This window comes from Rattus norvegicus, chromosome 5 (assembly GCF_021556685.1).
Source record: "Rattus norvegicus strain SHRSP/BbbUtx chromosome 5, alternate assembly SHRSP_T2T, whole genome shotgun sequence".
NCBI lineage: Eukaryota > Metazoa > Chordata > Mammalia > Rodentia > Muridae > Rattus > Rattus norvegicus.
In genome coordinates, this window is record NC_141538.1 from 83,168,351 (window position 1) to 83,312,529 (window position 144,179).

At 39.9% G+C, this 144,179-nt stretch overlaps 1 long non-coding RNA gene across 2 annotated transcripts; it reads left to right on the forward strand.

Moving 5' to 3' along the window:
- Nucleotides 1-2,387: 2,387 nt before the first annotated feature.
- On the forward strand, nt 2,388-85,506 carry LOC103692377 (uncharacterized). 2 transcript variants are annotated; one of them, XR_015620945.1, is made up of 7 exons: nt 2,388-2,489; nt 25,368-25,473; nt 29,888-30,065; nt 60,733-60,862; nt 62,680-62,839; nt 80,161-80,333; nt 84,883-85,506. It is a non-coding gene; the product is annotated as an uncharacterized LOC103692377 (long non-coding RNA). The 2 variants fall into 2 exon arrangements; XR_015620944.1 differs by lacking the exons at nt 2,388-2,489; nt 25,368-25,473; nt 29,888-30,065 and adding an exon at nt 66,848-66,931 and having other exon boundaries at nt 62,680-62,852.
- The last annotated feature ends 58,673 nt before the right edge of the window (nt 85,507-144,179 follow it).

The window sequence follows — 144,179 nt, forward strand, 5'->3', positions numbered from 1 at the left end:
CTTGAACAGTATATTTGACCCATAAGAACACAGTTAAATGTGGGACATTCTGTATTTACAAATCTGTGACAAAGATAAATTCCACACTTGGAATTTCACCAAGTTTTAAGACTTGTTCCCACTGTCTGTCTTGTCATGGAAGTCATGAAGGGCAATGAGGTGCCTCAGCTCATACTGTTTTGAGAGACATGACTAATTGATTGTATGCTCTGATGTCTGAACTGCATGCAGAAAGCAGGAAGAACAGGAAAGTGGCTGCTCTGTTTCAGGTAAGGTATTCCATGACCTGTAAGCAAAGGCTTGGCTCTCAGTGTGGCCGTGTCAGTAGGTGCTATGAATCTTTAAGGCATGGAGCCTTCAATGATTTCCTTAGGTTTCTTGGGTATGTGCCCTCAAAAGGAATTGGAACACTATGGCTTCTTTCTATGCTTCTTGCCTAAGATCTAAGCACTCTCTCTGTCACACATTTCTGCCATCTTATCTACCTGGGGTATAGGTCCAAACCAATGAGATTGTCTAATCTTGGACTCAATCTTCTAGAAATATAAAGCAAGTTAAACCTCTTTTTGTTTCATCACTAGTCTGTGTCAGGCATGTCTTATTATAATGGTACCAATACTACACGAATCAAGGAGATCCTAAAAGGTGATATTGACTATTAAAGGATAAACATAGACCATAGGAAGCCAGGGCAATGAGCTTGGAGCAAGAGGAAGAAGGTATGGTCTCCTTGGACCAAGCACTAGAAAATGTGGAAGGATAGTGGCTTTAGAAAAGGACTTTCACAGGGAAAATTAGTTTTCCTTTATCATTTCTAATATTCTGTTTTACTTATCATTTGTTGTGGTTTTATCTTTTGAACTTTACTTACACAAAACTAATTTAATCCTCATAGAAAATTCCTGGACACCTGAGGTAGAGAAGTTACATGACCAAAAATAATATCTGATGTCAGAGGTGTGATTAGGATGTAAGACTCTATTAATTGTGCATTGGATTCTATTTCTTATGGCTTCCTAAATATTATATATGTTTTCATTTTATTCATTATAATACACACACACCACACACACACACACACACACACACACGCACACACACACACACACACACACACACACACACACACACACACACACACACACACATTTAAGTGGAGAGGGAGACCAGGAGAGGACACGATAATACTTTCACTGATTCATTCTTTCACTTACTTGCTTGTTCAGTCTCTACACATGGCTGGAACACAGAGGCCCTAGTAAATGTTGAGAATACAGCTGCAGGCAGGACAGACACAATCTCTTTTCTTGTGATTGTTATCTTCCAGGATATTCCTTCTCAAGGGGTGAGTTTGATCCCCAGTGATGTTTCATGATACCTAAGGATATTTTAGCTGACACACTTTCAAATTGCTATTAGCATCAAGTAGACCAAAGCCAGGGATTCTGTGCAAAGTTTATAATGTACAGGGTGATATAGCATGAAAAAACTATTTGGCACAAAATGTCACTAGTTCCAAATTTGAATAATGCTGATCTAGCAAACAGCGAGATGAAGATTGTGATAATTATCAGATAGTTCTTATTGGAATGACCTGAAGTTAATCTCATATTGCAACATACAGGACCATGGGAAAAATTTAGCTACAGACTTTCCATGGGACATTGTGCACGAGAAATTGTAGGTTTTGTGAAATGTGGAACAGGTGACCTTCTTGCAATATATTACTCTGATAGGTGAGGAGATTTTCGTATTCTTTTTCAGTGTGAAATGCATTCTGATGTTCCCAGGCCTTGCTAAAGTCCTAGCATCAGAGCTGGATTTAAAGGGTGGTGGCGGGGAGCAGAACTGCTTGATTCTAGATTTAAAAGCCCAGGCAATGAGGATTCTTGACATGGAAAGGAAAGAAGACAGCAAATGGTCCCCAAATGTCTTGGACCATCTAAGTTTCTTGAATAATAATAATAATTATTATTCTTAAATAATAATGAATAATAATTTATTAATAATAATAACAGTAGGCAAGAGGAACAACTCACAACACAAAATGAGAGTGAATTCACTATGCATCTCTTAGGATGAAACTCAGAAAAATGGCCTGATGAGAGAAGCAAAGAATCTAGATCCATCTTGTCCTTAGTCTCAGAATGAACCTTTGACAGGGATACATGTAGAACATTCCTAACTACAGCTAGACTGGCGGAGACAATAGCTAGCTTTCCTCTTCTTTCCTGTGGAGAACAATGACACATGAAGTAGTGGCTCTTCCTGTTTTCAGAGATGTTCCTGCTGGTTGGGGAGATGATGTCCACAGGTGTACCAAACTTTCCAGTCCCTAAGCATTCTATTCTGGACTTCACTTACTGATGATTTCCTTTGTGTATCAGAGTTTCCCTTCACCAATGGTGCTGAGACCAGTGGAAAAGGAATTTTTTCCAGAGACTATCTGCATCAAGTAATCCAATATGAGCAGCTGGAATTTCCTTTTGGTAAGTAAGAATAGTGCTCTTACATTCTCTTTAAAAAATCATTTTTAAAATAATTTATTTAATGTTTATGGATGCTTTGCCTCCATGTACATATATGTATCATATGCATGTCTAGGGTCCTTGGAAGCCACAAGAGGGCATCAATCAGAAAAGGGCATTGGATACTGTAGGACTAGAACTACAGATGGCTTTTGAGCCATGGTGTGGGGTTGCTGGGAATTGAACCTGGGTCCTTTGAAAGATTAGCCACAGCTCTTAATCACTGAACCATTTTTCCAGCTTCATTCTTTAAGTCTTCAAAGACCCAGGAAGCTTTAAGTAGAATCTTGAGTATCTCAGAACTCTTAACAACCTCCCAGCAGATATTCTTTATATGCATGAGTGATTGAGAGTGATAAGTCTTGAGGTGCTACTTGGATATGGTTCATAGTTCTTTTAAAAAGCATCCAATTTAATAGAGAATTATTGATTACTTATGTTTTTTTTTCAGGGATAACAAAAATAATTCCATTTCCTTCTATTGGTTCCTGTTGGTCAGAAGTGGTACAGGGAGAGTTGATAGCAGTTAGAATTTATGAGTCATGAGATATGAGAAGGGTAATTTTGTCTGAGTTCCAACTTAGTGGACAGGTGCCCCCTAAGGCATCAATGTTTTGAGTTCTATGAACATTTATTGGAGTCATACAGGTATCATACCCCAAGTACATGTAATGAAATCAAATTATACAGATTGACAAATGAGCTATTTTGCTATGAAGGAGTTTATTACCATAGAAATAGTGAATGCAAAAGCAATGTGATAGGTGCTGTAGCAAAAATAATTGATAGAGGCAGAGAGGAGCATAGAGCAGCAGAGAATTTAATTTTTTTCTTTGCTTAAATGGCTTACTATCTGGAAGCTCACTATATTAGGTGAGAATGTGGGAAGAGGGTATGTTCAAACACTTTCTTTATATTCACTGAGCATATTTTAGCTGACCCAGGAATCACAGACTTGGAATATTGAAAGAAATAGGGTCTCTCAATCATAGAACTTTCAGACTCAGAAGTGACATGACAGAAGCATGTGAAATACAGAAGCATGCACGTGTGCGTATGCATGCAAACACACACACACAGGCACAAACCACACACACACACACACACACACACACACACACACACACACACACAGGCCCATACACATAGATACATAAGCATACATATAGTTGCAGAATGATGAATGTGATTCGAGGAGTGCTGCTATTTGAATGTAGAATATCCCATATGGGATCATGTGTTTGAATACTTTCTTTGTCCCCAGTTGGTGCTGGGCCTTGTGGTAGGGCCCAGTTGGAGGGTGATGGGCCGTGAAGTCTTTTGCCTGGTTCCACTTTCTGTGTGCTCTCTGCTTTTTGACTGCACACACACTATGGTCAGCAACATCTTTCTCCTCCTGACATGCCTTCTCTGCCATGATGGGCTGCATCATAGAACTGTGAGCCACAATAAACCCTTTTTGAGGTTGCTTTTGGTTAAACATTAGGTCTTAGCCATGAGGACAGTACCTAAGAGAAAAAGCCAAGACAGCGTGGTGAATACTCCATGTTAATTCTCAGGATCTGGTTTTAGTTATTCCAATCAACTCTAAGAAGTGAGGGTTTTAATCTACAGTTTGCTGAGGAGTTAACTGAGAATCCCTACTATGAGTTGTCTTTTCAGTGTTATACAACAGGGAGAGTGGTAGATTGGGGATTAGAACCCAGGATTGTCCAAAGCCAAGTCTATACCCTCATGCTCAATAAATCTGTGTACTGAATTTCATGGTGTACAGCTCTCCTCTAACCCCCATGCAGGGAAAGCTCAAAATACTGGACACATACGATTTAAAACATGATTTTTATCCACCCAATATGTGTCATTTATTCAGGGGTTAATTTGGTGCAATCTCATGTTGATTCATAAGTGTGGGTTAATCCTGTCTAGATGAGAGCTTAGAAACCCTGATTTGCATACTCAAGCCCATTCACTTCAGTTGAAGATGACATTAAATGCAAAAGTCCTTGATAAAACACTTAGTTGAATAAACTTTGCTATTTCTATAGCATTGGTTATAGGCACCAAAGTGAAAGACTAAGAGAATCCAGTGGCTCAGAATTCTGCCACTTAAATCATGAAGATCAGGTTTTATGTTTATTTATATTTTATTTATCTTGTTTATTTGTGATGTGCTGTTTGTGTTGTGGTGTGTGTGTGTGTGTGTGTGTGTGTGTGTGTGTGTGTGTGTTGCATGAACATACATGCATGTACAGAGGTCAGAGGGGGATAGTGGATGGCCAGTTCTGTTACCTCTCTACCTTATTCTCTTGAATCAGGTTCTCATTGAACCTGGAGCTCTGTTGGTGGCTAGCAAGACCATCCCTGACCCTCACCACACTGGTGTTGCAGGTACTTCTAGCCATGCCCAACACTTTGTGTAGATACCTGGGGATTTGAAATCAGGTCTTCATACATGCAGAACAAACTGTCTTACTTGAAAAACTATCTCCAGTGATCCAAGTCAAATCTCAGGGACTTATCAGCTATATGTCCTGGACAAGAATGTCCTCCAGCTGAGCCCTGGTCTTCATTTATAAAGTGGAGATAAGTGTGCAGTCCCTCCTTCTGTGAGCTTAGGACAGGATGTACAGAGGAGCTCTGTCCTCATTCCTTCTGGGTTTGTTCTTTTTTAACAATGCCATTTGACCCTCAAATCAAAGTCACTCAGCTAGGTTTATTGAGATAGGGTCTTGCTATATGCATTATAGACTAGCTAGGAACTTGCTATGTAAAGCAGGCTGACCTCAAACATTTTGGCACTCTTTTGTCTCAGTTTGCCCAGGGCTGAGGTTCTAGGAACTGCCTTGTCTGCCTCACCCCTGCTTAGTTTGTTTTTACTTCATGTCTAAAACAGTATAGGGGATTGTAGACTGTAGTCTACTGTGTCCTCAAGTTTTCCCTTGATCTTTAATAGGAAGGTGTTCTAATTTGTTCCACCCTGGGGATTCTTAACTGGCTACGATTTTTTATCTCCCTCACAAGGAGAATTCAGAGTTAACTGGAAATGTTTTAAGCTGTAACAGGTAGGAGTGAGCAGAGGTGCCAATACCAATTAGACAGATTGATCAGAGTTGCTGTCGTCTACCCACAATTGACAGAACAGGCTCACTTGGCCAGCAGAAAAAAATATCCTTAGTGCAAGATCTTGCAACCCTAGCTTATACTCTCTGTCACGACATACATGTGCACTCGCATGTACAACATTCATGTGTGGATGCACACCAGCATGAATGACCCACATATCCACATGCCAGGCACACTTTTAGTTCTCTGCTTCCACAAAAGGAGCAGTGTACAGAGATTAGAGCATGACTGAGCGCCAGGATGATGTCATGCTGGGGAGACCCACGCCTGCTGTGGCGAGACATTCTCTGTGCAAAGATCCTCACCATTTCCGTGCAGACCTCTCACCTCACCACCACCGCCTCCTCATATCCTGCTCAGGACCCTCCTGGGAAGCCAGGGAAACCTTGTTGCAGATGGAGTTTCACTTAGTCACTCTCCCTACAGCCAGATCTGGTTACATGGCCAAGGGCTCTGGTGCTGAGCGACTAAAGTTGACTGGTGTGATCTGGGTTGGCTTTTTACCTTCCAGATGTGGATTGGCAACTGGGCAAGGCTTGTTTGTAGTTTTCTATCCTAAGGTAAGAAGAGGTTGAGAAATGAACAAAGCAAAAAGGACGCCGGGACTCTGTGTTGAGAGCAGAGTCATGAGTTCATGCTTCGTTCTTATCCCTAGAGGTAATATGTATTCAGCAACTTTTTAAAAGAAATATACAAATGATAGGAATCTCCACGGAGTTTTATGGCATGTGTGTCTTAGTCAATGCTATTTGCTGCAAGAGAATGCCAGGGAATTGGTAGCTTTTGCAAAAGAGTGATTTACTTTTGAAACTTTTGGAGGTTACAGAGTTCAAATTCTAAACACTGAGAGAGGGTCTGATGAGGACTCCCGTTCCTGGTTCACACACAGTCATCTCTTCATTTGCTTTCACAGTGGCCAAAGAAGCCAATAAGCTCCTTGAGGCTTTAATGACAAGGTTCCTAATCCCATTTACAAGAGATCTGTCCTCACAACCTAAGCACCACTTGCATGCCCCACATTCTGATAGCACACTGGAGATGATGTAGAAGGGGACAACAGAAATGTACAGACTAACATTGGATCTTACAATTTTTTAAGAGATTTATTTATTTATTTATTTATTTATTTATTGAATACACTGTTGCTGTCTTTGGACACACCAGAAGAGGCCATCAGATCTCATTACAGACGGTTGTGAGCTACTGTGTGGTTGATGGGATTTGAACTCAGGACCTCTGAGAGTGCAGTCAGTGCTCTTTTTTTTATTTTTTATTTATTTATTTATTTTTTTTATTAACTTGAGTATTTCTTATATACATTTCGAGTGTTATTCCCTTTCCCGGTTTCCGGGCAAACATCCCCCTCCCCCCTCCCCTTCCTTATGGGTGTTCCCCTCCCAACCCTCCCCCCATTGCCGCCCTCCCCCCATAGACTAGTTCACTGGGGGTTCAGTCTTAGCAGGACCCAGGGCTTCCCCTTCCACTGGTGCTCTTACTAGGATATGCATTGCTACCTATGAGGTCAGAGTCCAGGGTCAGTCCATGTATAGTCTTTAGGTAGTGGCTTAGTCCCTGGAAGCTCTGGTTGCTTGGCATTGTTGTACATATGGGGTCTCGAGCCCCTTCAAGCTCTTCCAGTTCTTTCTCTGATTCCTTCAATGGGGTCCTATTCTCAGTTCAGTGGTTTGCTGCTGGCATTCGCCTCTGTATTTGCTGTATTCTGGCTGTGTCTCTCAGGAGAGATCTATATCCGGCTCCTGTCGGTCTGCACTTCTTTGCTTCATCCATCTTGTCTAATTGGGTGGCTGTATATGTATGGGCCACATGTGGGACAGGCTCTGAATGGGTGTTCCTTCAGTCTCTGTTTTAATCTTTGCCTCTCTCTTCCCTGCCAAGGGTATTCTTGTTCCCCTTTTAAAGAAGGAGTGAAGCATTCACATTTTGATCATCCGTCTTGAGTTTCATTTGTTCTAGGCATCTAGGGTAATTCAAGCATTTGGGCTAATAGCCACTTATCAATGAGTGCATACCATGTGTGTCTTTCTGTGATTGGGTTAGCTCACTCAGGATGATATTTTCCAGTTCCAACCATTTGCCTATGAATTTCATAAAGTCGTTGTTTGATAGCTGAGTAATATTCCATTGTGTAGATGGACCACATTTTCTGTATCCATTCCTCTGTTGAAGGGCATCTGGGTTCTTTCCAGCTTCTGGCTATTATAAATAAGGCTGCGATGAACATGGTGGAGCACGTGTCTTTTTTATATGTTGGGGCATCTTTTGGGTATATGCCCAAGAGAGGTATAGCTGGGTCCTCAGGCAGTTCAATGTCCAATTTTCTGAGGAACCTCCAGACTGATTTCCAGAATGGTTGTACCAGTCTGCAATCCCACCAACAATGGAGGAATGTTCCTCTTTCTCCGCAGAGGCTGTCACTTTCTGTTTCTGGTTATAAAGCTACCGGGACCTACACCAGTAGTAGCTACTCTTCAGAATCTTGGTTAAGCATGTAAGACAGAATAGGTCTCTAACAATCCAGGAGAAGTCCTAGAGCCTAGGGAGATAAGTGGTAGGAGTCATTCAAACTGACCCCCAATCTGTGACAAGGATTAGCTGGTCTACCTCTATGGACATTGCAGAAATGCTCAAAGCAAAGCAGTTTGGATAGGGTGCTCTGGAGGGCAGTCTAGAGTGTGCAAAGATGGGCAGGTGTGGGACAGAATCAGGAGTTCTCTTCAGAACTCAGGGGACATAGGAGCCTATAAGATTTCATAAAGAGTAATTTGCGTTTATGTGGCATTTTGAACCTTCTCCAAATAACAATGTCATTTTGGGACATTTTTTCGGAGAGCATTGTTTTGTGTAACTGCCCACAGTTGGGCCCGATGAGAAATTGTTACTCTCGTAGTGATTTTGGCATCATAAGTGACATCTTTTGCCAGTATGTGAAGGGATTCCACTAACTTCTGTTTCTCAAAGTTGTACTCCACATACACTCTCTGCTACCAATTCTAATCTTCAGTCACTATGATAAATGCCAAATGGGCACTGAAAACTTCTCTGCCATTCTCTCACTTGCTAAGGACTCTCCGATACAGTTATGTCTTTCCTTCTTCTATCCCCAAGGAGACTGATGGCTGCCTCTAATTTGCAGAGAAGTTTAGATTGTGGCATTGTCGTTCTTTGAAGGCTTGGTACCCTCTAGCTATAGGTTTCTGTGGAAGAGAGCAAACAAGGAAGGGAAAAGGACGCAGTGGGTACTAGAGCGGCAGTTGCTCCTCTGTAATCTCTTTTTGGCTAGGAAGCAGAGCCACATGGAAGAGATTTGATAATGTTAACAAATGACACAATAGCAGTGAGCGGAGCCAGGAAGTGATTCTTTCCACACTCCAGTGATGCGCCATAGTAGCCTACCATTCCGGGAAGAACGCCTTCTCACGCTGTCTAAAGTGCAACCTCACCTTCCGGTACACAGCCCAAGCATCACCTGCCCTTTAAATCATTCCTCAATCTTCAACTCCAAATGCTTTATTTGTAGTTTTTTTTTAACTTGAGTATTTCTTATATACATTTTGAGTGTTATTCCCTTTCCCGCTTTCCGGGCAAACATCCCCCTAATCCCTCCCCCTCCCCTTCTTTATGGTTGTTCCCCTCCCCACCCTCCCCCCATTGCCGTCCTCCCCAACAATCATGTTCACTGGGGGTTCAGCCTTAGCAGGACCCAGGGCTTCCCCTTCCACTGGTGCTCTTACTAGGATATTCATTGCTACCTATGAGGTCAGAGTCCAGGGTCAGTCCATGTATAGTCTTTAGGTAGTGGCTTAGTCCCTGGAAGCTCTGGTTGCTTGGCATTGTTGTACATATGGGGTCTCGAGCCCCTTCAAGCTCTTCCAGTTCTTTCTCTGATTCCTTCAATGGGGTCCTATTCTCAGTTCAGTGGTTTGCTGCTGGCATTCGCCTCTGTATTTGCTTTATTCTGGCTGTGTCTCTCAGGAGCGATCTACATCCGGTTCCTGTCAGCCTGTACTTCTTTGCTTCTTTGCTTCATCCTTTATTTGTAGTTCTACTCCTTGATTTCCCCACTTTGCCTGGATCCTATATAATAGCTTCCATATGCATCCTCTCATGTGCTTATAAAAACGAGGAGAAAAACGTTTATTACAAGCTTTTATGTGTCAGGTACTAAGATAATTGTTTTATATGTTGGATTTCACAGAATCTTCTTTAAAAGACTAGAACAGATGTTAATGACTCCATATTAAAAATGAGTCAATGGCAGACTGTAGATTTTAGGCACCTGGAGTACTAAAAATGTATGTCTTTATCTAGTCTCGAGTTCTACCACCTTCTCAGTTACAGTAGGAATAGTAACTTTCACTGAAATCTTCGACTTCCTTTTTTCTGACTCAAGTAGTACAATTTCCATCCAAGTTTTATAATAGAAAAATGTACTAGAAAAATTTAGCAATGGTGTATTTTAGGAATCAGAGATTTAAATATATCGGGGTTTTCCTCTAAGCATGTACCCCAAAATAAGAAATGTGTATTGTTCTGTGAATTAGTGTGATAGAATTTTGCTGATGTTATAAAACGTTCCAGGATTGCATTTGCCAAACCTTGCTTCTAAGCAGCTTTCTGTCATTGTGTGGGCACATCTTGGGCATCTAGGCTATTCCATCTTCTGCCTTCATCCTCTCCTCTCTTAGCTTTTTGTCTTCCACCATTTTTTGTCTTCAGAGATATTCAGCAATCTATCTGGAATGTTTCAGGAAATGATCAAAGAAAAAAAGGATCACTTAGGAAGCTGGGCAACCCTCTGTTGTATTCTCCAGAAAAAAAGAGATCAACATATATATATATATTATGTGGAAGAGATCAGAATACAGCATCAGGTGCCAGTCTCCTAGAGCACCTTCTACCATTTTTTTAAATTCAGAAATAGGATCTCTCTCTGGATTCTTCTCACCAAGATGGTTAAGCTGACTTCTCCAGGGGTCACTGTCTCCACCATTTCCATCTCTAAGCACAGGCTACAATAACTCATCACTTTCTCATGAAGACTATGGAGATCAATTTCAATCCTTTCTGCTTACTTGCATGCTTTATTTGAAAAACTAAGTAAAAAGAAAAATAAGAATATTATGTCCATAAGGTATGGCGCTAACATAGTTCATTTTCATATTTGATGTTCTTTCACTGATTGCTTTGTTGCATTCCTTTGAAACAAAACATGTTTATAAGTCAATATCAATGCATCTCTAATGGTCTGTAAGTATTACATTCAAATATAAAATAATTTCTTCTAGACTGAGTCATCACAAGAATTACTAGTTGTACCCAATTGGCTAATCTACTGTGCATTTATTAAATTTTGGTAAATATGCAATGAAACATAAATTTATTTTGGTAATGCTTCTCTGAATGAACTGTTTGGATTTTTAAGTGTAGTCAATAAACTAGAATTGGGATATAATGCCTGTAATTATTTTATGGTAATTGAATTCTAGTCCTACTTTCTGGTTTTTGTTTGGAAGCACTGAAAAATAAAATCTATCCACAAAAATAAGTCAATGGGAAAGAAGAGTCTTTGTTATAACAAGTTATAATTTGTCATGTGCCGAAAATCAGAAGGGATAGATTATTACAAAAACCATCTTCTGTTCATTTAAAAAATGAAGTGGGATGTTATATTTTCGGAATTAACTACCAAGAAAAAAGTTTTATGTCAATTTCCATTTTAAAATGTTTTAAATCTATACATATTTAAACACGTTGATGAGGTCTGGGACAATAACTTGGTATGTGTACATTTGCGATAATTAAGTTATGGTAAGCTGATATTTCTATCTCAAATAGTTCTCATTTCTCTGAATTGAGAACCTTCAGAGACTTAGTGGGTACCCGAATGCAGTTACATAGGAAGTTTCTGTAGCACACAGTCTGGCTATCCTCTACAGTTGTTATGTATTTCACAACACATCCTATTAATGTCTCCATTGATATTTAACTAGTTTTCAGATCATTTTCATTGTAACAAAAGCTTGGTAGTCATCTGACTTGCAAAATAATCTGTTCCCTGGTCATATAACATTCATTCTCTTTCTCAAAAATTTAACAGAAGTTTAAGTTCTATCTTTGTTTGATTTTTTTTTACCCCAAGGCAACTCAAGATAAATGAGAGATTTGGCTTTGTTTTGTCACGAGAGAAAAGCATTTATGAAAATGTGTTCTAGCCTTAGAGAGTGTAAATGTAAATGAAGAAAATTCCCATAAAATTTTTCTCTCGACTGGGCCCATATTTGAGAGTACTTTCAATACAGAATCATACTTTGAAATTTTCTATGATTAAATTACTTCTCCCAGATAGACAATCTGCAGATAGATCTGTGAGTAGCTAGAAGCCATGTTCAAATGGACTTATGTAGACCAGTCTCTAAACTTCAGAAGCAGGATACTACAGTCTGTATTTTAATGATCTAGATGGTCTTTATAAATAAGCTACAATTCAGTTGAATTCTTGGAATACTACGAAATAAACTTCAGATCTTACCTAATCTAGAGAATGAAATTAAGGGTTGCTTTTTATGTCAACTTGAATTGTTAGTGACAGGTTAGAGTACCATGCCATGAAGGACTCAGACAACTCATCTTAGACTGTTTGGAAATGTGGTGATTAATTAGTTATGCCTATTACGGGAAACTGAAAGGAATGGGCCTCAGTGCTCTGCATTTGTTATCCCTAAGCTGTCTGAAGGACACATAGTTCTTATCATCTAGACTGCCGAGGAAACATTCCCAGTGTGAGCAGAAAGCTTGACCACAATTCTACAGCTAACTAGTGGCAGGATGGGTAGAATTACTTTTCTTTTGTCCTTCAACATTTGGTATTCATTTTGAACTTGCTAGTAATATTTGAAAATGGAAAATTTGGGGATGTTTTAGATAGAGTTAGGAAGGAACAAATGTTTTATTTTATTTTATTTTATTGTGAAAGTATGAACTGCTATTTCTTTTGGGGCATATCAACTTTCTTTGCATTTGTTCTCTGTGCCATTTGATGAAGGGAGGAAATGGGTCATCCATTTTATAAAACCAGTGAAAAATGGATAATGCTGAGCATGCCCATCAAATAAAGGTCCGGAAAAACCACAAGTCACATAAGCAACTCTGTACACATCTGTCTATTGCTTCTACTCCACTCTAGGTTAGGAACACAGATTGAGAGAGAAGAGCGGATGGGGGCTTATGAGCTCCAGGCTTCTGTATTTACCATTCAGCCTTTGAATCTTGCAAATCTATGGGGGCCTATGTCATACTCTTGTCATTTCATTATCACCAAACTTTGGGATTGGCATAGGAGTACACAGGTATAAGCAGAGGACAGTAGGCCATGCATACAAATAGAATGCCACACTTTTCCTATATAAGTGGATTTCTCCATGTATAGGAAATAACATTTCTCTCCCTTTTCTTTTTGTCTTTTTATATACATCTGCTTCAAAATTTAATTTATAACATGTAATGTTCAGCCATTCTAGACCTATACTATCATAAATGACACTGTAATAAATGTCTCTCCTGAACATTCATCCTTGTGCATTTCTGAGAACTTTTCTGGAGGATAAATTCCTAGAAGAGGGCTAGTTACAACAAAAGAACCATGCATATTCAGTTTCCTTAAATTCTGCCAGCTGGGTCCCTGAAGAGGTCATACCAATTTATACTCCCAACTGTGATATATGGGAATGCCTGCTTTCCCACATCTGGACAACACTGGGTACTTTCAGTACCATATTAATGAATGAAAAGTTTGCATACTTTGAATTGGACTTAGACTTGAAGTCTCCTTATTGGCTCTCTCAATATGGGTCTCCAGAAAGCACTGTATCTGGGGAACAGACTCCACTCAAGGCTGAATGCTCTCACTACAGTGGGAACAGGAGTATTTCTTCAGTTTGTGCCCTACTTGGCATATGCCCCTGACAGACACAGTCACTGTAGGGAGCCAGTTTCTCCGACTATAAGAATAGTAGATTGGAAGCAAATTGATCTTTTCACAGCTGGCCATTCTCCTCTCTTCCTCAGCTTGGACCAAGCTCAGAACAAGGTCAGCAATGTACTTCTGCAACAAAGATTGCATTGTTGATGTTTGCCCTCTTTGGGGAAGAAGTCTTATTCCCCAAGAATTGCCTCTGTCATTTCAACTGTGACAAGCCTGGAGACAGTGTAGCTATTCTTTTCCAAGGGTCTCCAAAGCAACACCCACTTTTGTCTATCCTGTCTGATAAACATATACTGTTGTTATGCTATCCACAGTGTCATTTAAAGTTTGTTAGATGACTCAATTTAACAGAGTACAACTCCTATTCTTTTTTACTGGAGGCCCATGCTCAGTAGGTAGGAGATCTGCTGGGGTAAAATGTGAAAAACAGGGGACAGAAGCTTGGGCAGCTGTTTAGCATTACTATGTATAATTACTGTCCATCCCATTACTCAATTCATTTCTTTACAACACTTGCTTCACCAGAAAGTTCTGTTTGCTTATTGATCAATTGCTTCTCTCTTCTAGATGACAAAGGCTCCACAATACAGTGATATTTATTTCATGATGTATCATTTGTCTTTAGAATATCTCCTGGGATCCCTTCTTGACCTTTTGGCTAAGATCAAGTGTGGAGTATCTCCTGGTACTTTGGATGGGTTTGGTGTGCATTGTAGAATGAATGAAGTTAATGAGCACCGCCTGTCTTAGGCAATTTCGAGCATGCATACTCGATGCATAATCTGCAAGAAATATTATATTCATCTATGGATAAGGACATTGAGAGTCACAGAGCAAGCAGTACTTCTAGACCCACTCATCTGACAATTGGTTGATCTGAGACTTTCATTTTGGCTTGGTGGATCCCAAACTTATCTCCTAAAGGAGCAGAATTCTTGATTATTCAAAGTCTAAAATATTGGGACATTTTCCAAGCATGAAGACTGATCATTGACATGTCAAGGTAAACATGATACAACCAACAGATGTATACATTCTGTCCCTAGTCCAAATAAACAAGCCTCCAAATGACTAGCATGTATAACTTTTTATCTATCTGCTTAGAGTCAGTATGGCTAAGATTTATATATTTGTCCACATTTGGGGCTCTTTGAATAGAGTTACAAGTAAAAATCAAAGAGAACTTTAATTTTATACCATGAGAAAGTAAGATTGGGGACTAAAATTTAACATGGTTATGTTGTGTCTACAGATTATTTTACTTGAATAATTTTACTTAGTTCTTAAGACAGTTGTTTTTTTTCTTGTCCTTTTAAATTTGAAGTAAGAATTTTGGAGCTCAGCTTGGTTACTCCACACATTAGGTTGCACCAGCATTTGACTCTATGTCAATATTACTGAAGAACTTCTCATTTTTCCTACCCCAATGCATATGTTGGTAGGAGTGTGGTCTCAGTGACCTCATATCATCACAGACATAGAGTGTGCTGCACCATGACTGAGAGACAGCCTCCCTGACAGCCTAGACCATTGGCAGTGACCTCAAGAACTGCTTGGGGTTTGGCATCAGGCCTGATATGAGTCTATCCTTTAGTTGTTTCTTTCTATTGTTGGCCAACCCCCCAGGAAGGCTTGCCTCTTCTTTGCAATTCAACTGAAATGAGAAGTTACCACAAGGATTCTGGAAGCCAACACTCCATGCTGGGATTTTTTTTTTTTTTACTGAGAACTGGCGGCATAGTAATGTTCTGAGTCAGTCCTTCCAGGTCCCAACTCAAAAGAATTGCAAACACTGGCTCCCCTGGGCATTGAGCTGCTGGTTATGATGAAATATTAGCACAGAAGAGCTTTCTTTTTCTATTTTGGGTTTCTAATCAGGACAGTATGGTTACAGGATGATTTATGCATTTTGAGAATTTTAAAATGTTTCATTGCTCTTCCTTCCCTAAGCATTTCTCTTATCATTTGGACTCAGCTTGACACCTCTCTGGAATCTGCTTGTTCCTCTGTCATCAGTGGAACACCAAACACGTGTCTTGAATCTGAAATCAGAAAACTGAAAATTCTTTGGATGACCTTTTCTTCAGTTCCCACTCCACTCTTTGTCCCTGTATTTTCTCCTCTGATATTTTGTTCTCCATTCTTAGAAAGAAGGAATGAAGCATCCACATTTTGGTCTCTCTTCTTCTTGAGCTTCATATGATCTGTGAATTTTTTCTTAGGTATTCCAAGCTTTTGGGCTAATATCCACTCCTCCGTTGGGGACCCAGTTCTCAGTCCAATGGTTGGCTGTGAGCATAATATGCCTCTGTATTTGTCATGCTCTGGCAGAGCTTCTCAGGAGACAGCTATGTGAGGCTCCTGTTAGCATGCACCTTTTGGCATCCCCAATAATGGATGGGTTTGGTGACTGCATGTGGGATGGATCCTCATGTGTGGCAGTCTCTGGATGGCTTTTCCTTCAGTCTCTGCTCTATACTTTGTCTCCATTTTTCCTCCTGTGACTATTTTGTTTCCCCTTCTGAGAAGTACTGAAGCATTCACACTTTTGTATTTCTTCCTCTTGAGCTTCATGTGGTCTGTAATCATACCTTGGATATTCTGAGCTTTTGAGCTAGTATCTACTTCTCAGTGAGCGCATACCATGTATGTTCTTTTGTGACTGGGTCACCTCATTTTGGATGATATTTTCTAGTTCCATCCATTTGCCTAAGAACTTCATGTAGTCATTTTTTAATAGCTGAGTAGTATTCCATTGTGTAGATGTACCACATTTTCTGTATCCATTCCTCTGTGGAAGGACATCTGGGTTCTTTCCAGCTTCTGACTATTATAAATAAGGCTGCTATGAACATAGTGGAGCATGTGTCCTTGCTGTATGTTGGAGCATCTTTTGGGTATATGCCCAGGAGTAGTATAGTTGGGTCCTCAGGCAGTGGAATGTCCAATTTCTGAGGAAACTTCAGACTAATTTCCAGAGTGGTTATACCAGTTTGCAATCCCACCAACAATGGAGGAGTGTTCCTCGTTCTTCACATCCTTGCCAGCATCAGTTGTCACCTGAGTTTTTGATCTTAGCCACTCTGACTGGTGTGAAGTAGAATCTCAGGGTTGTTTTGATTTGCATTTTCCTGATGACTAAGGATGTCATTTTATAACATAAATAAATAAATAAATACATAAAAAAGAAAACTGAAAATTTGAAGATATTGGTTCTAGAAAGATCCCAAACAGATTGCCATTTGGGCAAAAAAGAGGTGGCATTTGTGGTCTATGGGGATGAAAATATCTTCTGTAATTGTAGCTACCCCTACAGCCCTAATTCCTAGAAAACGAAAAAGTGAGAAAGCAAGGGAAAGGATTTCCCCAAAGGTATTGGGTAAATAATATGCATGCCCTCATTTAGCAGATGCTTGCTAAATATTTTCTCTGTGTTGGACATGGTGATGGATGTGAGGAAGGTACTGGAAGGTCCCATAAACCCCATTCTCAGAGAGCTCCTGGGTCACTGCACTGCTTGGCTGAGGCACGTCTTTCAGACCTCTCTGTCAGATGACTGTGCTCCCCTCTTGGGGTAGCATCATTGTGTTCTTTCTTCCAATTACTGATGTTCGTCTCATTCTGTGATCTCCTGGGCCTCTGCCTGTGTACTTCTCCCAGGATTAACTATGTTCTTCTTTACACTTCCACCCAAACAACTTCCAACTCTTTCTCTATCCAGCCATTCCATGCTTCCAGCCCAAACAGGACATACAATCACCAAGACATCTTCCTCCCATGCAGTGTCTGTGTGTGTGTGTGTGTGTGTGTGTGTGTGTGTGTGTGTGTGTGTGTGTGTTAGGGCTATGTGACTGAAAGTGCCCTTGGGTGATTAAAGCACTAGACTACCTGAAGCAGCTAGAGTTATGAGTGCTTGTGATCGACATGGGTCCTCTGCAAAAACCTTACCACACTATTAACTACTGTCCCAACCCTCAAAAGACATTTAAAAGGAAGGCTAGTCTTGAAAAATGAGTGAAGTTTCAAGATAAGAGCAGAAAGAATAAATAAGCAAAAGTAGGCAGGTTAAGAGGGCATAGTAGGTTTTGGGGATTTTACTATCTTATATGATTAGAGGAGAGAAGATCAGGGTAGGTCTGTGGGTTATGTTCCTAACTTTTTTTCATATTTGTCACCTTATCTGTATAACATGGATCTCATATTCTCTGAGTTCTGAGGCCTCCTTTTACTTGATATAGTCAAAAAATCTGAAGGGTGGGTCTAGGAGTGTCATGAGTTCAAAGGATGTCTTGTACCTGGTGTCTGACAAGCATTATTACCATTGATATCATGCTACAACATCTGTTCCAAATAATCTAACTCTACTTGAATATTGTTCTAACTCTATTTCTCTAATTAGAATTCTGTAGAAGACAGTTTGTATCTATACTAACGTGATACTTGTACTAGCACAGACACTCAACTTCTGTTATCCTCACCATAGTAACCACTGCATTGTTGCTATTACTGGGTTTCTATTGTTCTTCCCACTGTTACAACTGAATGCCTGTGCTATTAGTACAATCGTATGGACATCACTATCACCATACTAGTAGTATTATATCTCTACCATTACTCCATTAGTTCTGTTATTACTTGCACATTTTTCATTTATACCACCTGTAACCAGAGAGCTTTTGATTCTAGACAAAATTTTGTGTATATAGACCCTTAATCACCTTGTCCACTGGGGTATAGTTTCTGTTATTTTTGCCATTTTATTCTTTAGGAAACTGAGCATTAGAGAGCTTATGCAACCTGCTTAAAAGACTGAGGCTGGAATTCTAATGCTGTAACTGAAGAACTTATATTTCTCCTAGGGCCCTTGTGGAGATATATGAGATACATGAATAGAAGATTGGTTGATTGAATAAAATGTGGCTCTTTTTGAAGTGTCATTTTGATAGGAAATCATAGGGAGGTGAATACTGACGAGGGGAATAAGTGTGGCAATATAAATCAGGGTTATCGGACAGTCTATTTCTATCAACGTAGAAACCCTTATTTTCTTAACCATTATGCACCCAGTTCAGCTATGAAAGAGGAAAGATAAAGTGGCTTAGTGAACTTTTTATAGTTCAGCAATTAAGACTAACATGAAGGTGAGTAAATGCTTGGGTGCTCACTGCGAAATCCTTTGATAGTCCTAAGGACAGTAAGGGTCTTTACATGGCCTATGGACAGGGAGAGGAAATTACTTTGGGAGGTTTGGCCTTGTTGGAGTTGGTGTGGCCTCATTGGAGCAAGTGTGTCACTGTGGGCATGGGCTTTAAGACCCTAACCATTTCAGAACTAGTCTTCTCCTGTTTGCTTTTGGAAGAAGATGTAGAAATCTTAGCTCCTCCTGCACTATGCCTGCCTTGGACTCTGCTGCTCCCGCCTTGATGATAATGGACTAAACCTCTGAACCTACAAGCCAGCTCCAATTCAATGTTGTCCTTATAAGTGTTGCCTTGGTCATTGTATATGTTCACAGCAGTACCAGGAACTTGGGTATTGCTGTGATAGGCCAGACCATACTTTGGATGAGTGTCAATTTGGGGATTTTGGATTTGGAAAGCAATGGGATGCTTTAAGTGGGACTTATTGGGCCATCCTAGTAGGAATATGGAAGACTGTTGCTGAGAGTGACTTGAACTGTTCAGATATGGCCCAAGAGGTTTCAGTGGAGAAGAATTTCAGTCTGTGGCCTAGAGACTCTTGTGGTATTTTGGTGAAGAATGTGGCTGATTTTTGCCCTTGTTGGGAGAGGCTAAGGTAAAGAGATTTATATTTGTTGCATTGACAAAGGAAGTGTCAATAAAGCTCAGTAGGGACTGTGTTCTCTGGTTCAGTCTTATAAAGAGTGTTTTAATAGAAAGGAGGAAACTGAGAAAGAAAAAATATAAAATGTATGGTTAAAGTAATAAAGGGGCAACAGGAAGTGAAATAGAACTGAATCCTGTGGTCAAGGAGATAAAGAGGTTAATGGATTGGTGATCTCAGGACAGGATCTCACCTAGATAAGCTTATTGTTTGTCTTTGCAGTTGAACAAGAAATAGTTTGGACTTTTAATCTGGAATGAACTGCAATCTAGAAATGGAGGATACACTTGTGATCTAGATATTGTGGCTGGAAGACACAGGCTTTTGATCTGAATCTTGAGAAAAAGTGGGCATGAAAGCTTAGGTCCAAGGTTCCTGGTACACACTTTTAATTTCAGGAGACACAGTAAGCAGATTCCTGAGTTCAAGGTCAGCTTGGTATAGAACAAATTCCAAGTAGGGAAAACCTGAAGTCCAGGCATGGTGGTGCATGCCTTTGATCTTAGCATCCAGGAGATGGAGCCATGCAGATCTCTGAGTTCAAGGTCACTCTACAGAGCAAGTTTCAGTACAGCCAAGCTTAGGCAGTGAGGGAGTTGGCAAATAGAAAGCTGGTGATATAATAAGGGGGGCTATGTTCCAGCCCCAGCAAGCAGCAGAATTTGGCAGCTATGGCCATGTGGCTCTGGCTTCAGAGTCAAGAATAGAATAGACTACTGGGACAATTAATGCTGGGTAGTTGGAACTAAGAAATTAGCAGCAATTAAGAAGAGACCAGCATTATTGAGGTAAAATTTGGGAAGTGTTTTCTGAGAGCAGAAAGAAGCTGAGTCTCAGAGGTAGCCAAAGTTTTATCTTAAGTTAGAGCTGGATTTGGTAATGTGCAGGAATCATTCAGGTGGTACTGGTTTTGAAGGGGTCATGGAGGCTTTGCACTGTGAAAGGCCAGGGAAGGCCATTGTTAAAGGTGCAGTCTTGATTACAGTTGATTGCTCAGGACTGAAGGGGTCATGCAAAGAAGTCGAGGCTTGGAACCATGAAGAGAGCCTATCAGAGGACATTGGTGAAGCCAAATTGCAGTGAAAGACCACAGTGTATTGGAAATGCCAATACTATGGGATAACTACCAAGAACAGCAGTAACAGTGAAGTGGATTCAACAAGGGCTTAGAGTGCTACAGAGAGCAGAGCTGGAGAACTGACACAAGACCTTCAGAGGATTCTAGAAGATCATTATGTGGATTCCAGACACTGGGGAAAAAAGTTGTGATGTTTAAGTTGCTATGGAGACTCCAAGATGTTTGAGATGCCAGAGCCATAGAATATCCGCTGAGGAAAGCTGCTAACAGGGAGTGAAAACAACCCAGGAGAAAGAGATTTGCTGTAGTCAACAGAGACCAAAAAAGAGTTGGACATCTGAAGACTTCTTTGATATCAGACATGTAGATACTGAGTTTGGAGTTTGCCCAGCTGTTTTCCTGTCTAGCTTTGAGGATTATAGTTAAGTGGCTGGATGAATCTCAGAAGAGACTTTGAACTTTGGAGTTTTAATGTTGTTGTGACTACTATAGACAATGGAGAATTTTAAAGTTGGACTAAAGGTATTTTTCATTATGCTATGTTTAGGTATGACCCCTATAGACTCATATGTTTGAATAAACCTATGGGAGCAAAGGAGTGGAATGATTATGCTTGGTTCAGGGGTGGCATTATCTGGAGGTGTGGCCTTGTTGGAGGAAGTGTGTCACAGAGGGTGTGGGCTTTATGATCCTCCTCCCAACCACATGGAAGTCAGTGTTCTATTTGCTTGTGGAAAAAGATACAGAACTCTCAGCTCCTCCTACACACCTGCCTCTACTCTGCCATGCTCCTGCCTTGATGATAATGGACAGAACCCCTGAACCTGTAAGCCAGCCCCAATTAAATGTTGTGCTTATAAGACTTGCCTTGGTCATGGTGTCTGTTGACAGCAGTAAAACCTTAACTAAAATAGTGGGAGCACATTGACCTTTGCATATTGTCTACTTGAAACCATTTAGAATCACATCTAAATTTTCAATTACTCCACCACACAGTTATAGGATCTACCAGATTGAAATTTCCCCATTGGCCCTCTGACTAGATTTGGAGTCCATGCTTCTTCCTGTGATCTTCTGGGCTTTGTCTCGGACTGCTGGAAGATGTTGCTCTCATAGCTCTTGGAAGCAACCCATTGATGCAGTTGGCAACAGTTGCTCAGCATCTGATCAGAAAGACCAAATGGGGGTGAAAAAATGGAAATCATGGTTAGTAAGTTACTGACCTCATTCTGTAGGAATTCTTTCTGGAAAGGCAGCAAGAGAAAGTTGTGGCAGGCAGTAAGTCATCTCTAAGAATGTTTACTGTGGAGTTCTAGCAAAAAGAAAAGGCTTGAGAGACTTCCTGGATGACACATATCTTTGCTCAGAGACACCAAAGCAGAGTACTGGAAAACTTCTGCCTAGAGAGAGAGGCTGTCCACTCCTGTGTTGAGGGCAGCTGAAGCAGCAACAGCATTTGGGATACCCAAATTGCTAGGATGGTGTTTGTAAGATAATTTTCTGAAGCTTGAGTTGGCTTGGCTGAAAAGACTAGATGTGAGATACACAAGGGAGGAATTCTTTCTAAGCACATGACTAGGAATTATTATTAATATTTTATAGAGTCTTTCATAGAACATGAGATTTTTTTCAAGCTATTAAAATTTAAGTTACAGTTTAAGTGGAAATTCAACTGTATGTGACCCCACCTCATACACAGTTGTTTCTCTGAAGGATAGGGATAGTCTGTGTATACACTTCCCTCTTCCATTGCATTATCTATGTCTAGATGTGTAGAATCCTGGTACATGAAGATTGGAAGAAACTTTAAGCATCCCAGTGTTGTCAGAACTTTTGTCTGTACTATTTGGAATAGACCAAGAAAAGATACATACAAAGGCCAGTCCCAGAGTAGAGCTTGACTAAAACCAGTTTATAATATTCCTAATTGTGTCTGTAACTCTGAGTGGATACCAAGAGAAGTTGATCAAAAGCAAAGCTGTACCTCCACTTGAAGAGCTACAGGCAACTAATAACTACTGAGAAAGGAGGAATGGTTCTTTTTCCCCCAAGAAACAAGCTCCTTGATGGGTTGTCCAGTCCCAAGTAGTCAGCACTAAATACATGTGCATCCTAGTAACATTACATGTACTCCATAGTATGTGCCTGTGCGTATAAATAACAATTAAAGAAGAAGAAATCATGAATTTGAGAAGGATGACATAAGAGAAGTTGGAGCAAGTGAGGAAGAAAATGATGCAAATGCAGTTCTGATATATAAATTTTCAAGACAAATAAATTTCATTTAAAAATGTAATATATTACTGCACTTTCTTTTTTTCTAGAAGAATCATTTCTCTCTCTTAGGAATCCACCTTTTAAGTGACACTTTTTTTGGCTTGTATCTATCAGAATTCGACCTCTACAGCCAGTTCATAGAACAGTACAGTATGAGGGATGCAAACAGATCACTCCTGGGTTGTGAACTTTTAGAATTCTTCTGTAAGCTAGAGATAATCCACTTGGAAATCAAAAGCACTTCTCACTGTATTTGAGAGATACAGTATTCATAACAGAATCTTATTCAAAGTAGTAATAGTGATGGAACATATAGTAAGGAAAATATCTAGAAAGTGGTATGGAGCTGGGAGGTTATTTTGTGGTGTTTGGGTGTGAAAGAGATAGGGAGAAGGAGAGATAGAAGGAAAAGGAGAAGAAGAGGGGGTGGGAGTGGAACTCACAATCCCACCTCAGCCTCCTACACGCTAGGATTTCATATGTGCCCTATCTGGCTGAGGATTTATTTACAGGAGTGTTCAGGGAAGCCTACTTTAGGAAATGGCTTCTGATATGAAAACTAAAGAAGGTGGCAAAGAAGAAAAATTTTTGATACTGTTCCCTGGTAGAGAGGAAGATTGATCCAATGTTTTAAATCAGGACACAGCATGTAGAATTTAAATAATTAAATCATTGGGGTTGAAGACATGGCTCAACTGTTAGGAGCACCTAATGCTCATCTACAAGACCTGTGTTTGATTCTCAGCATCTACATGTTGGCTCACAACCATCTGTAACTCTAATGCTAGAGGACTTAGTGACCTTTTCTGGCTTCTCTATGCACCTATAATGCATATGATGTACAGGCATACATAGAGGAAAAATACCTACAGAGACAATTAATTAAAACTTTATTAAAGTATGTCTGGATAGAGTGTTCAAGGGCTTCCAAGGTAACCAATGAAGAAAGACATATAAAGGAGGCCAGGTTTCACACTGTATCCCACACATTTAGTGTAAAATGGAGGAAAGCTTCCCCACTTTCTCCTTGGTCAGCATCACTGGCAATCCGGTGACACCAAAGCCCAGAAGAAAACCAAGCTGGGTGTGAACTATTCTGATTGCACATCTGGTGATGCCATGACAAGTTACGATGTATATATATTCCTGGTCTTAAATCAGATTCCTTCCAATCACCTCTGCAGACAATGGAGTCCCCTTCACCCCTTCACCCCTGACCTCAGCATTCCTACTCTCTCTACCACACATCCTGCAGTCGTCATCATCTCTCTAATCCTTCATCATTGTTGCTAATATCCTGTCAAGGCAGGGGTGCATCCAACTGCAAACAAAGCTGTCTCCATAAATATTTAGACTGAAGAGAAAATGTGCCAAAGATACAAAGACTATGGCCAGAAGGAAAGGAGACCTTCCTGTGAGCTGTTCCCTTCCGGCTCATGTCTGGATTCATGAATATGCATCCCGGAATAAGCCGTAACTATTAGTTCACCTAAAAGATACCTCCCCCGACCCCTGAAACCTGAGCTTCCTTATGATCTGTTCAACCCTGCATGACGCTTTCTTCTTACCCTTGTATGTATGTTTCTCCATTTTCTTTGGCTTTTTCTTTTTCACTTTTCTCTGTTTCTGATCACATATCCAGCTCCAGGCTCTGTTAAACTTACCTCAAAGTCTATATTTACCTTCTCATCTCATTTCCTTCACTGTCACTTTCTAGGTTAAGGTTTCTTCCTACCCTTTCCCCTCTCTTATGCTTATACTCACTGAAGCTAAGCCAGAGCCCATGTTTCTGATTCTTCCTTTACAGTTGTCCTCACTAAAATGGGCTATGTTCCTTGGTCCTGGCTGAAACTCTGCATGTGTTTGAACTACTCTCCCGCTTGAACCACTCTGATGCTTCATCCCTGCTCCTTATATTTGTCATGTTTTGCAAGCTGCGTCTTTGCACTTGCCTCTTGAGATCACCACTGTATTCTCATCCATGCCTGGACTTTGCTTTTCATAACTGCTGATGTCTGTTGTCTTGAGTAGATTCAATAGCTAGCTTCTGCCTATAGGCATCAAATGTTAAGTCTCAACTTCCACTTCTAGCTGAATAATAAGCTTTAAAGTGATCCTCGATATATCTTATTCCCATTATAATTATGTCTGCTGTTTCCTCTTGACTTCATTCCATCTTGTAGATATTTTCTTAAGATCGCAGAGAAGCAGTGTTCTCCTACGAGTTACATGATGGGAATTATTTCTTTTAAATATTTGATGGTGACATGGTTTGACTTGATTTAGCTCTTTCAACCTTGAGAGAATTCCTAAGCCGGAGGAAAGTTTAAATTCCTTCCGTCTGCCTACATAGCATTAAGATGCCAACTCCAGTCCTGGGGGTGAGAGGGATTCTTAACTTCTCCTTTAATCAAATCAGTTGAAGCTGAAAAGAAGACCAAGTTGAGACTCGTCATTTCTTGAGCATTCTGCTCCTAAACATTCATGATTTCCCTCCTCTTTCCTTTTTTTTAAGAGATCAGTAAGATGCAATGCTTGATTCTAAGGATTCTCAATCATCAGACGCCAAGAAAATTCAGGCACCTGCAGAAATAGGAAGTGTGCACGTCTCTTCACAGAAAGTCTGGGCACAGACTTTTAAGCTGTTTACAGCTATTATATTGTCTGTGAGTTTGTGGTGAAGAGATTCAGAGGACAATGTGGCATGCCTAAGGCTACTTAAGAAAAAGAAAAAAAAGGAAAACAAACAAACAAAAAAAACAGAAACAGATGGATTACAATCCTAAAATGTAGCATCCATTGCGCTCATTCCTACAAAGAAACAGTAAGTACCAGGAGGTAAGACTTCCTTCCTTCCTTCCTTCCTTCCTTCCTTCCTTCTTTCCTTCCTTCCTTCCTTCCTTCCTTTATTTTTTGAGACAGACTCTCATGTGGCACAGGCTGTCCTCATTACCTACTATACAGATGAGGATAACCTTGAATTTCTGGTCTTCTTGTCTCTACTTCCAGAGTGCTAGCATTAAAGGCTTGAGCCACCACACTAGGTGTGGATTGTTCTACAAAGCACTGTGGAGTGAACCCAGAGCTTAGGAAAACACTCTACTAACTGAAATGTACCTCTAACCCCATTGGTGTTCTTTAGTAATTGTCGAGAGTCATTTAAAAAAGGATCACATGCATAAGCCCCATGGTGATATATAATTCAACATTGCTCATGTCTTTAAGCTAAGACTGATCCCCCCTTTTATTTTATCATAGGCAGAAATATTGAAAACAAATAAGCTTTATTTGTAATTGGCAGGACTAAGTGCCTCCTTTTGGAAACTATTATTTGTACTGCTACAGTTGAGACAGCAAAGTATAATTACAATCTTTTAAAAAAATTGTCTCCAATAAATCAATAAGTACTTTATGACCAACCAAGTCCCATGAAAAATGTAATAGCTGTTGGTGAGTGGGTGTGTACACCCATCTCTCACTCCTCTTAAAGGGATGTAGGCTAGATACTCCTTTGAAGTCCCTCCAGGTTCTGGAGCTTTTGTATCTGTTCCTGTGCCCTTGTCCCTACCCCATCCTCCAACCTGGAAAGAGTGACTTAGTTAGAGGAGAAGTTGCTGAGTTGCTTCGTTAGCATGTTTCCAGTGTCCTTAGAGTTGCTGTAATCATATTATGGGTTAGAAATGCAGACTTTCAGACCCACCCAGGCTTACTGAATAGAACATTCTGTGGGCAGGCCCAGCTATCTGAGCATTAATAAGCCCACTAGTTGGTTCTGATGTTATTTAAGCTGTGGAAGTCCTGGCTAGCTGGCCCACCCATCTTCAGTGAATCAGCTTATAGGAGGAGCTGTGTTCCGATCTGCTTCCTTTCATGAGGTTGAAATAGAGGTATAGGTTGGGAAGGATACTCTGTAACTAGGTGTTTTTATATTCTAATTTTAGGTGCAGTCATGATTTTTTACAAAAATGTTTTTTTCTAATGAAACTGATAGTTTACTTATTTTTGTTTAAATGTAACTCTAATTTCAATATTTTAGTATATTACAACTTTAAGGGTAGAAGGAGAAAGGAATATTATTCATTGGATCCCTTAAAGCCATAATAGTAGTTACTTATTTTTCTTTATGACTATGCATTTAAGTCTCTAATGAGCCTGAGAGTGGCCCAATTCATTCCTGTTAGAATTGGTGATAAGTAAAGCCCAGAGAAGGCAAAAACACCGAACAAAACTTACCCAGAAAGCTAGCTGGAGATAGCAAGTTCCCAGTCATGGCCTCAGACTTAGGATCTAACCAACACAGCCAAGGTTTCTCATCACCACCTCCAAATTGAAAGAGGGGGGAATACTTATTTGGGTTGGTTTATCTCTGTCTTCACAGCAAGGAATTCCTATCCTGTGTTTCATCCTGGGAATCAAGAATGAATCTGTATCAACTGGTTTCCATGACCCCCTAGTGAACATGGCATCACTCAATGTCACGTCCTGAATTCCTACCCCAGTCCTTTCATCCAACTTCCATGACAGGAATTGAAAATGAACTGCAGCTGTTCAGCTTGTCTGTGGCAGGGAGCAAATTCTTAATCCTCCTATGAGCTCATCCCAGGGAAAACCATGTAGTGTGACCAGGAAGTGCTCTTGACTGCAATGCAGAGCCCGCCCCCATTTCCTTTGAGTCACTTTTGATTTCAGTCTGCAGGACAATTATTTCTCCAAACTTGATTATCTGCCAGAAACATTTCCTACGAGGTTACGACTTTCAGAGTTAAATTTTGACTTACCTAATTTTCATCCACATTATGCCTTTTATAATCTTTTGTTTCTATTCTGGGTTGCCAAATTACTGGATTTTACTTTGCAAAATTTCACAATGAGCACTGGTTTTGAAGGCAGGAATCAACCATTTTGCTTCTTTCTTGATTAGCTTTATAGTGCCAGCTCATGGTTTTGTTTGTTTGTTTTTTGTTTTTTTCTTTGTGAACATGGCAGCTAATATGCTATGCATATTGCGTGCATTGGTTTGACCAACCTTCATTGTCCTATGAAGTAGGTAATATTTCAGTTTCCATTCTTCAGAGACTCATCATGTGCCCCTTTTTTCTTCATTCAGTATCTGTTACAGTAGGGCTTTAAGCCCCATGCCAGGTTCTCTTAGATAATTTTATAGAATGAAATATGTGTTGGCTTCCTGGATGTCCCAGCTCCTGGGTAGGAGAGGGCTTACCAGGGTAAGGACAGTTCAGATACGCAGAAGACCTTCACAGAAGCCAAGCAAGGTAAATATTTAGTTCAAATTCAATGCTAAGCTGAAGAATGGAAGACAGCGGGTGATTTTAGAAGATTTCCAGTATTATTGAACTACAAATTATTCCTATGGAGTCTCTTGGGTGTGAAGATATCCAACAATATGAAATATATCCTAGATCCTGAAGATCTGTGGCTGACCTGGATTTCTACATGATGGATGTCTACATTCACATGGGTGAAAGCTTAAACTGTGCTCAAATACAGATCTAATTGAATAGCTACCAGATACTTATGAAAATCAAAGATCTGAACAGACTGAATGCCAGAATTTAAGAAGTATGGGTACAATTTAAAGAGCCCATTTATAGAAAATAAATGTTGTTTGCTTTAGTGATGTGGGCTGAGGGATCTCAGTTTTATGCTCTGAGTGAGGTTTGAGGATGAATGTACGGAATGACCAATCTCTTAAGGGACAAGGAGGAGTTAGATACTAAAAGAAGATGGTAAAAGTTGATGGTCTAAAACTCAACAACCCATGTTTCTTAATTATGAGTGCCAGAAAAGTCTGACTAATGGAGGGAAGTACAAAGGGCACTGGATTCATATGCCAAGTCTGGCCTCAATGCCAAGGCTGCCATCTTGATTTCTTTTTCCTTGATTGTCTGTTCTTTTTTATTTGTTAATAACTAGAAGCATCTCATGATAACAGCTGTGGTTCTGCACACCTCATTTGCATTCATGGTCTGATATTGAAGAAAGAGTTAGGCTATGCCATCGGTAGTCCATCTTATGAGATTACCATAAGTTTCTCTATGGGACTCCTAAGTAGATACTTGCTTCTGTTTATTCCTTGGATCAAATCATGTGAGTCTTCTTGGTTCCCTCTTGAGCTTCTAATCAGAGAGTATGGATGGGAGAATGGCACACAGTGTGTGTGTTAGTGTTAGCCATGTCAGTGAACACCTGGCACATGAGTAGAAGAATTATGGTCGGGGAGAATTATGAAGTCAGCATTGGTCTTTGCTTTCTTTCTTTCTTCCTTCCAAATATGTCATGTCATGCTCAAGGAGAGAGAACATAAAACACTCACTGAAAGAATAAACAAATCCAGTTTCATCTCAGCAGGCATTTATCTGTTAAGCACGACTCCCTGCTGGAAAAAATAAAGGCACCAATCAAGCCTGAGGTCTGACAGACAGACAGTAAATATGTGTCCAATATGCTATGGCACCTCACCTATTACAGTATAGGTGGCCTGTTTTTTAAAAAGAGAAGAAATTCAGAGAGAGGTGAAAACAGGGAAGAATACATACATCTACACACAAGAGGAGGGTTGGGGGGAGAATATATCTCAGGGAGGTTATTGGGACAGTTTAAACTTAAACTTTGGTAACAAATGTCACTTAACTGGGTGACCACAGGTTTATTTATCCACTGTGCAATTTAGCTCCGTGGTTAGGTTGTGACTGCCTCAGCCTGGGACTCAAGGTGAGGGGAAAGCCTCAGTCTGGAACCTGGGCACATGGAGCAGAGAGCAGACAACCACACATCACATGCTAGAAACGACTTTTTCTCAGTGACTCATTTTACTTCTGTTCCTTGCTTGGTCAGAATAGGTCACATAGCTCTTTCTGAGTGAACTGATGGCTCTCCCAGAGTGCACACCTCCGTGTGAGGGTCCAGAGATGGAGACACAGTGCTGTCATTTACAAAGAGCTAGGGAGGGTTTGACTGGCTGTGCTATCTCTTTTCTGTTCTTTCTAATCTAGTCTTCCTTTCCCTGTCTTTCAGTGATCATCCTCCCACATCCTTTGATGTGGGAGAACTGCGGCTGGGCTGAGTTGTAAGGGATGCACTGCTGCAGAAGCCAGAGTCTGACCTCATCTCCACCTGGTCCAGGAGGGGAGACTGAGGGAAGAGCTTAGATTCAAAGCCAAGAACATCTTGGCAGGATGTGGCTTTTCAGGAGGTAAAAAGATGAATTTCAACATTTGTATCTTTCCTAATACATTTTTGGAGAAGAGTTATACCAGATATGAAAGTGGGTGGCCAGACTTCTAAGTAAGTCTTACTGTCAGTCACCACTGGCTTAGCACATACCAGCTGTGAGGTTCTTGACAAATGGAGGGCATCACTTAATCAGGGACCAGTGGCAGAATGGGCTAAAGACAGGGACAATAACAAGAGACCTCACCTGTCAATGGTAATAAACAAGCAGAGATGTGCATTTAGCACACAAAGAATCAGCGTGACTTGGATATTTGAAGCACTGAGTAAAAAGCTATCATAAAAATGATCTTTATTTCTCCTTCAGACACTTCAAGCCCCATTGTCATTCTACTGCCTGGGATATGTGTCTGCACACTCATATTCAAATGTTCCTTTGAGATATTATTTTGAGACATTCTGTTTTTAAAATACACAGTTAAATTTTTGTCTGTAGACACTAAGAATTGCACCCTGGTTTACAGTACAGAGGCAGATAGAAAAAAACGCCTAGCTAAGAGCAAATGACATCTAGCTTCGTTCCTGGTCCCAAGATTTTCTTGGATTCTCAGGTACTCAACTCCTTTGAACATTAATACCCACTCTGTCTGTTATAAAATAGAATGTTCTTTCACAGATTTTAAGGGATTTGGTGAAAAATCACATGAGAGCTTCCTTTTATTAAATTATCTGCCTGATAGGAAATTTTTGTTAAGGTGAGAGCACATGATTTATGAGCTTCAAGTCAGTGAACTATTTGTTATTATTAATTATGTATTATTATTATTATTATTATACATTATTACATTATGTTTGTGAAAGCTAAAACTGGCTCCAAAAATGTACATCTTATGAATGGGGTCATAATAATTTTTGGTATCAATATTTAAGTTTATAATTTTGAATTGTTCTCAATGATTTCTGATAATTTTTGGATATTGTCCCCTTTACCAAGTTGCTGATATTTTAAACCTGTATCAAACATGGCAGCTACTCTTTTGTATTATTGCTGTAAAATTGTTTAATTTTCAATTTATTTATTAACTTTTAGTTCTTTGAAGAGAATCTGAATCTCATGATGTTCTCAATTTTTCACTTCTTTTCTCTCCCAAGCAATACCTGAGTTCTTACTTTGGCATAGACACATTATTCTTAAGAAGCTTGTGTCTTTGGGCCTCATAAGTTACGTGAAACAAAGCAACAAACCATGAGGCATGAAAGGAAGCAGCCAGTGAATCAGAGATTCTGTTCAGACAAACCCATTTGGAGACCCAAGGAGATTAACACCTTTTGATTATGATTTATTTATGATATTAAAATATAAACTATATATAAAATATAATTTTCCTACTCTTTTCCATCCATCTAGCCCTTCACATGAACCCCTTATTACTGTCTTGTAAATATATATGTATATATAAATATATACTTTTTTTTTTTTTGGTTCTTTTTTTTCGGAGCTGGGGACCGAACCCAGGGCCTTGCGCTTCCTAGGCAAGCGCTCTACCACTGAGCTAAATCCCCAGCCCCTATAAATATATACTTATATATAAATATGTTTATATATATTTATACACACATGTGCGTGCACGCACACACACACACACACACACACACACACACACACATATATAAAACCTTCTTGGTCCCCAAATATTACTTTTATGTGTATGATTTTGGGGCTGATCACTTGGTATTGGACAACTAACTTGGGGGCTCTTCATTGAGGAAGACAATGTCTCCCGACTTTAACATGCCTTAGTTGCCTATATTTCTTTGTCTAGGGATGAGGCTTGGTGAAATTTTATCCTTCTACATTAGCATGTTTATTTTTGTTGTCTTTGTTCAGATCCTGCTTAGGTAGCCATTTGATTTTAGAGAAGCTCTTCCTTAAGTATCTTATCAATACCTTTCATAATCTCTACTGTAGTAGCAATAGAATGCCATGTTTATATAAGACACATCATTCAAATTGTGAAACATCCAATCTCTTGACCTAGTTTATTATTTGGTATTTTTCAACCTCGTGTTTTATCAGTTGAAAAAAAATCAGTGTCATTGGATCCAAAATCCTGAGCATTCAAATATATAAGACGTTTTTGTTGTGTGCACTGCTCACCCTCAATGAACTTCATAGTTCTTATCTGCTAAAGGAGACGGTGATGTCTGGTCTTGTGAGGATGCTCGAAAAGAAGTGCAATAGAAGTTAACACCAATGTAGTTATTGGAAAAGAATGAGTTCTCCAAAACTCTGTTCTTTTAAACCCATCCCATCAGGGTAATGTTCTAAAGAGGAGGAAGGGAGATTTTATGCTGTGTGGATATCATACTAAAAAGAAGGGATAGATTTAGGATCACTGGTTAAAGAAAAGTTTTTTATATTACCATTAAAAGTATTAAAGATCAAGACTTTCATATATAAAATTGATGGATTTTTTTTCCCTGTGGGGCAAGTAAGATCTCTGAACACAGTTAAACTTCTTTAAATTTTAGTGACAATAATATTATATTGTCCATCTTCATCTTTATCACTTTGGTCAGTTAGGCTTCAGTTTAATTCAGAGCTTTTCTGACTCTTGACCTCTTGCCCAGAGTAGTGTAGATCCTAGGAATCCTTGCCTATGTATATGTGGGCAAGGATTGTTGACAGACCACACAACACTTCATTCCCATGCTTTCTTCAGAGTTCAATTATGCTTTCTTGCATTTGCAACTCTGACTGAACAAAGATAGTCCAAGGTGGGTGGTATGACAGACTAGGAGTTTGTTGCTCTTCTTGCCACATGTGAATGGAAAAGCTACGTCACTGGAAAAGAAATAATGGGATCAGGCATCATGAGTGTTTTCAAATATTCTCATTACACACCATTTCCAGTTAGAAAATGCAGCAGAGGATTGGAGGGTCTTGTTGCTTAATTGTGGTGAGAAGGCTTTGTTTCCAGAATAAGTGTCTCATCCTGATGTGGTGACTAGTGATGTTGGATAAGTCCAATAACTTTTCATGGTCCTGACTCCTCTCACTATGGGGAAATCTGGAGACCACATGTGAGAATTTGGGGCTATGTTAGAGCTTAGGCTCTGATGTTTAAGGGAAGTGAGCCAAGAATATAGCTATAGTGAAGACTGGTGTGTGTCATAGCATACATTACCTGAGTTTCCTAAGATCCCTTGTTCTATTCTAGTAAATTGGAATGATGGTTGTCTCAAATGCAAAATTCCAATGAATATAAGGATTATAAGCGATGACTCACATACAGTTCTTTAGCCCATTGGCTGACACATAGTAAGGGATCCATCTGCCACCATTGTTATTAGGTGTGACCATGCATTGACAACTTACTCTGTTCATTTTCACATTTGGGCATCATGGCTGACTTAGAAGACATGATTCTAACTTTGAGTGTAAGAAACAAAGAGATAAAGCAGGTTCACATAACCTTTATAAGTCACATAACTGAACTAAAGAGATGGAATTTAAATCAAGCTTTCATTTTCCCCCTTTTGATGCTGAGGTCTACTGACTGTCTTGCCATTGAAAGATATTGAGTTGATGAGACATTGCTTCCCTGTCACTGAATAGCTAACTATAACCAATCAATTCTAATCCTCAACTACTTAGCCAGTTGAACCTAGCATGTATCTAGGGCCATAAAAAAGGACTTCCTAGTTCTCAACTGCAATTGTTCATTGTGGGACATAAAGGAGTTGGGAGAATTTTGTACCACAAAGGTGCTTATAGCATCAGAAATTGCAAGAAGTGACTGATTATGCTAGTTGGAGATTCTGGAAGATTGAGGAAAGTAGCTATGGACTGAGGATGGTCTATCAATCCTTGGTTGCATAGCCCCTTGAAGTACCCTAGAAGGCAGCTCCTTGTTAAAGTGGCCTTCCCTCATTTCCAGGTGGTACTTCCTTTTCTAAGCTCGATGTTCTGTCACTGGGCCTTGACTAATTCTGAGCTCCTTGATAATAGTACTGGATCTTTCACTCCACTAGTTTCTCTACAGCACATTGGCAGAATCATAGCAACAGACTGTTAAGGAGGGGAAAGTTTCTATCTGCCTGTGGCCTGGGCTGCCTTGATATAAGCTGGTAGTATGTGAGGATATGTTTCTAAGCCTTTCAGCAGATGGTTAATGAATCAAATTCCAGCAGAAATGTTTTTTAAGCTTTCTCCTTGAAGGCTAGCTTTTATGGTACCAAAAGGAGTCATGGAAACTTCTAAAAGAGGGAAGCAGTCAACTGTCTCATTTAGCTATGATGCCTATGAACCATAACAGGGAACAGCTTAGCAGGCTAATCCTAAGAATGCAGTAGTGGTACACATACCTTAGTGATAACCAACAGTTCTCTACTTAGACTTAAGACTTGTTTAACAATAGCGGAAGAATCGTACCTGGTACTGGAAATGTAGTCAACTTCCCAGGACTAGTGAAGTCAGGGTGTCTAGAGGGAAACCTACAACTGCCACTTTACTAAACCTGTATAATCCCTAACTATATTCTAAGTACTCATCCTTATACCCACAGATAAGTGTAGTCCTTACTCCTCATCAAGGAAACTTCTTTTTGCCACAGATGGAGACCATTACAGAAAACCATAACTGACTAAAATGCAGAGCTATATATGCAGAGCTCATTCACTAGAGAATAAGACTCGCTATGAATCTGAGCAAGAAACTGCCAAATCCCACTAAACCAACTGATGGCTCAGCTCTTCTGACTCCTGTGGTAGCTTCTCAATCCCTTTATCATGTTTCCAATATGAAATGTATCACCAGTCTCAGTTGATACATCTACAACATAGTTCTGGACCAAAGGTTCAGGGCATATTGTGAAAGAGAGGGTAGAAAAGTTATGAGGCAAAGGATTAGAGAGTTTGTTGTGTCTCGTAGTAAAGTCAGAAACTACACTGATAACTCACCAAAGTGATTGCCTAAGTATGAGCTGAACAAGGACAAGAGTAGACATGGTAATCTGAGTAGGGGAAAGCCCATGATGCCTTAATCCTACACTAAAAACTACAGGAATCCTGAGAGCTAGAGAAGTAGTTCCCAGGGAAGAACACACCAATTAGTTATCTAACAATACAAATAATACTATGCAGACTGAGCAGATTGTATTTATGCATTTAGGAATGTATATAATTTTCTATTGTTGATATATATCAATAGAAAATGTACATTTCTTATAGTCTGAAAAAGGAGAAACAATTTAAAAAGAAAATGTTGAACTTTGCTATAGTCCTGGAAATTGCTTTTCTGGTTCCTTCCACAAGGCCTTAAAATGAGCTGGGACCTACATTCTTGCCCTGTCATGTCTCCTGTGTGTCATTTCCCTACGTACCCTGACAAGTCCTTGACTTTTTTTTGTTGTTGTTGTTTCCTTCTGTCACCTAATTTGTATGTGAAGGTCCTATCCACGCCAATGGCAGGGTTATCAGGAAAAGAGATCTTTGAGAATTATTTAATGATCCCAATTCAGTCATGAGAACAGAGCCTATATTAATGGATTAGTGCCCTCACTGAAGACTGGAGAGAGCTTGTTTCCTCTCTCAGTTGCTAGCATATGAGGGCAATGAGGGCATATGTGTAAACAAGAAAGAAGCTCATCAGTTACTGGATGGATCCTAGAGTCTTTAACCTCAGACATCTTGGTCCAGCCCATGAAAGCTGAACATTTGTTGCATCTTATACCAAGGCTATGGTACAGTTTTATTTTCTCAGCAACTGGAGTGGACCAAGGCATGCAGGGGATTCACTGCGGTCTCCTGGCAGATGACTATCATCCTGCCATCTGTCTGAGTCCATGAGAGAGTCAGAGTTCAATGTGGTTTATAACTACTAGGCATAGCTTTAAGGGGAAGTTAGCACTCACTATTTGGCCGTGTTTCCCATTTACATGTGCTCACTTGAATTCACCTCCTGCCTCCTATGACTCTAGGTATCCTTATGGCTCATTGTTATCCCCTCACAGATGAGAAACCTTTGTATTCTTACTTGCCTTTCCCTGGGCCTCTCATCACAATCCCCATTGTGCTATGAATCATTGTTCAATATTCTCTCTCTCTCTCTCTCTCTCTCTCTCTCTCTCTCTCTCTCTCTCTCCCGAACCCCCATCACTGATCTTTAGCTTTAATTAGTTTACCAGATAAATTTATCAGAAACAGGAAATTTAGACAAATTTAATGTTTGGAGACTTTTAGAAGCTGTTTCCAGGTCAGACAGGTATACGTAGAGAACAATGGGAGGTATAAGGGACTGTCTGAGCAGTCTGTCTATATCCCAGTGGGGGCCATGGAGCCTGAGTGCAATTGAGCAGCTTTATGAGTAAGATCCAGGAGGAAGGTTGGGGAGAAGAGTCCCAGTGGTGGAAAACTTGACTCACTTGAAAACTTGCCCGTAAGCCTGTCCTGGAAGGAAGAACTAAAAGGTGATCTCACCAGACACCGCCCCCCCCCCCAATCTCTCAGCCATGTATGTATTCATTTCACTCTCTCACTTTTCATCCTATGAAGAACCTTCATTAGGTAGCTTAACAACCTTGTATGTTAAGCCCACAAAAGTCTCTCATTCACTAGAGAATAAGACTCGCTATGAATCTGAGCAAGAAACTGCCAAATCCCACTAAACCAACTGATGGCTCAGCTCTTCTGACTCCTGTGGTAGTTTCTCAATCCCTTTATCATGTCTCCAATATGAAATGTATTCAGACACCTTAGAGATATATCCGTGACTTCATTTCTCTATTCAAGAGTTCAACCTGTCTTCTCTGGTGATTTTTTCCCATGAAGCTTTACAGTCCTAGGTCATGGTAGATCTTGTGGCATTCTTCACATCAGTAAGATGTCAAAAACATCTCCGAAATCATGCAATAGAAATAGAAAACCAGTTCTCTGCACCCAAATCCCGTGGGAGGGAGAGCTAAACCTTCAGAGAGGCAGACAAGCCTGGGAAACCAGAAGAGACTGCTCCCTGCACACACATCTCGGACGCCAGAGGAAAAAGCCAAAGACCATCTGGAACCCTGGTGCACTGAAGCTCCCGGAAGGGGCGGCACAGGTCTTCCTGGTTGCTGCCGCTGCAGAAAGCCCGTGGGCAGCACCCCACGAGCGAACTTGAGCCTCAGGACCACAGGTAAGACCAAATTTTCTGCTGCAAGAAAGCTGCCTGGTGAAATCAAGACACAGGCCCACAGGAACAGCTGAAGACCTGTAGAAAGGAAAAACTACACGCCCGAAAGCAGAACACTCTGTCCCCATAACTGACTGAAAGAGAGGAAAACAGGTCTACAGCACTCCTGACACACAGGCCTATAGGACAGTCTAGCCACTGTCAGAAATATCAGAACAAAGTAACACTAGAGATAATCTGATGGCGAGAGGCAAGCGCAGGAACCCAAGCAACAGAAACCAAGACTACATGCCATCATCGGAGCCCAATTCTCCCATCAAAACAAACATGGAATATCCAAACACACCAGAAAAGCAAGATCTAGTTTCAAAATCATTTTTGATCATGATGCTGGAGGACTTCAAGAAAGACATGAAGAACTCCCTTAGAGAACAAGTAGAAGCCTACAGAGAGGAATCACAAAAATGCCTGAAAGAATCGCAAAAATCCCTGAAAGAATTCCAGGAAAACATAAATAAACAAGTAGAAGCCCATAGAGAGGAGACACAAAAATCCCTGAAAGAATTCCAGGAAAACACAATCAAACAGTTGAAGCAATTAAAAATGGAAATAGAAGCAATCAAGAAAGAACACATGGAAACAACCCTGGATATAGAAAACCAAAAGAAGAGACAAGGAGCTGTAGATACAAGCTTCACCAACAGAATACAAGAGATGGAAGAGAGAATCTCAGGAGCAGAAGATTCCATAGAAATCATTGACTCAACTGTCAAAGATAATGTAAAGCAGAAAAAGCTACTGGTCCAAAACATACAGGAAATCCAGGACTCAATGAGAAGATCAAACCTAAGGATAATAGGTATAGAAGAGAGTGAAGACTCCCAGCTCAAAGGACCAGTAAATATCTTCAACAAAATCATAGAAGAAAACGTCCCTAACCTAAAAAAAGAGATACCCATAGGCATACAAGAAGCCTACAGAACTCCAAATAGATTGGACCAGAAAAGAAACACCTCCCGTCACATAATTGTCAAAACACCAAACACACAAAATAAAGACAGAATATTAAAAGCAGTAAGGGAAAAAGGTCAAGTAACATATAAAGGGAGACCTATCAGAATCACACCAGACTTCTCGCCAGAAACTATGAAGGCCAGAAGATCCTGGACTGATGTCATACAGACCCTAAGAGAACACAAATGCCAGCCCAGGTTACTGTATCCAGCAAAACTCTCAATTAACATTGATGGAGAAACCAAGATATTCCATGACAAAACCAAATTTACACAATATCTTTCTACAAATCCAGCACTACAAAGGATAATAAATGGTAAAGGCCAACATAAGGAGGCAAGCTATACCCTAGAAGAAGCAAGAAACTAATCGTCTTGGCAACAAAACAAAGAGAATGAAAGCACACAAACATAACCTCACATCCAAATATGAATATAAAGGGAAACAATAATCACTATTCCTTAATATCTCCCAATATCAATGGCCTCAACTCCCCAATAAAAAGACATAGATTAACAAACTGGATACGCAACGAGGACCCTGCATTCTGCTGTCTACAGGAAACACACCTCAGAGACAAAGACAGACACTACCTCAGAGTGAAAGGCTGGAAAACAACTTTCCAAGCAAATGGTCAGAAGAAGCAAGCTGGAGTAGCCATTCTAATATCAAATAAAATCAATTTCCAACTAAAAGTCATCAAAAAAGATAAGGAAGGACACTTCATATTCATCAAAGGAAAAATCCACCAAGATGAACTCTCAATCCTAAATATCTATGCCCCAAATACAAGGGCACCTACATACGTAAAAGAAACCTTACTAAAGCTCAAAACACACATTGCACCTCACACAATAATAGTGGGAGATTTCAACACCCCACTCTCATCAATGGACAGATCATGGAAACAGAAATTAAACAGTGATGTCGACAGACTAAGAGAAGTCATGAGCCAAATGGACTTAACGGATATTTATAGAACATTCTATCCTAAAGCAAAAGGATATACCTTCTTCTCAGCTCCTCATGGTACTTTCTCCAAAATTGACCATATAATTGGTCAAAAAACGGGCCTCAACAGGTACAGAAAGATAGAAATAATCCCATGCGTGCTATCGGACCACCACGGCCTAAAACTGGTCTTCAATAACAATCAAGGAAGAATGCCCACATATACTTGGAAGTTGAACAATGCTCTACTCAATGATAACCTGGTCAAGGAAGAAATAAAGAGAGAAATTAAAAACTTTTTAGAATTTAATGAAAATGAAGATACAACATACCCAAACTTATGGGACACAATGAAAGCTGTGCTAAGAGGAAAACTCATAGCGCTGAGTGCCTGCAGAAAGAAACAGGAAAGAGCATATGTCAGCAGCTTGACAGCACACCTAAAAGCTCTAGAACAAAAAGAAGCAAATACACCCAGGAGGAGTAGAAGGCAGGAAATAATCAAACTCAGAGCTGAAATCAACCAAGTAGAAACAAAAAGGACCATAGAAAGAATCAACAGAACCAAAAGTTGGTTCTTTGAGAAAATCAACAAGATAGATAAACCCTTAGCCAGACTAATGAGAGGACACAGAGAGTGCGTCCAAATTAACAAAATCAGAAATGAAAGGGAGACATAACTACAGATTCAGAGGAAATTCAAAAAATCATCAGATCTTACTATAAAAACCTATATTCAACAAAATTTGAAAATCTTCAGGAAATGGACAATTTCCTAGACAGATACCAGGTATCGAAGTTAAATCAGGAACAGATAAACCAGTTAAACAACCCCATAACTCCTAAGGAAATAGAAGCAGTCATTAAAGGTCTCCCAACCAAAAAGAGCCCAGGTCCAGACGGGTTTAGTGCAGAATTCTATCAAACCTTCATAGAAGACCTCATACCAATATTATCCAAACTATTCCACAAAATTGAAACAGATGGAGCCCTACCGAATTCCTTCTACGAAGCCACAATTACTCTTATACCTAAACCACACAAAGACCCAACAAAGAAAGAGAACTTCAGACCAATTTCCCTTATGAATATCAACGCAAAAATACTCAATAAAATTCTGGCAAACCGAATTCAAGAGCACATCAAAACAATCGTCCACCATGATCAAGTAGGCTTCATCCCAGGCATGCAGGGATGGTTTAATATACGGAAAACCATCAACGTGATCCATTATATAAACAAACTGAAAGAACAGAACCACATGATCATTTCATTAGATGCTGAGAAAGCATTTGACAAAATTCAACACCCCTTCATGGTAAAAGTCCTGGAAAGAATAGGAATTCAAGGCCCATACCTAAACATAGTAAAAGCCATATACAGCAAACCAGTTGCTAACATTAAACTAAATGGAGAGAAACTTGAAGCAATCCCACTAAAATCGGGGACTAGACAAGGCTGCCCACTCTCTCCCTACTTATTCAATATAGTTCTTGAAGTTCTAGCCAGAGCAATCAGACAACAAAAGGAGATCAAGGGGATACAGATCGGAAAAGAAGAGATCAACATATCACTATTTGCAGATGATATGATAGTATATTTAAGTGATCCCAAAAGTTCCACCAGAGAACTACTAAAGCTGATAAACAACTTCAGCAAAGTGGCTGGGTATAAAATTAACTCAAATAAATCAGTTGCCTTCCTCTATACAAAAGAGAAACAAGCCGAGAAAGAAATTAGGGAAACAACACCCTTCATAATAGACCCAAATAATATAAAGTACCTCGGTGTGACTTTAACCAAGCAAGTAAAAGATCTGTACAATAAGAACTTCAAGACACTGAGGAAAGAAATTGAAGAAGACCTCAGAAGATGGAAAGATCTCCCATGCTCATGGATTGGCAGGATTAATATAGTAAAAATGGCCATTTTACCAAAAGCAATCTACAGATTCAATGCAATCCCCATCAAAATACCAATCCAATTCTTCAAAGAGTTAGACAGAACAATTTGCAAATTCATCTGGAATAACAAAAAACCCAGGATAGCTAAAGCTATCCTCAACAATAAAAGGACTTCAGGGGGAATCACTATCCCTGAACTCAAGCAGTATTACAGAGCAATAGTGATAAAAACTGCATGGTATTGGTACAGAGACAGACAGATAGACCAATGGAATAGAATTGAAGACCCAGAAATGAACCCACACACCTATGGTCACTTGATTTTTGACAAAGGAGCCAAAACCATCCAATGGAAAAAAGATAGCATTTTCAGCAAATGGTGCTGGTTCAACAGGAGGGCAACATGTAGAAGAATGCAGATCGATCCATGCTTATCACCCTGTACAAAGCTTAAGTCCAAGTGGATCAAGGTCCTCCACATCAAACCAGACACACTCAAACTAATAGAAGAAAAACTAGGGAAGCATCTGGAACACATAGGCACTGGAAAAAATTTCCTGAACAAAACACCAATGGCTTATGCTCTAAGATCAAGAATCGACAAATGGGATCTCATAAAACTGCAAAGCTTCTGTAAGGCAAAGGACACTGTGGTTAGGACAAAACGGCAACCAACAGATTGGGAAAAGATCTTTACCAATCCTACAACAGACAGAGGCCTTATATCCAAAATATACAAAGAACTCAAGAAGTTAGACCGCAGGGAAACAAATAACCCTATTAAAAATGGGGTTCAGAGCTAAACAAAGAATTCACAGCTGAGGAATGTCGAATGGCTGAGAAACACCTAAAGAAATGTTCAACATCTTTAGTCATAAGGGAAATGCAAATCAAAACAACCCTGAGATTTCACCTCACACCAGTGAGAATGGCTAAGATCAAAAACTCAGGTGACAGCAGATGCTGGCGAGGATGTGGAGAAAGAGGAACACTCCTCTATTGTTGGTGGGATTGCAGACTGGTAAAACCATTCTGGAAATCAGTCTGGAGTTTCCTCAGAAAATTGGACATTGAACTGCCTGAGGATCCAGCTATACCTCTCTTGGGCATATACCCAAAAGATGCCTCAACATATAAAAGAGACACGTGCTCCACTATGTTCATCGCAGCCTTATTTATAATAGCCAGAAAATGGAAAGAACCCAGATGCCCTTCAACAGAGGAATGGATACAGAAAATGTGGTACATCTACACAATGGAATATTAATCAGCTATCAAAAACAACGAGTTTATGAAATTCGTAGGCAAATGGTTGGAACTGGAAAATATCATCCTGAGTGAGCTAACCCAGTCACAGAAAGACATACATGGTATGCACTCATTGATAAGTGGCTATTAGCCCAAATGCTTGAATTACCCTAGATCCCTAGAACAAACGAAACTCAAGACGGATGATCAAAATGTGAATGCTTCACTCCTTCTTTAAATGAGGAAAAAGAATACCCTTGGCAGGGAAGGGAGAGGCAAAGATTAAAACAGAGACTGAAGGAACACCCATTCAGAGCCTGCCCCACATGTGGCCCATACATATACAGCCACCCAATTAGACAAGATGGATGAAGCAAAGAAGTGCAGACCGACAGGAGCCGGATGTAGATCGCTCCTGAGAGACACAGCCAGAATACAGCAAATACAGAGGCGAATGCCAGCAGCAAACCACTGAACTGAGAATAGGTCCCCTGTTGAAGGAATCAGAGAAAGAACTGGAAGAGCTTGAAGGGGCTCGAGACCCCAAAAGTACAACAATGCCAAGCAACCAGAGCTTCCAGGGACTAAGCCACTACCTAAAGACTATACATGGACTGACCCTGGTAGCAATGAATATCCTAGTAAGAGCACCAGTGGAAGGGGAAGCCCTGGGTCCTGCTAAGACTGAACCCCCAGTGAACTAGTCTATGGGGGGAGGGCGGCAATGGGGGGAGGGTTGGGAAGGGAACACCCATAAGGAAGGCTAGGGGGGAGGGGGATGTTTGCCCGGAAACCGGGAAAGGGAATAACACTCGAAATGTATATAAGAAATACTCAAGTTAATAAAAAAAAATTAAAAAAAAAAGAAATAGAAAACCAAGGCCAAGGCCAGAGAAATACAAGTAGGAAAATACATGTATCTACATGATTGATATGATTCAGCCTTATGTATGGTTCTGTTTCCTAGAATCCAAAGAAACACAGGCAAGCAGATTTAGTCGTTTGGTTCTAGGAAAATAGAAAAGTAGAAAATAGAAAAAAGAAAAATGTGTGTGTGTGTGTGTGTGTGTGTGTGTGTGTGTGTGTGTGAACATGTGTGCATGTCTGTATGTCTGAGAAAGAGAGACAGAGACAGAGAGACAGAGACAGAAAGACAGGGTGACAGGGAGACAGGGAGAGAGCTATATCCCCCCAAGTATTCTGGAGACAGAAAACTTACAAGCTCAAAGTCAACTTCTTGCATCAAGGGATGGTGATTCTTTCACGAGGACAAATAGTGAACAACGCTCTTCAAATCAGCAAGGTCTGGATAATAGGATCCTAAACCCTACCTTCATCAAAATAATATAATATCACTTCTGAGTCATTTTGCTCAATAGTAAGGGACATGTAGAGGAAACCTCTGCATTCGGACATCAAAAATGTGTTCTATAGCCTCACTAGTGCTCACGCCTTGGAATCTTCAGCAACTTCAAGAAAACAATTTCTAGTTCCGTTAATTAATTAATTAATTAATTAATAATTAATTTTTGTCCCAGGTAGAGGTTTAGACCCACAGCTGCAGTGGGAGGAAGGCAGATGTGACAGTTCAGTGTTGGTAGAGCCAATGCAAATTTTCCCACAGTCTTTTTCCCGCTGAATAACTGGGACTCCCGCTGAACAGATGCTGGTATGCCTTGATGATTCCCTTCTGAGGGCCTCATCCCACTGCAGTCTGAAGACAGGAAGCCTGGCATGAATCCTGGAGCTGGTGACACAGTGGCTTCTTGCCTGCTTTTCTAAAGTTGCCCCAGTGGGCACATCTGTGCCCCAAATTTGCCTGCTCTGTCAGAAGACAATGAAGGCTTGTTCCCTGTATCTGAAGCGATGACTTCATAGTCCTTTTAAAAGCTGGCAAGGGGAGACAGAGAATTAATGTCATTAAAAAGGCACAGTGCAAAGATTGAGTTTCACGTTGGGCAAAAATCTGGAGTACTTCCTATCTGGGAAACTGTAAAATCTAACACAGTAACTACCTTGACAGTAGTGCCCTAGTTTCCTTCCATTAAGCTCATTTAAAAGGCAATCATGAGTGTGTAGCATGAGTGGGTTGACGTGTGTAGACTTATCTTTTTTTTCCTGTGTTGAAAGTATGACACAGAACAGTAACCTTTAACATTTTTTGATAGTGGCCCATATACACAAGTATATTTTTTATTGTGACTCTGAACACACACCAAACAAATGATTTTATGAAAATACCATTATGGTATGTAATATGCCCAATTCACATTTGTTAGATTATCTCATTTACAAAAACCTTCTTGTGACTCATTGAGTGGATTCTATGATTCCAAAGCCAGCTGTAACTTATAGTCAGAAGGCATAGATTTCAAGAAAGAACATAGGACTTGAATGTCCAGGCTCAGCTCCTAACTGCACAACTTAGTGGCTGCATGAGGTTTTATTGAGCATAGTATGTCAGTCAGCCTGGGCTAGGTTATGCTTTAGTAATGAACAGTCCCACCATTTTAGAGTATGAGTCTACTTCGTACTCATCCTGTTTGAGTCTCATGGTTTTGTAATGGCTCACACATCCAGAATGCAAGAGCGGTCATGGTTAACAGCCTTACTTCCTGATCTATTGACAGAGCAATTTGACTCCCAGCTGTGACATGGGATTTTCTTATGAGCAAAGGACTCATACAGTAGTATGGAGCCTGGTGTTCAGAAGATCTCTGTGCTTGACTTGTTGTTCTATTATCACGGTCTTAAAATAATGGTCTTGGAACAAGACATTTTACAAGTTCTTTTTGTAAGAATTTTTCATTTTCATTTTGGACCAGGACCCCAAATTATATATTTAGTTTGTATACCACTCTTTTAAAATACAAATACATTTATTTATTTATTTACCATTTATTTGTTTTTTGTTTATTTATTTTACATTCCAAAAGCAATTTCGGCTTCTTCCTCCAAGTCTCCCCCCTGCCCCATCCATCTACCTTCTCTGTTTCTTTTCAGAAAAGGTCAGGCCTCCATGGATATAGACTAAACATGGCATATCAAGTTGTAGTATGACTATGTACCTCACTTCATACTGAGGCTGGATGAGACAACCCAGTAGGAGGAAAGGATCCTCTTTTGAGTCTCCATAATTTTTTTTTCATCTGGGAAATGGGTTCTTGATATGGACTCATGGGATTTCTAAAAGAATTAAAAGGAGGGCACAGTGATGACTGTGATAACTCCTGTTCATGTCTTGATGGTCTCATTTCCATTTCTACTATGGGAAAACCTATCCAGTCACGCTAATATTCTCACCTGGAAACTGTCTTCCCTTATGCAGTCCGCTTTCTCTAGTCTGCTTACCTTAATTCTGTTCATTATTCATTCAGTGTGTCACACTATGACTGGGTCACCTTCTGAGGCCGTTCACACGAGCACAGACCCCCTCCTCCATCCCCTTCTTACTGTGGCCCTTCCCTTGCCTTTGGCTCCTCATCCCTTTGTCCGGTCCCTTCACACTTCACATTTAGCCTCTTCTTCAGTTGCCTCAGCTTCAGTTCTTCATGTGACTCTCAGTGATGCTGGCTTCTTCGTAATCATTACTAATTTCTGAGCTCCAGCTAACCAGCATCAATTTTTCCAGCATTCCCTTTTTATTCTGGACTCTAAAACCAGAACCACATGGCCTAAGCTGCCATGTTCTGCTGCTTCCTGGGGCTGGAACATACCCCATCCCCCAATTAACCCCGCCCCCGTCTTATTCTATCACCAGTTTTCTGTTTTCTAATTCTCTCACTGTCTAAGCTTGGCTGTCCTCCAACTTTCTCTAGATTGACCTTGAACTCAGAGACCTCCTGGCTCTGTCTCCTGGGATTAAAGGCATGTACCACCACACCTGGATTTAAGCTTTTCTTCACCTTAGAAAGCAAAAATATGACATATATGGTTTGAGTATTAAGGGGACACCAGGAAGTGAAATGGAGCTGAATCCTGTGTTCAAAGATATTAAATTGAATTAAGTGACATTGGGGTAAGTACCGCTCAGCTAAATTTAGGTCCAGGCATGATGCTACACATTTTTAATCCCAGGAAACAAAGCCAAGCAGATCTCTGAGTTCAAGGCCAACTTGGGACAGAACCGGAAAGAGGAAAACAAAGTAAATATTATCTCAGGAGTCAAAGTTATTCTCTATCCTTCAGACACATGTGGGCAAATACACATCTACACCCACTCGTTTACTTACATAACACGCACACACACACACACACACACACACACACACACACTTACACACTCTCACAGACCCCTCCCCCCACACCCCACAAATATATTGCCATACACTTTTGGAGACTTGTAGTTTAGGCTAGGTCTCACATGGTCAAATCAAGGTGTTATCTGCTTCTGTTCTCTTGCAGGGCTTTTTTCTTCACAGTTTCTTAGATTCTGATGGCTGCCTTCATACCTTGGTTCATGGATTACCATCAAGCCTCCAGTCTTCATTTCATAAGAGCCCTTGTGATGATTTCTCCCCTTCAGTACCTTTTGTTCAATAGTATCTATAAAGTGCCTTTGGCACTATATGATGATTCCTTGGTGTGTGTTCGGTGTCGTTATTCTTCTTACCGTAACTTCCAAATAGTTTTCATTGGCTTCAGTGCAGCTTTATCAACCGAGTGAAACACAAACTTTACTAAACTCCCATTGAGAGCCTTTGCTGGAAATCTTTCACCATTTATTTCAGACAACCACTGCCACAACTCTGCAAGGAAAGTATTTTTATTATATCCATTCATAAATGAGCAATTGAGGGTTGCCCAAGTTAAGTGACTAATTCAGCCTGTTAGAGATGGGGAAAAAAATCAAGTGCACTAGATGTGTCTGAAAAACTCACTTTTTCCTTACAACTTCAAATTCCAACTTCAAGGCAAACATTCACACTATTGAAATGAATGGACACTCCAAAATTTCAGACCCTTGTTATCTTAATGACCACAGAGGCACACTAGGTACCTAAGCCAGGAATCCTGGCTAGACATTTTCTTTGCCACTACAGCAGGGAACGGCACACTTCCTTTTCATTCTCTTAAGACTCTACCCAGGATACCGTGGCTTTTTAGAGAAGACACACCCAAATGCCCAACATGAGTCACTGGCTCTGCCTGGAGCTAAAATATGATGAGGCAGGAGTCTTTGGCTGCTCCAGTCTGTGAAATGGTTTCCATTACAGTATTTCTGCCGAGAGCAGCAATTCTGTCTTTTGATCCCTCTCACCATGACTACACAACTGTGGGCATCTGGGTGAGCTGCCACGGGAGAGCTGGTAGGGCTTGGAGAGCCCTATGTTGGATTCCAGAGGACCCAGAGGATGCTATCAACACTGCTTCTGACTAGTCCTTTGACATTGGGGACTAATGTCTGAGTCTCTAGGCCTTTCTCTATTCTTGGTCCCTCTCTACTGTTACAAATTAATGACTATGTCTTTGGTCTCTTTCCAGATGGTATAGTGTTCTGAATTTCCTTGGGTTTCCTTGTAGAAGCCATGATAAACCATGTTATCAACACAGTGACCAGAAATTAGTATATTATGTCAGTGAAAAGGAACAAGAGAAAGCTGAATAGACTTCTTGTTGTTGGTATGGGTGCCTGGTTGCTAAGCAGAGTCATAAAAATGAATCTAGAGCCCAAAAAGAAGGTACCCATAGCAATAGTAATTCATGAACAAGAGGAAGGTATATTTCTTTGCTTTTCAAGATTCTTCTTTTGAACTAGAATATTATGTAGCCTGGGTTAGCCTCAAGCTTTCTATGTAGCCTAGAATGACCTTGTATTTCTGATCTTTCTGCCTTTGCATATCTAGTCCTAGGGTTACACGCATTACCTTGCCCAGTTTATGCAGTTCTGTGTCTCAAACCCAAGGTTTTGTATGCTTTTTAAGCACTGTACCAATTGATGTATATTCCCAACCTGTCTTTTATTTTAAGGTCATGTAAGGATCATAATAAAAATGAAATGCATGAACCACTGAATGACTCTCTAGAATGTTTGTAAGTAATGATACTCATTAAGAAGTATTTGCCTCTAATGTATCAGTGCTTATCCAGAATAGTATTTTTGATGCATAAACTATTTCAGTCTTTAGATGACATGAGTTTGGAGTTTCTCAGGGACCTTACATTAGAATCCTAGTTCCTAAGGACTTGATCATTGGAACCTCACTTTTAAAAGCTGTTATCTTAGCACCATGCAGGGCGAACAGCCATTAGGATATCCAGTTGTTTAATTATGTGGAAATACTAATACATGGAACCTCTTCATTCTTCTCTGTCACCAGTGGAGAAAGAAACCACAGATCTAGGATTAGAACCTCTTGACTTTCAGAGGAGAGTCTTCTGTTCATCAGCTGTGTTATCTTGGGCAACTAAAGTTAACTGTCTGATTCTCGAGCCTTTTAATCTTGAAATTGAGGATACAATGAAAGTATCTTCAGGGGGGTGGGGGTGTCTAATGATAGTTAATGCAAGCATTGTAGCATAGGGTCTGGCATATAGAACGTTTGCTCCCTAAGGGTGTATCCTATTGTTGTGGGACAGAATTCTTCAACATTTATAGTCTGCTCTAAGTTGATTTCCATTTTCGGAGGTGTCAGGAGACATTATTTGTTATTTTGGACAGAGTTAAGCCTTTCTGTTGAGCTCACACTCTTGTAAATGTGTGTATAAAACTGTGTCCTGATGCAGAACAAGGGACACAGATTTTTCTGGCATCCCTAATCCCCATCCCGCAGCCTCAACATCTGCAAATAATTAATGCAGAGAGCAGCCTTACAGCTGGCCACCCAAATACATCTTAAACAATAAACTTGAAAAGTTAAAAGGAGGAACTCAGAAAAACTTCTATAAATTTCAAAATACACACTGGGGACTTAAGACATATACTATTTAACCATATACCCATGATGTTTGATGCTGGGCTGAAGAAAAACACGATGGATGGCAAGGTAAGGATGGTAAAAGTAACCAGTGGGCCTGCAGCCTGGGCTAACTTTAGGAAGAGATTAGATGGCAGTGGATTTGACTCAACATTTGTGTCTTATAGATGCATGCATAAATTCATAAGGTTAAGGACAGTAAGGAAGTATTAGATAGAGATGGCAGGGTAGGGCGGGTCAGGGCAGGTCAGGTCAGGTCAGGGCAGGGCAGGACAGGGCAGGGGGAAATAGTTGCAACCTTTTTTGCACTTAGTTGCTTTCTACCTGGAACATTAGGAATAGTATTTATACATATAGAGAGTAATTGCAATATATGGGATGTCTTTCTCTTAGGTCAGTGATTGTGTAATACCTTTTTATTAAAAAAAAAGAGTTTTAGGATCAAAGAATTTTTAAGAGTTGTTCAGAACCATAAAGGTCACAAATATAAAATGAGAACTTAGATGCAGGTCTATTTGATATGGTGCCTCTTTGGTGGAGTAGTGAAAGGGAGCAGACAGCCTTTAAGGTGAAGTGTTTGGCTATTTATGTAGTTGAAGGTTGAGCAAGAGATCAAATTACCTTTAGAACATGAGATATCTTAGGCTCTTTCCCTATTTCTGGATTGAAGCGGCCATGTTCAGTTTCGTAAACTTCTGGATGCTTCTAGTCTCTCTCTGTGTGTAATGATTGTATGTTCTCAAATGTATGACACTGATTTTATCTACTTGAAAGTTACCTGTTTTCTGTTGCTGAAAAGTAAGTTCATTTTTGACGTAATATTTGGAAACTCTTAGTTCAGTTCAGCTCTAGGATGGTTTAAAATTGTTAACATATGTCTCTTTAGCTTTTGTTTCCCATGGTTGGATGGAGAGAGGAACAGATGTGTTTCTAAATGAACTCATATATTGTCTCTTGCTTCAGGTATGATCACAGACCCAAAATGTGCTCATATGGTGACTTCATTCCTTAGTTCCTTAGTCTTAGTTTGCTCTGCTTCCTAAGATGAGGCGTCTTCCATCACCTACCATCATGATCCAAACTGCCATTGCACATCACCTAAAGTTATGAATGTCTTAATTATTCTATCTGCCTCAAGCCTTCCTACCCATCATGCTAATGCCATTGGCAAGATTTTTATATTTTACATTATCAAGTGATACACACATTCACAAAAGTACAAGTGAATTATTAAGTCTTTGTTACATATATATATATATATATATGTATATGCACATAAATCAACATGCATTTAGTCAAGCTTGGTATAAGTTGTAGCACACTTCACTTGATAGCTGACTTTCCTTCAAAAATATTCTTCAAATGCTGTTGTTAGAAATAATCTTATTTCCCTTTCAAATTTCTACCAATCCACCTATTCAACAGTACTCCATGGGAGTTTCCATTTCCTATATCTTATAAACATATTAACATTGTCAGCTAGTAGACAGTCTGATGGGTAGGACAAAGAGCCTCATTTTTAAGGTTTTTGGGTTTTTTGGAAGATTTATTCAGCCCATTTATTGCATTTTAATTTGCATCTATTAGCAAACGCAATTATATATTCATTTTGTATATTCATTGTGTGCTGAGATTTTTCTGTAGTTTCTCTGGCAGAGTCTTTGGTTTTCTCTTGAAATTTAGGGTCTACCACATTGATCTGTGGACAGCTTTCCTCCTGCCTAGTCAACAGGAATTATTTATTGTTTAGAATTACTGTTTAGAATAACCTGGCATAGGCTAGACATGAAAGTTCAGTCACTTGAGAGATAGAGGCAGGAAGATCAGATGTTCAAGGATAACATTGTCTATATATAGCAAGAAGACCTAAGAACTTGACTATAAATCAACTAAGTAATCAACCCAACAAGTGAGTTCAAAATGGTGAATAACCCTTTCAAGCTCATGGCTTCCAGTTCATGTTTTGTGTGTTTTTACCATGTACAATTGTTTAAGTTTTTCTATAGTTGGCAACACTAATGGAATATAGTGAATTGTATACACACAGAAGGAAGAAAAGAAGGAGAAAAGGGAAGAGAAGAAAGAGGAGAGGGAAGAGGAGGAGAAAGAGGAGGAGGAAGAATAGGAACAGGAAGAGGAGAAATAAGGAGAATGAAGTTTGAAAAGGGATGAGTTGGGGGTTACAGGAGGAGCTGGAGGAGGAAAATGGGTATGTTTATGATTATATTTCATTGGTTAACATGTATGAAACTATCAAAGAATATGAAGAGAAAATTTTATGTTTTTAGTTTTATCATTAGTACCTGGCTCAGTAAGTCCTTCAGTTTGGTTTCAAAGGCTTTTGTTAGTCATTTTTCTCAGAAAAGTTTAGAAAATTGACTTTTTAAAATTAGCTTTTAAATTATTTTATTTATTTACATCCAGAACATTGTCCCCATTTAGTACCCCACTAACAGAGTTCTTCACCCCTTTCCCCTTCACCTCTGAGAGGATACTCCATCCCCTGGGGCATCAAGCTTCTACATGGTTAGGCTCATCCTCTCCCACTGAGGCCAGTCAAGACAGTCTCTTCTACATATGTGTTGGGGGTCATGGACCAGCCCATATATGCTCCTTGGTTGGAGGCTTGGTCTCTGGGAGCTCTGAGGGGTCCTGGTTAGTTGGCATTGTTGGTCTTCCTCTGGAGTTACACTCCTCTTCAGCTCCTTCAGACCTTCCTCTAACTCTTTCATAGGGTCGCCATTCTCAGTCCAATGATGGGCTGTACGTATTTGTATCTGTCATCTGTCTCACTCAGCTGCTGGTAGAGCCTCTCAGAGGACAGCTATGTTAGGCTCCTGTCTGCAAGCATTACATAGCATCAGAAATAGCATCAGTGTTTGGTGCCAGCCCCTGGGATAATCCAAAGTTGGGTTGGTCACTGGTCAACTTTTCCTTCAGTATTGGCTGCATTTTTGTCCCTACATTTCTTTTAGGGACATTCTAAACCTTTAGGGACATTTCGAAACCATTCTGAATCAAAAAAATTTGAACAGGAGTTGGTAACCCCATCATTCTATTTGGAGTCCTGACTATTACTGGAGGTGGTCTCTACAGGTTCCATCTACCCACTGTTGGACATTTCAACTAAGGTCACTCCCATTGAGTCCTAGGAGGATATTGCCTTACATCCCATGTCTCCGGGACTTTCTAGAGGTTCCTCCCACCTCAGAAGTTGCATATATCCATTCATTCTCCTGGCCCTCTGGGCTTCTCTCCATTCTACACCCTTACCTGATCATGACCCCCCCTTTTCCTCTCTCTCTCCCACTTCCAACTTAGATCCCTGCCCCGTCCCTCTGTCTTCCCTGATTACTTTGATTCCACTTATGAATATTGATGCAAAAATCTACTCAATACAATTTTCACAAACTAAATCCAAGAACACATCAAAAATATTGTTCACCATGATCAGGTAGGCTTCATCCCAGAATTTTCAATATATGAAAATCTATCAATGTAATCCACTATATAAAAAAACTAAAGGAAGGAAGACACATGATCATTAGATGCTGAGAAAGCCTTTTACAAAATCCAACGCCCCCTTCATGTTAAGTCTTTGAGAGATCAGAATTCATGGCACATAACTAAACATAATAAAAGCAATATATGGTAAACCAATATCAAATTGAATGGAGAGAGAATTAAAGCAAGCCCATTAAAATCAGGGACAAGACAAGACTGTTTACTCTCTCCCTATCTATTCAATATAGCACTTGAAGTGCTAGCTAGGCAATTAGACAACAAAAGGAGATCAAGGAAATACAAATTGGAAAGGAAGAAGTCAAGGTATCACTATTTGCAGATGATATGATACATAAGCAACAACAAAAATTTTACCAGAGAACTCTTACAGTTGATAAACAACTTCAGAAAAGTGGCTAGATATAAAATTAACTCAAACAAATCAGTAGTCTTCCTTTATACAAATGATAAATGGGCTGAGAAAGAAATTAGGAAAACAACACCCTTCACAATAGTGACAAACAATATAAAATATCTTGGTATAACTGTAACAAAACAAGTGAAAGATCTGTATTACAAGAACTTCAAGCCTCTGAAAAAAAGAAATCAAAGAGGACCTCAGAAGATAAAAAGATTTCCCATGCTCATGGATTGGTAGGATTACCGTAGTGAAAATGGCTGTTTTATATAAAAAAACAATCCAGAGATTCAAGGCAATCCCCATCAAAATTCCAACACAATTCTTCAAAAACATGGCAACAGCAATTCTTAACTTCATGTGAACCCCCCCCCCCGAAAAAAAAACAACCCAGGGTAGCCGAAACAATTCTCAACAATAAAAAATTTTTGGGGGTGGGGGAGAATAGCCATCCCTGACCTCAAACTGTGCTACAGAGAAATAGTGATAGAAACCACATGATATTGGTACAGAGACAGACAGGTTGATCAATGGCATAGAACTGAAGACCTAGAAATTAACTGACACAGTTATGAACACTTAATCTATAGCAAAGAATTAAAAAACCATCCAGTGGAAAAAAGAAAGGATCTTCAGCAAATGGTGCTGGTCTAACTGGTGGTCTGGATGTAGAAGAATGCTCACGCCCAAATGGATCAAGGATCTCAACATAAAACCAGATACATTGAACCTAATAGAAGGGAAAGTGAGAACTAGCCTTGAATACATTCACACAGGGGAAAATTCCTAAACAGATCACCAACGGCTCAGGTTCTAAAATCAACAATTGATAAATGAGACCTCACCTCATGAACCTGAAAAGTTTCTGTAAGGCAATGGACACTGTCAATAGTACAAAGCAGCAACTTACAGATTGGAAAAAAAAGATCTTCACTAGCCCTACATCCATCAGAGGGATAATATCTAAAATATATAAGGAACTCAAGAAGTTGGACTCCAACAAACCCAGTTAAAAAAAGAGGTATAGAGCTAAACAGAGAATTTTCAGCAGAGGAACATTGAATAGCCTCGAAGCCCTTAAAGAAACATTCGGCACTTGTAGTCATCAGGGAAGTGCAAATCAAAATGGCCCCGAGGTTCTGTCTTACAGCAATCAAAATGGCTAAGATAAAAACTCCCAGGACAGCACATGCTAGAGAGGATGTGGAGAAGTAAGAACACGCCTCCATTGCTGGTACAACTGCACACTGGTACAACCACTCTGGAAATCAGTCTGGCAGTTTCACAGAAAATTGGACATAGTTCTACCCGAGGACCCAGCTGTACTGCTCCTGGACACATACCCTAAAGATGCTCGATTGTGTTCATAGCAGCCTAATTCATAGTAGCCAGAAGCAGGAAGCAACCAAGATGCCCCTCAACCAAAGAATGGATGCAGAAAAGATGTGGCTCATTTACACAATGGAATACTATTCAGCTCTTAATGAGGACATCAAGAGTTTTGCACACAAGTGAAAATATCATCCTGAGTGAGCTAGCCCAGACTGAAAAGGACATGTATGGTATGTACTCACTGATAAGTGGATATTAGCCAAAAAGTACAGAATACACATGATACAACCGACAGACCTTAAGAAGTTTAACAAGAAGGAAGGCCCAAGTGACGATGTTTCAATCCCACGTAGAAGGGGGAACAATGTAGAAATTTGACTTTTTATGTTTATGTTGTAGCCTGCAATTTTTCTGGAATTTATTTCTCCCTAAAGCTATAATCTAATTTTGTTTTGTTTCCATATGGAAAGGCATTTGCCTTTGTCCAACTTGTTAAAAAGCCTGTGCTTTCAGTGGTGGCTTACAATGGCATCCCAGATAAAGCCAGTTTTCCACAAGCCTCTTTCAAAATGCCTAATTCTATTATACTGATCTCTTTCCTTTTGTATCTATAGCATATTGTCTTACATGCCACAGAGTTAAGAGGAGACTTGTTACACTTTATGATTTTTTTCTCAAATCTTTCTTTTATTCTTTAGTCTATTTGGTAAACAGAAATACTGACTGGTCAATTTCAATGAAACCTTCTCTGGGATTTTAGCTGAAATTGCAAGAAAAGGAAAACTAAACTAAGCCCTGCCTGTTCTTTAATAGAAGAACAAGGATCTCATTGAGTTTCTTTTTTCTTCCATCAACATTTGCTCACTTTTATATCTTTTAACAATACTTGAACCTTTCTTTGGGACCAACTTTCATGGGACTGTAAAAGTTTGCTAAAAGTTTAGAGAGGCCTTGGATGTTTCCCATTTTGACAAAAATGTTTTTACCTTTTTTTCTATATTGCAATTGGCATAGTCATTTTCTGGAACTTGTAAGTGATTTAAATTTGAACTAGAAACATGATTTTTCTTTCTTTTTCTGTTACAATGAAAACTTCCTAGTCATATGGTTTTAAAGAAAAGGCTAGATTACCTCATCTTCCTGTTTTTATAAAAAATGGAATGTATGTTTTTATTAATTGGCCAGAGATCATGGAAAATATATAAGGAAATAGTAGGGTAGAGGAGGGAAGAAGCAAGCATCTTGGTTTCACCCAGATTCTAAAGTAACTGTTCCTACATTGTGTCACACACTAGGTAGGCCATGTAGTATAGGGTCTAACAATACACTTAGCTTAAATTTAGCTTCTGTCATTAGGCTATACTATTTGAGCCAGATCATTTAATACTGTAGTTAAGTTTTTATATTTATAAAATGATGACGATGATAATGCTTATGTCAGAAAAATGTTGTGAGCATTAAATAAATGAGTGTGTGTGTATGTGTGTGTGTGTGTGTGTGTGTGTGTGTGCCCGCATGCATGTGCTCACGCACGCATGCCTGTGTGTGCCTTGTCTGGCCACAGTGAGAAAGAATGTGCCTAACCCTACAGAGACTGCATATGCCAGAGTGGGAGATACCCAGAGAGGGTCCCACCCTCTCAGAAGACAAGGAAATGGGGTTTGGAGCAGGGACTCTGTGAGGGAAGACCAGGATTCGGGATGTAAATAAATAAATTTCAAAATAGATATTTTAGCCTTATCTATGTTTTATTTTTATATGTGTACTTGTGTGAGCTATAAGAACCTGTGTTTAAGAAAATGAAGGTGAACTTAATGTTATCTAGTCTTGCTGTGGAAAAAAACTAGTAAGAAGGTGTGTTGAGTTGATATGTGGTGTGTATATGTGTTATATGCATGTGGAGATAGATGTATGTAACTATAGAGAGATAGATTGGATAGATAGTAGATAGGTAAACAGATTAATTGAAAATATATTATTAGAACAATTGTGAACATTAATTAGGAGAGTTTGAGGGGCACAGTTAGGGCCCGTGCTTTTTTTTTTATTATACTCTTTGTATACTCATTATGTATTTCTTCCATTTTCCCTAGTCCTGGTGCACAATTTCTTCTTTCTTTTATTTGTAACTAGTAGACCCATCCTTTGATGGTAGCTGACAGACAGGTGACTACTATTCTGATTTTCATGTGACTCTAATTTCACTTTTTTCTTTTATTCAGATGTTGATTTTTCTTAAGTATTAGGTATGTTGTATGTTTGGAGATTTTTGTTTTGTATACTTCTCAGTTGAAGGGTGTTCTTTAGTCTATTTCCTCTTTCATCAGAATTTCTGAAATGTTTCCTTGCAGTGGGCTTTGAGGCTGCTATCCAGAGATGCAATTCATGTCAACTGTTTAAAATTCCTGCTCCATGGAGATAGTGGGATTGTTTTGCTCCATTACTTAAGGAGCACATCTGGCTTGGTTCAGCTTGACCTTTGAAGCTAAACTAGCTTCACACGGCCTTTTTTTTCACCAGGTGGCTTCATCTCCAAAAAGAACATTTGGTTATCAGTCCCTCTTGAACAGGAGGGAGCCTGCCTCCGGTCTTCAGTCTGTTTTATGTTGAGTGAAAATCATGACCCACTGCTCATTTAGAAGCAGCAATTCTGTTGAGCTGGGAATCCAGAAGGATTAACAGCTCATCCCTCACCTTGTCCTGCCAGTCCATCCCTTACTACAGGTTCTTTGTTACATTCTCCTCCTCAGTGTCAGAGATGGTGAACCCAGATTAAAAGCCAGCGTTGAGATTTGAATTTTTCTGCAGTTGCCATCCATTGGTATTGTAAGCTGGAGCAATGTTCTCATGCCTGGATGTTACCTTTTGTTTCCCACCTGGCAGTGCTTATGTTGTTATGCACGTCTCCCTCCATGTTATGAGATGCTTTGCTTTCTGTGGAGCTAGGATAACTAAAAATGTCTTATCTGTCCTCTAGCCACTCCTGTGTGCTTCCCACTTCCACGAAGCTGCTCTTAATTCTCCAAGAACACCATGCTTCCCACTACTACCACCAGGCTTTCACGCAAGTCTTTTTCCATCTGATATATGGCCACTCCTCTCTGGATTGCTTGAATTTAACCCTTTGATTTTGTTCACTTCTGGTTTTAAACATATATATTCATATGTTAATTGCGCAGTACAGGCTCAGATTTTTCGAAATCTCTTTAATAAGGGTTCCTAAATGCTTCAATCTTCCTTCTAGCCCACCTACCAGAGGTAGGGAAAAATAAAAGTTAACAGGAAACTGAGAAAGTAGTTTTTGGGGCAATTCCAAACATGAATCAGTAATGGCAGTCCACTTCAATCATCAAACACCAAACACTAATCAGTAGCAGTGGCTCAATCCAGAAGAAACCTTGAGGCTCCACCAAGCCAAATCACTACAAGTCCATGAAATCAGCAAGAAGCAGCTGGAATACCATGAGAAGCTCTCTGGTGCTTTTCTCTCTATCAAGTCACAACAAGCAAAGATCACTGGAGGCCAGCAGAGTATTGTAACTTAAACCAAGGCAAGAGCATTCTTCCCTGTCTGTTGGGTTATACGTTCACACTTTCCAAACATCATACATTCTCTCAAGTGTGTGCCTCAGTAAAACATCCATTCTCATGTCTGAATCAGAAAAATATCATCTCACAAGACAGCTTCCAGAAAAACATCACATGAAACAACAGAGCCTCCAACGAAAGCTGAAATTGCCACTTCAGTGTAGCATAATGGGTTTATTATAAGATTTTCATAAATTCGTATAATGTACTTTGATTATTTGCTTCTAATGCTCTTTTTCTTTTTTGCTCTCCTTCTGATAATTTCTTCTTCTCAAATAGTCTGGGTGCCATCTCCCCTAATGTCACCTTTCCTTTATTCATTACTCTGTGAATTGCCTTTCTCCCACCCCAACTCCCATACAACATTCGACCCATTTCCTACTAAGTACTTTTGATCTTTTTTTTTTCTGCATGACTAATTTCCTCTGTAAGAAGACTGGATAGCTTGCTCATTGAGCCCTCAGTCACCACACCTAGCATGTTGTAAACACCAGGCAAATAGTAGAAGATTGAGTAAGTGAAGAGAGATATGATATGCCATTTGCTCTGTTTCTAGTTTCTGTGCAAATGGTGCTATGACTTTTATGTGGTAGGGGAGAACATACTGTTCTAGATACAACAGTACCCAGAAGAGGAGCAGATGTGGTCCAGAGAAGGGGAGTCATAATGTCTAGGGTCCTTCATTATCATGTAGTATAGGTGCGGCATGATACATGGCCTAAGTCTGAAGTGGTTGTGGCTCTATGGTGAATCCATCCCTCTAGATCTTACCTGTCCCTTAAGATTGGTAGCAGGAAAGGTTATCTGAACTCAGATGCCCTTAAGAAGCAAAGCTTCTTCTTTCCTCTGTGAAGCAGGTCTGGTTGAGAATAATTGGACACTGGCAGTGACCCTGCACATAGCCAGTTTATGCTGAAGATTTCACATTCTAATTATTGACCATGGGAGCAGCTGTGTAGCTTGGCCTTTTAGATCATCTTTCATGGAAAGCTTTTTGGTGTGCCAATATTTCTGTCCATCCTACTTTGCCTACTTTGTTATTTACCATTTTATTTGCAATGTAGTTAAAAACATTTGCCTTCTATGTATAGGCCAACATAGTGATTTCATAAAAGTCAAGAAATGAGGAAGTAAAAGTTTTTTGTCAATTTTCAAATTAGTAAGAACACAAAGATGAGGATGTATTGAACAGACTGGAATCTATAATGTTTGAAGACTGTTACCAGTGTTCTGAGGACTTATAAGAGTTTCCTACTTGCATTTTCTCTGACTACTACATTTTATTAATCAACTTTCTTTAGTAATTAACATGTAAACTTTTAATTAGTTGTTCTGCTGGAGTTACATGTTAGAACTGAGCTACATAGCTCCTTTCCTGCATATCCTTGATGGAATGCCATATCTTTTAGCTTAATCGTGCATTTAGGAGAAGAGAGTCTCACTCCTTAAGATGCTTTGAAAGTTTTGGATGGGTGTCAGTTGAGATGAGAAACAATCCTACTGTGATGGTTGCATTTACCATTCCAGTCATGTGGCTATAGAGAAATGTAAAAATATGTAAGTCCACTAGATAGCAAGGCTTCACTTGGCCCTCCTACAAAAGAGTTACTTGGATTAACTCAACAGTATTCAGCTAATTGGTTGGGAGTTGGCAGAAGATGTAAGAAAGTAGAAAAAAGGCAGGGACCATGATGAATAGGACACTGCATGATACTCAAATAATTCCAGGGAACAGTCACTTTCAGAAAAGCAAGGTTTATGGTAGCACTGTGGCTAGCCTATGAAAATAGAATCTATTTGAATTTTATGTGAAATGCTGACATTGAATTAATGATTCATTAAAAAAAGCACTCAAAACAGAATGTATACAGAGAAAATGCTAACAATGCCATAGATATAGATATTCAGGATTCACACAGTCCCCAGATTAATCCAGAAGTCCAAGAAGTAGAGATTTATATTTGTTTTATAGTAGAGACTTATATATTATACATCATTCTATATTAACAAAAATATATATTAGTAGGAGCAGTTATAAACTGTTATAGTATATTTCATAGGACTCACAATCTATCAGCTGAACAGTCATTGATAACTCTGTAGCAGAAGACCTTTAATATCAGCTTCCCATTTGTCTTTAAATTTGACCATCATGTTTTGCTTCAAGCCTAGACAGTGAGTCTAGGTCCTAGTAATAGCCTTCAGCTGCTTCCTTGAGGCTAGGGATACATAGTGCTTTGCCATGACAAGGTGGGAAAGTTTTGGATTTCCCCTTGAAATAGACAGCCTAAAGGTAGTACTACTATTGGTACAAAGATGGGAATGACAGTCTTTTAGGACTAGAAATTGTAAATCCTCTTTTTCTCTAACATTGGCAGTGTTGAGACATCTTGACTGAAATTCCTGCCTCTTCCAATGCCTTCTTGGTAGAACTGTGGCTGTAGATTTTCTAAAAACCCTCTCCTTAGCCGTGTCACAATGTGTTGGTCAGTCTGGAAGGGGACTCTTGCCTGATCTCCGTGATGTTCAGTCTCCACCCATGCTACAACAGGTTGAGTTATGTGGGTAATGATAGATTGACAGGGTGTGATGTCTGAGGAGAGTTCATAGTAGATAGTGCTATTTCTACCTTGGTCTCTCAGATGATTCTTCCTTGGAGTTCAGGAGCTAATGCGTCAAGAGGACACTCAAGCAGTACTGGGAACAAGAGTCAACAACAATGGCTCATGGACCACATGAGTGAACCATCTTGGCAATAGAATCCAGCCCAAGGTGAGTCTCCAAGGCCTAAAGTTTTGGATAAAATCTTACTACAAACCAGATTTAAAATGTTTACCCAGAATTACCCTAAATTCATAATGTGCAGGCACTGTGACAGATAAAAATGTTAATAACTGCATACACTGAGAAGGCTGTCAACCCCACATTTGTACCAATGGTGGTACACACTACCTTTAGGTTGTCTTTAATAGTTTGCATTATTTTTTTATATAGTAACAGATAATTAATACACAGTCACTATTCTTGTCTACCTACCATCAACTCTACTACATATGAATCCATCTCTTTAAATGAATTTTTCTTGCTATATTCTAATTTTAATGAGATTTTCATTTAAATATTACTGTTAATGTGTATATTTAAGGTATAAGATATGACCCTATAGAGTGTGTGTGTGTGTGTGTGTGTGTGTGTGTGTGTGTGCAGCAATATACCTTTTATCAACTAAGCTAGATCCCCAGTCACACAATTTCATAATTGAATTCTAAGAAAAGAAATTTAGTGATAAGAAATGATCAATTGTAATTTCTCTTTGTTGGATTCCTTGGAAATAGAGTTACAGATGGTTATGAGATGTCTTGTGAGTTCTGTGTATTGAAATTGAACTTGGATCCTCTGGAAGTAGAATTTTCGTTTGTATAAAGTAGCATTGTCCTGTGAAATCTACTGCTGCTAATATAATCCACTGTACATACAGAAAGATGTACAGATGATAAAGTCTAACCCTACTCCTTGGGTTCTTGCATTCATTGTGGAAGCAGGCCTGCACCAGAATTGTAAGTCCTACATTTACAGAGCAGTACACTGAAGCATGGAGATGGGAAAGACCTAGTTATCCTTAGCAGAGCTCATTGGATAGCTGTTTCTTTGAACTGGGGGCCCCATGGGTCTCCATCCAATGTACTGCCCTGGAGTTTGCACACAGGTAGATACTAAACAGGGAGAATATGCCAGAGCTTGGAGAAAAGACTGGAATGACTTGGAGACTTGTTGCATGTTACTACTATGGCTGTAGTTTACCAGGTCTGGATAGCTTTCTTGAGCTTGATGCAGAATGGAAGACATTCTTTTCTTAGCGGGGATTCCTCTTCTCAGCCTGATCTGGGGAGCACGTTAAGAATCACAGAACCTGAGAACAGAAGGATGGCCAGCTTGTTAAGCAACTGCTGTTGCCAGTGCAGACAGAGAAGCTGCCTTGCTGAGTTTATCAGAGTCTGAGCTTAGTGTTTAAATCTGTTGTTTTGCAAAGGAGAGAACATACACAAATGCATAGAAGCAGAAACACACACAGACACAGACACACAGAGACACACAGAGACACAGACACACACAGACACACAGACACACACACACACACACACACACACTATAGTACATATGTGATATCAAATGCATCCCAGACAATTTCCCAGCCTCCAGTGAGATTCTCAGATGTGGTACTCAAATGAACACTTTTTAGTTTCTCAGCCAAGTCCCCAAACTCCACCTCCCACCTTGACTATATTACAAATACCTCTGAGCTCATGTACATCTTGAATTTGTCCAGTACTAATTACAGGAAAGTATATTTTGAGATACAGAGGAATGCATGAAGTCTTGTGATTCTCTCCTTGAGGAGAGTAGAATTTTTATGAGTATTGAATGACACAACATTCAGACCAGATGGAACTCTAACATGTCCCAAACATGTTGGAGAAGGAGTTTGCTGACTATTTCTAGATGATAAAAAAATGAACTCCTGTTTCTCAGCTGTTTCCTTTAAACAGTGATCTTAAAATCAATAACATCTTCTTTGGTATTTTTTATAGGTCCTGGAACAAAAGACTGCTGATTTGGAAGTTGAGATTTCATATTCATCAGAGGCACAGAGGGAACTGAGGCATGACTCAAGGGATGTGATTGAGTCATAGCAGACAGAGACTCGTCAACCTTGTAAATGAAGTCATGCTTTGTCTGCAAACAGAGAAAGTACACATGCCTGGTTTGGATTCCTTTTTCTTCTTTTATTAGCTTTAAAATGCTAACTGGATCACCCTCCTCCATATTCTCACTTTACCCCCCATTAGGTCTGAGACTTGATTCCGTTTGAAGGAGGTAGAGATCTGGCAACAAAGGACTTGCTTCACGTTCCACATTTGAGTCCACTTTTTACAACTTGCCTGTAAAGTTCTGAGAGCTGGTCTAGGGGTGGAAAGGCTGAAGCAGTCCAAAGTTAAATGTAGCAACCAGGAGGGCACTCCAGACATTCCCTCTCAGCTCTTCCCATCTTTCTGACATCAGAAGGCAAAGGTCTTTCCTGAGGGAATGAAGGCTCCTTGTTATTTCTTATGTCAGCATATATGTCTGCTCTGCCAGATATCAGACCCAGTGAATCACAAAAGCAAAGCGGTTGGCATGGGACAGTGGGTAGCCACAGAGAGCAGATGTACGATCAATGCCTTTGTAGCCAGGAGCAGGAGCCATTCAGAGTCTCCTCCAAAGGCAAGACCTTGCAGCTTCTGCTACTTTTTTCTTCCTTGGTCACTGTTGATATTTGGAGGGGATAGAGAGGAGGTAGTGGGCTCCTTGTAATGTTCCTTACCCATTTGGAGTACAAGAATGCATATAAACTATGGTCCCTTGCACAAAATTTGGATAGTTCTGTTTTAAATGTAGTATTTTAAACCTCTGATTTTGAGAAGTGATTTGAACAAAAAAGATAAATGCAAACAGATACCAATGGACAATGTTAATATGAAGCTTTATCTGCTTAAACATGTAGCATTCAGGAAAACATATAATAGTCTGAATTCCAGCCATACATCGGAGACATTCATTTCTCATAGTTGCCAGATCTTACTCTTCAATCACTAAAAGAATTTAAATTGTTTATAAAAATTCAATGAAAGAGTTCATATATGTGTATTAATTCAGCAGAGATCTTTGTTTTATTATATGTGGAACATGATTTCTGGTTCTTAAAGTCCCTTCAAAACTAGGCAAGACATACATTCTTCTTCTCTGATACTTACAATCTATTTATCTGTCTGTCTGTCTATCTATGTCTCTATGTATCTATGTATTATCTATCTATGTATATATCTATCATTTATCAATCATCTATTTATAATCAATCTAGCATCTGTCTATCATCAATCTATCTGTCTATTATTTATCTACCTATTATCTATTTATCTACCAGCCATGCATCCGTACATATCTATCTGCTACCATCTATGTAGGGTGGGTAGATATGAATATAAACACTTCAAGTAAAGTCCCTTGTTTTGTGCATGTTCAGTGAGTGATGTAATAAAAATTTAGGCTAGGTTAAAGAGTCTTGCTTAGATAAGACAGATTTTATGGAGGAATCCTCCAAGAAGAAGCAAGTGAAGCAGCAGCCCTCAGTTCTATACTCTGTAGGGAAGACAGGTCTGTAACTAGCATTTTTAGGTTCAGAAAAGCCTGATTTTCTTCATGAGATGGTTTGAAACATGGCACTATTATCTTGAGTGTGTTTGTCGGGGACGGGGTGAGTAGAGTGGAGGGAGGCATCAAATCTTTCCCAGACAAGAGACAGAAAACAAAGCTCTGTCTGGCATGTATAAACAAGGATCTGAGGATCTTGAGGCTTCATGTTAATGTTTTGCTGCTATTGGAGAATCATGGAGGTAGTGTTTATAAAAAGAAAAGACCCAGCCAGGGGGAAGTTTGTCTGTGTTTGAGACATGAGCTCTGCTGTTTCTACCAGAATCAGTTACAGCTGAATAGATGATTTTTGCATTTCACCAGAGCTTTCTTTGGTCTTGGTCAAAGACAGGATGCTACTAAAGAGTGGAGGAATGATGATATCATCAACAGCTAATAAGAATTAAAAGGAAGATTGGGTGCTATAGGTTAATAATCACTGGGGCCTGGGAAGTGCATTCTGTCCCCATAAAAGACTGGTGTTGAAGCCATACTCTTTGTAGCTCGGAAAGAACCAATTCAGAACAGAATTCAGAACCTGGTTAAGATGAGCTGTTACAGTGTGAGCAGGAATGTACTTCTTTGTCCTATAGTGTCTTTGGAATGATTAGACTTGAATAAAAGAGTAATAGTAGGGTTGGTTAAAAAAATACACTACATTTGTTTATTTTTCTGTGTGTTTATGGGTCACGCGGAGTTGATTCTTTCTTTTCACCGTGTGGGTTCCAGGAACTAAACAGGTTGTCAGGTTTGGTGACAAGTTCCTTTCCCACTGACCTATGTTGCTGGTCCCAGAAGGCAGGGTCGACTTTTAAAATGGTTATTAACAAAGGTAAACTATTCAAGACTAACTGTGGCAACTTGCAGATCTATTCCAAACATTTTGTGCTCTTAATGACAAAGGCCAAGCCGCTTCAGGGAGAAAAGATGATGGGTGGAGTCTCAGGGATGACTTCCCTTTGGCTTACATTTTCAGAAACAGCTTCTTAATCTGTGGGTGCTTCTATAACTCCACTCATGAAGCCTGAACATCATGATGGCACAAAGGCCAATAGTTCATGCCATTTCTAATATCTTAATGAGACATTTTAAATTTAAAATATATTCATGGTTGCTGAGGGACAAATTGAAGTTTGCTACAGTGAACCTTGGGCACCTAGTAATAACATTTTCCATGAATACATTTGTATCTCACTGCTGGCCCTTTCCTTTATAATTCCTACACTTCTAACCTGGCCAAATATTTGGTCTTGGGTCTCTTTGTGGCATTGACCTGTGGTTCCTCGAGTGTCCACTTCTCTTCCATTCTTCTGTTTTCCTGTGCATAATTACAGTTTCCTGTCAAGAACCTTCAGTCTACCCTTCTTTCCTCTAAAATTACCCATACTCCTCTTCTCTAAGATGTGTGTAATGACCAATGTTTCACAGAAATTGTCTTAAGGATATTAATCTGAACTGTGCTGGGGCCCCCAATACCAATGTTCAATCCCTATCATTGCCCTAAACTTACCTTGTTTCTTCCAATAGACCCTATTTCCTTTTCTGAACTAGACTTTTAATTTCTTTTTTATTTATTTTATTTTATTTTTACTGGTAATTTTATTTATTTACATTTCAAATGTTATTCCCATTTCCAGTTTCTCCTCCACAACCCCCCTATCTCCTCCTCTCTCCCCCTGCCTCTATGAGGTTGCCCCTCACATCCATCCACTCCTGCCTCAGTAGTCTAGTGTTTCCCTATCCTTAGTCATCAAGCCTGCACAGGACCAAGGGGCTCCCCTCCCATAGACTGGATGTCTTGGGAACAGAAGCAATAGGTACAAATGCCAGTTATTAATGACACTTTGAAGCAGTTAGCATATATAAGCAGTTAGCAATACAGTAGTATTGCTCATATCAGCTCGGCATACTCACATGCTGTCTAAATTTACTGTCTTCCCATCATGGTACTCAAGTTGACTGAGTTTACTCAGCATTTTCAAGAGTAAAGAATCAAAAGGCAGAGCATGAACCTAGAACAATATGTCATCAATATCTTTGCCTTTCCTCTCTTCATCTTTAAAATAATTGTTCCCTAACTCCCGAAAAGAGGAAATAGACCAGTTGTGGTCTTGCCTTGATGGAAGGGAAGACAGCTTAATGAGATTTTACAAGCACAACACTCTCATTTTTACTGACTTTTCTTCCAAGCTACGGCCACCTATCTTAGGAAATTTGCTGTTGATATGAAGTGTAGGATAACTATACCTCAGAGTAGAATAGTTTCTACACTGTCGGGTAGAATAAAACATAATCACTTCTAAGTCTATGATCGTGAGATAGTCTCTAGTTAGTAATAATAGCTTTGACATCTGGATAATATTTCACATTAGACAAAACACTTTCCTGGAACATCTTATGTGGTCCCAAAAAGCATCCTTTGGGATGAGGCTACTGCTTCCCAGAGCAATAGAACTGAACCGAAGATGCTGAAAGTGAGTGGAAGAAATGCTTGGGGTCAAATAATTAATTGTAATATTCTTCCCACAGGCATGTTGTCTATTGCAAGGGAGAAAAATGTGGTCTTCAGGGCAATGTTGTACAGGGATTGGAGTTCTTCCTTTGAATGAGATTGTAAGTCTCAACCTAAAGCTATTTATGACAGCTGTAGCTGCTTATGTAGGTCCATATTCCTGAAGGATGAGCTTTCTTCTGGGAAAACTCATGTTTCAGAATCTTTCTTAATCACACAATTGTACAAGCTTCCTTTTTGTCTGTCTGTTTCATTTCTATAAGCAATTTATCTATATCTGGAGATACCAGAATTCTGATTCTTACCTCGAATGTTTCATGTCTGGGTTATTCTTCCTGACACATGGATACAAGCCATGAGACTCTAACTTACGTAGTCCAGAGCAGCCAGCCCAGCTCAGTCAGGGGTACATTGACTCTGGACTGTGGAAAGTTTGGCTTTGTGCTAAGTGTAAGCAGATGGTCCCAGCTGCTGGATCATGGGTCCATATGAAACTAATCATTCACTCTACACAAACATGCATCATCAGACCACAGTCTGAAGGTACAACCAACTTGTCCTGCTTCTCATAACACAGAAGGTAGTAGGACTGTAGAACTGTGGGGTGCTAGACAGAGTAGTCCATCACAGGGAAAACTGCTTTGATAGGGTAAGTATGTAATGTTAGGTCAAAGTGTTGAGCAAATTGTGATACTCAGACTGTATTTTTTTTAAATATTATTAGAACATTTTCAACCCTGAACACATGGAATATAAAGTCTAGGAGTTGAGGTGACTTCTTCATGGTCACATTGCAATCTAATGGATCAGTCAGGAACTCATCAAAGGTCAAAATGCCTAGTCTCGTGCAGAGCTTTTTGATAGGTATTTCCTGTATTTTGCATCCTAGAGATTGGGGGTGACTTTTATTAAGTCTCAAATCTCTCTAGAAAATTATTATACTTAATACAATTTGTTATTAATATTGGGAAGATCATGTAATTTTAATATTGAATAAAATAATTATGTTCGACTTCCATATTAAAGTAGTAGAAAATTGATACTGAGAAGGGGTTAGGTGCCTAAGGACAGAGTTGGCACAGTCTAAATATACATCAAGGAAGATTTGGTTTAAAAGAACTAGGGAATAATATTGAAGGATCTGCAACAGAATAGCTGCTACCAACATTTATCCAATAAAAGGATGTCTATCACAGTGGCACATATGACTTATAAGGAAAATGGAAAATTATTCAACTCTTTTGAGAAAAAATGTAACAATCTAGTCAAACATACAAATGTAGCCTCAAAGTTGGCACAAGACTCCTCAAGACCAAGTTCTTAGCACAAAGGAGATATTTTTGCCCCAGAGGGGACAAAGGGCAGGGAATAAGAGATGATAATAGATACAGAGAATAAGGGAGAAGGGAAAAGGAATAAGGCAGGATATTTGCCCTGGAGGTACAAAGAACTGTATCTGGATAGAGATGAAACTTCATGTTAGGATGAATTTGTTAATTTTGGTTGGGCATGTTAATTAAGGCAACCAAAGGGGAGCTTCTGAGTGCAGGACTTCAGTATTTTGCTAGACCTTGGTAGTCAACCTCATGAGGAGGAAGTGGCCAAATAAGGTAATAGACCTTGGTAAGTAGCTTTAGGGATGTAATCTAACCATTTAGGAAGGCAGAGGGCATAGGGGGAGGGCCAGGCCTTCCAGAGCCATAGTTGCCATGCTAGGGCCTACTATAGCCTTTCACATTCTATTTCTGAGTTGAAGCAATTGCTAAACGGGTGATAGATGAATGGAATAAAGTTAAAGAGCCACGTGTGTGTCTGCAGGACTGGTGCATTGCCAGAGGCTGGGACGCAGCACAGACATTGATACTATGTATGGAGAATGGAAACAAAACAAACTGTGGAAAGGCAGAATACTTGGGGAAGCACAGACTATAAGTCTTGCTAATTTCTCAAAATATCAACAAGGAAGCTTAAATTGTGAGACTAAATACACAATTCTGAAGGACTTTGAGTGTTTAGTTAATGGGGTTTGGAATTTTTCTCTGAGGGTAATTGTGAAAACTTTTTAAATCAATCGGGTGACATGATCAACACAGTACTTAGGATTAGGTTGACAGTTAATGATGATGAAAAATTCCAAGTTCTACTAGCTTGACCATAGTTAATTTAGTTTTCAAATAAAAGTGTGTATTTGCATAGCCATCACTAGTACACCTGAGAAGTTATAGACTTTTCCAGTCATGCCTGACTGTAACTTTAAACTCAAATTTCTAAGATGGTCACAGCAACAAGAGGGAAGCCACAGTAAGATACTTAAAGATAGGTGGCTGCATTCTTTCAAAGAGGTTCCCCAAGACGTATGCAAAGTATTGCCGACTTTATCCCTTTCCTTGGGACTTAGTCACAAGTCCACAGCAGCTATAAAGGAACTTGCAGAAAGTCATTTTCACTCTGGGCATTAATGGACCCACATAAACACATGATTTTGTGGTTTTCTGGAAGGATCAGAGAAAAGATATTAAAGAACAATAGTCATATAATTTAGAGAGCTGGCTTTACTGTGATGGCTATTCTCAGTTGTCAGCTTGACTATATCTGGAACGAACTACAGTCCAGAATTGGAGGAGACACCTGTGACCCAGATCTTGAGGCTGGAAGACATATGCCTTTAATCCAGATTTTGAGGCTCATCTTTAATCTGGGCCATACCTTCTGCTAAAGGCCTACATAAAGATAACAGAAAAAGGAAGGGTTTGTTCTTTACCTACTTGCACTTACTTGCCAGCATATCTGTTGGAGTCTACTTCTTCAGGATTTCAGCTTCTACAGAAGACCAGCTCAAACACCTCGTCTGAGGGACCGAGCAAGTACTGGATTCGCGGACTTCCCATTTACAGGTGGCCATTGTTGGGTTAGTTAGACTGCAGCCTATATATCATTCTAATAAATTCCCTTTACACACATGCAGACAGACACACACACACAGACATACACAGAGACACACACAGAGACACACACAGAGACACACACAGACATACACACACAGACATACACACACAGACATACACACACAGACACACACATATATGTGTGTGTGTATATATACATACTTACATATATATATATATATGTATATCGAGAGAGAGAGAGAGAGAGAGAGAGAGAGAGAGAGAAGAGATTTTCATTCCATGAGGTCTATAACTCTAGAGAACTCTGACCACTACGCTACTCATGAACAAAGAGGCAAAGAAGTAGGGACAGAACTGAAGATGGGGACCCAGGGCTGATGGTAGTCTAATACTAAGAGGTGCTTTCCTTTTCAAATCACCTAGGCTTTGTCCAATTAAGGACAAAGTGATTCCTGCTTTGTTTCTTCACTACTGAGTCAGAGGAAGCTATGTGTCTATTTTAGTAAATGAGTCATACTCATTTGGCAAACTTGTCTGGAAATGCTGGTGGTATGCACCTAGTTTGGACTATATCCTTCATTGACAAAACATGGCTTGTTCATTGTACTTTTGACTCCAATAGATAGAATAGATTATTTACTCAAATCTTCTCCCAAGCCAGAGTAAGTAAGAGAAGTTTCTATGTATCTCATCCTGCATAGCAGATTTTAGACACTTTATCTGTTTGATAGTTATGTCAGTTTTAGAGCCAAAAACAAAATAAATTCAAATCTCTCCTCTGGAACTCTCCCTGGATTGTCTGATTTCAGAGTTAGTATTCATCATCATACTATATGGCCACCTCTCTGATACTTTGCTCTCTGGTGATGCTCTCTGATATTCACCTCTCCCACAAACTCTTCACTTTTAAGTAAAAGGGAACAGTGGTTACCACAGTCATTTTAAGTGGCAGACGACTAAACTTAAGTGTAGTATTGGGTTCTGAGTATACTCACCTTGCTGTCTCTCTCTCTCTGTATATTTCTGATAAAAATCTATTCTTGGAATGGCAGACAATCTAGCACATATCCATTCCTTACTCTTAGTAAATATATGTTTGTTTTCTGCTATTTTTCTCTTCTAATGTGCCCATGTTCTGTCTTGAAAATTATGCAGCCTCTATTCTACTCAGTTTCTCGTGGATCTGTATTATGACTGGATTCCTGACTACAGCATTTCTAAGGAGTTGAAACACTGGATGTTAACCGACTATTTCCAAGACTGTGATATAACATGCACTGAAGAGCAGAGATGATGAAATCAAATTTGTCCAAGTGTAGCTTTTTCCTTTACAAGTAGTAGGACCTTGGGTACATCATTTGGCTCTTCAGACTTTTCATATCTAAACAATGGGAAATGGTAAAAAAAAAAAAAAAACCACTGATCGGGTATGTTCTTGTCAGGATCACTTCTGCTAATGTTTGGTTTTGGTACAGTAGTTACTATACAGTAACTGCTATCTATTAATATTAATCTTAAGGCATGGGATTGGTTGGGAATTTGAGAGAGAGACATCATAAGCAACTATTTTATGAAAAAGACTAGATTTGGCAAAAAGAGAGGAAGAGCTTCAGAAAGGACAGAATTAGCTTGCCACAGCTGTTGGAATAAACTACAGCACAGTTAGTGGGTTTAAACAACACAGTGAAGTTAATTTACATTAACTTATGGCTCTGAAGGTCAGGAATCTAAAATTTCTGTATTAGTAAGGAAACCTTACTTTCTCCAACTTGTAGTAGCTGCCTACACTCTGTGGCTCATGGCCACACACCATTTTGATTTCTTTTTTCATAGCTCCATTCCCTCTGATTCTTATCTCAAAGGACATTTGAGCCTATACTTGGCACACTTAGATATCCAGAGCAGACTCCTATCTCAAAATGCTTAATTTTATCACATGTAAGATAGCATATATTGATGTTCATAGAAGTAGGATATCTCTCTCTTCCCCTTTTCTCTCCCTTTTTCTTTTTCACACTCTCTGTAATGGGGGTTGGGGCAGCTCTGTGTGTATGAGTGTGTGTATGTATGTGTGTGTGTGTGTGTGTGTGTGTGTGTGTGTGTGTGTTGCTATTTAGCCTACCATAAGGAGTATCAGAGTTGTTTGATTTTCCTGGACTGATACTAATAGTAAACTTTGGAAGACCCATTGCAATGCTGATAGAAATGGACTTTGAATATAAGAGTGGAAGGGATTAGAATGCAGAAGCTAGGTGAATAATGAACTAAGATCATTGTGACAACAGTGAGAGCAAGAAGGAGCTGACTTTTGAACTTTGTCTATAGAGACTAAGAAGATGGCAGAATCAACTAGAGTTGGAAAACACTGGAGGTAACTGACTTAAAGCCTTTCTGGGGAGTTCTTCTTGAAAGCCATTCTTTTTAAAGCAGAAGATGTCTTTATCTAGAACATGCTTTCTACATATCAATTATTCTTAACATATATTTACATGTCCATATTTTAAACATTTTAAATATTTTTCCTTAAGAAGATATGAGTGAATACCTTTTCTAAAGTAATTACTTTCACAAAAATCACAACTCTAATGTTCTTGGATATTTTGAACGTACAAAAGTATGTAAGAATTTACTAAAATGGAAATATATCTACCACATATCACTTAAAATTATCTTCTTAACCATAACCACTCATGATACTACATACAGACATGTTCTGGTGTTATGACAAGAACAAAACATGGAGAAATTCAAACCTAGACTTGACTTAATCATCAGTTCTCCCCAGGCCTTCCTTTCATCACCGAAATAGAGAGACGTGGCTTAACTTATTATAATAATTCAGCTGGATTATCTATGGAAGTTGACAGGTACCCTACTCTACAGTATGAACACACACACACACACACACACACACACATTTGTTCACTGTTAAGTTTGTAATGATTTTTCCTTATATGTTTAAAATAACATAAAGTCTTTTGATGGAGTCTGTTGGTTTGTTCTGATAAACTCATTAAAAAAATTCTGAGTTGTTTTAGTCTAGGCAGTCAATTACTTTAACTTAGCATTACTCGTGATCTTTTGAATCATTTACCTCCATAGCATTTAGATAGTGACGCATGGCTTAAGGAAACAGTTTCTCCCAATAGATTGTCCTGGGAGTTTGGAAATGATGAGTTCCTGGGGAAGAAAATCTGGCTTTCTTCCAAGATTTAAATTGGGTGTTAGAGACGGAAAGCACCACTGTTTACTGGGTTGTATTTGATTCATTTTTCTGCTCATGCCTCTGGGGAACATTGCCTTGAAATACTAGCTCAGTGACCTATTATAGTTCACTGGGAGTCTACAAGACCAGGCAAATTAGGTTTAAAGTTGCACACACACACACACACACACACACACACAGTGAGAGAGAGAGAGAGAGAGAGAGAGAGAGAGAGAGAGAGAGAATGGGAAAGAGACAGAGAGAGAGAGAGAGAGAGAGAGAGAGAGAGAGAGAGAGAGAGAGAGAGAGAGAGAGAGAGAGAGAGGAGAGAGAGGTAGAGGCAGGCATTTGCACACGTACACTGGATTATCTCTGTTAGTAGTATCTCTATCAATTGTACCCATTCCTATTTAGTGTAACAGAGTTGGACTCAAAGCAGCCATCGCTGAAGATAGCACTGTTGACATGATCTTTCCCTTGATGCAGCTGCTTTCCTATTTGTGAAGGCTCTCAAACCTCATAAAATGAAGTCCTTTGAATCAAACCACAAATCCATTAGAGCTAACCTCAGCAAAACTCCCTGGACACCCTGTGTCCTTATTCCACCGAACCCCCTCTTTTCCCAGCTCTTTCATTTCCATTAAGTTAGCTAGAGCCAGACTTGCAAGAATAAATCAAGTTCTCTCTCGAATTTAGTTCATATTAATAAAAATCACAGGTCATTTTCCTGTCTCAGACCTTTGATTTAGAATAGCTACCATTTGCTGAGGTCTAAGTATGTGCCAAATGTAGCATTCATTCTACAAGAGTCTTGCAAGGTAGGCGCTGTTTTTCCAGCCTTTCTCATAGAGAAAAGAGAAACCATGGTTTCATTTTTTGATACAACAGCTCAGATTTAGTCTGTACACATCAAGTATTTTCATTGGTGATGTTTATCTCTCATCCTGACAGCTTCATAAGAGTAAGTAATTTTTAAATATAATTGGATACTTAAACAATTCCTCATTCATCTCAGGCAGTTACTATCCTAATTTTTGATATTCCGGTGAGAGCTTTACTACTGCCAAGGGAACCTGCTATTGTTTGGGTATTAGGTCAAGCACTTTATATACTCTGAATACTTACAATCACCTCTCTAGACAAAGGTTATAATTTCTACTTGTTGTGTTGATAAACTAAGTTGCTAAAATGCTAAAACCTTGACCAGCTGTTTAAGAGTGTACAGTAATTAATGGAACTTTAGGTACTAGTGTGAAACAGAACTTTCCAAAGGACAGAATACATTTAAAGCTTTTGTTTAGCTTCCTCAATCCCCTCACAATCTTGATAGGTAGATAATGTTTCTGTTTGCACTCTACAGATACGATGCAATGGGCAATAGTGATTGTTGGATTGTCAAATTAATTAGATTAAGAAATGCTTAGAAAAGTAGTGATGTTTACCTCTGGGTTGGTCTAAAAGAGGATTCCTAAATAAGATCACGTGAGCTTGGAAGGCCCGCTCTAAACATGGATAAAGTAACCTCACAAGCTGTAGGCCTAGGTGTTATAGAAGGGAAAGAGGAGTGAGCCTATTGGCTTAGATAGTCTCTTTCTGCTCCCTCAGTGCTGGGAAGTGGCCTGTCCTGTCCCACCATGCCTGTGAACTGAAACCTTTGAAACTCTGAGCACAAGTAAATAGTCTTCCGTGCAAATTGCCTATCTTTGTTCTGAGTCATGGAAAGGAAGGACATCGCTAACAAATGGAGAAATGAAGACACCAAAGAGTGAAGTGGTTCCTTGAGGCCACATGGCTATTAGTAGAATAGAGATGAGAAGAATCTTGATGACCCTGTGTTCTAATTTAGAATCCTAACCATAGCCTCATAATGCTTGATATTTTGGGCATAAATTGACTTGTGAGAACTTAAAAGCATCTTATGCAGACAAGTTCTTTTATTTTCCCATGACATCATTGGCTGGAACAGACAGGAGTTGATGCATTCAATGTTAGTGAAGATTATTGTTATTGAGATTGGTGGGCACTGATGTCTGGGAATTTGAACTGAATGCAAATGGCATCAAGAGGTGACTCGCAAGAAACACACGGGTCTGTCAGAAAGCAAGAGCTGTGCTTGGCAAGAGGCATTGTCATAGATATTGGCAGAATCATTTATGACCAGTCTTATCTGAAGCATGAACAAATCACTCTGGAATCTTCTGGCTGTTGGAAGCGGGAAAAAGTAAGTATTGGGGAGAAACAGGGACACGGAGGAGGCTCCACTGGATTATGGAATACTGAGTGGAATAGAGAGGAAGTTGGTGTCAGCCAGTTTTCTTTTGAGGAATGAAGGACTGGGAGTATGAACATAATGGAAGCAATTTTTCTTCAATTTCAGACATGATAATAAAGAAATCAGCATCTGGAGGACTCCCAAGAGGCAAGCTGAGACTAGGTCTATATTACCTTTTATTGGATCACTAGCTCTCTGCCCACAAAGCCCCTGAATCTATAAAGACAGGGACTAAGTGAACAGCCAAATGTAGATTTGCTCCTTTGTAAGGCTCTTTAAAACCATTTTCTTAAAAAAAAATGAATCAGCCATCAGACATGAATTCCCATTTAGGTTTGTTGTAATGTAAATTGCTGGTTCAAATTGATATCTTGCTAAATTTTTTTCTTTTTTGTTTTTTGAGAATTTCTTTTAACTTACTCCCAATTCAAGTAAAAATTGTAGTCAGTCTTTATCATTGGTTCTTGAGTATTTCCTGAGAGAAACATACTATATCTATGATGAGGAAGCATTCTCTTCAGGATTCCTGAGGTGAAAGGAAATGTGAATGGGACACATTTATTGACATTTTTATTGCCATATCTCATTAATCATAGCATTGGATCTACACACTTACTATTAGTAATGCCCATTGTATAAATGTAGAAAACAATTCAGAACTGCAAATTATATTGTGCAAAGTTGTATGATTAATAAGTAGTAGCCAGAATTTGAAAGTCAATCTGACTTCAAAATATACATTTTCACCAAACCATTCTGTAGAGCCTATCAGAACAAAGTGGAGGCGCATGTGTAAAAGCAACCAGGTTAGGAGGTCAGGGAACTCAGCCACCCATCCAGGAGGAAAATCAAATCTAAATCATGACACTCAACTAATCTTTGAAGTCCCTTTGGATTTTTGGCATTCATTGTTGGTGATGAATAGAATACACCATCCCTGAAGTTGTTTGGTGACTTTTATTCCCCTCATTCAAGCTAGAAGAGATGAAAAATGAGTTAATTTTGGTGAGAAAATATAACTTAATAGTCCACACATTTCTGTTGCATACGTGTGTGAGTGTGTGTGTGTGTGTGTGTGTGTGATTCTCTATTTATCCTGTAGCCAGTGTGCATGCACGTGTGTATGTAAATAGTGTGTGGGTATGTAGAGTGACCAGAGGACAATTTTTTTCTGTGGGTACCATGGGCCAGGTGATACAGACCTTGTTTTTTGTGAACAGATCTCTTAATAGTCTGAAGTTTACCAAGTAGCCTAGTCTGGCTCAGCCAGTGAGGTCCATGCCTTTCAAGTGCTGCGATTAGACATATGTATCATCATGCACAACTTTAAAAAAAAGTTTCTTATGATTGAAATTGGGCACTTATACTCATAAAGCAAGCAATTCACTAGCTGAGATGTCTTTCCACTCTGCACTTCTGTTTCTTAGCCTCTCCTGTATCCACATCATGCTATGGGAACACAATCCAGACAAAATACTGATGGAGTGAAAAACACATTGATGTTAACACAAAGAATATGGGCTGCTGGGGGAACCAGTCTAACTCTTCACTCATGAGGGTCCTTAGCAGAAACCAGAAGTGCTGACCAGCTAAGCCTTCCGGAAATTGTTGACCTACAGATCTGGGAGGTCTGAGAATGATTGTGACTCCAAGTCACTAAAACATGGAGCATATTTTCCTAGCAAATAACCGATATTTACTCAGTGAGATAGAATTGAGTATTCTCATGTCATGTTATGAGAACACAGACATATGAAGTTAAAGTCCCTGCTCTGAAGGGATGTCCTACTCCAAATACAAAGTCAGGAAAGTTACAATTAATCATGACATGGAAAATTACAGAATCAGAGTAACTAATGAAGTTCCTTTTTAAAAAGCCATGCATGTCCTTTGTTAAGAAACCATTATTACAGGGAGCACAGTGGGTTGGTGCCAACAATTCTTGTGATAGTGTCATCCAAACCTCAGACCACACCAGTTTCTTTCCAGCGGAGCCTTGAGGATTACCCAATGCTATTTATATCTATTATATGATGCCTGTTAAGTAACTATAAGTAGAAGCCAGGAACTTGAAGCCAGCACTTTTGGGGAGGACTCTTTAAAGAGATACTGCTGAATTGGTTGTAGGTAGATGTCTGTGGGTGCTAGGCTGAAATTTTCAGTCAATCTGGCTCTAAGTGATTGGGAAAAAATGAAGGGAAATCAGGGGTCTTATGAATGTCTCTGCTTTCATAGAGAAAAACTGAGGGAGCTGGAAAGTAGATACAGAGAAGGTACACATGGGTTTGAATCCCAGTAGAGATATCTGCTACGTTTGTTTTCCTGTTGGTGATATAATCCCCTCACACCTAATACCACTTACGGTGAATGGATGTTCAAGTGTCTACCTTACAAGATTATGAGTTCTAAATGGGCCAGACACCTCCTTTGTGCTCCCTCTTCCCAATCTCTTTCACTTGTAATTCTCCTTACTTTCTGTTGTCATTTCCTATTTGTTCCAAAGATACTAACTAGAGTCACATCATATCAATTCTCACAAAACTAGGTCCCCACTGATGGGTGAAATAGATGGGTTTGGGGATTTCTGGATGAAAAGGGTTTTGAGTGACTACTTGGGTAATAAGATCTGTTCATGTTCCCGGGGAGGCAGACAAAAGGCTGAGTCAAGCCTGTTTTAGAGCAAACTCAGTATTGATTGCAAATGTACTCGTCAGTACCCTGCTTGTCACATCAGTGCACAGTCAGAATAGTAGTTTTGTGACATTTTTTGGCATTGCAAAGTGGTAAATCTCAATGTGGGAGCATGAACATGACCAGGAGGACATAGGTTGACAGGACTGTCCTGGAGTTGTTTAATCCAAACATGTCACGCTCATTGTCACCCCCTGCTCTACATATATGTTTGTTTATACATAGGGAGGAGTTTGTCATAATACCAGGAGTAGCAGTAGCAACTACATTTCTAACTTGTTTGAGATAAGGTCCTTTTGTTGTATGGCACAGTTCAGGTCAGTCTAGCTGACCCACGGGCATCTGGAGAATCTCTTGCTTCTGCCTCCCATCTCATTGAAGAAACACTGGGGCTATGGACACCTACTACTGTCTTGGTTTTATGTGTGTTCCTTGTATTCAAACTCAGATCCTTGTGTTTTCACATCATGTGCTGTGCTCTAGCCATTGAACTATCTCTCCACCACACATATTTAATGCTCACATGCAAACCAGAGAGGAGGTGGGGGAATTCTATCAACTTCCCTTGCTCTCCCAGTGGGCTCAATCATAAAACTGTTCCTTCAGTGTTCCTTCAGTAGAGAGAATGCACAATTGAAATCATGCATAAGAATTAAATACAAAGTGTAATGACACTAGAATCTATGGAATACGTATCAGGCACATTTCTAATATGATTGGCTGCTACTTGAATGGAGAGATATCTCACCTTATGCTGGGAGGGTTCACTTAGGCTTACTAGGGAGTTTTAGAGATGCCGCAGGGAAAGTATAAAAAGGTGGAGTATTTTCTAGCTTTGGGACCTTTTCACTTTTGTTTCTACTCCCAGACCTCTTCCTTCCCAGGCATTGCTGCATTGCTGATTTGTTATGGTCTCTATAAGAATGTCAGCTTCAAAACAGGACCATTCTTCATTATCTTAGCCCAAATCACCCCCGTACCTTTCCCCCACTTCTTTATTGATATTTACATCAGACCACCCACTGGACTTGGTGTCACATCTTGCATGTTGATTTGTTAGTTGTTCAGCTCCTGCTATTTCTTGAGAGACTCATGAAGTATGAGCTTTGTTTTGTTTGTTTCTATCCACAGTACCTACATGCACAGATTTTACATCTAAAGCATTAGACATAATCATTGGTAAATGAAAGAGTAACTGAGAAGGCAAGCTTAGTTTGGAATCAGCAATCACAAGCAGACCTGGAGAGGTGACTCAGTGGGCAAGAGCACTTCTTATTCAAGCTTGAGACCTAGGTTTGGGTCTTAGCACTCATACGTGGTTTTGCAAAAGCCTTTGATCCTAGGGGTGGAGATAGCTGGGATTATTGGAAGGGAAGAAAGTAGAATCATAAAGTAGGACATCCAACATCCTTTTTCTAGCTAATGTATGAGCATACACACATACGCACATGAATACTCACATGTCTACATCTCACATAGACACACACACACACACACACACACACACACACACACATACACACACACAGAATCAAGTCACAGGACAGGCATTCCATAGCTGCTGGTGAGGTTAATTGTATATATATACATGTGTGAGCAGATCAATGCGACACAACTCTCCAGCAAGCCAATGTCTGCCTCACTTCACACCCCTGCACATTGTGTAAGGAATGTCCAGACACTTTCTTTTTCCAGCATGACGTAATGTGGAATGAGAAGACCTGCAGAACAGGCTGCTCGTAACCAGACAGATGACCTCACTCCCTTCCTGGGCATTCCCAAGCTCTGCTGTTACAAAAGCACAGCCCCCAGACTCACAATGTTTGGTTCACAGGTGGTGGTTTTAGTTCTCAGTCTTCTGTTGGCAAATGACTTCAAATCATCCCCAAGCTCCCCTGTGGCTGGCGGGAGGACAGCCCTGATGGATACTGTCTGGCCTATTTCTTCAGCCAAATGGAATGAATTCAGCCTGAGGAGAAACCAAGACATAAAGGGGGATAAATATGTTTCAGCATCAGCCACAAGGAGACAAGCTGAGAGGAACTAACTGTAGTGGTGGGGAAGTTTAAAAAACAAAGTAAGAAACATGTTTCACTGACACCAACAGGCTCAGGTTGTTCTTGTGATTGTTTTAAGGGCTTGGGGCCTGCAGAAAGAATGCTGCCAATTTCTCTCCTATGGCTCATTTTCATTTAAAATATTCCTTTCATTTCATGCCTGTGTATATATTAACATGATTGTAACTCTGGTCTACAGGTATCCAGGCTTCTGTCGTTTATAACAGACTTTGAAAGGCACGTCAGCAAACATTAAAACAGGTGAATAATCTCCTTTGTATGTGAACAGGCTGGGGTTCAGAGAGAGGAGCCAAACTCGCCAACATCATATGGCCACGCAGCAACAAGGCTTGTCCTGGAGCCCAGATGGCAGTAAGTTCATGTTTGGTTTCTATCCAACCAGATCAATGCAAGACAGAACAGGTGGTATTTCTTAGCTGAAGGGTCTGTATTCATCAACTTTTCCACATCTATTTCTCTCTGATCAGCTACCATATACCCTACAGGTCTGGGAAGATAAATCTATCAAGTCACATGAACAATCGATGGACCACTTAGAACTATTGACGCTTCCCTTCATGCTGGATCTCTCTTCTCGTTACCCTCTCATGAAGCTGACTTTCCACATAAATAGGCATTTTCCCTCAATCAAATTTTAAGTATGAACAACATCTTTCCTATACATACTCTATTCTTTTAATATCTGAGAACACATCCGGTTTGCATTTCTAAAGCATTTCCTGGTTTTACCAATCTCTCTCTCTCTCTTTGCTGCTAACACCTATATTGACAGCACTCTTCTTGTGCCTTGGATTGTAATAAAAGTCTCACAGCTGCTGACCTGGGCTATGCTAGCAGCCTGGATTGTGCTAATTAACTGCTGGCTGCTAACTTTTCTTCCAATCTTGACCCTTACATTCATTTTCAGAATGCAAAAAAAGTGAATACTTACTAATAGTCACTTCATGTGCCTACTTTCTAAGACTTCATTCTTTAAAAATTTACTTATTTTTTAACAGCCTGACAGCAGTTTACTCTCCCTCCTCTCCTTCTAGTCCCTTCGTTTCTCTTCCCTAACCTCATCCACTCCTCCTCCATTTCTCTTCAGAAAAGACCCAGGCTCCCTGGATATCAACTAGCCATGGCATATTAAGTTGCAGTAAAACTAGGCACCCCCTCTTGAATTATGGTTTGCTAAGGCTACCCGGTAGGGGAAAGGGCCCTAAAAGCAACAGAGTTAGAGACAGTTCATGCTCCCACTGTTAGGAGTTCCAAAAGATATCCAGGCTGTTCAACTGTAACATATGAGCAGAGGGTCAGTCCCATGTAGGTTCTCTGGGTGGTGGTTCAGTCTCTGTGAGGCCCTTTGAGACCAGGTTAGTTGATTCTGTGAGTTTTCTTGTGATGCTCTTAACCTTTCTGTCTCCTACAATCCTTTGTCCTCCCCCCTTTTCCAAAGCATTCCCCAAGTTCTGCTTAGTGTTTGGCTGTGGGTCTCTGCATCTGTTTCCATAAGTTGCTGGGTGAAAGCCTCTCTGACGACAATTGGACTAGGCACCAATCTATGAGCATAGCAGAATATCACTAGGATTCATTTCATTGACTATTTTTGGTCAGTCACGTTTGGTTCTATTTTAGATCTCTGGGCTATACAGCCTCTGGGTCCTGGCCCTCCAGGCAGTGTCAGCAGTAGGATCCCTCTCATGACATGGGTCTCAAGCTGAATCAGTCATTGGTTGGCCACTCCCATCATCTCTGTACCACTTTTACCCCAGTATATATTAAAGGCAAGAGAAATTGTAGCTCAAAGGTTTTGTGGCTGGGTTGGTGTCCCAATCCCTCCACTGGAAGTGTTGCCTGGTTATAGAAGATGCCAAGATCAGGTTCCATATACCCCATTGCTAGAAGTCTTAGGATCACTCTCATGGGTTCCTTGAAGTTGCTATTATACTAGAGTTCTAACTCATCTCAGAGATTGCCCCATTCTTGTTGTCTCATCTCTCCTAGCACCCTCCTCCTCCGTTTCCTCCCACCAAATCCCTCTTGCTCCCCTCCATACCCCTCCATCTAGACCCCTTCCCCGGAAGACTTCTTGCTACAATTGTAAGATCCTTAACTTTTCTATAAGGAAGGATTGTGGCCTTTTACATTTCATGAAACTCAATTTCATTCATTCCACACATTCTTATTTTGTTCTGGGAAATTTTGTGTGTAGAGAAACAAGAAAAGGAAAGCAGCTTGGAAGCTATGACAGGTTGATAAGGTTTAAGATTCAGTCTATTGGTGTCCTAAGAACTCCATCCCATCCTAAGAATTCCATTGAATCTTTGGATTCTTTCCCCTAATTTTTAATGTAAGATCAAGATGATTCAAACTTACTATCACTCTGACAAGATTTTTGTGGGTCTTCAGGGCCACAACGTCACATGAGGAGAAAGTGATGTGATGCTTTCAACCCACTATACACTGTTCTGCATACCTTAAACATGATGTGCAGGGTGAGCGCAAGGGAAGGCAGAGAGAGGAAGGCAGAGACAATAGTTTGGACTAAATGAGGTGCCACCTTAAAGTGAATTGTTATCCTGAAACTTTTGGGAGGACGTAGAAAATTACATCTCTCCACTGGGCTTTCTTATGTTTGCCAGCCTACCCTAGATTATAAGATTGAAGGTCTCTTGATGATTCTGAAAGTTCTGTGAAGTAAATATGGACTGGGTACTTGTGGAAAGAAAAATAGAAAGCTTGAAACTATTGGGGCTCTCTGTAGTGCCAGGTCCTCCAGATGAGATATTCAGGATGAGGGGGAAGCTGAAAGGATGGTTCAGGGGAATGTGGTAGATCCTGTCAGCATTCTGTCCTTCAGGAGTGATGTCAGTGGTAGGGCATCTTGAGTAGTCAGTGAATATATGAGGGCATGGTGAAAAGCACTGCTGTGTACTCAGTATGTTTTATGCTGTCCAGAGAACAATCTTCTACTTATGCTTCTTTGCCTCTGTGCCTTGCATCCCAGCAACATGATCCAGATTGACCTTTCAGGAGCTTGGGTTCCAATGGCTTCAGTGATGGGAGCTTTGTCCTCACAACTGTTTCCTCACTTCCCTTTCTGTCTCGTTCCCTATGTCTGTTCATTTTCTCTCCACTTAGAAATGGTTCATTACACATAGTAAAGGCAAGAAAAGGCCACAACTGTAGATGTTGAATAGATGGTGGTAGTTCTAGTCTCGGGGGAGATGACTGAATTTTCAGAAACTTTGTGGGCTAGAGGCGGGTTGTAATTGGCAGTGAACTAGAGGAAGGCTTTGTTCTCCTAGGGGAACTGTCTGTGAAACCAGGAACTCTCAGACCACATTCTTGGCGCTTGCCTTCAGAAATCATTTACTATACCACTAAGTATTGGCCTGGTTTTTTACTAATTGATACTGTTGTGTGGCAGACAAGATGATGAGCCTGAGCTTAAAGATGTTACCATCTTGGTCTGCCCGCTCTGGTGGGAATCTCCCCAGAGACAATGTGCCTGTTAGTGTAAAAGTGAGTTGGGTGCATTTAGATTTTAAAACAACACTCTAGCTCATTCTAGAGGAAGCAGTATGTTAACGATTTGAGAAATAGTTCATTCATTCATTCATTCATTCATTCATCTACTCACTAATTTTCTCAAAGTTTATTCAGAACTTGTTCTGTTTTAAATATTATGCTAGAACTTGGGTAAGATAACTAGGACACTGCCTTGGTCATCAGAAATATATAGTTCACATAGGCCATATAGGTGTTGAGTAATGGTGCTGCTTCACTCTAAGGAACCCAGTCCCTTCCCCATGCTGGTTATGGCTGCCTGGAAGAATCTGTCTTTATATACAAAAGAATTCAAGTTTGGTAAAGATGGGTTATTTTGTAATCAAATACATATATTAATCAGATTTAATAATTTTCAATAGCTTTATTAGAATTATTATCATTACTATTATTACATAATGCCTTCAGAGGTGATTTGCCAACATGTATGCCTGTATACAATTTTTGTTCCTGGTGCCCATGGAGGTAAGAAGGAGGCATCAGATCTCCTGGAATTGAGGTTGCAAATTCTTGTGAGTTTCCATGTGGATACTGGGAATTGAACCCAGGTCCTCTGCTAGAGCAAGTACTCTTAACTTCTAAGTCATCCCTCCAGCTCTTTGTTTATTTTCTGAGATAAGGTCTTATTATGTGGATCAGACTGCCTTCAAAATCAGAGATCAGTTTGCCCTTGTCCTGAGTGCTGGTACTTAAGGTGTGCACATCAAACTCTGCATGCTTTTGTATCTAATAACAAAAATAATCTCCAAACCCCACACAAATCCATGAAAACCTATATGAGAGTGGGATCTATAGAGAGGTCATATGAATAAAGGGTGAAATGATATATTACGAAGGGGAAATGTTGCTATATTTTGTAATTGTTCCTGGCTGCCAGTAATATGGAATTTAAAACATACCTGTTCAGAATGTATTCTAGGTGAAAAGCAGAAAATAAAGGGAGGGAGAGGAAGGGAAGGAAGAAGGAAGAAAGGAAGGAAGAAAGGAAGAATAAAAGAGGGGAGGAAGAAGGGAGGAAGGCATGTAGGCAAAAGGAAAAAAGAGCAGTTTTGTTGTTAAGCAAATCAGCATTAGTGACTAATTACAAATGATGATGATAATAATCAATGTTTCACTACATTGAAAAATGTGAAGATAATGGGTCTGTGGCAAACTGTTGGATGTCTTGAAATGGGCATGTTCCGATGTCAGGAGTTTTTAACAAATTGGTTTACGAAAATTAGCAGCTCAAAGAACACTGATTGACAAAATGTATTCATTAAGACCTTAAAAATGCATGGTAACTTACTTGAAAATGTAAATGCTTACTACCTGTTTTGGCTAAATAATTTGGCTCTTTCCGTTCTAGAGAGAGAAGAGGCAATGCTTGTGTCTGGCTCTGCCACCTTGGGCAGCTGAAACAGAGTGAGAAGCTGACTGATCTGTAGAGGCTTTCTCATCCTGGGCTTGGACTTCTCCTTTGCTGACTGGAAGCGATGAACATTCCCTACTCCCTCTTCTCTGGATTCACACTGTTCTCTGTGTCAGAAGTCTCTGGAAAACTTTATACCTGCACACCTTCTCCACTGTGTATTTCTCTTGATTTTATGAGTGGAAAGCTGTGGGGTATGAGGAGCTCCATACTCAGAACCCCTCACTCAACACTGCATGAGAAGACACGATTTTTCTCCTTCTTTGCACTCCAGGCTCTGCATGAGAAGGGTGAAGGCTATCTTCCCAGCCTGTCACATAAAATTAGGATACTAAAACTACTTCAGGGAAAGAAAATGGTTGTCATCTTCTGTTGTCACTGAGTCTCTTGGTACAACTTTCTTGCTTATACTGAGGTGGAATGTGTGTGTTTGTAATATGTATATAAGCATGTATAACATATATATGTACATACATAAATGTGTATATATGCACATATATGTAATGTGTGTTTTATGTGAAATGTAGTACCATTAAAGGAAATGGATGTTAAGTGCTTCTAGACTTGTTTGAGTCCAGTTATCTGTTTCCCTGAGGGCTATGTCATTCCCTGTGCTCAACAAAGTATCCTGAGACATTTCCTATTATGCGTTCTCTGCCACTTTCATAGGTATTTGTTTTGTCCTCAGAACACAGTTCAGCTCTATCCATGGGATGTGGCAAATTGGTACAGTCTTTGTGTAACTTAATTAAACACATATGTATGAAGGAAGGCAGAAATTAAAAAAATGTTTCATTTAATTATTACAAAATCATCTTCAGAACAGACTAGGTGTTCTGGATTTATGTTTTGTGTATTGCATTTGTTTTTCTATAGAACAGAAAAAATCATGTTTAATAACTTGAACATTGTTTTCTCTTGTGCTATGAAAGCTAGTTCAATATGTGTGTACTTAAATAAGAGGAAGGAGGCTGGGAGCAAAATGATGCTCTGGTCTCTACCCAAAACATCCTTTTTTCCTCCCTCTTTGCAAAGCCTTGAAGTCTTAAAAGTTATGGTGATTAGCTTCCACACGTCTTTCCTAAATGCAAAGTGAGATGCTGGTTTGTGGACCAGAATGAAAACCCAAGAAGAGTTGAGACTCTCACGGGGCAGCTTGCCAGTGAAGTCTTCCAAGTCCAAGAAGCTTTACATAAGTTGGAGGTACCCTGGAAAGGGACCAACAGCCTTTTCAGCTCTTTACCCATCACTAATTCTGGCTCCAGCTGGACTCCGGCTTGCTGATGAAAGGGGAATGAAAGCCGTGGGCCTCCAAGGGCATTTTGGATGGAATCTATTCAGTCTGCATTTACTTGCCCTGCATTATGAAATCTCCATGACAACAGGCACATGTCTCAGTGTGTTACATGGAGAAGGACTTTACTTTGTCAGGAGAATCTGATCATGTGCCACTTCCTTCCTGAATGTTGGAATGGGTTCCACCTTGAGTCAGTCTCCCCTGATCCAATATGATAGTAATACAGAGAGATATCTGAGGCCAGCATCCAAATTCCTGAAACCAATGTAGATCCCACTGGAGACATGTGGGAACGGAGTTTGCATCAGTGGCAGTTGGCAAGCACAGAGTTGATCAGAAATTGAGGCTTAGGCACCCTTTCTGCTTCAGTTGGCTCTCTGATTTGGCTGGTTTCTGAAGGTTATGAGATGAAAGGGTGGGCAAGACTCTGGCCATCATTATTTTGCTCCAAGAATTATGATTTTTGAAGTTGCTAGTACCAAATAGAGTCCCAAACCACATCCTGAAATTATTGTCCCTTAATTGTCTGTCTTTAGTCATTTACCAAACCTGAGAGATGTCTACAAAAACAACAACAGCAACAACAACAGCAAAACAAACAAAAAAAGCATAGAATATTGGTCAGAAGAAAAGCTAATTCTCATCGGCCATGGTGCCCATGTTAGAATTACCTAGCACATGAGATATTTTAGAGAAAATAATTAATTCTTGCTTTCAGGCTGCTCAGTTATTAATCCCTCAAAGGAGACATCTACTATGTTTCTGGATAATAAAAAACCTGATTTCCATGTTCCTTTTGGAGGTAGGGGGACTACGCTAAAGACTGTGTCATGAGTTTCTGTCTCCCACAATAGATTCCCATTTTCATTTCTTTGTCTAGTTCATTAATTTTATGTATGGTAACTACAATCATTGAAACTTTAAAATCAGTCATTCTTAAGACAGTTTACCCATGGATGCAGAATCATTTCACTGATTATGAAATTTATATTAAAGCATAAAACTTCAATAATTGAAAAATTTATCAAAGAGCTAAAAGAAAATCTGCTGTATTATCCATCCATGTAGTTCTCTGGGTCTACCTACACTATCTGACTATCATGCAACTTTCTCAGTTTTCACTGCTGCTCTTAGTCACAATAACTAGGAAATGTGGAAAGAATAATCATCCTTCAAATGATGAATGGACAAAAATATGATTCATATACATTGTCGATTACTATTCAGGTGCAAAGCAGAATAAAATAACAAAATCTCCAAGTAAATGAATGGAAATAGAAAATGTTATTCTAAATGAGATAATCCAGACACAGAAAGAAAAATGCACATGCTCTTTCTTATAGGTAGAACAAGATTCTGCATTTTTAGGTTTGAGTATATAACTTCAAGTAGCCACAGAAACCAGGAAAATAGAAAGGGCTCATGGGAGAATTGGAAGGAGGAGGATAGTAGGACAGGGGACAAGTGGGGGGTGGGATACTTAAGAAGGGGAGATAGAGAGTAGAGGGAATGGGGCAAGGAGACTTAAAACATCACTACATCACTAAGATGTTTGTGAAGCTTTAGGGAAACATTTGCAAGGTTATACACACATACCTCTCTCTCTCTCTCTCTCTCTCTCTCTCTCTCTCTCTCTCTCACACACACACACACACACACACACACACACACACAAACACTTGTCATGTGGGGTGATAATGCTTTCCAATAAGAAATATCCTTTCTAGTTGTCAATCAGAGGTTTTAAAAGATGTCCCCAAACAATATAGACTATTATATAGGCTATTGCTATTGCATTTTGTTGCCTTCCAGACCTTGAAAGCAAGATCCTATAACTGAAAGTGTGACACACTCTGGACATGAGATTTAGAGAAATCAAGCTGGATCTAGCCTAGATGCCTCTTCCCCAAGGACTTTCTTTCTATTCAAATGTGCTTTATAAACCACAATGGCAAATGTATAATCAATAGTGTATAACAAACTATCACAATGACCAGCCTGGTAAGACATCCCAAATACTGGTACTTTAATTTGAAGATAGCCAAGAGCTATCTAGTTGTCCTTAACAGGAGGGAATTCACTCAATAGGAAGGTGTTCACTCAATAGGAGGAAACTCATGCTTGGTATATGCATGTGCATGCATAGACAACCATCAATGTCCGAAGAGGTCATAGATCGTTCTGGAGAACCTACTACTGTCATTTACCTACATCAATATAGTTTGTGTCTATATTCTAGTACTTATCATTGTAACCACAGATATTATAGTTCTCATCGTAAATTAAAAAGCAGCTTTTTCCAGATAGAGATTATTAGAGATATTAATCAAAATCCAGAGAATAAGTGGCTATGGAAATTCCAAACCTAGTTAGGACATCTTCAGTAGAACTCCTATACCTGAGGATCTGGGTAGAAAGATTTAAAGATAATGAAATAGTGTCTTCTAGATATGATGGGGACATCTCACTCATGACTTCCCAATAACATCATTTCATAAACAAGACCTGCGTACTGATAACACCAGAGGCCATGCCTTCCATACACTAAATACAACATTATGTGGTACAACTGTCTGTAGTGCCTTCACCAGTGTCTCAAGACACTGACAAGTGCCTGCTGGCAACAAAATTGGCCAAATTAGAGAACCAAAAAACTAGCAGAGAGTAGGGATATGCATTTCCTATGATGCTTCGAGGGCCTGTTTGTATATTTCATAATAGATGAATTTAGCATGAGAGCATCTTCTTTCTGTTTTTCACATGTGGGAGATTATATGCACATTTAAACTTGATTGTTTGATATGCTTATGTGTTTGAGATATTGGAATTCACCACTGCACTAGAAATTCTCAGGTTTGCTTTGTTTTAGAAATATGCATAGGCATAAGGCATAGTATTCCATGGAAGGGCTATAATAGTTTATTGATTTGTGTTATTGGATATTTTGCTTGTTCCCACATCTCCCTCCCTTTTTCTTTTCGTCCATCATCATTCTGTCCATCCACTCCTCCCTCTCTCCATTCCTACCTTCCTTCCTTTGTTTGCCTCTCTATAGATCCCTCCACCTCCCATATTTCAAGCACTTCTTTTTGATGAGGACCATAGCATTAATTTTGTGTTATGTACAACGAAGTTGGCACTGGACCATGAATCAGTCTTACTGAAATTCATTCTCAAATTGACTAAATCACTAACTGGAATAATTGTTCTTCTTAAATAATGCTTCTTTTATGTTGAAAACAATCCTAAAAGGAGAGAAAGAAGGTGGGCAAGGAAGAGAGGGTGGAGGACAGAGCCAGCATGAAGAAAACAAATGGGGTTTACCAGCCACTCCTCCTCGAGTGAAATTGCAGCTTACATTAGATCAGACAGATCCTTGAATAGCACAGCAGAGAATTTCAGATGTCAAATGTCACATCCTGGCACACCAGGAGGGATGGAAAAGAATGAAACCTCCCATTTTGAAGAATGAAAACTGCCAAGGTGTTTGAAGACTTTTAGGTCCCTACTCTGATTTGACTGGAAGCTAAAACTGTTTTCAGTATCCCTCTTGCCAAAGAACCCTTCAATGTCCCCTTAAGTCAAATATCTGAGATACATTTTATGCTCTGAAAAACAAATCCTACCCTTCTAACAGACTTCTTCCTTTATAAATGGCTATGCTAGCAAAGACTAGACTCATCCCAGGGGAAATAAATCAACAGCCTTGACCTCCTTTGCTTCTGTGCATTACAGATGTTCAGCATCTGACAGTCTGCTCTATCATATGCCCACAAGGACAAGGGCCAGGACTTTGGGGATTAATCAGCTGAGAGAAGCTGGGCCTGACAGTTCTTGTTTCTGATGAGCAGGTGATATTTATAAATAGCATCTCATGTCCAGTCTTCAAGATTTGCTTGTTCCAAGGTGACAATTTTAACCTGCGTTCCTCCTGACTCATCCCCTTAGTGCTCCACTCAACAGTCTACTGCAAACTTAATCTGCCTTTGCTATTCCATAGTTCTGATGTATACTGTTCCTTGGGACAAGCTTATGACACCTTGAGAGCAAGATGGCATCTAAGGTTGCTTGTGTTGCTGAGTTTTCAACAGTGCTGCTTTCTGTGACTCAAGGTTAGTCACAAAGCCCACTCATATTTGGGAAAAAGGTAAGTAGCTGCTGCTAGGTCAGATCACAAAGAAACCCAGGTGCAAGGGTGCACATAAAAATCATTTAAATAAACTATCTTCCTGAAGCAAACATTATGCATTTGAACAATTCCAGTTTTCACTACCTGAGGGATACTCTGCACAAGGAGTAAAGAGTTATGCTGTAAGAAATTCATTGCAAACAAAACAACTGTGGAAACAAATCACCAAACTTAAGGGCTCAGATGTAGATGAACTGAAGAGATTCATGCTATAGAATAGTATGACATTTTAAAATGAGATGTTACTATGCACGTTCGTAGTACATGCACCAGCATGCTCAGATCTTCTGTGATGAAATAAGTAAGTTACAAGTCAGTACACATGTGAAGAATAAATGTGTAAGAGTATGTGTTCCAGCAGTAAACGTATCTATAGGTAAATAGATAGATTCTAGTCCATGAGCTTATAACTGTCCCACTCTGGGTAGCACTAGGTTAGTAGTTCTCGGCTGGGAGTGATTTATACCACCAGATACTCTGCCATGTCTGAAAAGAAAATTTTCATGTTGTCACCATGACTCCAGGTAAGTGGGGCATTGCTGCTGGGATCTAATTCATGGAGGGTGATAAATGTCATGGTGTAGGGAAACAGCAAGGTACTGCTAAGAATTGTACAGCAAAATTAATTGTGCTAAGATTGAGAAGGGCTCCTTTTAGTCACAGGATATTCTGAAACCCAGACATTTAGAGTGTGCATTACATATTGTACTTGTGTATCTAATAGGTAATCTATTCCACTTGACCTGTCTGTATAAAACACTTTTTAGGGGGTACATATACACGTAAGCTCGACTCTCCCTCCCACACTGGTCTTCCACTTGTCAGAACTTGGCAACTCTCCCCTGAGAACTCATTTGTCTCTCTTTTCTCATCTGCTCCAGGAACAGAACCTGTCAGCTCTACCTCTAAGCCATGTCCTAAATGAACTATTTATACCCTCTGTCGCTTCTCTATCATCAGAATCAGGTCACCTTCACTTTGTCTCTAAACCACAGGAGGAGGGTTCAATGGGTGAGAGAGGCTGTGACCCTATGGGCAGGAAAGTGAGTTGCAGAAAGAATGAACAGTCTTAGGGAAGTCTAACCTCCAAGGGAGTCTCAGCCAGGAATAGAGCATTGAGACTGCCCCCATTTTGATAGTAGGAGAAAATGTTAAATTAGATGAATAAAAAGCTTTCTTGGGAAGGCAGCCAACTGATTTTCAGGGGGCCCGAGCTGTTTTTCGCATGGGCTAATCAGACATTGTGAGCTGGATTTAGTCAGAGGGTACAGTATTCTCATTGTCAGGGTGGCTCTATGATCTGTAGTTTGCTATGGCAACATGGAGACTGCCTGGTGCTCTTATGGAGAGGAAATAGCCTTAGACCAAGGAACACATTCAGGTTGGATTGGGGGTTTTATGTTCAGTCAAGAATGGAGTGAAGTAAATGTCTGTGAAGGTTGGTGGGCCTTCGAGTCCAGGTCAGAGGTCAGTTCCCACTCTTAACTCTGGGAAAAATCTGAAGGATTCACTTCTTCATCTGCAAGCTGGGTTTCCTAGTCTTGGCTATAGGATATTGCTTCTTTTGCCATCTCTGTTGGTTAAAGGCTTCTTTGTCTGATGCATCCACACTTGGTAGGTCTTGGAACTGGGTACTGCCATGGGAAGACGTAGAAGATAATAGAACACCATGCTGTAACTGAGAGAATGAGGATGTGACTCACTCCTCAGCATCCTCTCACACTACCTCGGCCAGTAACCAAGAGGGTGGATAAAGTCTCAATTAGCATCTAATGACATCACCCTCTATATCACCACATTGTTTAGCTTTAGAACTCCAGCCTGTAAGCTCTGGGTTACCACCCACAGTCACTTAGTGACTATTTCTTTAACCATCTTGGGGAAAAATAAAACTCCCCACAGCCTGTGACCTGTGCCCTCTGAGTGGCTTTCATTTCTTTTTGCCATTACACTCTTGGCTTGCCACTCAATAGAATGGACGCTTTATTGAAGCAGCGATCTTACTGCCATTAGGAGCTCTATAGCTAATCCCTATAACTTAGGGTATGGCACATGGCAAGTTCCAATGGCCCTAATTGCTTAATGGTCAAATGAAATTTGATGGTTAATTGAAATAAACTAATAATAAATTATGTCAAAAGAATTTTTGACATAATGCAAAATACACAATACGCTTTCAATAAAGCGGGTTATAGGTGTAGCACGGATATTCCCTTCAGCCGTCTGCAGCCTTTCCACCCTCACACAAACCATTCATCACACTTCTTTTGAGTTAGTCTTAATACTGCATGTCCTCTTGAGTGCATGGCATGAAATTCTTTGTTTTGTAGTATGTAATTAGGATGTTTGAAGTATGTGACTAGTGGTTTTTGGTTCATTCACCCAGTTGTACAAGCACCATTCAGTTTATTTTTAGAACACACAGAAAGAAAATTTGTGCCTTTCCATAGTCCTGTCTGTAGTCATTGCACCCTATAGATTTTTACCTGCAACTGGATGCTTATATTTATACCTACAACTGGATGTGATTTTGCATGTTGTTCACATGTAAGTGTTATCAAGGGAGGGCTATTGTACATATCTGTATATTAAAGTGACAAGGCTAAAGGGGGCACACTGGATGTCCTGCTCTATCAGTCTTTACCCTGTTTCTTAGAGACAATGTCTCTTTCCCGTGCTTAGTATTCTGTAGCTAGAATGCCTGACCAGCAAGCTTCAGAGATGTTTCTGTCTCTCTACTCTGCCAAGAGGGGGAATTGCCTGTACGTATGGCCCCAAGCAGATTATATGTGGATCACACTCTGAACTCAGGTCCCCATGCTTCTGTGATAGGTACTCTTACTTACTGAGCCATCTCCCCAGTCCCTCTAATAGATACTTTTTACAAATAAAATGATGAAATGCATGCCTTTTTATACCTGACTACTTTTATTTACAATGTCATCAACATTCATTTATGCTACAGAATGTATCAATACATCAGTCCTGTTTATAGTGGGAAAACATTACAGCATATTGAAGCATATTTCTATACAAAAAGCTTGCAGATACATGTTCACACACTGGTGTCCACACATCTCATTACTCATAATAACTGAAGGTGAAATGGCCCAGTGGTTACCTCTTAATGAATAGATTGTTTATTGAAGTCTTTGCGCTTTGGTCATAAGAGCTGAGTCTTTAAAAATAATACTATACATTATTGTTATATAAACATATGCATGTGAGAGCATGACTGGCACAGTGCAGGTGTGGTGGTCAGAAAACAACTCTCAGGAATCAGTCCTCTCCTTCCACATGTCTGTGGGTTCCTGAGATCAAAATTAGTTTGTCAAGTTTGCATAGCAAATTTCTTTTTTTCTCTGAGACATCTTGATAGGCTACAACTACGTATGATTTAAAATATGTTTGTACATAACAGGCTTAGTTAAATGTTTGCTTGATGAATGGATGAATGAATGAATGAATGAATGGCTGCTCCTGCTATAATATACAAGAATTGATGATTATATCTTGTTATCATAATAGAAATGATGATATTAAAGATGATGGACTTGGTCTTGATTCAACTCGGCTAGGCTTCTGATTTTTTTCTAGACTTCAGTTCCCTTATTAATAAAATGCATCTGACAGTATTGGGTATGACCATGAATAACTTATCCTCATGTATAACTTAGTTCATTGAGACTGTCTGCAAGACCAACTATAAACAGCCTTACAGCAGGTAGTAAGTAGGTGATTAAGTTGTGGACCAGTAACTGAAAGTGAAGTGTAAATTGCTTAAGAATTTTATCAAGTGAATTTCTAGTTCTGTAAGATCTACAGGTGCATTTGTTCTCTTGTATAGCATTAAATCAGTTATATAATATTATAGTATATAAGTCTCCAAGGAAAGACTGTGGTTGAGACTCATTTACTTTTGGATCATAATGCACACTTCTGTGTCCTTAATGTCAACAAAAGTCACTCAATTACAAGTTTGAAAAGGCAGCATGGTATCTTTATTGTTATGACTTCAGTGACAAGCAGAGTAGTGCTCCATTAATGTTTTGTAGGTGGCTAAAGAAAGACCATATTTGATATAAAAGGAGCCACTAGTTCCACTGTGAACTTGAGAATCCAATGTTCAATAAACCTTGAATCCTATAACAACATCAAAGACTAGGGTTGGAATCATGAAAGGAGACTGTGTCCTGGGAATAAATATATTCTCTAGCTCAACTTTCTGAAGAAAGGTAAAATCTTATGCAGACTGACCCCTCTCATGACAAGACTACTCTCTCTGTGGACTACTTTCTTATGATGCAGGAGAAAGTGCAGTCACGGGAAATGCAATATTTAACCCGTAATATTTTCTATGGAGGAACAAAAGCAGGTCATTTGTGGTGGGGACAGAGACAGTCATTTTATCCAGTATTTCTCAACTAAAAAAAAAATTAAATAACTAGCCAGTCTTTGTGGCTGAACCTTTGGAGAAAGCAACCTCAGAACCATATGGCTGATGGGAACATGGAGACTAATTTCATCTGTCAAATGATAGGTTTGGATGAAATAATAGTCACCCTCACATCTCCCAGCTTTCAGTATTCTGTGGCTTTTTCAAGAAATCCCACTGAGGGAGATGTGGAAAGTCACAGCACTTAGGGTCCAGGAGTACCTTGGGAGGTCCAGGCATTGCCCCTGGGTGTCTGCTGTAGGATTCTCGCTGTTTTTGCAGCTACTCGGCGCCAGCTTCCCTCTTCTGACCAGGGCAGAGCCCGACCCTGCTCACACTGGATCACCAATGTCACACAAGGATGAGGCTGCCCAGTAGTGTGCTGAACATGTTCTCTTATGCTTCTATTCTAGTTATTTTCTTGAACTCAACATTCCTGGATTTCTATTGAGCTTTGAGTTTGTGCTATCAATGTGATATGGCCTAATTATTATTAATATGGTACTCACTTCCTCATTTTCCTCTTCTTCCTTAACCTGCTCCTCTTGTGCTCTGTTCTCTCAATTCCAAGAGTTTCCTTGGTAAGTTTACAATACTAGAAATGATTTACCCCAAATCACCACCACCATCAGCCTTGGATATTATAGAAACCACAGGAAATTATTTTTAATTAATTAATTAATCAATCAATTTTACATTCAAATCACAACTTCCCCTCCTTCACCTCTTCCCAATACTTCCCTTTCCCTCCCTTTACCCAATTCCCCCTCCCTTTCTCCTCAGAGAAGAGCAGGCCTCCCATGGTTATCGATTGTCTTAGCATATCACCTTGCAGTAGACTTCTGCTGTTGAACAGATACAAGGCAGCACAGTTAGGGGAAAGGAGTCCAAAAACAGTCAACAGAGTCAGAGATGGCCTCTGCTCACTTGTTATGGGTCTCACATGAAGACCAAGCTGCACAACTGTTACGTATGTGCAGAGGACCTAGGTCCACATCATGCACACTCTTTGATTGGTGGTTCAGTCTCTGCAAGGCCCTGTGGGACCACATTAGTTGATTCTGTAGGTTTTTTTGTGGTATACTTGACCCCTCTGGCTCCTTCAATCCTTCCCTGCCCTCTTCCAGAAGATTACCCTAGCTCCAACTTATGTTTGGTTGTGGGTCTCTGCATCTATTTCCAACAGTTACTGGGTGAACCTTCTCAAAGGACAGTAGATGCTAGACTTCTGTCTGCAAGCACAGGAGAATATCATTAATAATGTCAGGGTGGGTTCTCTCTCATAGCATGGATTTCAAGTTGGGCCAGTCATTGGTTGGCTATTCCCTCAATTTCTACTCCATCTTTATTGCTTCGTATTTTATAGGAGGAAAAAATTGTGAGTTGAGTTTTGTGGGTGGAATGGTGTCCCCTATCCCTTCATGAGAAGTCGTACTTAGTTACAGGAGGACGGTGTTTCAGGTTCTATATCCGCTATTGCTAGGAGTCTTAGCTATGTTCGCCCTCATAGGTTCTTAAGAGGTTCCCTTGAGTTCCCTCCCTCCTTCTGCCCCCAATATCTCTTTTGTTTTCTCTTCTCAGTGAGATTAAAAAATCCTCCTTTAGGTCCTCCTTGTTACTTAGCTTCTTTGGGTCTGCAGACCATTGTATGGCTATCTGTACTTTATAACTAATATCCACTTATAAGTGAGTACATGTGTGTCTTTCTGTGTCTGAGCTATCTCACTCAGGATGATTTTTCTAGTTCCATTCATTTGTCTTCAAATTTTATGATGTCTTTGTTTTTAATAGCTGAGTAGTATTCTAATTTGCAGATTTATCACATTTTCTTTATCTGTTATTCAGTTGAGGGATATTTAGGTTGTTTATAGTTTCTGCCTATCGTGAAAGCTGCTACGAACATAGTGGAGCATGTGTCCTTGTGGTATGGTGGAACATCTTTGGGGGTATATATTCAGAAGTGGCATAGCTGGATCTTAAGGTAGAACTATTCCCAGTTGTGTGAAAACAGTCAAATTGATTTCCAAAGTTGTTGTACAAGTTTTCATTCCCTCCAGCAATGGAGGGAGCTTCTTCCTCATCCTCACTAGCACGAGCTATTAGTTGAGCTTTTGATCTAATATATGGAATTGACATTGTGGGTGTTAGAAGGCTGTCAGTGGATTTGTACTGAGAGATAATTATAACATTGGTAACTACAGAAGCTCAGAAATAAAAGGTGCTCTTAGAAAAGCTTATGAACTGGAGGTGAATTTTCTGTGACTGACTTTTTATATTTACAGGGAGGGATGCCTCTTCAGTGAATTTCAATGGGGAGACAATCTTGCCTGTGATCAGAACTCTGAGAATGTGAGCTGAGCACTGAAATGTGGATCAAAAATTTGTGTTGGTCTCTAGTGAGGCACAGCACAGTATGAGCTGGTAGGAGCCAGCAGATGTGAGCAAGGCTATCTCTGTTTATAGAAGGCATCTGACAGAAGATGGAACTTGGAATAGTGTCCTGTTCCTTTTTGTCACTTCCCAGTTTCCTGTTGATCTCAGTGTTGAAAGACTTTAGTGAGGAGTGAGCAAGGAGCCCGGGATGTTTTTCAGAACACCAGCTTTAGCATCTCAAAGCATAAAAATGGATGGACCACCCTGCCCACCTCCTGTCACCTGCCCACTAGGGCTGAAGAGACAGAGTTAGTAACTGAGGTAAACTCTTCTGGTTAAGAAGGATTAAGGAGACTTGGTCCCAGTGTGATGTGGGAAAATAGTCTCTGTCCCTTGAAGCCTGTTTTCCGTATGATTCCCAGTAAAACTGATGTAAAAAATTTGCAGCTTGTGCAAAACCTGGGTGGAAAACTCCTGGTGCCAGTGTAGAAAGTGACTCTAAGGTCAAAGCATTCCTGTGAGTCCCAACACATGGAGCTCAGGATTTATTTTACTTTTTGCCTTTTTTTCTCAGTTCTTTGTTCCAAGAATGCCTTCTGGGCCAGATGCCCCCTTGGCTCAGATGCTCAAAAACAGCCCTTACTATAAAGTCTGCTCCTCTTCAGGCCCAGCTGTCACACTGCACAGCCACGCCCTACTCTTGCAGATTGTCCCATGTGTCGCTCCACCATGACTTAGCAGAGGCCTTCACCATCTCCAGTCCTTCTTGACTTTCTGTTGTTGCTTTTTCCTTCCCTTAAACATGATGCTTTGCTGGATGTCTCTGTGTTTTCTTTTAGCTGTATATTCTCCTAGAATCCTCATATACAAGAAGTATGTTAAATTAAAAGTGATGATGGCATTTCTTGACTGCTTTAACCTTTACAATTTTCAAAGATTTTTTTTTATTATATTACTACCTTGATTCAAAATTTTGGGGGAAAATACGGGCTTTTGGATTCAGGTAATCACATTTAACTTCCATCAATTTAAATGAAAATAGCATTAAGTTTAAATTAATTTCTAAAACCTTAACTATGGAATTGCTCTTGAACCTTTATTCTAACTGAAGGCTTTGATCAAAGTTTGCTAGGAAGATTAAATGACACAAGTAGTGTGCTTTATCTATCACATAATTGGATAGAGTTAATGTTAGTCCTTTTTACCCAAGAAAGTAGGATACTTTACTTGTCTAAAAGTTGAGACCCTTTAATGGATAGAGGAGTTCACTGCCTATCCCAGTGATCTGATTTGGATTCAAAGCATGTACATTGTAGAAGGAGATAAATGCCAGCTGAACTGTAGCATGTGTCCCCACTGCTTAAATACATAAATGAAATTTTTTAAGGAAAAGTGGGGAAAGAAGTGGAAGCATCATATAAAACTGACCATATAGTGGATCACACACTAATAGTTTGAAGAGCAGCCTATCTGGAAGAAATCTTTTCTGTTCCTATGGGAAGTAGGACGACTTCAGCCTTTGTGGTGCCTTCACCTATTCAGTTCACCAAGGTTCAGACGAAGTATTTGCACACAGAGGAGAGAAGACATTAGGAAAAATGTGCAGGGCAGGACAATAAGGAATAGTCTTAAGAAGAAAAAGATTTTTGTACTGAAAAGGCAATCTAGAGTCATACTGTTCCCCTAATTCCTGTCCAAAACTTAGCATTTTTTGTTTTAGACAACAAAGTCCAAATCTAAAAGGGTAAGAAAATAGTCTTGTTAAACAGATTCCACATTTTATATGCAAAAGCTCGTCCTTAATAAATGACAGGTGAAGAGATTCACAGACAAGCAAGATTCAGGGGCATTTGCCTTTGGTGATTCTTTTTCCCTTCCTTCTAAAAAAATGCACTTAATTTGACGGCTGGTAGTGGTTCTTATGTTTTCATTGACATTGAAAATGTCTTGTTATTGTTTACTTCAAACATCAAACAATGATATCAGTAGGAAATAGCAATGCTGCAGAGAGGGGGGAGGGGAGGAGAAAGAGAAGAGGGGAGGGTAGAGGACAAGGAAGAGGAAGGGAGAGGACAGAGGATTCCAGGGTAAGATTACTATGTTAGAAGAATTTTTGTCTAGAGTTTAGTTCTAACAGAACCAACACTCTGCCTACAGTGAAACATGCATAAGGAGATTGGGAAGATCATGGTGAGAGGTGTGATGAAAAGCAGACAAGTGATGTATTCTCAAGGTGGTGTTAGTAGAACTTTAGGAAAACCGTTTAAGAAGTCACACAATGATAGGGGTGGGTAGTTAAGCTAAGCCCTTAAGAATGAGGCACAAACAAGGGGTAGAAAGAGCAGAAGGTAGAATTGTTCACATTGCAACAGCCTGAACAGAGTCCCTGAGATGAGAAACATCTGAGTGTGCAGGGATAACATCTAATATCTCTTATAGTATGGAGAGAGGGAGGCTGAAGATGGGTGGGTGGACCAGAGGACATGAGACTTACATGTATTGCTAAGAAACTCACACTTTATCTTGAAGGTGAAATTGGATGTTTCAGGGCTCTGAGAGTGGGGGTGAGTGGGGAATTCTGTTTTGTGTTTGCATATAGGAGAGAAACAAAGATGGAAACTATCTGGACATGGTGTAAATAGCCTATATAGGAAGGGGAGCAGAAATAAAGGAAGGACAGTGTGGAAGAGTCTGAAACTAGGGTCTGAGGGAGTTGGTAATGGCTTAATTAAGGAGGTGGGGCATCTGAATCTTTGTCTATGATGCCCATGGAGGAGGCTGGAGACCTCTGATTAAGGAACACTGAGGGAAGAGCAATGCTAGGCTTTAGAAAGAATTGGAAGGGCTGCCTTGAGGTGTAGAGTCCAATTTTTTTCTGGGTACACTTTGGGTGGTTCATTTAGTTCTTAGTTCATCTCATTTTATTGAAGCAAAACAAGTACTTTTCAATGAAAGCTGTGCCTAAGGAACTCCAAGTGTTACCTTTACCAGCTTCTTTTCATTAGCATCATCTTTACATTAGGAAAATGGTTACAGGTACAAAGGTACATCCTTCTACAGTTTCCCTTTATTGAGCCAAGGCTCTGTTGGTCATCTTGAGCTTCAGTTGTATATGACTGTCCCTTGGCTTTGTGGTGGTTAATTTCATTGTCAACTTGACAGGGTGTAGAATCACCTAAAAGACTCGCTGAGTCTGTAACTGAATAAAAGGGGAAATGCAAGTCAAGTAGAGGCATACATCTTTCTGCTTCTGGACTGTGGACATGATGTACCCACATGCCTCATTCTCTCTCCACCACGCCTTCCTCAACTCAGGTGAACCATATCTCCTTCAACCTCAAGTTGAAATCAGCCTTTATCTCCTTAACTCCATTCTTGAGAAACTGAAACTGTACAGTCGTCATAGGCTTTCCCTACAGGATGCTAATGTTGGATATCTACTTATGTTGGGTATCAAGGTGACAGGGCTACATGGTGACAGTCTCAAAAGTGTGTCTTCATTTCAAGGCAAGGCATGAACGAATCCACAAAACAAAAAAAATTATATGCATAGAAAAATAAAGGTGATTTGGAAATTTGCTTGAGCACTTAGAATTATTATTTTCTCTTGTAGTTCATATTGCTGTTTTGAAGATTCTGAAATGAATTTTTCTTTTAAATATTATGTTTTTTCTTTGCCAAGATGATGATAAATAGCTTTCCAATCTCTATGAAAGACATGTGTTTTGGACTTAGAAATTCCTTTTTTGTTTTGCTTTTGTTTATTTCCAGTAGCAGGATGGAGAAAAGGAGCAAGCCAGAACCCTCAGGCCACATTCTCTATCAGGAAACCTTGAAATAAACAAGTCCCCAAGGTTTCTCTACATGTGTTTTGGGGACACAAGTGACTTGGATATGACAGATCCAGCATTTGTTGTGGACTATGAACCAGCATATTTTTAATTTGGCTACTGAGCTTGGTGAAGGGTGTTTTCTTGTCTTTCTCTAATAAAGTACAGACTGTTTTTCTCCTAGAATCCCTGTTTCAAAGATGTATTTGAGTATGAACCTCCTCTTTGAGGACAAGAATTGATTTGTAATGAAGTTTTCTTGAACATTATCGTTGGTCTTCCTTCTAAACATGTCTGTAGACTGCTTTACTGATAACATATTACATGAATATATGAGAAGATATGAAGAGTGGACTTGGTCTGTGGTTAATCCTTATATACCAGCCATCACTTCGAATGGCTATATGTACTGGGTGACAGTATAGAGTAAATGCCTTTAGGTCAAAACAGGGTTAGGATCCGGAGTGTAGCCCTAGTTATGTGAAGGTGTATTTGACTTATTCTGCATAACTGCTCTGTTTCTATGTTTGTTGCACAGGTTGACCATTATGATTGCCAGTTTAAGTCCTAGGTGTGTAACTTTTCATCACTATGACTTTGGGGCATTTACTCCCAATGCCTTAATTCCCTTATTAGTATGGCTGAGTAAGTTGGCCCACTGTCATGAATTTATATCAGGAGTTGTGAAGCTCGGAGAGTTCCTATTTACAAAGCACTTGGGCAGAGCTTGGCAGATGCTAAATGCAATGTAGATGTTAACTATTCTTCCATTATTTTTTATTGTACTGTCTCTTACTGGAAGAGTGAGACCTTTTCCTCTAGGGACATGTTCCATAGTTTGGTGTTAGGATGGCCATTTAACCACAGCCACTTTGGATTTTAGTTTTTATACCTGCCAATAAGAGAACACTCTCACTTCTAGATTACTCTCTCTCTCTCTCTCTCTCTCTCTCTCTCTCTCTCTCTCTCCTTTTTCATGTGACAGAAATAATCACAAATGTGCCAACACCTAGTGAACTCTCAATTGTTTTATAAATATGAGTTTATTAGTTGAAATGAAAATAAAATTAACTTATTTCAAAATGAGAATCATTGGGTTGTTATGAAGGTAACAATTCTACAGGAAGAGATTTAAGAACCAGGGTTTGTGAACGTAACTGATGACCATTACGAGTAGAACATGCTGTTCACTCTTGTTGGCATCTCTGATGCCCATGCTCTTTTCTTCTCCATGTGGTCATCTCCATGCAATGAGAAAGGAGAGAAGGAAGCAAGGAAGAAGAGAGGGAAGATAACAACAGTTACCCATGCTCACATGAACTTCATTCAGTCTCCTGAACAGCAAAGTAGAAAAAAAAATCTCTCAGTAGGCTAGTCTCCTGCATCAGAATCTTTCACTAGTCTACTGCACCCACTTCAAGGAAAGGGCTCTAGTTGAATGGCTTCAATCTCCTGTCCAACCTTGAGTCCATAGTCAGGCTCAAAGGGCTAGATTACTGAAGTCATTTATTCCTCAGACACCACTCTTTCACTTAACAGACACAAGTGAATATATAACCAGTACAGGAGGAAAGAGGAGAGATTACAAGGAGACTAGGAAACTAAAAGTAACCAAACACACACACACACACACACACACACACACACACACACACACACACACACACAAACACACACACACACACGCACGCACACAAACACATGCACACAGACACAAAACAAACAAAACCAACCAAACTATCAAGTTATCACTATTATTGTTTATATCTGTATAGAAAACCACAGTGAATCTCTTTGTATATATGAAAGCCTAGATTGATTATGTCCTTAGTCCTCAAGTCTCTAGTACTTTCTGATATGTAAAGTTGTGAAGATAGTGGTCTTACTAGAAGCTGTCTTGATTTGAGAGAGCTCCTGTCAGCACAATATGTTTAATCTCTGAGCATTGACATTTGGGGCTGGAAAATTCCTTGTTGCGGAGGACTGTCTTGTACATTGTCAGATGTTTACAGCATTCCTGGCTTGTAACACCTCCTCCTTCTGACAACAAAACATCTCCAGACATTGTTAAGTGCAGCCTTGGGGGGTGTTTATTACCCTCCTGCTTTCGTAAGTAATTGTTCTAGTAGAATATAGGTAAGCAGGAATTGCTATACTTTGTCCTATGGGGCAGGATGCGAGGTTCTTCATGGTTGGACTGGTTTTACTTATTTTCTAGTCTCTCCTTATCTTTTTACACACATGTGTACTGTTTTAAAGCATCCTATTTCTGGGCACTGATAGGTCACATAGAATGCTTAGAAGGTCTAAAGTGTCCCTTTATACTCACTTAGGATATGTGTTTGACATTGTTTCTCTTCTACTTCAGTGAACTGGGCAGATGTCTTACCTATTCCTTTTCATGTTACCTTAACATTTTATAGCACAAATTGATGACATTTGAACTAAGAAATTGGATATCTGTCAAGTTCATTTGTTGAATAATTTGTGAATATTACCATAAGTGTGCTGCACCCATTTCTACCATGCATGGCAGTTGAGACTGCATGAGGTTCCCTAAGATGTCTGGGAAGCACCCAAAAGCACTGATGGACCCTCAGAAGGACCTCTGCTAGTGCTTAAGGCTTCTACTATGTTGCCATTTCTGTGAAGTCCCCACCCGTGAGAATGAAGGAACCCATGTAAATGGAAAAACATGCAGTGAGGCTGGGGCATAGTGTTTAAGGAACTGCCATCCTAGGGAAAATATGGGCAATTGTTCAAGGCCTCGGGTACAGAATAATGGACACAACATGGTTTCCTAGGGAATTTAAGTGAAAAAAATGCATTGGAGAAAGTATATCCATGTGAGTGCATTATATTCCAGCTTATTTTGTGCTTCGAAAAGCAATATGGTTGCTGATACATTTTCTCCAAAACATTGTTACTTAAGTCTCACGTTTTTGAATCTGAAAACTGATATTCCCAAAGGAGAAGTTAAGAGTAGTGACCCCACATTTGGAGGATTAAAAGCAACAGAAATTTGCTAGCAGAGTTTTAGAGGTCAAAAGTATGAAGTCAGTCCTTATGGTTTGTACGCCATCTGAGTACCCTAGGCAGGCATCCTGCTCCCTGTTTGCCCAGCTTCTCTTAGCTCCACATGACCCTTGTCTATGGCCTCGCCACTCTGATCATTCCCCTGGTGGTCTCTTTCTCTTCTCCATACTTGACTTATAAGAGCACTTGCTATTACACTTAGAACCACAAGGGTAGTGCAGAATGAACGAAGAGTCTCATGTTGACATTAACTGATTATACCTGACCCAAAAGTTACCTTCTAAATGATCTAAAGGGACCTTGCATCAATTCTGACCTTGTTTCTGTTTAGCTGAGCATAAACATTTATAAATTGGTTGACCTTTAGTTCCTCGGATTTTCCAAGTATGAAACAAGCAACCATCACTTAGTGTATAAGTCAAACATTTCTTTAAAATTAGTGTCAAGGACTTGGCTTTTAAGGAATGTAGAACAACTGTTGCTTAACATCTTCCTACCTCTACTTGACATGTAGCCAGTGAAATGGAATGAAAATGTTGGGAAATTTTAGTCTTTGCCTAGCAAAGGCCATTTTTTTTCTGAAATATTCTTTGCTTCCAAGTTAGGTTCCTACAGTCTCCAATCATGAATATTCCTCCTTCTTCATGAACTGGTCTTCACAGTCACCTTTATTCAGTAACTTTTCACAGACACACATGAGCCATACCCATACTTACCTCTATGCATAGTTATTCCATTCCTCTAATGTATAAGAAAGTGACTGAGGATGTTAGATTTCTCTGAGAAGGGATAGAACATGAGAGGCTTCAGTTTCACTAAGATTGTGTTGATATGTAGTTAGAACAATACCAGAAAGGCAAAATGATACCTTTACCAGGAATTCTAGACTTCTGTTATTCCACCCACTTTTCCCTGCTTCCTGCATCTTTTCCACTTGTGACCACCTTATTCCTTCCTTTGTTAAACACTTGAGCTCCTACTGATTTGTGTTCACAGCTTAAATTTAAGGCTATAAAGATGGCCAAGTCACTGACCTCCACAAATAAGTCTTAATCTCATGGTCAAGAGAGTAATCCAAGGAAACAAATACCCATGCCAGGTGTATTATAGCACATCATTTCATGTAGCGTGTTCTATAAATAAATAACTTGCCAGTTCATTATTTAATTTTGTTGATAATTTTAATCCAGTATATGAAACATTGCATACTACAAAGGAGATGTGCCAAATGGTTTACTCATTCTCTACCTGGCTCAAGAGGAAGCCACTAGAAAATGTGTTCAAAGATGGATGTTTTAATTTTTTTTCAGTAGACAGAAAGTACTAAGAAATTCACAACTGGTCAAAATGCAAGGAATAACTGACTGTGGGGTACAGAACTTCAACTAATACATCTGTGCTACAACCCCTGCATGTAGGGTTCAGGGGCCAGCACAGTAGAGGGGGTGGAGAGATTGCAAGAGTCAGAGGATCAGGGCACCACTTCTTTCCTAAGTTATAGCTTTACTAAGTTCTTAACCTTGTACCCATAGATAAGTCTAGCTTTCACTTTTCCTTAAAGAAACTTATTTCTACAGCAGTTGGAGAACATTGTATGGATCCATAGCTGGTCAGAATGCAGAGAATAAGTGAACATACAGAAAGGAGTTCTACAGCACAACCACTATACCCAAGGCTAAGGAAGCATCAAAGGAGAGGAAGTGGGAAAGATTGTAAGAGCTGGAGGCGCAAGGACATTAGCTGTGAGATAGCATCTTCTAGATGTCACAGGGATGCTGCAGCCATGAAACATGAACACTATTGCTGCCTGAACAAAACCTGCATAATGGTATCTCCGTTTGAGATGCCATTGATGGGGGGAACTACTACAAGCCCTCACTTTTACATGAAGAGCCACAAACAATTAATATCAGAGAGAGAGAGAGAGAGAGAGAGAGAGAGAGAGAGAGTCTTCTCCAACAGTGAACCCACTGATAGGTTATACAATCCCAACTAGTCAGCCCTAAACATATAACACACACACACACACACACACACACACACACACACACACACAGACATACATACACACACCCCACCCCACATACACACACCCCACCCCACATACTCTGAATGGATTCAGTAGCCATTATATTCCATTAATTATATAATGTAGTATAATGTAATGTACTATAGTATCTTATATGTATGTTATGTAATAATATTAAAGAGGAAGAAGTCACAAATTTGGGAAGGAATGTGAGCCACAGAAGGGAATTTGATAGGGAAAAGTAATATAAATATAGCATTCATATATGCAAATCTCAAAATTAAAAAACTAAATAATATATATATCAAACAAAGTTACAATAGAGGATATCCCAAAATGTAGAACCTATGTTCTTGAAAGGCATATGTGTTTGTATAAATATGTGTGTATGTACACATGTATATGTGTGTTGCATATGTGTATGTATACATAATCACAATGTCTTTCTTCAGGGTTACCTCTTTCAGAGAAGAATTATGACCTCTAATGGATGTCCCATTGGTGACTGGGGAGCCTGTATCACCAATATCTTTAAAAAATAAAAAATAGCAGACTGATGAACCCACAAAACTTTCAACCCAGAACTTATCTCCTCTTCAGGAAATGCAGGGGTTAGGGAGGTAGCCAACCAATAACAGGCCCAAGTTGAGACCCATCCCATTGACAAGGACCAACCCATGACACTATCAATGATACTCTGTTATGCTTGCACACAGGAGTCTATCATTGCTGTCCTCTGAGAGACTCCACCCACCAATTAACTCAGACAGATGCAGATGCCCACAGCCAAACAATGGATGGAGCTAGAAGACTCTTATGGAAGAATAGAAGAAAGGATTATAGCCCCTAAGGGGATAGAAACAACTTCTTGCGGTCTTCAACATTCATCTTCCTATGGATTAAACCACAGGAAGCATCAACTAACCTGGACCTTTGGGGCTCTCAGAGACTAAAGCACTAACCAAAGACCATAAACAGGCTGAACCTAGGCCTCTCTACTCATACGTAGCAGATATTCAGTTTTGTCTTCATGGGGCTCCCAAACAGCCAGAGGGAGGGATATACCAAAACCTGTGTCCTGCACGCAGGATGCATTCTATTAGTTTGGGTGCCTTGTCTGGTCTCAATGGTAGAGGACATGCCTAGTCTCACAGAGACTTGATGTGCCAGGGTAGGGAGATACCCAGGGGAACCCTCACCCACTCAGAGGAGAAAGGGAGGTGGTGAAGGAAGGATTGTGGGATGAGTGACCAGGAGTGGGGCAGTGAACAGGATGTAAAGAGAATTTACACACACACACACACACACACACACACACACACACACACACACACATATAGTGTCAACTGCATCATTTGTTTTTCCCAAGGTTCCTATTTCCATCCAAAGCAGACACTCCGTCAGGGCAAGCTGAGGCCCAGCACAATGCCTTTCTCACTGAGCCCTCAGCCTGGTTTACATTAGTCTCCCTTCCAACTACTTTGGACTCCACTGAAACCATGTGTCTTTCCATTGCAAATTTAATTTGCAAAACATTCAAAAGCCTTATTTTATTTCTCTAGGATTTCATGTTGCAAATAGACACTAATTACTAAATAGGAGTAGTTAGTAAATGGGGCCGTTGCCGACCATATTATTTTAATATATCCAATAACCAGGCAGGAGCAAAGGAGGAACTGTCTTTAGCTTTATGTAGCCTCACCTGTGTCTATCCTTGACACAAATTAGGTAAGCAGCTAATAGGACTACAGAAAGTGACATTGTGGACTGTACATATGCTGGAAGTGGATGGGAACTGAACCAACAGAGCTGGCCCTCTGCTCAGACACAGTTGTCTCTGCTGCTCGCATTACCATGCTATCCGACTTCATTCCTTCATGAGGGGATGACTATGGGCCCTCATCTTTTAAGGTCCCTTTCTGCCTGAAGCATGTTATGAAATAAGGATTGTATAGGCTGAATAAACTAGTTTATTTATTATTTTATTTATTTATATTTATTGAATATTATTTTCTTTTAAAAATTGTGGTAAAATATTTAAGATCTACCCACATAACAAATCTTTCAAATCTTTCAATAGACATACCATATAGGTAATTTTGTTGTACAGCAGTTCTGTAGAAATTATCTTGCACTACTAAATCTTATCTTCTTCTTTATCCTCTCCTCCCCATTCCTCCCCTCTCTTCTTCTTTCTCCTCTTCTTTCCACTCCCCTCCTGCCTCTTCCCCTCCACTCTACTTCTCACAGTTCCTAAAAATATAGTGAACCTGCCATTTGTGACAGTATGAAGGAATCCTAGGTACATTGTGGATAATTAAAGATATGGAGTGTCTAAATGGCTAAACTCCTAAAAACAGAATGAAGAATGTGGCTGCCAAGGACTGGGAGGGGGATGGAAAGTTGCTTCTCACTTCTCACTTTTCCTCTTCTCTTTCCTCCCCTTCTCTCCCCTCCCATCCTCTTCCCCTTCCTTACCCTCCCTTCTCGTCTTCTCGCCTATCTCCATCTCTCTCCTCTCTCCTTCCCTATCCCATGGTTCTTTCCTTTTCTTCCTCCTCTACTTTTTCCTTTCTTTGTCTAAATTGCAATCCTCCCTCAGCATCTTGAGTGCCAGTGTTACAGATAAGATAGCCAGCTCTGGCTCTAATTGAAACTTCCTACCCACTGTACAGCAATGCTCTCAGCTTTTGGCAGCTCCATTCTTCATTCTGTTTTTAGGAGTTTAGCGATTTATACACCTCAATGTCTTTAGTTATCTACAATGCCCCCCAAAGTTCTTGCATAGTGTCACCAATGGTTCATTATGGTTTTTATTTTCAGGCTGAACACTATCCTATCATCTGTTCATGAACATTCATGTTTCTTCATTTGGCAGTTGAATAGTATATATTGGTTTGAGTAATGGTGTAATGAACGTGAAGATGCATAATTGCCTTGACAGCTTGATTTCCTTTCTTCAGCATAGATATCTGAGATTGTAGATCCTGTGGCTTTGGTCTCTGAATAACTGACTGCATTGTCTTCCATAGCCACCACACTATTTTACACCCCCAGCAATGTACCATGTTTCCTATCTCTCGACATATCCACATTTAGCACTTAAATTTATTTCTTGAAAATATTCTCATAACCAGCTTGACCTCAGAATGTGGATTGTAGTCGCACTGCTTTGGTGACTAGTGACCTTGTCATGTACCCTTTGGCCATCAGCTTGTTTTCTTTGCAGATGAAGAGATGTTTTCCCTCTCTTTCTGAGAAGCTCATTTATTTTTAAAATAAATTATTCTGTTTGTTCACTTTTGAATGTCTTGGATTCCTTATACGTTTGAGATTTTGACTCCTTATCAGATGTGTATCTGTAAACATCGACTTTCCATCCTAGGTCGCTTTCTATCATGACTCCTCACCTTCCTCCATAGATAGTCTCCCCCTCCCCCATTGCTGGGAAGAAGGCTTTAGTCTTGCCCTAGCACAGGTCTCCAGCTAGTCCCAGAGGTGTCCCCCACAATCAGTGGGGAATAAGGAGCCTGAAGTGGCTATCTCCTGTAGCCAGGCAGGACTTCTATAGGAGGAGGAAGACACCAACCCATCCACAAAGCTTTCAACCCAATTGTTTTCCTGCCCAAAAGATGTGCAGGGATAAAGTTGGAATAGAGATTGAGGGAATAGCCAACCAATGACTGCCAGCTTGAGACCCACCCCATGAGAGCAATCCCTGACACTGTTAATGATACTCTGCTATGCTTGCAGACAGGAACCTAGTATAACTGTCATTGAGAGGCTTCACCCAGCAGCTGATGGAAACAGATGCTGAGATCTACAGCCAGACATCTGGCAGAGCTCTGGGTATCTTGTAGACGAGTAGAGGAATAGAATTGAGTTGGAGAGGTCAAAGACACCAGAAAAAGACCTACAGAATCAACTAACCTGGGCCCATGGAGGCTGAATTCATGGAGACTGAATTAACAACCAAAGAGCATACAGGGATGGGACCTAGGTACCCTATACATTTGTAGCAGATGTACAACTTGGTCTTCATGAGTGTCTTCTAATTGGTCCTTAGTGGAAGATGTGCTTAATCCTGCTCCCACTGGATGCCCCAGGGTGGGGTGATACAAGGAGAGCTTCCCTTTCTCCTCAGAGAAGGGGAGGGATAATGAGGAAGGGATTTATAAGGGTAGAACTGGAAGAGGACTGAGATAGAAACTTAAAATGAATAAATAAATTAAAAAAGTAGAAGATTTTAGTTCTTTCTCACTTGTTTGCTTTTGCAGTTACATTTTTATTGACACCAAAACGTACTGTCCACCCTAGTGTCAAGAGGCATCATTCCCATGTTGTAGATTCTGAGTTGACTGTACTGTCAGAACTGTCTGTTATGAACTATGAAGGTGGCGAGGCAGGAAGACAGGAGGGGAGGAAGAAAGCAACTGAAAGCATGAGAGATGGTGGCGGGGCAGTTAGCACCAATGGCTGGAGGAGATACTCATGGGCTCAAGGCTAAGCTGCGTTTGAGTTACTTTATGTATAAACTCTTCCAAAAAAAACTTGAAACAGCTGCTCACTGTCTAGTGCGAGGACTCTAGAGATGTGGCCACTCAGCAACTTCATAGACTAGCTGGGGAACTGGGAGGTCTTCATTGTTTGTGCTGGAAGGCAGTGGGTTGCTTTTGTTTGTTGTGACTCTGTTGCCATGGCTCCCATGACACCCCCATCTGCATAAGCGCCTCAACATGCTGAAATGGAGCTGCCAGGCGGGTTTTCTCAAACTCAAGAGCCTCGGCAAACCAGTAGAGGAAGGCCAGGAGGGGCCTCAAACACCAAGAGATGGAATGTGGATCTGTCCTGATCTGCCTCATCTGAGGGGAAATGATAAAGAAGGAGTCATAAATGACTGGCACCAGCTCAACTATTTGGCACCAAAGGCCTCTTCCGAGGAATCATTTTCAACGTTGGGTTTGCCCCCCTGCAAACATACTCATGTCCTTGTGAATGCCATTTGTCTTTTTTCACTGGCCTTCTCTGACCCCCTCTCTCTCATTAAAACAAAACTAAAATATCTTCACTTTTCTTTTCAATAATTAAAATAACGTTTCAAGGGCAACCATCAGGTAAAGATGGAAAAGTGAGGTGAAGCCAGTGGGAGGAACAGACTGTGTGGATGGAGGCTCAGTCTTTCTCCTGACTGGGATCTGCCCAGCGTTAGACCAAAGCCTGCTGAGTTCTTCCCGCTTACTGTGGCATTGACCAGATAGATCCTCAATGGTCATCATGTTTCTCACCAGGCTTTTTTTCTCCTAGTGTCTTCCTGACTATATCCTGGGGAAAAATTGCACTGAGATGCATTTTGCCACCTTCTGTTATACTCCCTAAAGATTCCCTACTGGTCAGAGAGACTGGAAATTCCCCCAAAGCCACATCTATCCTCTTAAACTCCTTACATTTGGTTTATTGTTGTTTACTTGCTCAGCTGCCCCATTCCCCTGGTATCACCAGCCTTCAGAGATCATATTATCCATTAGAAGAGAGATGTGCATCAGTCCAGAGACCCTTCCATGGCTGAAATAATACTAGGGTCCTATTATGGTCCTTAGGAATTCAGAGACTCAAGCTTTCTTTTCCCTTTGTCATCTCCTGTCCTGTACCCACGTATTTCATATTCTCTACCTTGAAACGTCCCTACTTGTTACTGTTATCCCATACCATTCATCTGCAATTGGGATACAGCACTTTGTACTTTATTTTCCTCTACACTTGTACATAGAAGGTATGGAGAACAGAAGTACTGAAAACTCACCCCCAGAGTTTATATGTATAAGACTGTAACTTTCCACTAGAGCAAGGGATTATTTTGTCTTAGCCTGGATTCTCATCAGTCCTCTCCCTGCTTCTGTTTTAGCATGTTAAGAACAACTTGGGGCTCCAAATGTGTGTTTTGCTGGTAGAGTGCTTGCCTAGAATGAGTAAAGCCTAGGGACTAATCTCCAGCCTTCACAAAATGGTGGTACAGTTCTGCTACCCTAGTACTGGGAAGAAGAGGATTACAAGGAGGTTATCTTTAGATACTCAGCTCCCAGATGGCCTGGGATATTGTCTCAAAAATCCAAAACTAAACCAAAATAACAGGAAAACTCACCCTCCCAATATCCTAGTGACTATCTGGGTAGGGCAAGTTGATTGTCTTACCCTAGCTATAGTCAGCACTTGTTTTCAATAATAAATCACAAGGGTTCTTCCTACTTCAAAGCTGTTGTTTTTCTTATACACAGCAGACTCACTAAAAGGTATGTTAACAACTCTCTGCATTGTCCATTCACTCCTGAGACATTTTGGTTACCTTACAGGTATAACCCTACTGACTACAGAATTGAGGCGGCAAGGTTCTGCTTTTGTCTCTGGCATTTAGTATTTTTAGTAGGCTCCTTGGGTCTTGAAGACAGTAACCTTATATCTGTCATAATCTTCCACATTATCAGTGTCTAGTGAGATGTTAGCATATACTCACAAGATACAATGAGTATTTTCTGGTGGAAATATTAGCTATATTATTATTTTTTTATAGGTGAGAATGAGAGACTGAGAAAACTTGCACACAGAGCCTTAGCAACATGGTAAATGGCAGAGCTGTACCTATAATACCTAACGGTTTTAGATGCCCCTGCATCACACGGGGCCTCCTCTATCACTTGGTTTGCATGTTTCCATGCATCTTGCATTTGGGCACATCCAGACTTTATGTTCTTCACAAGTTGGTGGTCTGTACCATGTCTCCTACCTTTCTTTTTGTGTTTGGGATGTGTGGTGTGTGAGGACCTAATGGAGGGGCTATGGTCATGTCAGTCCCATTTTTAGTGCCACTCAGCTCATATCATAGCTTCTTCAACAATGTCTATCCAAAGTGGCTGAAGAGAACTGTCTTCTTACCAATGTGTAAGGTCTTTAAAGGACCAAAGAAATAATAAGCAAAAAGTGCATAAATGGAATTTAATCATCTTTCAAGATACCTTCAAGAATGAGCACAGGAATTTCTAAATATTAGTATTCTGACTAAAATTAATCCATTGAAATCCAATTCTCAGTGGGGTGATATCAAGTCATTAGGTGTTTGAGGGAGTCCTTATGAATGGGATTTTTATACCTTGTATAAAAGAGATCTCATGTGAGGGAGCAGGGAGAAGGTGCCATTGCTATAAGCCAGGAACTGAGATCTTATCAGATACTTAGTCTACCCATGCTCATTTTGAACTTTTAAGTTTCCAGTTATGTGTGAAGTACATTTCTACTGCTTTTCATTTACCCAATGGTATTTTATTTTATAGCTTCAATGTATTTAAGTGGAGGTATGGCATGACAAAATGGCTTAGTTTGAAAAGGTTCATGTTGCCAAGTCAGTCAATCTGAGTTTTATCCCCAGGTCCCATGTAATGGATGGAGAGAACTAATTCTTTTTTTTTTTGTCTTTTTTCTTTTATTTTTATTGGGTATTTTTTATTTACATTTCAAATGTTATTCTCTTTCCTGGTTTCCTGGACATAAGCCCCCTATCCCATCCTCTTCTCCTTCTTCTATAAGAGTATTCCATTCCCCATCCAACCCCCCCCCACATTCCTCTACACTAGGGGTCCAAACTTGGCAGGACCAAGGGCTTCTCCTACCACTGGTGCCCAACAAGGCCATCCTCTGCTGCACATGCAGCTGGAGGCATGGGTCAGTCCATGGGTAGTGGTTTAGTCCCGGGAGCTCTGGTTGGTTGACACTGTCGTTCTTAGGGGGTTGCAAGCCCCTTTCAGCTCTTTCAATCCTTTCTCTAGTTCCTCCAACTAATTCTTGATGGCTCTCAATTTACTGCCATGTGTAGGCTGTGACATGCATCACACACACACACACACACACACACACACACACACACACACACACCACCTAAATAGATTGATTAATAGATGGTGGTATTGCTCAGTGTCCTAATTTCTTATCATGTGCACATTTCAATAAATGTTATCATCTGTAAATTTACAAAATATATCTCATGGTGTTTGTGGACTAGGAGTCCAGGAGTAGCTGCACTTGGTTTTACTTAAGTTTATAGAGGTCTGAAATGAAAGTATGGTCTGAGCTGGACTGGGAAGAATTTACTTTCAAGTTCATTAAGGTTTATTGACAGACTTACTTCTTTATAGCTGGTGACTAATGTGGCAGACCTAGAATGCTGGTGGGGGTCAGGAACTTTAAGTTAGTTTACTAGGAAATGATTTCTTTTATCATTTCAATGAAAACAACAGAAATTATATCCCATAGGTATAAAGATTAAAGTTTACTGAAAAATCTCATGAACATATGTTGCATTAAATAATAAACAAAGGGGGCACCAACCCACACTAGACAGCATACCAGCGGGCCACATGGCACCAGCGGGGTGTCCTCATCTCAATAGACTCTTTGACCCTTTGCTCTGAAATCTTTGCACCTGACTCTCTAAGTTCTCATGACAGGTCACTACCACGCCACACCCACACATCCAAATTCCAAAGCTGGCTGGGGTTCCCATATCTTCCTCTGGAACTTAATTGAGTCTCCACGTGAAAGAAAACATTACACAATCTTAGTTCAGAATTAACAGGTAACACAATTGCTGGATGCAACAACTAATATCCTCATTGTTAAGCCATTCTAAATTAAATCCTCCGGTAGCAGATTCCAACAGATCTGCCATCTAACCGGGGGCTTCTAGTTCGTTATATCTTGTACCTCAAGCTCACTCTGTCCAAAAAGCTGCAAGTCCCTTTTCTCCTCCTCTTTTGCACCCTCCGACCTGGAAGTCCTGCCTACTCCTCGCCCAGTGATTGGTCCCCTGAGATCTTTATTCATTAGGGGAAGGTTCTTGCCACAGGCATAAATTGTGAAGATCCTCCACCATCATGGGGTTGAAGAGCTACTCACTCTGTTAATGGGGTACCTTGATGCTCCAGTATCAAATTTGACCTAAATAAGAGCATCATGTATGAGATGATGACCAGGGAATGGATGGTCAAATTACATTTGAGATAACCCAGTGTCTTTTCTTTGCGGCTCTATAAACTGAACTGACAACAGGAAAGGAATTAAAACTGAACTAGAAGGCACTATTTGATTACTTTATTCCTATAACCAATAATACTTCACTCTCCTCCAACATTTCATTTATTTTCCTTCCATCCTTTATGGGGCTTCTAATGTAATGACCTCACTCATTAAGTCCCCCACTTGGACTCTGAGTGTTATATGAGAAGTCCTGGAGAATTTGTTGAGAGTCAGTCCTCAAGGCCAGCTCTTAGACTCCCAAAGTCTCAGTCCAGTTCAAAGCATGTTTACTTGGACTTGAAAGTATCAGTTCCAGGAAATTAAGGTAACTTTTAAGATGCAAGGGTTGTGTTTCAATGGTTCATGCTTTTCTAGGGTGATGATATGATTTGGCATTAAGAAGCACTGGTTTATCCGAACAATTTAAACGATGTCCAAAGATGTTTAAAGAGTAATGGTGTTGTAGGCTCGTGGAAAGGGACCAATGGATACACTCTTTAATAAACTAGAGAATACATATACTGAACTATGTGGGTCACTTGCCTTCTGTCACACGTACTCAACACTGCCAGCACAGCATCAAAGTAGCCCTGGAAAATATATAAGTGAACACACATGGCTGCATTCCAAGAAAATGTTAAATGATGGGCAAATTGGAGTTTTAAATTATTTTATGGATCCTGAAATAGAGTCTTGACTTTTCTCCAATATTTTTAAAATGCAATCTCTGTTGAGATTCCTGCCATAAAACCAAGCCAGTGGGCTGGATGAAGTTGATCAACCTTTTGGAAGCTGGTTGGTGCTGACCTTGGGTTCCAGCAATCCATGGAAATCTTTAGGAAAAAGAACTGTTGCTGTCTGCAGCTGGCCTTTCGGAATGAATCCTCTCCTGACTTGGAGTTAGTATGCAGAGGTAGAGGCTTCTGGCCAGAAGACCTCAGCTAAGTGCATTAAAGCAATGATAATAGTGATCTCACCAGCAGCTGTGGCGCTCCATACCAGTAGCGTCAAGATAGGCAGCAGCTGCAACTGAGAAATCTTACTAGATCAAGGGGTAACCTGTGGAAGACCAAATGGCCAAGTGGAAATAAATACCTGGCTTATACTTAAGTGATAAATGAGGAAAATTTATGGAGCATTTTAAAGTGTCTTGAATAGTCCTGGAGGTAGACCGGTGGAGTGGAGTGCAAAACTGGCAAAAGAATAAATTTTATATATTTGAGCCTGTGCTTTTAATGTCCCTAGAATATGGACATGTACAGAAGTTTAGGAGTTTTGGTAGAGTTTGGCTTGTGAGGCCCAAGATGTATGTTATCATAAACACTTGTAGTTACTAAGCAACATCTATATTCTCATTAACCTTTGTCTCTGAGTTTTAAACTTTCTATTTCAAAATAATTAAAATGCTTCAGACAAGTTGCAAAACTGCTAAGTTTCCACAGTCCCCTAAACCAGATTTCTGTGTTGATAATTTTTGTCTACATTCGTCTTAGCATTCTCTCTCTCTCTCTCTCTCTCTCTCTCTCTCTCTCTTTCACACACACACACACACACACACACACACACACACACACACACACACACACCACTTGTACATTTCAGAAATTTGTGATTAATTTAAAAAGTTATATTATGAATATCAACATTTTAAAATTTATTCTCTTACAATTTCACACACACACACATATATATACATATATATATATGTATATATAAAATGTTCTTTTTTGGAATAATTGCAATGTCGTTCCCTTCCCTCAAACAAAGGTCTTTAATCCACGTCTCCTCATGACCTCTCTTACCTCTTTACATCTCACAACGTTCCCCTCCTACATTTATGTGTTTTGGGGGGAATTATTGCATTTAATTAGGAGTGCCCCCATAAGAATGGGTCGAGACAGTGTGCCAGTGGCTACACCACTGACAAATATGACTTCTCCTCCTGAGAACTTTGACTGTCTCTATTGCCTGCCATTCTTCTTGGGGCTATGGAGATTTATGAGCCTCTTGGTGATGAAATGTCACTGTGTTCACTTTTGTGGCACTGCTGATGCATATTCATGGATGCAACAGCCGTGTCAGGTTCAAAAGACCCCATTTTCCAGCATTCTTTCCCTCCCCAGCTCTTCATTCTCTTTCTTCTCCAATGAGAAGGGTGATAGGGATCTCACATTTAGGGCTTAGCACTCAACAGTCACTTTCTCTCATCACATTGACCAGTTTATGTCTCTACACTAGCTGGCATCTACTTGAAGCTCCTCTGTCATTTCCAAGCAATGTCAGTTGTATCCATCAACATAGTGAAGTAATTGACTCAAAACCAGGAATGAGTGTTTTATTTCATTGTCATCTTTTCCTTCTCCTCCCATCTGAGCAATCTCCAATCTTTCCTTCTATTTTATGGTTGTGGCATTTTAAATAGAGTTGGTTTTATAGAATGTCTCCAGTTGTTATTTTGTTTGCCTGCAACAAAGCCATTAAATATGCTCCTTGTGGTGTCTTATAATAAGGCAATATGGGCAACTTTGTTTATCAATGTTAATAACTTCTTCATCCCTTGATTAAATGAAATACTACTGCATAAGTAGCCAACAATTACTTTCTGCTCATGATTAATGGTTAGTAAAAAAATATTTTCTGGGGGATAAACTTTTATGCTCTACTGCAATATGGAACTTTGACTTCTATGCCACACTCTTATGTCACTAATGGATTCATGGATTTCTGTTTAACTCTAAAGACTAAAGCCTTTAAAGGTCAGTGTCCCTCTTGATGCTTATATTTTTCTATACTGGTCAATAAAGCCCTTTAAACTGGCACCAGTGACCTTTTGACCTGCTGTCTCAATTCTTTCAGAAACTCCTTAGTTTAAATTTTGTTTTCTTTTCCCCAGATCTTTGTCAATGCACTTGTGCATCCTGGATTCTTCAGTGAAGGGTTGTGTATAGAAAGAAACAAAGAGGGGGTTGGAGAGATGTCATAGTGTTTAAGAGCACTGGCTACTCTTCCAGAGGACCTGGATTCAATTCTCAGCACCAACATGGCAGCTCGCAACTGTCTGTAACTCCTGTTTCAGGGTATCTGACACCTTCACACAGACATACAGGCAGTCAAATCACCAATGTACATAAAATAAAAATCAAGAAATCATTAAGAAAAAAGCAAGGAGACTTTTACGTGGAGAGAAGCCAGGATGTTAAGAATAACCTCATGTCAATTCTAAGGGGAGTACTGATATTTATAAGTCTTTCTGTATAAGTCTTTCTAATGGACAGATCTAGACCACAAATAAACAAGTATACACAGAGACAGAAATGCAGACACACAAACGTACACACAGAGACAGAAATGCCAACACACAGACATGCACACATAGTACAGTTACTCAGAAGTATATATGCCTATGTATTTTGATCCATATGCATATAAAACTGAGAGACTGACCTATCTCCTTCAAATTTTAATCTATACTACACCATTGGACTTTCTACATTTTCATTCTTCTACTTGTAAATTTTTCCCCACTCATAGGGATTCAAACACAGCATTTTCAATTTGCCTAGTTTCCTTCAATATCTTTGATAGATAAAGCAACTTTCTTGCTGGGAGTACATTTGACTTCAGCATGCCAGGCTATGACCCATACATTATCCAATTTATATCCGTAAGAAGGAAAAAGATGAAGGAAGAAGCAGAAGGGGAATGAGAAGGATAAAAATTTCATCCCTAAATAATTTGCCCTTTCTTGTATATTGTATAAAACCTGGGCTCTGATAAATAACAAATGGGGTGGAGAAGACCAAATAGATCCATTGATACTTTCTATTTTAGAAAATCCAGGCAAAATATTAGCATGGATGAAACAGAAAGGAGACAACGGCAGGTAAAAAAGACAGAAACTCGGCGTCTCCCATTGGTCATTGGCTAGAAATTTTTACCAGAAAGCTAAATATTCAGCTCCTCAGATTTCAGTTTAATGGTGTGACTTCAATAAAATAAGCAGACATGATTGGGAAGTTTTGGCTGCATGAAAAATGTGGTTACAATGGCGTGTTTCATTTTCTTTGCCTCTAAAAGTGTAGAGGATATCTTATGCCCATGTAAAGTAGAAGAGGAACACACCAAGAGAACAGCAGTGATGCTGACCTCTCAGACTACACTCACAAGTCTGGCTTCAGAAAACTGAAGGAAAGCTAGCACACATGTATTCTTTGTTATATGGACTTGTTATATGTTAAATGTTTACTATATAACCACTGCATGTATTAGTAAGTAAGCTGATACCTTTTCATCTGAACTCCGACTTGAGCCATAATACTGAATGAAAATCAGATCCTCATGGGTGGGTCTGATAGGACAGAGAGTTGTCCTTTTCCCTAATCCAGTAATTGACAAGGGATGGGCACATGGGGGAATTTGGCCCTGGAAGAGTCATCTGTCTTCTTTGTTATTTTTCATGCATGAGTATGAGGTTCATAAACATCGTGGCCACTAACTTCTTGCCTGAACAGGAAGACGAAACACTGAGAGGAACTTGATTCAGAACCAAAGTATGAATTCAAGGCTGGAGCCTGCTATCATTGGGTCTTCTGTTGTTGGCATGACTCTTTTTATTATTTTACTATTATGGAAGTCAATTTGTACTTTTTTGCAAATGTTGGTAAAAAGAAACTTGAGTGACAGATGCAGGTGACAACATTCTCTATCAGCTTCAGTTCTTAGCAGTTTAGTTCTAAGACTCCAAAAAAGAAGTATGCCCCTGTTTTTCAATGAGATAAAATTAGTTTAAGTCATAAGGCAAAGAAGACACATGAAATAGAATTAAAAAGTCTGAAAGAAGTGTTGTATTAACTCTCCATGCATTTACTGCCAATAACACTAAGGCAAGCGATTTAGGTATAGGCAAAACTATGAACACACAGACCTGAAACACAAAACTATGAACACACACACACATGAAATGACAGGTGATTGGGAATGTGCAAATGTTAAAATCAAAGCATCAATTATGAATGTAACATATAAACATATGCTGGATTCCGATGAACTCTGGATATAATGTAATGGATATATGTAGAAGTTATGCAGCTAAGGAAGGCGAGCTGCTCTTAGGGAAGAAGGATGCATAAGTAATAAATGGGTGTTCTTGTGAAATTGGGTTGTTGTGTAGCACACATTCCTCTGAAAGAGTTATTGTATTTGATATGTAAACCTAAATACTATTGATTTTTCATTTTGCTGAAAATATTATGACTGTTGGATCTGAAATCATGGCTATCAGGGAGTCGATCATCTATGGACTTGAAGCTGTTTATGCTTCTAATCTACTGTGGGACACATGCCCACATATGAATTATCTTTAATGAAGTTGGGAAACAAAATCCCTTGATAGAAAACCCAAGCCTTGTCACAACCAGCAGTGTGTCTGCTTTGTGGCTTCTGCCTGGTGTTCTAGAGTTGGCCCTGTTCCATGGCACAGAGTGGGTGAAGTTTTGAGTCAGTGCTGCTGACAGATACACCTTTGGGACAGAAGTTGTAAGACTCTATCCTCCCTAGCTACAGCACATGGGACTCAGGGCATGTCAGGTCACTTTGTTATTTGCTTTACTCCAAAGAAACTTTAGTTTAGGTAATTTGAAGACATCAATACTCAGCGAGGGGACAAGGATATGGTTTTAAAAGAAGTGGAAAAAGACATAAGATAGTAAATTATGGGTCTTTATGGTTTGAAAAGTATAGGGGATTAACAAAATTAGTACTGTAACAAATAAAGCAAGTTAAGAAGCTAGCAAGATACTAGATGAAAAAAAGAAATTAAAAAGAAAGAAAACGACATGGTTGTTTCTAGGTATGGTGAAGGAGATGTTTATTGTAGATATGTGAATTTACTGTAGATATGTGAGAGCATAGCCAGATGCAGACACATAAGGAGAGTCCAGAATGGTCATGACATGTAAGTATATGGGAAAGGGGGTGAGAGAACAAAACACAGCAGCAAAGAGTCGAAAGATACAAAAGAAGCAAATAAGGGCAGGTAACCAAAATGCCTGGATCATATTTGAAAGAGCCTCTGGAGCAGGGGATGCCCAGCCCCTGGGATGGAGAGTTCAGGGTAGCGGATAGGGTATGCCAGCCATATTCTGTAGTAGGTAGGAACTAAGTGATGCTGGGAGAACCTGGAGGCCAGATCTGCTTTAATATGTTAAATAGGCACCTGACCCTCTTGTTCTGAGTTTGAAACTTAACAAATACAAAATAATAAAAAACATTTAGACATGATAATATATTGTATCTTGTATCTCTGTGATAGAACACTGGATTATACTTCAAACAGACAAACAAACAAAAGAGGAAAATACCATTCTGTAGAGACAGAGTAGTCACCAAATCTGTCTTCCACCAAACAATCAAATGTCATTATCAGCTTTTCTGAACTGAATGTGAAGATAAGTATTTAATTAACACATTGTTTCTTCTTCTCAATTGCTAGGGTTGATTGTACTACAGTCCTTAGAATAATGCATTTAGCATCTGATGGGCCTTATCTTGGTAAGTAACGTTGAAACAAGTTGAGGGTTAAATATGATCTGGTCTTATTTAACCTTCTGGCCTTGATATTCCACTTTTATGGGTTTTGTCCGATCTACCAAATAAAGTCATGTCAATTGAGAGGTTAAATGGGGGATTAAACCATTCTGTCTGTCTGAGCCTAAAACTCATAGTCATCTTTGATTTTTCTGCTTACATCATAACACACCCCAGGTAGAGTCCTGTTTTAGAACTCTTTTCTCAAGCTGAAAATAGTCTCCTTTCTAGAACAACCATAGCTACTGTTTTTCTTCCTTAGTTTTTTTTCTTGAATAAGCCAACATTCTCCATATTTAGTTTTCATCAAATTTCCTTCATATTCTCACAGGTAACCTATTCTTATCTCCAGCTAGCCATCTGTGCCTGCTTTGATTTAGAAGAGACACTGTTAATTAAGATAGGGAGAACATAATTAGCTATGCTATTTTCATATCATCTTTGTTATATGAGGAGTTGAATGTAGAGAATTTGTGTGAATACATCTTGGATGCTCATGTTTAAATATGGATCGGGAGGGGAAATCTTGTAGGACCTATTTCTCCTACTTGAACTGATAAAGTGTCCTCACTAAGTGAAGGTAGTATGAAACTTTTCCCAGTTGCATATTCCCTAATCAGGGACCTTGTTAACCAATGCCTGCACTCAATGTCAAAGGTCCACATGTGTTCTTTCTGCCTCATTCTTGAATAAAAATTTCTCCAAGGACAGAAGGTTTCCATTGTCCTTGATTTTGAGAAATGTGGCTATATGTTCAATGTATGAACTGGTAGAAATCCATAGAGGAGTCTTTCTGGAAGTCTATGGAAAGGTATATTGGGAGTTACTCTACAGTTATATTTTTTACATTTTAAATTTTTATTAATTGATTATTTTATTTATTTAAATCCCAAAATGCTGCCTACCTCTGGTCCCCTCACAGAGTTATCTTCCCAATCCCTCCTCCCTTTTACCTCTGAGAGGGTTCCTCCCCAGGTTTCTCCCTCGCATGGAGCATCAAGTTTCTACAAGACTAGGCACATCCTCTCCCTCTGAGGCCAGGCAGGGAAGCCCTTGCTACATATGTATCAGGGGCTTTAAAGAAAGATATGTTACCTACAATTGGGGAATCTGACCACAAAGAGGCAGATCTTACTATCGCTTCTTTTGATCATCAGTAAGTTTGCTCAGTGTGTTAATAATAGCCTTCATATACCATTAATTGCTACACTTTGCTGAGCTTTCCAGTTTGATATGATACAATATAAAGATAATTAGCCAGCTCAGGATTGCACATTGAGCATCCCAGTCTCTCACTCATGAAATGCAGATCTTAACAGACAACTTATTTGCATTTGAAATAGAGAAAATGAACCCATATTTTTCCTGTCAGGTTTTCAGCTTAGCACTTCTCCATACAGTTTTTCATCTGCCTGGAAAGTCTTCACTGGCCTACATAGTCAAGTGATGCTTTTCTTTGGCTTTAAGGCTCAAACTGTAATTCCAGTCTACTGTGAAGACTCCTTTGGCCATTTCCTCCTATGTAGTCTCGGTTTCTATTTCTGGATCCCAGATAACTTCACGTTGCTATAAATGTCGACCTGGATTGAAATTGCTTATTGTCCAGGTGCGTTTCTGGTTAGACAGTGCCAAGACACTTTCTTCTTTGTTTTTGAGTCCTAATACCCTGTAGGTTGGTTCAAAACTATTTACCTTGATCCACGTGGCCTACATAAATAAAATAATTTTCATAATAAAATTGCTTTAGCCTATACAGTCCAGATTCTTGCTTTAGCCATTTGTGTTAGACTAATATGACTGTCCCATGTTCTACTCATGCTCTCTCCTCCTTCTAGCCATAGGGTTCCACCTTTATGGGTTTTGTCATATTTAAGTACATATGCTATCAGAATTCATGTTTCCTTATGTAGATTCATTACTAAAAGTGAAACAAAAGAAGATAACTTCAAATATTAGAACTATTTGCTTTGCAGTCACTCTAAGAAGTTATTTATGTAAGTATTTAGTAATGTCCTTTCATTCTACATTCCAATAATTTTTAAATGCTAAAGGATTTAGAGGTTTGTCTGGGTAATATCCATAAGTATTCATTATACTGTTGAAGTGATAGAATCTTGGAATCTCCGTATTTGCCCCTAGTGATTTAGTATTCTCAGAAAATTATGCATCTAAGTTGGAGCCTTTAGCTGCAGAGCCCAGATCCCAGTCCTGCTTTTCTGAGTTACCTTCTGTAGCACGTCCACAAATTAAGCAAAATATATACATTTCCTTGATGCTGTAGCATTTTGAGCAGCCTTTGTCACTGCTCCAGGCTTTTGTGGCTAGGGTGAAAACAAGATACTACACAGATCCTTGTTTGTACCCTAGCAACGAAGCACAACACAGATGGCCATCCTGGCAACCTGCCCATCAGACACTGATTGCATACCTGGTGCGAAGACACAATGACAGCTTCCCCCACGCAGAGATAGCGTGCATTTTTACAATGCAGTTTGAGTTCATAACAATATGCAATGAAGATTGTATCCTGTAACTTCAGGCCAATTTGCTGGTTTTGAGTCAAGAGGCAATAACTTTTTGTTGCTGTAATGACAACTTGTCTGCTGCAGCTGGATCATGTTAGGACAGTAGGAATTTTCTTTTTTGGTCCCTTTTCAATAGTGCCTTGTAATAATAGGGTAGCATTTTCCCAAGATGTTTCTTGCCAGTTGCACACATGTACTGGCTCAGGAACACAATATTGTGAGCATTGCTTGACATCAAAGAGTCAGAATTGTCCTTATTAATAGATGGACAGTCTTTCTCTTGGAGGTGGTGAGACAATGGCTCATTTCAAATACAAGAGGTATTTCCTATGCTTTGTTAATTTGAAGCAATGCTGGTATGCATAAGCCATTCTGACAGGAAAGGGGATACAAAGATAGAAGATGCAGAAAATGACACAAATGACATGAAGACTAGTGGAGAACACAAGCAACTAAGCTAATAACTATAATATAGCACACTGAATGGTCTAATGGTGGGGTATACCCAGTACTATGGGAACAAAGAAGAGGGGAGCTAAATTCCTGTTGGAGGTCATCCCCAGAGAAATTCAACATGCAAACTTTGTGAACCTCTTGCTTTGCTTCCTGATGAATGTAGAGTTCAGATTCCCGCTCTTCCACTTACTCCTTTTGTTAACTTAGACAGTGGACTAAGCTCTCCAGATCTCCTTATCTTTACAATGCTGAGAACAAGCTCAAGTCATAAAATATATGTTCCTAAGTAAGAACAAAATGAAATAATCATTAAGGTATGTCTAGTGTCTTTTCTGGCATGTGGTAGTCAATAAATACTAGCTGCCATCATTTTTATTATCACTATTATTTATGAGCTGATCTTGTGATCAGCCTTTGATGTGGTAACACCGTAGCAGTAGAAAGTTCTTACTAAGAATGCCGGTCTGAATTGTATTACCTGTGTATCCTTGATATTGTCTTCAGTATTCTGAAGTAATTTACACTACCTAGTCAAGATGGAGAAGTAGTACACACCTCGTCACCTCTAGGTTTCCCTTCAGAAGCAAAACTTTTGAAGAAGGTGGCATTTCCAGAATTATGGTATTTGAAAAATAAGAATGTTTCATTAAGCTCCCAGAAACACTGTCAATTAGGTTGTGGATGTAAACTCTTTTTAGAGAAATAACACAGTGCTGTAGTGGTACATTGCATTTTTTGATATGTGAGTCAAATTTGGATTAAGTGTACAATCAGAAGATGCCTGCTGACTCAGAACTTGCTTTTTGATGAAGCAGGAAAATAACGGGAAGAACTTAAATGTCCAGTGTTTGTCCGTGTCTACTCGGCCTCTGAGCATGCCTTTTGGGGAGGTGTAATGCAGGCAGTTTGACAGTGCTTACCCCACACTGCTGCCCGGGAGGGTGCTGTGCTGTTTAGAACCATGGAAATACCACTCAGGGGTGGGAAAACACAGTCTGAAATGCTGGTTCAGTGTTCCTAGTAGCTACGATTAGGCGGGGGCTGTGGGGTTCTCAGACTCTTGGACATACAAGCGTTGCTGGCAATTTTGGAAGAGCTGAGAACGGAGTCCGGAGGGGATGGGTTGCAGGCTGAGGATAGAGTCTAGCCTGGGGTTGGGAAGGAGGATGGGAGCACCCCCTGTCCCGTGGGTGATTGTCCTTAGTTTGTCGGATGTAGGCTTGGTGGAGGTTGTGGCCAGGAGTTCAGAAAAACCATCTACTGGAGAATTAAGCTCTGTAGTCAAATGCCTTCTCTGACAGCTTCCCATGGTGGATCTTGATGAAAGAGACAGTCCATGGTGGAAAATGGATGAATAACTTACCATACTCACTTCTCAGGGTAGAGCTGAGATTAAATACGTTTTGCCGAAGGGATGTCTGGGAAGGGAAGCTTTATGGCTAAGCCCTCTGGGCCTCTAGGTACCTCATTAGCATGGAGAACTCTGTTTTGGGCCTACGTGACTATAACACATGTTTCTTTTTTATTGGATAGTTTATATATTTACATTTTAAATGTTACCCCCTTTCCCTGTTCCCTCCTCTCCTATCTCCCCTCCCCTGCTTCTATGAGGATGCTACACCTCCCACCCACACACTCCCACCTCAACACACCAGCATTCCCCTTCACTGGGGAAATGAGCCTTCATAGAACACATTTCTTTGTGTGAGGAATGTGGTACATGTTCTAGGCCCGGAGTCTGGCAGGGAGGTGGGAGTAGCCTAAGCCTCACGTGTGTGATCACTGAGTCTCTAGATCTCAACCTGCTCTACCTTACCAAAATTCCTGGCGTGGTTTTATATCCTATAGTCTAGAAAGTGAGGGAAAATATGCTTGAAGAAAACAATCCGGAAAGGAGGAGAGAGTATGTAGTAAGTGCTGTATGGAAGCATAGGGTTGGCTTGGTGGCAGTAGACAATGAGAGTATTCACTATCTATATGCTTGCTTATTTATTTTCAGTATATATCAACCAGTTTCCTCTCCCTTCACCCCTTCCAGTTCCTGTCCCCACTACCTCCTCTGCTCTCCCCCAGATCCATTCCTCCTCCATTTAGCTTTAGAAAAGAAGAGGCTTCCCAGGGTTAATGACTGAATGTGGCATAACAAGATATAATAATAATACACACAAAGGCTTATACCAAGGATGGGTGAGACAATCCGGTAGCAGAAAAAAGGTCCTAAGAGCAAGCAACTGAGCCAGAGATAATCCCACTGCCATTGTTAGGAGTCCCCCCAAAACACCTAGTTAACAACCATAACATACATGTGGGTTTATTATTGGTCACAGAGGAACTAAGACCAAGAGAGTTATGCATGTCAGATCAGAGTCACCCTCTGAAGCATATAAGAAAGATAGTTCAAGTTTAGAGAATTATAAACACCTGGAATATTAGGAGAAAATATTTTAAGAATGATGAGATATGAGCCTGCTGTTACTTCATAAGGAGTGTCAGGCCAGAGTCATGGATTGGTTGAAATCAGGTTTAAGGAAAAGAAGACAGTGGGAAACTACTTTTAGTGGGAGCATTTTGTGTCTTTAGGCCATCACTCTCTGTGGTGTTCTTGAGGTGATCAAGAACATATGCCAGCTCTGTCTATAAAGCATGAGAAGTGGTTTACACAGTCAATCTCTTCAAATCATCACAAACTAGAAAGAATTACAGTTTTTTCTGTGATTAAACCTGTCAGAGAGTAATATTAAGTTGGTCCCACACCCGAATAACATGAACAAGATATAAAGTTATTCTTTCTTGTACACGGATAGAGTTCAGGGTGGTTATGCTGGCCCTGATCCAACAGTCTTAGTACTCAGAATGCTCCCATGCTTAACTTCTTTATCTTAAGCTCCTAAGCATTGTCACAATGCACTTTGGCTACTGCAACTCGCAGGACATTCTCTGAGTGCTTAGCAGAAAAGAAGAAAGGATGAAAGAAAAATAATGATGGGAGAATAATAGATAATGCGCTAAGCCTACCCTTCAGAGTCTGCTTCTTGATGATCTTTCTTGTATCTTGTCTGGAAGTTAGCACTATGGCTGTGCCTTATTGCCTTCTCTAGAGAACAGCTGTTAATAATTATGTGGGCAACTGGATACTAAGCTAATGATGGGAGTACTTTTATGGTAGAAAGGACATAGTTTTATCTAATGAGATTGGATATTTTATCCTGGCTTTCCAAATAAGGAAACTGTGCTCTAACAAGGCAAGATGACTCTTGTATAGAGAGAGCTAGTAAATGTCTAAGATTCCAACTGATTTCAAAGCTAGTGTTCTTTATAGGAGTCTGCCTCTCCACCATTACTCATAAGTCCTCACTGAAGTATGCAATCTCAAGAGAGATCAAAGATGGGACTTTTGATAGGAAATAAAGGAAATGTTGTGATGGTTATGATTGGGTTTTTGTTTTTGTTTGATTGCTTTTGTTTTTGTCAATTTGAGACAAACTACAGTGATCAGAGAAGAAGAAACAACAACTAAATAAAGTTGGTTTGTCAGCAGGCTTGTGTGTGCATTTTCTTAAATAATGATTGATGTGGGTGGACAAAGTCCATTGCTGTTGGTGTCACCCCTGAGAAAGTAGTTTGGGGTGTATACAAAAACAGGCTGAAGAAGCCTTAGGAAGTAAGCCAGTAACCGGCACCTTTCCATGGTTTTTGCTTCTCTTCCCTTGGGTTCTTTCCTTGGTTTCTCTTCATGATGGACTGTGAATGGGGTATGTTAGCATAAAGAAGCCCTTTCTGCTCAAGTAGATTTTGGTTATGGGTTTTACCACATAAATATAAACCTTAACTAAGACAGTGACCAAATACTTTTGTTCTAGATAATGAAATTTCTAGAATGAATGATTCTTAGTTTTACAATGGGAGAAGGGTTATACTGGTTGGCTTTATGTCAACTTGACACAAGCTAGAGTCATCAGAGAAGAGGGGACTCAATTGAAAAAATGGCTCCATAAGATCCAGCTGTAAGGCATTTTCTTAGTGATTGATGTGGGAGGACCCACATCATTGTGGGTAGTACTATTCCTGGGGTGCTGGTCCTGTGTTCTGTAAGAAATTAGGCTGAAGAAGCCATGGGGAAGAAGCAAGTAAACGGCACCTGTCCATGACCTCAGCTCCTGTCCCTAAGTTCCTGCCCTTTTTGAGTTCCTGTCCTGACTTCCTTTATGATAAATAGTGCTGTGGGAGGAAAAAAGCAATAAGCCCTTTCCTCTCTAACCTGTTTTACTGCAGCAATGGGAGCCCTAATTGAGAGAAGGGGCTGTGCTGAGTATAAGATGGCCAGGGAGCCGAAGGCAGTTAGGCAAGGGTGTTTTAGAAAACAAGTAAATTTCTTTCCACATAGATCTCTGAGAATGCCTTTCAGCAGTATTCTCCTGAGGGATTGCACCTGAGGCTTACATCTAGAATCTTCTTTTCCTACTTGAGCGTTGGCCCCAATGGCTTTTCCATTATCTCCAAAGAGAATTCTTTTCTAGTGCAGCTCCATGAACTAACTTCAGTGAGCCAAAAAATATTAAATAAACAAAATAAAAGTTGGAACCCCATCTCCACCAAATACTTTCTGGGAAAATACATAGAAAAGGACGGTGTGGCACATCATAAGGAATCCTTTGAGAATTAGCTGAGTGGGTTTGATCTGCCATAGTGAGAACTCCAATTCCAGCTTGGTTGAAGGAATAGAAAGTGCACAGGAGAAGCCCGCTGCATAGAATGCATTACTCAAGATCTCTGAGAACTAGGCTGTTACCCAGATAGCAAGAAGTTTTAAACTGTAGTCCTCCAGTTCCATTTTTTCTAGGCCTCCTTTTTGGTACAAATCTCTCTCTCTCTCTCTCTCTCTCTCTCTCTCTCTCTCTCTCTCTCTCTCTCTCTCTCTCTCCCTCTCTCCCTCTCTCCCTCTCTCCCTCTCTCCTTCTCTCCCTCTCTCCCTCTCTCTCATCTCTCCCTCTCTCTCATCTCTTTCTCCCTCTTTCTCTCCCCATTCTTTTTTTTTCAGAGCTGAGGATCGAACCCATGGGCCCCATACTTTTTTAACAATGATGTTTAATGCTTTGTTTCTTTAACATAAACTGGAGAAGTCTGTGTCTTATCGTATATGTACTTTATATCTTTGTACGTTTCACTTGAAGGAAGGTTTCTAAAACTCAGAAGTGTGCAGAGCCCCATTTTGGAAGCAAAGTCATAGAAGCATTTATGCAAAACTTTGGGTTATCATATGCCCTTGAAGAATCTGCCTAGGTTATGCTCAGGAGATTCATAAGAAAACCAATTGTATGTACAAATAAATTGTATGTCCAGTTGCTGTAATTATTTAGCCAATGGACTGCATAGAACAAAGAGAGAAAGAAAAGTGAGAACTGTATTAATAGTACGGCATAGTCTCCAACATTATTTTAAATGCAACTTTCAATGCTCCTTTAAAGTAGAGTCTGAGACAAAGACTCAGGTTAGAATACTGGAAGAGAATGGTCACCAATTCCAGTTCCTACCACTACAGGGAAAATGTGTGTTCGGTCCATGACTAGAAGACTTTCATTTTTTTTTCTTTTCATCTTTATTAACTTGAGTATTTCTTTTTTACATTTCGATTGTTATTCCCTTTCCCAGTTTCTGGGCCAACCCCTCCCCCTTCCCTTCTCTATGGGTGTTCCTCTTCCCATCCTCCCCCCATTACCACCCTCCTCTAAACAATCACATTCACTGGGGGTTCAGTCTTGCCAGGACCAAGGGCTTCCCCTTCAACTGGTGCTCTTACTAGGTTATTCATTGCTACCTATGAGGTTGGAGCCCAGGGTCAGTCCATGCATAGCCTTTGGTTAGTGGCTTAGTCCCTGGAAGCTCTGGTTGCTTGGCATTGTTGTTCATATGGGGTCTCAAGCCCCTTCAAGTTCTTTCAGTCTTTTCTCTGAATTCTTCAACGGGGGTCCCGTTCTCAGTTCAATGGTTTAATAATGGCATTCGCCTATGTATTTGCTGTATTCTGGCTGTGTCTCTCAGGAGAGCTCTACATCCGGTTCCTGTCAGCCTGCACTTCCTTGCTTCATCCATCTTATCTAGTTTGGTGGCTGTATATGTATGGGCCACATATGGGGCAGGCTCTGAATGTGTGTTCTTTCTGCCTCTGTTCTAAACTTTGTCTCCCTATTCCCTCCCAAGGCTATTCTTGTTCCCCTTTTAAAGAAGGAGTGAAGCATTCGCATTTTGGTCATCCTTCTTGAGTTTCATGTGTTCTGTGCGTCTAGGATAATTCAAGCCTTTGGGCTAATAGCCACTTATGTATGAAAAAATACATAGCATGTGTGTTTTTCTATGATTGGGTTACCTCACTCAGGATGATATTTTCCAGTTCCATCCATTTGCCTATGAATTTCATAAAGTCATTGTTTTTGATAGCTGAGTAGTATTCCATTGTGTAGATGCACCACATTATCTGGATCCATTCCTCTGTTGAAGGGCATCTGAGTTCTTTCCAGCTTCTGGCTATTATAAATAAGGCTGCTATGAACATAGTGGAGCATGTGTTTTTGTTATATGTTGGGGCATCTTTTGGTTATATGCCCAAGAGAGGTTTAGCTGGGTCCTCAGATAGTTCAATGTCCAATTTTCTGAGGAACCTCCAGACTGATTTCCAGAATGGTTTTACCAGTCTGCAATCCCACCAACAATGGAGGAGTGTTGCTCTTTCTCCACATCCGCGCCAGCATCTGCTGTCACCTGAGTTTTTGTTCTTAGCCATTCTCACTAGTGTGAGGTTAAATCTCCGTGTTGTTTTGATTTGCATTTCCCTTATGACTAAAGATGTTGAACATTTCTTTAGGTGTTTCTCAGCCATTCGGCATTCCTCAGCTGTGAATTCTTTGTTTAGTTCTGAACCCCATTTTTAATAGGGTTATTTGCTTCCCTGCAGTCTAACTTCTTCAGTTCTTTGTATATTTTGGATATAAGCCCTCTATCAGTTTTGGGGTTGGTAAGATCTTTTTCTAATATGTTGGTTGCCATTTTGTTCTAACAACAGTGTCCTTTGCCTTACAGAAGCTTTGCAGTTTTATGAGATCCCATTTGTCGATTCTTGATCTTAGAGCATAAGCCATTGGTGTTTTGTTCAGGAAATTTTCTCCAGTGCCCATGGGTTTGAGATTCTTCCCCACTTTTTCTTCTATTAGTTTGAGTGTATCTGGTTTGATGTGGTGGTCCTTGATCCACTTGGACTTAAGCTTTGTACAGGGTGATAAGCATGGATTGATCTGCATTCTTCAACATACTGACCTCCAATTGAACCAGCACCATTTGCTGAAAATGCTATCTTTTTTCCACTGGATGGTTTTGGCTCCTTTGTCAAAAATCAAGTGACCATAGGTGTGTGGGTTCATTTCTGGGTCTTCAATTCTATTCCATTGGTCTATCTGTCTGTCTCTGTACCAATACCATGCAGTTTTTATCACTATTGCTCTGTAATACTGCTTGAGTTCAGGGATAGTGATTCCCCCTGAAGTCCTTTTATTGTTGAGGATAGTTTTAGCCTTCCTGGGTTTTTTGTTATTCCAGATGAATTTGCAAATTGTTCTGTCTAACTCTTTGAAGAATTGGATTGGTATTTTGATGGGGATTGCATTGAATCTGTAGATTGCTTTTGGTAAAATGGCCATTTTTACTATATTATCCCTGCCAATCCATGAGCATGGGAGATCTTTCCATCTTCTGAGATCTTCAATTTCTTTCTTCAGAGGTTTGAAGTTCTTAACATACAGATCTTTTATTTGCTTGCTTAAAGTCACACCGAGTTATTTTATATTATTTGGGACTATTATGAAGGGTGTCATTTCCCAAATTTCTTTCTCGGCTTGTTTCTCTTTTGTGTAGAGGAAGGCTACTGATTTATTTGAGTTAACTTTATACCCAGCCACTTTGCTGAAGTTGTTTATCAGCTTTAGTTGTTCTCTGGTGGAACTTTTGGGATCATTTAAATATACTATCTTATCATCTGCAAATAGTGATATTTTGACTTCTTCTTTTCCAACCTGTATCCCCTTCATCTCCTTTTGTTGTCTGATTGCTCTGGCTAGAACTTCAAGAACTATATTGAACAAGCAGGGAACGAGTGGGTAGTCTTGTCTAGTCCCTGATTTTAGTGGGATTGCTTCAAGTTTCTCTCCATTTAGTTTAATATTAGCTACTGGTTTGCTGTATATGGCTTTTACTATGTTTAGGTATGGACCTTGAATTCCTATTCTTTCCAGGACTTTTATCATGAAGGGGTGTTGAATTTTGTCAAATGCTTTCTCAGCATCTAATGAAATTATCATGTGGTTTTATCTTTCAGTTTGTTTATATAGTGGATTACGTTAATGGTTTTCCATATATTAATCTATCCCTGCATGCCTAGGATGAAGCCTACTTGATCATGATGGATGATTGTTTTGATGTGTTTTTGGATTCGGTTTGCCAGAATTTTATTGAGTATATTTGGGTCGATATTCATAAGGGAAATTGGTATGAAGTTCTGTTTCTTTGTTGGGTCTTTGTGTGGTTTAGGTCTAAGAGTAATTGTGGCTTCATAGAAGGAATTCGGTAGTGCTCCATCTGTTTCAATTTTGTGGAATAGTTTGGATAGTGTTGGTATGAGGTCTTCTAGGAAGGTCTGATAGAATTCTATACTGAACCCATCTGGACCTGGGCTCTTTTTGTTTGGGAGACCTTTAATGACTGCTTTTATTTCTGTAGGAGTTATGGGGTTGTTTAAATGGTTTATCTGTTGCTGATTTAACTTCGGTACCTGGTATCTGTCTAGGAAATTGTCCATTTCCTGCAGATTTTCCAGTTTTGTTGAATATAGGCTTTTGTAGTAGGATCTGATGATTTTTTGAATTTCCTCTGATTCTGTAGTTATGTCTCCCTTTTCATTTCTGATATTGTTAATTTGGACACACTCTCTGTTTCCTCTCGTTAGTCTGGCTAAAGGTTTATCTCTCTTGTTGATTTTCTCAAAAGAACCAGCTTTTGGTTCTGTTGATTGTTTGTATGGTCCTTTTTGTTTCTACTTGGCTGACTTCAGCTCTGAGTTTGATTATTTCCTGCCTTCTACTCCTCCTGGGTGTATTTGCTTCTTTTTGTTCTAGAGCTTTTAGGTGTGCTGTCAAGCTGCTGATATATGCTCTCTCCTGTTTCTTTCTGCAGGCACTCAGTGCTATGAGTTTTCCTCTTAGCATAGCTTTCATTGTATCCCATAAGTTTGGTATGTTGTGCCTTCATTTTCATTAAATTTTAAGAAGTCTTTAATTTCTTTCTTTATTTCTTCCTTGACCAGGTTATCATTGAGTAGAGCATTGTTCAATTTCCATGTATATGTGGGCGTTTTCCATTATTGTTTTTGAAGAACAGCTTTAGCCCATGGTGGTCTGATAAGACGCATGGGATTATTTCTATATTTCTGTATCTATTGAGGCCTGTTTTATGACCAAGTATATGGTCAATTTTGGAGAAAGTACCATGAGGTGGTGAGAAGATATATCCTTTTGTTTTAGGATGGAATGTTGTATAAATATCTGTTAAGTCCATTTGGTTCATGACTTCTCTTAGTCTGTCTATATCTGTTTAATTTCTGTTTCCATGATCTGTCCATTGATGAGAGTGGGGTGTTGAAATCTCCTATTATTATTGTGTGAGGTACAATGTGTGCTTTGAGCTTTAGTAAGGTTTCTCTTATGTATGTAGGTGCCCTTATATTTGGAGCATAGATATTTAGGATTGAGAGTTTATCTTGGTGGTTTTTTTCTTTGATGAATATGAAGTGTCCTTCCTTATCTTTTTTGATGACTTTTGGTTGAAAAGCAATTTTATTCAGTATTAGAATTGCTACTCTAGCTTGCTTCTTCAGACCATTTGGTTGGAAAGTTTTTTTTTGTCATGGAATATCTTGGTTTCTCCATCTATGTTAATTGAGAATTTTGCAGGATACAGTAACCTGGGCTGGCATTTGTGTTCTCTTAGGGTCTGTATGACATCTATCCAGGATCTTCTGGCTTTCATAGTCTCTGGTGAGAAGTCTGGTGTAATTCTGATAGGTCTGCCTTTATATGTTACTTGACCTTTTTCCCTTACTGTTTTTAATATTCTTTCTTTGTTTTGTGCATTTGTTGTTTTGACTATTATGTGACGGGAGGAGTTTCTTTTCTGGTCCAATCTATTTGGAGTTCTTTGGCTCCTTGTATGTTTATGGGCATCTTTATCTTTAGGTTAGGGAAGTTTTCTTCGATGATTTTGTTGAAGATATTTACTGGTCCTTTGAGCTGGGAGTCTTCACTCTTTTCTATACCTATTATCCTTAGGTTTGATCTTCTCATTGAGTCCTGGATTTCCTGTATGTTTTGAACCAGTAGCTTTTTCCGTTTTACATCATCTTTGACAGTTGTGTCGATGATTTCTATGGAATCTTCTGCTCCTTAGAGTCTCTGTTCTATCTCTTGTATTCTGTTGGTGATGTTTGTATCTATGTCTCCTTGTCTCTTCCTTTGGTTTTCTATATCCAGGATTGTCTCCCTTTGTGCTTTCTTGATTGCTTCTATTTCCATTTTTAATTCCTTCAACTGTTTGATTGTGTTTTTCTGGAATTCTTTTAGGGATTTTTGTGATTCCTCTCTATAGGCTTCTACTAGTTTATTTATGTTTTCCTTCCTGTTTTTCTACGGGACTTCTTAATGTTTTTCTTGAAGTCCTCCATCATCATGGTAAAATCTGACTTTAAATCTAGGTCTTGCTTTTCTGTTGTGTTTGGATATTCAGTGTTTGCTTTGGTGGGAGAATTGGGCTCCGATGATGCCATGTAGTGTTGGTTTCTGTTGCTTGGGTTCCTGCGCTTGCCTCTCGCCATCAGGTTGTCTCTGGTGTTACCTGGTTCTGCTAATTCTGACAGTGGCTAGACCATCCTATAGGCCTGTGTGTCAGGAGTGCTGTATACCTGTTTTCCTGATTTCTTTCAGCCAGTTATGGGAACAGAGTGCTCTGCTTTCAGGCATGTAGTTGTTCCTGTCTACTGGTCTTCAGCTGTTTCTGTGGGCATTTGTCCTGAGGCCACCAGGCAGGTCGCTTGGAGCCGAAAAGTTTGTCTTACCTGTGGTCCCCTGGCTGAAGTTGCTCCTGGGGTGCTGTTTTTGAGCTCTCCATGACTGCAGCAACCAGGAGGGCCTGCGCCGCCTTTTCCCGGGGCCCCCGTGCAGCGGGGTCCCAGATGGCATTAGGTGTTTTTCTCTGGAGTCAGAAATGTGGGCAGAGTGTAGTTTCTTCTGGCTTCCCAGGCGTGTCTGCTCCTCTGAAGGTTTAGCTCTCCCTCCCATGGGATTTGGGTGCAGGGAACTGTTGATGGGTCCCTTCAGGTCCGGGCAGTGTCTGGACCGCAGGGAACCTGCTGCTTGAGTGCCCCTATCTTCCAGTTCCAAGACGCCCTATATAGTTTCCTCTTGGGCCAGGGATGTGGTCAGGGGTGGGCAGTATTGGTGATCTCTCCCGCTGTGCAGGATGACATTCATTTTTAATTGAGGATCTTTCCTTCAAATTATGAATCTTTTAGTTGGGGTGGAGCATGATTGTTCAATGACAACTCAGGCTTCTGACTCTTCTTGGGAATTTATAAAGAAGGAATTGTCTATGTGGAATCTCTTTTGTCCCAAGGACTGATGTAAAAAAGAAATTAGTTTTTCCCTTCTGTGGACAAATTCATTAAGGTGTGTGCCTTTAGTCAAAGATCTATTGTGATAAAAAGGCACTATGACTCAAATAACTCTTATAAAGGAAAACAATTCAGTGAGATAAGCTTACAGTTTAGAGATTTAGTCCATTATTTTCATGGCAGGAAGCATGGCAGCATTCAGGCACACATGGTGCTGGAGAGATAGCTAAGAGTTTTACATCTGGGTCAGCAGGCAGCAGAAAGAGTCATTTGGCCTAGCTTAAGCACTTGAAACTTCAAAGCCCACCCCTAGTAACACATCTACTCCAATAAGGCCACACATCCTTATCATGCTACTCCCTGTCAGTCTTGGGGGAGGGTTTTTTTTATTGTACCTACTACAGTGTGTTACAAGTATGCCCGGGACCCTTCAAGAAGTCGTGAAGAACAAATTCATGATGCTCCCCTGGAGAAGATACCATGTAGAGTGAAAGTGATCATATTAACTCATTTGTAAGTAGAATATCATGGAATTGTTTGTTGCAAAAACCCTTGTAAAAAGAGAACAAATTGAAGATGGCAAAGTTCTTGTCTTAATGAACTCACTGGGGGCTTCCCCATAAATTGTCTATTTGAGACTTTTTATTGTGCTTTGCTCATGGCAGTACAGACTGATGCAATTAGTGAAAAACACAGCTACAAGGCACATCCCAAAAGTCTAACCAATAATTACAATAATTACAAGTAGAGTAGCACACACACACACACACACACACACACACACACACACACACACATATATATATATATATATATATATATATATATATATATATATATATTCTATTTGGATGCTGAGGAACAAAGAAAGAAGGCACCTCTCAATTCATTTAGCTCAGCCAGACATGTAGGGTGGTTATTTTAATATTTTATAATATAAAATGAGACATCAAAGAAATTTCAAGATTCCAAGGCTATTTTAGGAATATTCCTTTAAAGCCATTTTCATTTCCCAGAAGTTATTTTTATTCTCACTTTAAACAAACAAGCAAACAAACAAACAAAGAAACAAACAATATAAAGGACACTTTGACAAGAAATGTCCATGGCGGAAGTGTGTGAAATTTTTTAAAATGATGCATTCTTTTTAGCAAAGGAAACAGAAGATAAACAATACAACAAAGAGTCATCATAACCCTTATCAATTTTCCACATCTGAAATGTCTATCTGCCAGGCATCTTTGGATTCCAGGCTGCCTCTCTCTTGGTTGGGTTCAGGCCACCAGAACTTGGCTGCAGGGCTGCTGTTCCCCAGGACAGTGCTGAAAGTCTCAGGCTGTTTAGCAGCCACCTAAGAACGTGAAGGCTTCCACCCAAGACACCTCAAGTATTGTCTCAACTGAGGAATCATCTGCAGTACTGGCATTAGTGTGAAATCTTGTGAAAAGTATGTCTCAACATAACACTGGCTGTGCCCTTCCTTGTCACTCTCCACAGAGCCCGAGCCCATGGTTCATCCTCATACTATGTAGCACAGAGTCTAGACTAAATGCTTAGCAGTTATGAAATTTCTTTTAAAATGACACATTTATTAAAAATAGCATATGCAATATTAATAAATGGAAGTGTGCTGGAGAGGAGAGAAGGGCTTTGGTGTTATTCCTACCCACACTGGTGGCTTCTAGGGAACCACAGGACCTGGTTTGGACACATATTGTGTAGGAAATTTCCATACAAGTACCCAAGGGAAACTTATCAGAATTAGCCTTTCTGGGTCTGAATCTTGATTCAAAACCCTATAACCTCTGTGAATTGAGAAGGCAATATTTAGTTTTATCATAATTTGGTTTATTAAACTTTCCAGTGAACGTTTCCACTAGTAAATAGAGATCCTGAGAGTATTGCATACTATGAGATGGGTAAACTCATACTTGTCACATAGTGAGAAATTAATTCATGCCATGTCTTATGTGCTTATGCTTCCTTGGACAAACGTAATAATGTTAGCAATAATAACCTCTGTACAACACCTCAATACTCACTGGAACTGTAGTGAATATCCATTCTTTGAGCTATTGTTTCATGGTATCTTCTGACCTCACAGTCTCTGTAAAGTAAATGTCTCCTAGATCTGTTTTACAGATGAGGAAATGAAGGGTCATAAAAGTTCAGCCAGTCCATAGACTAGGGAGAAAACAAAGAAAGGATAATCTGACCCCCAAATGAACATCTCTGCATTCTACTCACAGACTATGGTCTTCCAATTTGTTTTTCTTCTGAGGGATTTTCTTTCTTTTTTTTCTTTTGTATTTTTTATTAATCATTTTATTCACTTACACTTCAAATGATATTCCTCTTCCTGGTTACCCCTCTACCAATCCTCCCCCCATCTCATTCCTCCTCCCCTTCCCCTTTCCTTCTATGAGGGCGTCCCTCCATCAATTCATCCACTCCCACCTTATCCCTCTAGCATCCCCCTACTCTGGGGCATCAAGTCTCCCTCTCCTCCTTTTGATGTCAAATAAGACCATCCTCTGTTACATATGTATCTGGAATTCTGGCTCCCTCCATGTATACTCTTTAGTTGGTGGTTTAGTCCCTGGGAGCTCTGAGTGGTCTAATTAGTTGATGATGTTCTTCTTTTGGGGTTGCAATCCCCTTCAGCCCCTTCAGTCCTTCCCCTAGCTCTTCCATTGAGGTCCCAAGGCTCAGTCTGATGGTTATCTGTAAGTATCTGCATCTGTATTGGTCAGGTACTGGTAGAACCTCTCAAGGAACAGCCATATCAGGCTCCTGTAAGCAAGCACTTCTTGGCATCAGCAATAGTTTGGGTGTTTGGTATCTGCAGATGGGATTGGATGGATTCCTAGGTGGGGTGGTCTCTGGATGGCCTATCCTTCTGTCCCTGTTTTTCCTTTGCACAGAAACATTTCTGAGTTTAAAATTTTGAGATGCATGGGTGCCCCCATCTCTCAACTGGGGGCTGTGCCTATCTACTGGAGGTAGTTGGTCTCTATGGGTTGTATCTCCTCTTTGCTGGGTATTGCAGCTAAAGACACTGCCATCGGCTCCTGGGAACCTCTCATTTCCCTGGAGTCTGGGACTTTTTAGTGGCTACCTCAGTTTCCCATCCTCTTCTGCTACACGTTTCTATTTAATTTCCTGATCTTCTGTACTTTTAAGCCTTTGAGGAATTTTCTAAGCGATGATTCTAAAGATGAAGTGTGTAGGTCCTGGTGGCTTTAGGCAGGAATGATACTCAGGGATGAGTAATCTCACTGATGTCCTTTAAACATTCCAGAGTAGATGATAGTAATTGTGTATCCAATGGCTCTATCCCTTCTTTTATATATCAATGAAGAATGATGTCGTGATTGTATAAAATCTTGACAAAAGGAAATACGTCTCCACATTCTTCATTCCAGGATAATTCTTTGCTGCAAATTAACCTTATAGATCTAGAATTTCTTTACTCAGATGTCAATAGGTAAGACTGTACAACATGAAATCTGTCATCAAAAAAGAGTTCAAATAAAGATTTGGTTATGTCTTATCTCTGTGGTATTTAAGTCTTTTTAATCTCTGAATTCATATTTTTGCATTTTTGCTTTTATATTATAAAGCTATCTCCCAACATGGTGACTACGGAGTTAAGTTCAATAAAAAGATCTGACTTCAGTGCTTAAAGTCCTTAGTATATGGGACCTATTACTAAAATTATTAAATTTATCACTCTCAGTTGCAAGAATCTGCTTTTAGCAAAATTTCATCCAATGCAAACTCCTTTCCCAGGAGTCTGTGTTCTCTGTCTGGCTGAGAAGGCACCAGGCCATTCTCTGTTCCTTGGATAAAGGCATTTCTACCATCAAATAACCCCACTGAATCCACCCAGCATTTCCCTCTTTCCAACCCCCTCCTTCCTAACTACACTTTGGCACTTCTTCAAGGGGCCTCTGTAATGAGCAGGTTCCCAGAGGAAGCTGTTTCCTGAAAGGCTTATAGCATTTAAAAGAAAACAAGTTTAGGGTCTCAACATTCTTGTTTTTGAAGAAAGAAAGAAAAGGGGGCTTAATCTGCAGGCCTGGCAGCTGCAGCAGGAGACTCAGGCTTTCCTGGTCACAAACCTAAAGAACCACCATCTCATCATGCATGCTATTTCCCAGCTCCTTTGCAACTTTATTCTGGTTTGCTGCTTTGCCTGGGAAGGGTTTGGTGGGAAACCCGATCTCTCCCCTAGTTCTTTGTTCCTCAAATTAGGGCTGGGTACTGTTGCCACTCCAGTCAGCATGAATAGCCCTTTCCTTATAGCACTGTGAAACACAAGGGCATGGGTGTGGGCATTGTTTCTTTGATGGGCTTAAAGACTGTGGAACAGTAGGGGAAAGCCTATGTGTAGAAACCAGACAGACTTCTGTGCCTATTGGATACATCACAACCAGAATTTGGCACCTCCGACAAATAGTTTATTCTCCCTTCACTGAACTGTCTTTCTTAGTTCAACAGGAGCCATGGTGTCTACTTTGGTTACGTTGTAAAGAGGACACACAACAATGCATACAGAGTGCTTATGCAGTGTTTTGGCAACTATCTACTTAATACATTTTAACTTATTAATGACATTATTTATATAAAACATCTTCTAGGTTCCTTTGGGGGTACTTTACAGTCTTAAGCACTGGAAATCAAAAGGATACAAAAATCAGATGTACTATAATTGCAACCATGCAACATCAGCATAGACTGTGCTTTATATATCGGGTAAGGAATGTTAAAAACAAATGATATAGTCAGCTATAAACCTATTGAACATTGAAGTTATATGGGACCTTGGGACCACATAACATATTTTAAAATTAGTAAAAATGGCACAGCGGAGAATGGAAAATTTGTATTTATGGTTACATGTGACACCATGGAGAACTTTAGCCTGTCACTAATAAACCAAACACTGTCCCCTTCCTCAGTTCCGACGTTTGTCGCTTCAATAAGAGATAAAATAGTTTGAAAGGGGAAAACAACGGCAATGAAGCAGAAATCCTAAAGCCAGCATGCTATTTAGGACTTCTTCTGGAGGAGGGAGGAAGGATCAGGCTCAGACCTTGATGAATGATGGCCTAGCAGAAAAATATCTGGACAGAGAGGGATGCAAAACAATGCCACATCCCATTTTGGGACTCCCGATGACACAGGAATCTAATATTTTAAGCAGACTCTTGGTCACAAGTGTCTTTTTCTCCTATAATCAGTTCTGCTTCATGTAATACTGAGCTCAGTGGGTGATAAATCTCAAGTAAATGGGCATCATGTTCAGAAGTCCTTGCTTTGATAACTCTCTGGCATCTAGAAACAACCCCAAAGGAAGACTCTTCAGCACCTCTAAGCTCTTTCTCAGGGCTATGCAAGAGAGAGTTTGCCAGCTGTATTAAAGAGTCATTAAAAACCCTTTTATCTGTCACTTAAATCTGTGAATTTGAAGGTAGTTGCATCTCTTTTTCCCATGTCAGACCCCACACAGACTTTACATTGGAAGCCTTTTTATGCTTCCCGAAAGCATTGTCTGCCCTGCAGGTTATTAGTCATGCATCCCAAATCTATTAAGGAAAGGTGAAATTCAATATTCAGTATGATTCATAGGTACTGGGCTATGGGAGAGTCCATAAATATGAAGGAAGTTAGTTTAGAAACATGTAGATTCTTGAGTAAAGTTTCCTGCTGATCTTAGGACTTTCAGTTGGGGAACTCCTTCAAATATAATTATCGTCACATGGGGGTTTGTAATACAGTAGTTTTTAGGAACTCAAGTCCAAATTATTTTCGATTTTTTACTTAGGGTTTTATTCCTATGAAGAGAAACCATGACCACAGCAACTCTTATAAAGGAAACATTTAATTGGAGTGGACTTAAAGTTCAAGGATTCAATTGATTATTGTCCTGGCAGGTAGCATGGCAACACATCGGCAGACATTGTCTTAGGAGAGGTCTAAGTCTAGCATGACTGAACCAAGATGCTTGGGCCATTTTTATCTCCTCCGTTGTTGTTTTATAAGGATAGATATCTAGGTTCAGTTGACATTAGTAATGATATCTAGTAAATGATGAAATGGCAAGTGAAAATAGGTTTCTCTCCATACACAGACAGTAAGAACTTAAAACTGAATATACCTCTACAGCTCATTAACATGGACAAGTAGAGCTGTTGCCTACATAAAACTATTATGTGCGGCTCCCTGCTGTTCATTCTTATTAGCATTTACCTTGCTTGCTTTCCCCCCAATAATTTATGTATTCACTTTACATCCTGATCATAGCCCTTTTTTCCTCCCAATTCACCCTTCACATGGCACTCCCCCTTGCCCTTCCATTCACCTCTGAGAAGGGGACATCCCCTATGGATACCAACCTACCCAGGCACCTCGAGACACTGCAGGACTAGGCAATCTTCTCCCAGTAAGGGACATGCTGATCTTGGTATATCTTCATTTGAAAAGTGTCTCTTCAGTTTTGCTGTCCTTTAATTAATTGAGATATTTGCTCTCTTGTTGACTTCTTGGATTCTTTACATAATTGTCTTACTTAGTGTTACAATTGCTGTGGAAATACCAAGGCTTTGCTCACAGTGACATATAACAGTTCTTCATCAAAAGCAGTGAAGGCAGGAACTCAAGCTGGGTAGAAATCTGGAATCAGAAGCTGGTGCAGAAGCCATAAAGAGGACTTGCTCCCAATGGCTGCTCAGCCTGCTTTCTTATAGAATCCAGGACTGCCAGCCTAGGGATAGAACCATCCATGATGGGCTCGACCCTCCAATATCAATCACTAACTAAGAAAAAGCCTTATAGCTAACTGAATGTCATGCAGACATTTTCTCAGTCGAGGCCCCTTCTTCTCTGATGACTCTAGTTTGTGTCTAGTTGACGTAAAGCTATCTAGTACAAGACAGTTATAGAAGTTACTCCCTAAATTAATCTAGCAAGGTTTGCCACCATTCTCAGGATTGCTGCTGCACTGTGTTGGCTGTTTCTTTTGTTGTTTGGTAGCCTTTTGAATTTGACCCAATCCTCTTTATAGAGAAAAGGTGGTTTTCTAGTTTTTAAAAATTCCCTTTCCTTGATCCACTTGGACTTAAGCTTTGTACAGGGTGATAAGCATGGATCGATCTGCATTCTTCTACATGTTGCCCTCCAGTTGAACCAGCACCATTTGCTGAAAATGCTATCTTTTTTCCACTGGATGGTTTTGGCTCCTTTGTCAAAAATCAAGTGACCATAGGTGTGTGGGTTCATTTCTGGGTCTTCAATTCTATTCCATTGGTCTATCTGTCTGTCTCTGTACCAATACCATGCAGTTTTTATCACTATTGCTCTGTAATACTGCTTGAGTTCAGGGATAGTGATTCCCCCTGAAGTCCTTTTATTGTTGAGGATAGCTTTAGCTATCCTGGGTTTTTTGTTATTCCAGATGAATTTGCAAATTGTTCTGTCTAACTCTTTGAAGAATTGGATTGGTATTTTGATGGGGATTGCATTGAATCTGTAGATTGCTTTTGGTAAAATGGCCATTTTTACTATATTAATCCTGCCAATCCATGAGCATGGGAGATCTTTCCATCTTCTGAGGTCTTCTTCAATTTCTTTCCTCAGTGTCTTGAAGTTCTTATTGTACAGATCTTTTACTTGCTTGGTTAAAGTCACACCGAGGTACTTTATATTATTTG